Source organism: Paramormyrops kingsleyae, chromosome 3 (genome assembly GCF_048594095.1).
Source record: "Paramormyrops kingsleyae isolate MSU_618 chromosome 3, PKINGS_0.4, whole genome shotgun sequence".
Taxonomy (NCBI): domain Eukaryota; kingdom Metazoa; phylum Chordata; class Actinopteri; order Osteoglossiformes; family Mormyridae; genus Paramormyrops; species Paramormyrops kingsleyae.
The window spans coordinates 39,429,057-39,573,235 of record NC_132799.1 but is presented as its reverse complement, the minus strand read 5'-3'; the positions used below and the strand labels follow the sequence as shown (position 1 = coordinate 39,573,235).

The following is a 144,179-nucleotide window of genomic DNA, read 5'->3' as shown; positions in this document are numbered from 1 at the left end:
GTAAACCCTAGAAATGGTTGTGCGTGAAAATCCCAGTAACTGAGCAGATTGTGAAATACTCAGACCGGCCCGTCTGGCACCAACAACCATGCCACGCTCAAAATTGCTTAAATCACCTTTCTTTCCCATTCTGACATTCAGCTTGGAGTTCAGGAGATTGTCTTGACCAGGACCACACCCCTAAATGCATTGAAGCAACTGCCATGTGATTGGTTGATTAGATAATTGCATTAATGAGAAATTCAACAGGTGTTCCTAATAATCCTTTAGGTGAGTGTATATGCATGTGACAAATAAAAAATCTTGAATCTTGAAGATAATCAAAAATGTGAGAATTATTTAATCTTTAAATGACAGCAGCATTACTTTTCTATTTTTTAATAGAATTCATTAGTCCCACAGTGCTGAAGCGTTAAATCACTCAGTTCTTAAATGGCCTTTCCTTTGTGTCCCCTGGTATGCGCTCATGCAACAGCCCTGCATGCTCACTCATCACTCGCTTTGTCTTGCTTTTTAAAGCCTCTGCTTGCCATTCTGTCAATGCAGAAGCACTCAGGGGAGCAGCGGGATTCATCCTGGGACCTAATAAACAAGCAGGTAAACTAATCACTGCCATTTATCACCATGGTGAAGCCTGTCTCCGCTCCATGCCTTGCTCTGTCACCGAGGACCACATTCATCCATTAGAGCCAAGGCTGTTGCTTTCCATCATGAGGTGCACATAAACAAAATATTCCAAAGCAGCATTAAGGTGACTTTAAGGACATTATGAGTTAGTGTTACATGCCATTTTAATGTGATAAAGCCCATTTGGTTTCCCAGGTCATTGCTTATGTTGGCTGTTAATGTTTCCTATAATTTTATCATGGCTCTGAAAGAGAAATGTTTGCTTCATCTTGAGAGAAAATGTCAATGGAGGCAAACAATCATTAAACAAAATCAGATATTCCATTGTTAACTACTGGATTTTTAATCATAGCAATCCATCTTCTCCTCCTCCCACGTGCAACCAGGCTTGAATATGAATATGTGTCTTAGGGAAGAGGTTACATACAATATGTTCCCTTAAAGCATGCCAGCTGGCACTTCCAACTTCACTGTATTACTTGCACAAAAAATCTATTTTAAAAATAATGATTTTTCCAGGAAAAATCTTGATCTTTGTAATTAATGCTAGGAAATACCCACTAAACATGCCTATGTGAATTTAATAATCAGACCAGAATGAGAAATCTGGGTCCAAATTTAAATGGCACACTTCATGATGTTGTATGATCTGCAGATGTAGACAGTGGCTGAGCTAAAGGGAGAGGTGGGGTGGCATCGAGCCCCCCTGAATTTGGATTGGTTCACTGAGTTCCCCATTCATTTTCATTGGTTTTGACTGATGTCAATCATAGAAGACAGAATGCAGAACTCCCCATATGTCACTATACTTTTAATAGTTATACTTAGCTGGTAGCTATCAAGGGTAAAACCTCCAGTGAGGGCTTTCATAGATATAGGGCTTTATTTTGACGATCTAACACAAAGCGTAAAATGCAAAGTGGCACTAACAGTTATGGGCATGTCCAAATCCATTTTGTTATTTTGATGTTGGAAAAACCAGACTGTGTGACAGCACAAAGAGGACAAAGGGTTGTGCTCATTCAGAGGTGTGTTTTGGACATAACATGCAATGAACCAATTGGAATGGTGCATCACCTCACCTTTAAAAGGCAGTGGTGCATGATCTACTGCGGATTGGTATTACAATGATGCATTTTCTCAATAATATACAGCTGCAGCAATCCTTCTCAGACCCCATCGATCTTAGGCCCCGGCCCACCACTCTCAGGAACCTTCCGGTTGGGCTGATGCATGCACAGAAAACAAAGAAAATTGTTATTTATCAATTTCACTTGTTTTTACAGTCTAGTTCATCTGTTTAGTGGACCAGCTCTATACTCTCGGCAGGGTCCTGGAGGGTGCGTGGGAGTTTGCCCAACCAGTCTACATGTGCTTTGTAGACTTGGAGAAGGCATTCGACCGCGTCCCTCAGGGAGTCCTGTGGGGAGTGCTATGGGGTGCCGGGCTGCCTTATAAGGGCTGTTCGGTCCCTGTAACCAGTGTCAGAGCTTGGTCCGCATTGCCGGCAGTAAGTCGGACTCGTTCCCGGTGAGGGGTGGACTCTGCCAGGGCTGCCCTTTATCACCGATTCAGTTCATAACCTTTATGAACAGAATTTCTAGGCGCAGCCAGGGCGTTGAGGGTATCCAACTTGGTGACCTCAGAATTAGGTCTCTGCTTTTTGCAGATGATGTGGTTCTGTTGACCTCATCAGACCGTGACCTTTGGCTCTCACTGGAAGAGTTTGTAGCCGAGTGAGAAGCGGCTGGAATGAAAATCAGCACCTCCAAATCTGAGACCATGGTCCTCAGCCGGAAAAGGGTGGAGTGCTCTCTCCGGGTCGGGGAGGGGGTCCTCCCCCAAGTGGAGGAGTTTAAGTATCTCGGGGTCTTGTTCACGAGTGAGGGAAGGATGGAGCAGGAGATCGACAGGCGGATCGGTGCGGCGTCAGCAGTGATGTGGGTGCTGCATCGGTCTGTCATGGTGAAGAAGGAGCTGAGCCAAAAGGCAAAGCTCTTGATTTACCAGTCAATTTACTTTCCTACCCTCACCTATGGTCACGAGCTGTGGGTAATGACCGAAAGAACGAGATCGCAAGTGCAAGCAGCCGAAATGAGTTTTCTCTGCAGGGTGGCTGGGCTGTCCCTTAGAGAGAAGGTGAGGAGCTCGGTCATTCGGGAGGGACTCAGAGTAGAGCCGCTGCTCCTCCGCATTGAGAGGAGCCAGATGAGGTGGCTCGGGCATCTGCTTAGGATGCCTCCTGGACACCTCCCTGGTGAGGTGTTCCGGGCATGTCCCACTGGGAGGAGGCCCCGGGGAAGACCCAGGACACGCTGGAGGGACTATGTCTCTCGGCTGGCCTGGGAACGCCTCGGGATTCCCCCAGAGGAGCTGGAGGAAGTGGCCGGGGAGAGGGAAGTCTGGGTTTCCCTGCTGAGACTGCTGCCCCCGCGACCCGACCTCGGATAAGCGGAAGTTAATGGATGGATGGATGGATGAGTTCATCTGTTTAACTTTTTTGGAAATAAAATTTCCTATTCACATATTTGTGCACAATCTTTGTTACAATATTTGTTTCATGATTGTTTATTATGGATCTAAACGGTTAATATGTTCATTTAAATTTTTTCCCTGTTTAAAATGTTACTGTTTCTGCATAAAAATTCACAACAGAAATGTAAATACTAGGGTCATCCTTAACAGGATCCGTGATCACTTGCTCGCCTGTCAGCAACCAGAGCAGTCTGGTTTTACGTCTTAGTTAGCATTTTCATCGAGTGCTGTGCAGAGTGTAAGGAGAACCTCCGCGTTCTTCCCAGTTGATTCTGGGGTTTGCCTGGGGTATGTTCTTGCTCCTACTCTGCTCAATGCTTGTATGGACTGGGTGTTGGGCAGGGTTGTAGGGTCCAGCAGCTGTGGGGCGCTGGTGAAGAAAGATTTACGATGCTGTGAGGAGTAAATGGAGACTCTGATCAGGGCTTCAAGAGACTTAATGAAGAGTCTGAGTGTCTGGAATTGAAGGTGTCCTGAATAAAGACCCAGATCCAAGCATTTAATGGCTTCTTAGGCACAGCCATCAGTAGTGTGTCTGCCTGCAGGGAGAATGTCGACCTTGTCAAGAGATTTACCTACCTCGGCAGCGACATTCATGTCTCTGATGATTCTTCCTATGAAGTCAGCAGATGGATTGGAAGAGCATGGGGGGTCATGAGGTTGCTGGAAAGGGGTGTGTGGCACTCCCAATATCTTTGCAAGAGGATGAAGCTCCAAGTCTTTAGAGTGCTGGTGCTCCCTGTCTTGCTATATGGCTGTGAGACATGGACGCTATGCAGTGAGCTGAGACGAAGACTGGACTCCTTTGGTACTGTGTCTCTTCAGAGAATCCTTGGGTACTGCTGGTTTGACTTTGTGTTGAATGAGCGGTTGCTAGAGGAGTCCCGAATGAGGCACATTACCTGCATTATGAGGTAGCACCAGTTATGGCACTACAGCCATGTGGTGCATTCCCCTCAGGGTGATCCAGCTTGCAAGCTGGACCAGGCCAAGGGGATGCCCAAATAACACCTGACTGCGGCAGATAGATGGCCATTTCCGGAGGGTGGGACTGGACCGTGTGTCTGCCTGGGGGACCGCTGGCCGGGATCCTGAGGAGTTTCACCGTGTAGTAGGTGCAGCAACGTGCTGCACCAGCGCATGCTCTCCAACCTGGCCTGACCTCAGCAGTTGTCTACGATAAATTTCCTTTAAATCAGACCTAGAAAACATTTGAACAACTATTAGCTGAATTCCCCAACCGAGCTTGTCGGGCCAAATGGGCTACTCTTATTTGTAAATGTCTTATGATCTTAACTTGTTAAAATCGTGCCTAAATATTTATTGATCGCTTTTAAAATCTGAAGCATTTTGGATATTAATTTAGTTATTGTATTCTTAATGGTATAATGATTTCAAAATTTTGACCACATTATCTATTGTGTTCATTCTGGATACACAGAATACATTTACCTCAGGATTAGAATAGTACAGAAGCAATATCATTACTTGATCATTTTATTCTTTCATTTCATTCTCTTTTGCGCATGTGGGGTTCTAAGAGTAGCGAGGCTTGAGAATGGTGTTTTCTTCTGTGCATTGTTTGGCACGGGAACGTGGCATGACACAGGCACAAAAAGGTGGACAACCCTCTGGCGGCTCCAGGCTCCAAGAACAAAAACGGGGTTTATTACACAAAACAGAAAACACTATAGCAAAATCAAAGGACCACGAGAGGTCAAAAACTAAAGGGGATTAACAAAGACTAAATAACAAAGACTAAATAACAAAAACCAAATACACATCTAACACTGAGAATATCAAAACCATCTAACATCGCAACCATCAAACAACAACAATGAACCACTGGGGAACTGAACAGAAGCAGGAACTAAAATACTAAGGGGTAACGAGACTAACACAGGACAGGTGAGGCTAATTAAAAAAGACCAGGAAAACGGGACACAGGTGAAACTAATAAACTCAAAGGAACTAAAAACTGGGAAACTAAGAACTAACCAAGGAAACAGAAACGAACAAACAGACAGGTAAAGACACAAGCAGGGGCACAAGGAAAAAAACCTAAAAAATACAAAAACAGAGAAGGCAGGATTCAAACACAGAACAAGGATCACAAACAACCACATGCTCAACACATTGAGCCATGTGGCCAGACAGGTAACACGGGAGAACAAAGACTAACACGAAGGACAGGATGACCAGCAACACCTGCTGGCCAAAGGGGGAAGGGACAGAGTGGGACAACCAGGGCTGACCCTGACAGGGCCTGAGAGTGGTGGAGCATGAAAAGGGTGGCTGCAGCCATATACTTCTCCGTTTGCCTGGCAAACAAGATCGCTTTTCGGCCGAGGAAACAGACATGCTTGTGCGCGGGGTGAAAAGGCGTGAGCACTTCATCTACGGGAGCAATACTGTCCCACCAAGCCATTCGATTGAATCAGGTGTGGGATGAGGTACCAGCGAGTGTGTTCTCATTTTCTGGGATTATCCACAGTTCCAAAAGCTATCATGTCAGAAGACGGGGAAGCTTGCTGCTGAATGAGAGCAACGACTGGGAATGGGAATGGGAACTTAATTATGTATGTGTGTGGTTTTATTTTAATTCTGGGCCTGCAGTTAGAAATATAAAAATAGAAGTGCGATCTTTGTTCAAACAAAATACAAGTCAAACTAATTATTTCAAAATAAAGCAGGGATATCTAAGTCTATAGGTTGAGTTAAAAAATAACATTAGACTATCCCAGAGGAATGTAGAAAGAAAGATTGCATTGGAGGCTAAGGATAATATTATAACTGCAAAAGAACTCTAAAAGTTGAAATCACTAATTTGCAGAATAGCAAGGGCCTTATAATCGAAAATGAAATTGATATAGTAAATGAGTTTAATGATTATTTTACACAGGTGTTCACAGTAGAGAGTAACTTACCACCATTTAGTATGAATATAGCGTCATCTATGACCAATATGTGTATACAGTAACAGGCTGATGTGGTACAAAGCCTAGCTAAGCTCAAAATAAATAAATTGCAGGTGATGGCATCTTACCTAGTTTTAAAAGAGATGAGGGATATTATTAGCCATATTAATATTCCAGAAATCGTTATCTGCTGGTGTGGTACCTTCTGATTGGAAGCATGCTAATATAACACCCATATTCAAAAAAGGGGATAGAAGCAATCCAGCAAACTATAGGCCAATCAGTTTAACTAGCATTACTGGAAAAATAATGGAAGCTATAATCCAAGTGAAAATGGTAGATTATGTGGATTCAAATAACATTCTGAGGGATAGCCAACATGGATTTAGGAGAGGTAGATCCTGTTTAACTAATTTACTTGAGTTCTTTGAGAAAGCTACAAGAGAAATTAATCACAAGACCTATTATGTGATCTACTTAGATTTCCAGAAGGCCTTTGATGTTGTCCGCCACAAACGGTTCTTGCTTAAGCTCAAAGCTGCAGGGATTTTAGGAACTGTAGCAGCTTTGATTGAAAACTGGTTAACAGACAGGAAGCAACAAGTAGTTATTAGAAGCACAATGTCACAGTGGGCCTGTGTTCATAATGGGGTACCGCAGGGTTCAATTTTTGGACCAATATTGGGCCTCATTCACCAACCGTTCTTACGAACAAATTTGTTCTTAGTCCCCACGTACGCACTTTTGAGTAATGATAGTTTGTTCAAAATAATCGGTTATAGCAGTTTTGTTCATTCTATGGTTCATAAAATGATAGTATCTGAATAGTTTATAAAAGTAAAATATAAAAAATTATTTTAAAGTGTAAAAGTTATTTTCATGGTAGTAACGGCAATCATGTGGATTATAAATAGGTCTGTTTCTGTGCATTGGACTTGCTATCAAAATGGCATTTCTGTTACTTCTTGAAGAGCTTGCCAATAGTGCTCTGAAAAGGAAACGCATGTTTGAAGATCATTTACGTACATTTATTTAGCACACAGCGTTCACAGAGAAGGTGATATCTTTCCATGTATCAGCTTTCTTGGGGGCTTTATATCCACTGGTTACGCTACTAAATAACATGCGTCTATTTGCATTTACCTCCTGTACAGTAAAATCCAGTTATAACGGACTTCAAGGGACCTGGCAAAACAGTCCGTTATGTCCAGAGTTACTGTATGCCCAGAACACAACTACAGGACACCATTTACTCATGCCACACACCAGCAGACACATTTGTGGTATAGATTATTATATTGTACATGTAGTAATCCAACTTTACCTGACCAGATGCGTGACTATTAATAATCCCGACTACGTATCTGCGCTGGATATCACTGGCACACCACACGCCTTGTAGGCAGAGCTGCATGTCCGTTGAAACTACAGTTAAAAACGGCCCTGGGGACCAATTTGTTTGTCCGTTATAAGCGAAATTCCGTTATATGCGAGTCCGCTATATCCAATGCTTTTTCTGCATGTTCTTGAAGGCGCACGAACAGGACCAGCGGACCTCGTCAGTTATAGACGGTATTCCGTTATAAGCGAGTCCACTATAATGAGATTATACTGTATTAATACTTCTACTTCAGCATTACTGAAGTTTTTTTTTCCTCTTAGTGCCAAGTGGCTCACAGCCTGTGCGTCTCTTCGCCATTCCTTGCACACGGCCCTACAGTCTCATGCCCTTTTATGGGAAATTGCAGGGCGTTTCCCTATGCTAATTATAACAAACTGGCAAGCGCTTTCAGTCACGAAGACATGGGATTCATCATTCTTAAAAACAAAGGTGCGAACAATTCTGCTATTTAAGAACACATCATGAATCCGACGTAGGTTGTTCTTAAATTTCAAATTTAAGAGAATTCTTAAGAAAATATTGGTGAATGAGGCCCATTGTTCCTAATTTACATTAATAATATTGACACCAATACATACAGTAAACTGGTTAAATTTGCAGATGACACCAAGGTGGGTGGTGTAGCAGATACTGATCTAGCAGCAGAGAGGCTACAACAGGATCTTGATTTAATTAGCGACTGGGCTGATACCTGACAGATGAAATTTAACACAGAAAAATGTAAGGTAATCCATGTAGGAAGCAGAAATATAAAGTACAGTTATTTTATGGGTCCCACTGAAATAAAGGTAGCTGATTATGAGAAAGACCTCGGTGTGTATGTTGATGCTTCCATGTCTCACTCTCGCCAGTGTGGGGAAGCAATAAAAAAGGCTAATAGGATGTTGGGTTATATCTCTAGGTGTGTGGAGTTTAAGGGAGGTACGATTATTTAATTCCTTGGTAAGACTCCACCTTGAATATTGTGTGCCGGTTTAGTCACCATACCTTAAGAAGGACATTGCTGCCTTGGAAAGGGTGCAACGTAGGGCTACGAGAATGATTCCTGGTCTTAGAGGAATGTCTTAGAAGAAGTTAGTTAAGCTGAATCTGTTTAGCCTCGAGCAAAGGAGACGAAGGGGGGACATGATCCAGGTATACAAGATTCTAACAGGTCTGGATGCTGTTCAGCCAAATGGCTATTTCAATATTAGTTTAAATACTAGAATTCATCACCATAAGTGGAAATTAGTGAGAGAACATATTAAAATTAATTTGAGGAAGCACTTTACACAGCGTGTAGTTGGAGTATGGAATAGTCTTCCTGCTAGTGTAGCGCAAGCTAAAACTCTGGGTTCCTTTAAATCAGAGCTAGATAAGATTTTAACAACTCTGAGCTATTAGTTAAGTTCTCCCCAAATGAGCTTGATGGGCCGATGGGCCGAATGGCCTCCTCTCGTTTGTAAATTTCTTATGTTCTTAAGTTACAATTTTTGAAGTGTTATAAAATGTTCAAATAAAAGGCAACCAGGCTGTTATTTTTCTTTGGTAACAATTTAGATTCCTTACCAGGCTACAGGTCATTCAGCTCTTCTGCCAGCTGATTTCTCCTTGCCCATGCTGCTGCCAGAGTACATTCTTTATTGACATTGGCACATACAGTTCAACATTACATCTTCTGAAGTCCTCTGATGTGTCCTCATTTATGTCCAACAGACATTCATCACACATAGCAATTTTACACATTATACAACATGCCACAAAGAATTCTGCAACCATCTGAAAGCTGTATAGTAATGTTCCACCTGAATTATCTAAATCTCTAAAACACATTTTCAGCAATCCAAATGTCCTTTCAATTACAGTACATGCTTAAGTCTGATAATGGACTTGAATGGTTTTTTTAATATGGTTTGTTCTGTTTTTTTTTTCCTCTTTTCGTGTTTCATTAAACAGTAGGACTATGATTACATGAAAGGGCCAGATGTACTCTAGAAAAAAAGTAAATAAATTAATATAAAGAACCATTTGTCATGACCTGCTCGTCCGATCCTCCTGTGTGCCACACCCCCCTCGTTACTTCCCGATTGCCTGTTATGTTCAGCCTGTCCTGTGTATTTAGTCTGCGTCTGAGTCAGTATTCCCCAGCTCTGTCATTAATGTTGGTTACCGTGTTGTCCTGTCCGCCTGGAATAAACCCGTTTATTGGATCCTCGTCCGCTTGCCTTAGCTTTCCCCACGTCCTGCCTGCTTGCCGGACAGCAGTCGTGACACCATTAGTGCGTATGTAACCTCTCAAACTATAGGCCACAGAGGACCAGACTACGCCACCTAAGGCCCTGCCCCTTAGGATGTTTTATCCCCAGAATTTCCACACACACAGCTATGTTGCATAAACACACAGACTCATATCCCAGTACTAAAACAATTTATCGGAGAGAGACAGACGGAGAGAGACAGACGGAGAGACCACAGCACACGCCAAGAGCTCACATATCCAAGTGCAAGTTAAAACACACAAAAAAATCACAGCAAACCACAGCTGAGCGTCAGTGCTTCTGAATTCACCCCACAATCACTCCATGCAGTGCTGGGAAAACCACACCAGCCACCAGAACTCCAGCACCACGTTCTCCGGCTCTATGGATGAGAAGATCAATAAACTACCCTCAGAACTTGCACCAATTAGACCAGCCAGTACCTGGTTAGCCTTGGTATTGACCACTCACTTGTTCACAACCATACCAAAATGAAACCACATCATCTCCACAGAAGGGGAAAAAAAAAAAAAAAAAAAAAAGGGCAAAAAACAGCAATGACCACACACACACACACACACACACACACATTCAGTGTTTATTAACTGCGCCATTTGTCCACCTGCATCCTACTTGGGCTTCGGCATAAACCCAGACACGCCCCCCATCACCTGGCACCCAGTCTAAGAAAAGGATCGGTAGTTATTACATACCCAAAAACACATTGCCCCACTATTCAACCACCATCGCATAATACCTTGCACTGCAGCCCGACACGAGACAACCAGCCGCTCACCACGATCCCAGTTGCTCTCAAATGTCACGGAAACACCAGCCCCCCTATTATCCGCTTCCCGCAGCTTTGATCCGCTCCGATCCGAAACAGTAATTACGTACACGGCTGTTTCTACCAAGTTGAAACCTTAGTTACAAAATGCCCTAATTACCCTCTACCCAGCTGCTCGTGCACCGCAACTCAACACAGGACTCGTGCGTGACGTAACCACCGTCAATCACCGGTTACACGTATCTATGTCAATAACGAGCTTCAGTGCACCTGCATGTTTCTAGAACGCGCTGCTTAAAAACTGTTTAACAATGCGCCACTGACTTCTGAAGTGGTTCTTCTTGGTCAAAAGCGCAATGACACGTCGCTACCTTAAAATACATAGAAACGCACCGACGATTCGCCCGACCACGCCTCTTTTAAGAAGCACCACTCCTCTATTTATTGTTTTGCTGACATGCGTGCATGGTGTGAAAATGAGCATGCACTGGTACGAAACCAACAAAACCACTTTGCGTGGGGCTTTGCGCAGGTGGATAATAGATCCCATATTACGCAATATATTTATCTTTCTGCTTAGAAGAATAAAAAAGTTTTTGTGCACTCTTGAGACCTGAATTAATGGTAAAAATGTTTGTCTTCGGTATTCCATGGCACTAATATTCCAGTCATTTTCATTATTCTGTTATTTTAGAATTTGAAAACTGGTCTTTAGAGAGACCACTTTCAACTAAGACTGGAGGTGAAGCGAGCTTTGCACAGTAATGTAACTCTCATAAATTCTGTGGAAAGAAGGCAAAAACACAACATGACTACCTTTGATTATGCAGTTTAGCAGCCAACAAGGAAACCACAGGATACAGTAATTTTGAATCATGACCATTGTGCTGTATGCATATATAGCTAGTGGGCAGTTGTCCTGCCCAGTGCTTGAAGTGGGAAAAAATAAGTGAAGGAACTCTAATTTTCTCGGGCCACTGTCGCTGCATCGGATCAGTTTCAGTAAGTACCGGAACGCAGAAAAAAGTGGCGGAACCCAAAAGACGAAAATACAGAAGTTCCGGAACTGTGTTCCGCTGCGTTCCGGCCCACATCAAGCACTGGTCCTGCCCCTCTTGCATCCGTTTACCTGGACCAGGTGGGTGGTGCTTACACTGCTTAGCACTGGGTAATGTGGATATTGGGGTAAGTAGGCAACAAAACTATTACCTGTTGGTCATCTGTTCATGGCAACAGTTTGGCGTGGTCATGTGCGGCGTCACAAATCTATGCATTTTCTTTCCTCTTTGGTATACTGGAGTTTCAGCATGTTGGTGTGTGTAGCTGTCTTCATAGTCTCAGTTGGTGTCTTTAGCTGGTGGAATGAAGGGACCAGCTCCAGCACTTGATTTTTAGGATTTTTTAGGAATCCATTGCATATGGTTGATACCTGTGGATGAGGAGCTTTGCTGCTGTTTTGTCTTTCTGTCCTTTTGTTGTTGATATTGGGTTGTGTCCCCTGTGAACCTTTCTTCTTGCCCACTAGTCCATTTGTGCCCTCATAGTATGTTAGTAGGTCTGTGTGTCAGTTTGGATTGTTTTTATGGCTCCTACTATGCAATAGACTTGGTGTATGGAGACTACTGTCTAATAAATAAATAAATAAATAAATAAATAAATTTAATGTGGACTCATTTCTCTGAATCTTCCTTCAAAGGGGAATGGCAACTGCCCACTCAGCCCATTAAGTCACACAGCAGTTAATGCTAAAAGTCTTGGCTTGGGTACGCCGTGGATCTTTGTATCAGCAACCAGCTTCACTCGCATGTTAGCTGTCTTTATGACTAGGGAATCTCATGTTTCTTGCATTAATGGGGGGCCTATTATTTGCACATTTTCACATTCTCAGGGACTTTCCCCTAATCCTCACGAATGTGAAGGGGTTACTGTAATATTTGCCTTGGTGGTATAGTCAGCTGTTCATTGAGTCTACAGCTTTGCAGTATACTCTGCCACATACATTAATAAAAGAGTTTTTATTCGAAGATTAAAAAATGAATATATTTTACTGAACTTTTCTAGATAAACACAGGAATGATGTCATAGGCATAATTACTGTGCAATTTTAGAAAATATTGTGTTTTTTATTTTGTACCTAAAGCAGACAGAAATCAATGACAACCTTCATTCTTCCTTGCATCCCTTCCTTGCCCATCCCATGAAAATAATCTGGAGCGACCACTGGATGTCACATGTTACTAAATTTAGGAGGAAGGATTATTTCCCCCTGATCTATTCTTTTTATAATTGATATCAGTTATTTTTTAAGAATTGTACAATTTTATTGATTACACACATTTTATGCAGCCTTGTCAATAAATATGTATAAAGTAAAAGCTCTGTGACCATTAACTCATTAGTGCATATCTTACATTAAAGGGAGACAGCCTTATAAGAAATTCTGTAGATACTTCAATGCGCTTGGATAATGGCCTTATCTAGACAACTGAGAAAAAGGAACATCTGTTGGTGTAGCATTCAGACACAGAGCCCCAAAAATTGTGCATGACTTTACTCTCTGGGCTAGATTATGAGCGGAGCCATGTGACGTAGGGATGGGAAGAAGGAATCGGGATTTTACTAGGATTGGAGTGGAGCAAGGTTAACCAAAGCTGGGGAGGAATAAACACAAGACAGAGAAGTTTCAGCATAAGCACAGTGGGAAAAACAGATACTGTACATAAAACCCAGAGGGTGCACAGGTGTGAGCAATGGGTAGAAGATGGGGTCGGGGGAAGGAAACCTCAGGTTTCTGTGACGTTTGGGAACAAGAAACAGGTGAATTGAGTCTTATCAGCTAACCTTGCCTCACCCCATGCTCTTCCAAACTCCATCTTATACTTGTATTCAATGACATACTTTATAAATGTGAGTCTGAAAGTGATTTCATTAACTTTTCCAAAATGGTTTGGACATTACCCCGAGGGTGTCATCTCTTGGTCCTGTGGTGCCTGTAATGCCTTCAGCCTGGGCTTATGAAGTAAGACTATGGACAGCAGGGGGTGTGTATCTCATTTAGTCTGTTGTCCCCTTTGCTAGACCACGCACATGATGAATGATAGCCTCGTTCACCCTTTCAATCCCATACTCCATAGGGCATTGGAATTTTACTAAAACAAATATCCAGAAGAACTTATTTCTTGAAGACCAAGACTACAGCAGTGATCAAGCAAAACAGACGCTCTGTCTGTAATGACTCACAATTTTATCACTGTTCCTCTCTCGAAGCTCATCATGCACATATATATTCTGTCGATCAGGGACACCATTAGCTTGTTTTGTCATTTCTCAATATCATGCCTGCACCCCACTAGGAACTGAGATAAATTGGTTTTTAAAGAGACATGAAACTTTTTTTGTTTTTATCACATTACCTCAAGTGACTTTACTTTAAGGAAGGACTGCCAAAATAAAACATAGTCAAAGCTTAAAGAAAGAAGCCATCTAGATGAAGTATGACCATGTTGTTAAGAAATGAGGTTGAGCAGATATTGTGTGTGTTTATGTGTTTAATTAAAAATGAAAGATAACTGTAATTTACTGTAGTATCTTATCCATCCATTTTTATGGGGGGACCCTGGCACCTACCCCAGACAGCATATAGTACACCCTGGCCAGAATGCTAGTCTATCACAGAGTGCATAAACATATACCACTGCCAATTCAGTGATACCAGCTAGCCTAACTACGTGCCATGAAATTGTATGGAGGAAGCCCACAGATCAGAGGTAGACAGTGCTGATCAATCCATTATGCATCATAGCTGGCTGGCTAGGATGCCATTTTATGATGGTGAGATGACTTAGCAATCAGATTTCACTTTTTTATGGATGGGGTGGGCACCATATGAGGTTTGATCAGTAGTGGGTGGAACATCAGACTCTATAGATGTCAGGGTCAGCCCCTGTTGTCACTCTGTGTCCCTTCCCCATTTGGCCAGCAGGCATTGCTGGTCATCCTGTCCTTCATCTTTGTCTTTGAGTTTCCCCCATTCTGTTGGCCTCATGGTTCAACACCTTGAGCATCTGGTTGTCTTTATACCTTCTGTCCTGTGTTTGAATCCCACCTCCTGTTTTTGTATTTTGCTCCCTAGTGTTTCAGTTGAGTTTGTCTAGTTATTGTATTTGGTGATTTTGTATATGGTTTTTGGTTTTGTTCCTTGTGCCCCTGCTTGTCTTTACCTGTCTGTAATTCCCCAGTGTTCTGATTCCTTGGTTAGTTCTTAGTTTCCCTGTTTAGTTCCTTTGAGTATTAGTTTCACCTGTACCCCGTTTCCCTGGGGGGTATTCCAGAAAGCAGGTTATGTGACATACCCGGGTAAGTTTAAGGGTAAGTTAGTGGATAACCTCAACTTTCGGTTCCAAAAACGGAGGTTAACTTTCTGGGTATGTACGTAACCATAGCAGCTTACTCTCTGAAGATAACCTGCTACTGAGCAGGTTATGTTCCAGGGTAAGTTTGTTGCAGAAGGTTACTGAGCATGGCGTGCCCTTTTGATGACGATCCTGTGAACGTGGAGGCATAAATTATACAAGGTTTTTTTCGCCGGGAGAGAGTTATAAGACCGCGTATTGATGTCTTGTCATTTCCTAATGATTATTTGAAAAAGCGTTATCAGTTTTCAAAAGAATCGTTCATTTACTTAACATCTCTTGAAACCGCATATTGCAAATGTCACAAACCCAAACCGCGGGTCTGCGCTTAGCACAGAAAACATTCTGTGCATAGCACTTCGGTTTTTTGCGTCAGGGCATTTTTTGTACAATATGGGCGACGCAGAGCATATAGGAAAGGCAACTGTGTGTAGAGCCGTTCGCACAGTATGTCTGGTACTTAACGCTTCTTACACACGTTTATACAGTTCCCTGTCCATAAAGCTCTGCGTGTTATTAAAGAGGAATTCCACAGAGTGGTAGGTTTGTCCTTTGTAGTAAAATCTATGATGCATATTTAATATATAGTCATACTATTTATATCTATAGCCTACATGTATTCATCCTGCACACACACACACTTGATACTTCCCTATATGACTTTCTATTTCAGGGTTTCCAAATGTAATTTGGAATACATGTAATACATGTAAAGTGACAATAAAAGGCATTCATTCATTCATTCATAATTGGGTGCATTGATGGCACCTACATTCCTATTAAAGCTCCTTCAATAAATGAGGGAGACTATGTTAATAGGAAATCTATTCATAGTATCAATGTGCAGGTAACTTGATTTTGTATCCTTAATTTTTTGCCTTGTTAAAATCATCAAACTCATTACTTTTTTCCACTAACTATAGGTAATCATTACAGGACAGTACAATGCTGGTTACCACTGGTTGCCCTCAGATGGGGTAAGGGGAGGTGGTGGTGGGCCCCCGCCAGTTAGACGGGCTTCAGCCTTTTTTCTATTAGCTACATGACAGAAAGAATATACTAAATCGTGTTTAATAAATAGTTCAGTGATCGTGTAATCAAATATTACCTTTTGTGTTTCATTTTGACTTGGCTCAAAGTTCTTCTGGCTCCAGAAGGATTACACCTTATTAAATAAGAAACCATATATTCCTAGTCGATACACATTGTTATTTTAACCTAAAGAAATGAATGGCAGGAAAAGTAAATGCTTTCATAGTGATTTAACAGTCAAAAGGATGCGGAAGGGTTACGTGTTTAATCATTTTGCATTATAATAAAAGGGGAGGCGATGTCAAATTTGCAATTTAATACACACGCATTTACTCTGTCCGTTATTTTTTGCCAAGCCAACTCTCTTTCTTTAGCCGATGCAGCCGTATTGCTTTTTTCATTATTATTGGCTTGAATTCCTCATATGCGTGCATTGAAACTTCCAACTCCGCCTATGTGAAGTATGCCGCTCTCTTTTTTTCACTTTGATTTTCCATTCTGACTCGTGAAATCGGCGATCAATTGAAAACGTCTTTATGTATGCACGGTGCACGCGCATTAACTCTGGGTAACCAATAGGAGGTTGATTGAACTTACTCTTCTCAGGTGTTTTGGAACCGACATACTCATGGTATGCGGGTTTGGGGTATATCAACCCAGAGGTTAAGATTTACCAAATGGTAAGTTAACCAAGCTTTCTGGAATACCCCCCTGGTCTTTCTTAATTAGCCTCACCTGTCCTGTGTTAGTCTTGTTACCCCTTAGTATTTTAGTTCCTGCTTCTGTTCAGTTCCCCATTCATTGTGCGTGTGTGTGCTGTTGTTGATTGTGATTGTGATTGTGATTGTGATTGTGATTGTGATTGTGATTGTGATTGTGATTGTGATTGTGATTGGATCTGTATTATGTTTCCCTGCCCAGTTTATGTTTATTTGTAATTTGTAGTCTTTATTTATCCCCTTTAGTTTTTTGACCCCATGTGGTCCTTTTGGTTTTGTTGTGTTTTCTGTTTTATTTAATAAACCCCATTTTTGTTCCTGGAAGCCGCCAGTGGGTCGTCCACCCTTTGTTGTGCACCATGCCTCGTTCTCGCACCCGAGCCGCCCGGATCCATGACAATGGATACAGCAGAAGCAGGATTGAGACACCCAAGTGTGGAGGTGTGAGGGTGTAGGAAAAATTAGCTCAAATAATGTGTCTCCACCAATATGTAGGAAAATTAATGATTAATTGATTATTAATTAATATTAATTATTATGCTTGAATGGTTTGTTTCTCCAATAAGCAATGTTATGGAAGTGCCAAATATTAAGTTACTCCAGAATTTGGATGGAATCCAAAATGATTGACCGGCCAGTGATCGGAATGGGCCGATTTTCAGCCTGATTGGCCTGATCGGTGTTTGGCCAATCAGTCTCACGTATTTTCGATTACAAACCGATCTTGTGCATGCACAATAAATCACATGCGCAGTCGCCCGCACTTTCAGACATGCGAAAATGTCCGTAATTTGGAAATTCTTCAGCATGAGCCAAGCAGACGCAAAATTAGCTATCTATAGCAAGTGTAAGGACCAGGTACACCGTGGGGGAACCAATACAAAGCCATTTAACACAACAAATTTAATCAGACATTTAAAAGCACATCACCCCAATGAACACGCTCAGTTTGAACAAGCTAGCAAAGCGAAAGCTGCTAGCAAAGCCAGCAGTCTGTGCTATCTTTCAATGGTATAAGCAGTGAAAAGAACAAAGAAATTACGAGGAAAATTATGGAATTCATGGCACTGGATGACCAGCCATTTTCTGTAGTTGAGGATAGAGGCTTCAGAAATCTGATAAATTACCTCAGCCCAAAATATAGAGTACCGAGTAGGCATTATTTTTCGGACGTCGAGCTTCCGGAGTTGTTAAATCTAGTGTCATGTCACAAATGTTTACTTGCTGCACCTATTATTATTTTAAAGAATATATTAATGTGTAGTTGGGGTTTTATTTATTTAAATTTGTAAAGCTTAATAAGAGTTTATTTTGAAAATAAAGTTTTGAGGTGAAGAAAATGTGATTTTTGTCCTGCACAGCAACGCACGGAGCGCAGTAAAGGTGCTGGAAGCCAGGCGTTTGAGCAAACATGGTGTTTAATGAACGTAGCAACACTAGGGCTGACATAACAATGACCGGACTGGGGAAACAAACGGAAACGCAGACTAAATAAAATGGACTAATTGACAACGATCGGGAACAGCTGGTAAACACGGGGAATCCACATGGGGTTGATGAGGGGGCGTGGCACGCGAGAGGAGCAGACGATCGGGGCATGACATTTTTGTATGTATTTGCTGTTCTTAGGGCAAAAATCTGTATCGTAAAAATTGGTATCGGCCGATCGCACATACCAAAAAAATTGGTAATCAGAATCGGCCAAGAAAATTGCAATCGGTGCATCCCTAGAATCCAGTTATACTGGATTAATCACAGTATAGCTACTTAACCTGGGTTAGAACATTTGTCCTGTGAACGTAGCTCTCATCAGTTATGTAGCAACTCTGTAGCAAAACTCTGCTCATGACCGTGGAGAGTCTCGCGATACTTTAGGGCAAGCTTGCGACTTAAGAATCTTATTAGTGATTTTTCACCAACCAAGTGACTTAATTATGAGCAATCATTCAGCGAAGAGTAAAAATGTATAAAAGGCATGCATTTATTTATAACACTACAACTAACACAAGACAGACATTACACTTAACATAAAACCAACATAGAATAACAGAACAAAACAGAATAAAATCGATGGGCAGTATGGAATATGGGAATTTAATTCAAATGGGTATCCTTAAAGGAAATACAGACGCTCCTCTACTTACGAACTTTCAACTTATGAACTTTCAGACATACAGTATGAACGAAGAGGACTGCAAGTCCAAATTGTGTTCATTGGGCTCCCATTTCCATTTGGACTAGTGTGGTGCTGAGATATTGCCTGCTGCATGGCTACACTCAGGTTCTCATCCTTGATGGGTGTGGCAGTGCACAGTAATTAGTGTGTGCTCCTTACGTCTGACTGTCTGGGCATCTCTTCCAGGGCATGGTCCCCACCTCATGTCCTGTGCTTCTTGTGATAGGCTGCTGGAGTACTAAGACAATTCACTTTTGCATTTACTGCAGTTAGAGTGTGCTGTAAGCAGTCTTATCAGTAAATACTAGACTTTTTAATGGAGTGAGTTCTTGGCCATGGGGTAGGAGGAAATGAGGGGACTGAATGTTGATGACTGCAGGTGACATTGTGTGTAGATTGCTCATTAACCATGTCCTTGTCATAGCAGTTCCCTAATTTCCTCCATTGACTGTGAAACGCATGTTCTTAAAAAAAAAAACATGGATATCAGGATATTTTGGTCTTATTGGTTTGCATTAAATTATTTGCAGATAATGTTTTGTCCTTTTATCTGAGTGTCCTGGATAGAAACCAAGATCCAGCCCCTTAACCCTCTGGGGTCTAGGGGTAGGAAACACACATTTCTTCAAATATCATAAACTTAATTCATGGCAAATAAATTATTTCTTATATATTTGTTTTGCCATTACACTCTTCTTTATTTTAATGTATATTGTGAATATGTCAGATTTTTGTTAAGTTTGTAATTTGACATCAAAGTGAGAGTGATGAGGGATGTGCAGCACTTTGGGCCAAGACAGAGCAAAGCACGGTGATACTCATGAGCAGTGGCGTCGTAGTGGGGGGGGGGAAAAGGGGACTGAGGCCTCTAAGGAATCTGGATGATCTATTCTCCCATTTTTTGGGAAATCACACCAGGTCACCATAAAGTCTTGTACCGTCAAGCACAGGGCAGCACCTCATATCAAGTGACTGACGGGCCAAACACAAGCTCATCTCTCTGGATTACAGAGACCTCAGGTTTCAGCTGAATTGTCAAAAAAACCATTACACCAGTGTGGACTGTGGTGTATATACCAAAGGTAATAGTCTGCCCTTTGTGTTCCTTTATAATGCTATCACGGGCAAAGGAAAATACAACAAATGTCAATGCAATAACTCATTTCTTTTTTTTCTCTTTCCACTGAGGAAACAGAACAGAAAATCTCCTTTTGTCTCAGGGAGTTGATCTAGCTAAAATGTTGTATCTTTTTTCAGAGAAGGGTGAACTCTTGTCAGCACCTTCTAGTAATTGCATTATAAATCTATAAGCTAACATAATGTCTTAGCTGCTTTTAAAAAGAGAAGCTAAGACAAGTGCAATCCCATTTAAAGGAACACTTTTTAATCAGAGTATAACATAAAGTCAATTAAACTTCTGGGATATTGATCTGGTCAGTTAAGTAGCAGAGGGGGGTTTTAATCAGTTTCAGCTGATTTGGTGTTAATAAAATTAACAACAGGTGCACTAGAGGGTCAACAATGAAACAACCCCCAAAACAGGAATGATTTAACAGGCCATCTTTTCTGACTCATCTTTCACTAGTTTGCATTTGGCTACAGTCAGTGTCACTACTGGTAGCATGAGGCAATACCTGGACCCTACAGAGGTTGCACAGATAGTCCAACTCTATTCCAGGCAGTTACTCTAGGAGAGTTGGACAGGGCTGTAGAAGGTCTTTAACCCATCAGCAGGACCAGGAGAAGCAAGATGAGCACTGCCAGAGCCCTACAAAATGACCTCCAGCAGGCCACTGGTATGAATGTCTCTGACCAAACAGAGAATTTATGAGGGTGGCCTGAGAGCCCGCCGTCCTGTAGTGGGCCCTGTGCTCATTGCCCGGCACCATGGAGCTCAATTTCCATTTGCCATAAAATACCAGAACTGGCAAGTCTGCCACTGGTACCCTGTGCTTTTCACAGATGCAAGCAGGTTCACCCTGAGCACATGTGCTAGATGTGAAAGGGTCTGGAGAAGCCATGGAGAACGTTATGCTCCTTGAAACATTGTTCAGCATGAGCGGTTTGGTGGTGAATCAGTGATGGTCTGGGGAGGCATATCTATGGAGGGATGCACAGACCGATACAGACTAGACAACGGCGCCTTGATTGCCATTAGGTATGGGGACCCTATGCTGTCAGACTCTATGCTGGTGCAATGGGTCCTGGGTTCCTCCTGGTGCACGACAATGCCTGGCCTCATGTAGTGTGCGTATGCAGGCAGTTCCTGGAGGATGGAGGACTTTATACCATTGAATGGCCCCCACGCTCGCCTGACCTAAATCCAGTAGAACAGCTCTGGGAGATTATGTTTCAGTCCATCTGATGTCACCAGATTGCACCTCAGACTGTGCAGGAGCTCAGTGATGCCCTGGTCCATATCTGGGAGGAGATCCCCCAGGATACCACCCGTTGTCTCATTAGGAGCATGCTGCGACATTGTCAGGCATGCATACAAGCACGTGGGGGCCATACAAACTACTCAGTACAGTTTTAAGTTGCTGCTGTGAAATTCCTGCAAAATAGTAACCTGCCGCATCATTTTTTTGCTTTGATTTTTGGGGTGTCTTTGAATCCAGCCCTCTGTAGGTAGATCAGTTTCATTGGTATCAAATGATGTGGCATGCTTTTGTTCCCAACACATTACCCAGTCCATATCATTATAGATAACAACATGATTTTTTTTCCCCATTGAGATCTGATGTGTTTTCAAAGTGTTCCTTTAATTTTTTTGAGCAGTGTAGTTTCTGTCAATTTCTAATTTCTATCGATTTGGAATTGTTTATAGTGAAATGTGGGGTGTACATGTGTTAACATTGGGCTGGATTAATCCACTTTTTGGAACTCAAATACTGTCTCCATCTCTGCTGAATTCTCTAAACAATCTACAGTAACCAAGGTGGCCATTGTTGAAATGGACGAGATGCGAGAACCTGGAGCTGTTGGAATGCTACTACTCCAGTAACCCTAGTCAGAGGGGTTACATGCAGAGAATGCGGGAAGAATGGTTACGCCGAATCCCGCACTCAACACTAACTGCCAAACAATTAGTAGCTCAGTGTTCCAATATCCACAAACGGCACCCTTACATGGAATGTACCATCGACAGATAACTGAAGTGGCTGATATCAAGAAATCCTACCAATGGCTAGAACGAGCTGGTCTGAGGGATAGCACAGAGGCACTCATCATGGCTGCACAGGAGCAGGCCCTGAACACCAGAGCAACAGAGGCCAAGATCTACCACACCACTCGGGGCAGTAACCCCCAAACTGGAGGAGTGGCTAAAGCAGATCCCAGGAAAAACATCAGACATCTCACTCCAGAAAAGTGCAGTACTAGGAACAGCTAAGATACTGCGCAGAACCCTCAAGCTCCCAGGCCTCTGGTAGAGGACCCAAGCTTGAAAAAGGACGAGACCACCCGTGGAGGGTGAGGAAGATCATACATATATATATATATATATATATATATATATATATATATATATATATATATATATATATATATATATATATATATATATATATATATATATATATATATATAAATAATATAGTGGGACCCGCTTGTAGTGATCACGTCTGTCTTGGTGAAATTGATCACTTTAACTGGATGATCTTTTTTTTCTTTGTCTCAGACAGATTACCATTGAATTAACATTTGTACATTTATTACATGACTATAAGGTAATAAAACGGAAAGTCGCTATTTACTGAATTTTATTGGCTCTTTCAAAATACAGTACAGTTGTTCCAAACTCTTTTCAAATCACAGTACAGACGCTCCTCTACTTACGAACTTTCAACTAACGAACTTTCAGACATACGAACAAAGAGGACTGTAAGTCCAAATTGTGTTCTTTGGGCTCCCGTTTCCTGTCTGCAACATCATTTTTTTTTTCTGAGTACGACTTCTGTCCGCTACTCCCGCCACGCAGCAGCGTAGCGTGCATGCTCCCAGCTCCCTATTTCTTTGTACTTGCGTACACCCTTAAAATGGTGTTGAATAACGACTCCAAGTTACGAACGGCCGTTTGGGATGTATCTCAGTCGTAAGTAGAGTAGCGTTTGTACTCTATAAATTAAATTACTGAATAGTGTATAATTCAAATATGCTATAATACATTAGCCTACTGTAGAGAAAATGTAGCTTATTGTAGTTTTGCTGCTGCATCTCGGTGGCTCATTTTTGGCAGTTTATTATAAGCTTTCATGAGTCTATATTTGACATTGAGAGAAATTGATTTTTTTTTCCTCAGCCCACGAGAACTGTGATTGATCCGTTTGGTAGTGTTCTTTTTTTTTTTTAATAGGAACAAAGAAAGCGTACAACTAGGTGTAGACATATAGGTAGCTGAAACTGAAACACTATTTATATCTAACATTAACTAAATTTAGTTACTTAATGTTAGATATAAATAACGCTTCCGTTTCAATTTCTCTCTCCTCTATTATTTGTGCTAAAGTTTGTTGTTGCGGTCTTTCTCTGCAAGCATTAGCAAACTCTGTGTACTCTGTACTATGATATGTCTTTAGATGTTTGATCAAATTGTGTTAAATGACATGCTGTCTCTTTCTTCTCTTGGCAATTTAGCAGAACAGACCTTACAGTCTGACAGAATGTCGCAATTTTGAGTTTTAGCGTAATGTTGCAATTAATTATCTGTTCTTGGTATCCAACAATTTTTACGAGTATGAGTATATAAGCACAGGATCAGCCCAATTCCCGGTATCGGTGCATCACTATCCATATGCATGGACTGCTTTTCATCACCTGACCTATTCTTTTTGAATCATTCCAATATGCTCAAGATTTTCATTCTTTTCTGGTAACCCTTGTTTTGCTACCACAGAATCCATGTGTTATTGAAATGCTTGCGAGTGTTTGTGTATGTATATATGCAAAAATATTGCTTCAATGTTTCATTGTCAAACAGAATTTAGCTTCACGCTGTTTAATTTGACTATACAGTGACTGTTAATCATTCATCATGTTGTTCTATGGAAACACAATATCCTTCATGTAAGTTTGATTCCACAGATTGAACGGCATCACTTTTTCCACTGATGCACAAATATTATCTTTGCTTTCACAAAGTATCGACAACCTTGTTAACTCAACTAATTAAGAGTGTCATTAGCTGACATGGTTAATAAATGAACACATTGACTGATCCAGTTAGACTATTCAGTATTCCATCTGAACATAAGGAACTAAGGGAAAGCTTTGAGTTGGCTTGTTGCTTGCTTTCTCCATGGTATACCCTGCTCTTCCAGACCATATATTACCAGGTACCAGCTTCAACTTTCATATTAAACAAAGGTGATCTCAACTGTCAGGCTGCATTGTGTTTTTTATGATCAAAGAGGGCACACTTGTTATGCTTGTCCTTCCATGGCAGACAGTCATAAAATATAATGAGACAGTGACAAGAATAGTCTCACAAATCCAAAGACTCCTTTCCGGTCCATTTCCTTTTATGGATTAAGCTCATAGGATTCACATTTAACGTGCTATTCCCATTTTTCAAACATACACTGTTGACTTTGCTGTAGTAGTTAGATTAGTGCCATCTAGATTAATGTTACGAGTGCATTATCAAAACATTCCTACATTTTATAGTAGCTACTCATCCTAGAGTGTTTAGTAAACCAGGAGTACTTCTTAATATATTGAAATTCTCAGGAAGGTGGGAGAAAAAAACTGAAACCCCCCACAGATCAATGTAGGAATGCAACCAGGATATGTTGTACCAGTAAAAAAAAATTATTCTGTATTTGTCTCAGATAATTACATGTGTATTGATATGTCAGTTCTGTTTCCTCATTCGTTTGGTCAAGACACAAGAACAGGATCTATATAGTTCCTCTGGTCTTGATAGCCTTGTCTGGAGCACGGTTCAACAAGAAAAGAGATGGGCATTGAAGGTAAAAGAGTGCACCATCAGTAGTAAATCTGTTAAAGCAGGAGTAGGCAACCCAGATCCTGGAGTGCCAGTCTCCAGCAATTTTTCTATCCTACCTGATGAGTTACTATCTACCTGAGATCAGGTGTGGTTTATCAGAGACCAGGTAGGACAGAAAACTGAGTACTGGCACTCCATCATCAGGATTGCCTACCCCTGTTTTAAAATATTCCAGTTTAAAGTATACCAGTTAATGGTGATCTGAACACCAAAGCTCCATACTATACAGTAGGTGGGGGGCAGGGTGAAGTTTTTAATCTGATAAAATAAGACAGGCTTACATTTGTCTCTTATCACACACAGACCCCAACACCTGCCTCCCATACCAGTGTCACCTGGATTTGTTTTCTATTCTGAGAAGAGGTTTGTTTTGTTATTTTTGGTTATTGGAAAGATATGTAACCGACAATCCTAGTGTGTGTCAGAAAAGGATGGTTGAATCATATGGGGAGAGAGCCAAGAGAAAGAAGTATTTTTTATAAATTTCTGTAAGTCTTTGGGCTGCATAACAGCTGAAAGTAACATAACAGCTAAAATACATATGAACGTAAAGCTTTTTCAAGATCCCATGGGGAAAGGACGTATTTATATTTATGACTAGGGAAATATCATCTCTGAACACATTTGTGAAAGGTGTGGATCAAAAATGGCACCTAAATAGCCAGTGTGACAAGTTATTCAGACAGATATCACATCTTTTTACTGTGTTTTTTTTTTTTACTTGTTGAGCCTTTGAGTGGTTTAGCAATGCTTTTTTAAGGTGGATGATATATTTTTGGATGATATATTTACCTTTGATTTTGGGATACTGAAAGATATCACATGATAACATACACTTTTACAGCAAACACTGTAACGAGTATAATTTAAATACAGCTTTAATGCATGGCTTGTTCGATTAAATTATAAAACCACAAAGATTTTCAGTATAAACCCTCTCATGCTTGCCCTGTAGTTTTGTACTGTTCAAAATGCCCAAATCCCTGATAAATTAGGTTGTAAATGGATTAGCTATGCAATGTCAAACACATTCATTCATGGATGTCAGGAGGAATGTTGGCTGAGCAGCAGAGTGTGTGAAACAACAGCTGAAGAGCAGTGACCTGTGTTTCCCCTGCAAAACTGCAGGTGGCTACCTCTGTCCCGTCCCTATTCTGTCATTGAGGAGGTCAGGTAGGTAACTTATAAAGTGCTAGTGGGTGTCCTGTAAGTTGTCTTGTTCAGTTTCCTGAAGGGGCCCAACGGACGGTCTTTAGACAAGCTGTTGGGAAGCAACTCATATAGTATTCATTTTAAAAACAAATCCTACTTTTCATTCGAAAAGTTTGCCAAACTTACAACCTTTTTTTCACACCATAATTCACCCAGATAAGGTAAATATAACTGACAAGGACCCCAGATCTTGCCACCATTTAATGCTGTATCATTTCCTTATGCTTCATGTTCTCTGCTAGCAGTATTCTTAAAATTTGTGAATCTTTCCATATGTACAGCAGAAGACCGCAGATTGGGATATGAATGGTAGGGGCATGTCACTACCACTATTGTGGGAGTACCACATGTGTTTAGATGGCACTGAGTTTGGGGCTGATTTGGTACCTACCCTTGCTGAAACCAAACCTATGCCCTTGGTACAGCATATATATCCAAAAATGTTTAGACAATGTGGCCAGGAAACTTGATTCACTCACTAGTTGAGACCATTAACACATTGTTAGTTATTAAACAGGTTGAGGGCTCAGTTGATCCATTCAGCTGATATAGCTATTCCTGACTCGAGTACATGACCTTCAGGCTTTACTATTTCTAGTACTGGGCAAGTACTGCAGTTTCAAGTACTGTGGTCACACTAAGGCTCTGGAAGTCTGAAGATGAAATACCCCGCATATTGGTCACTATCACCATTTCCTGCCTGCTTTAAACATTTAGACTCAAATCTTAAAATTTGGACTACATAAATTTGGATTTTGTCATTTTGTTCATTTAACTTCCTCTGCTGGCCCCTGAAGGATGGGCTCCCCCTTTTGAGTCTGGTTCCTCCCAAGGTTTCTTCCTTCTAGGGGGTTTTTCCTTGCATCTTTTACCTCTGAATTGATCTCTGGGGGCTTTGGGCAGGGACAGTGTAAAGAGCTTTGAGACAATGAAATGTTGTGAAAATGCGTTAAACAAATAAAATTGAATTGAACTGGTCAATGATCCAGTTTGCCATTACTGGTGACACAATGCTGTTAGAAATAATAACTGTTAATATTGTGCCCCTTGGGTAAAATGGCTCCCCAGGGCCCCACAGGTTATATACTGTAGTATTTCTTTAACAGATCAAAAAGTTGTCACTTTGGCTGTCCTCATTCCCACCAGTGACATAAATTTCCAGCAGTATAACATATTAGAGAGCCATTTTGTGTGTTAAAAACACAAAAAATAGTACAGTGGTACCTCAGAACTCGAACTTAAACTGTTCAGAACTCGGGTTTGAATCCTAAAAACTTGGAATTCTGATCAAATTTTCCAAATAAGGAATAATAGAAAACCAATTAATTGGTTCCTGGACCCATAAAATTACACCTAAATATGTTTTTTTTTTAGCATTTAAACACAAAATGAACAGGATAAAACAAGAAGAGCATTTTTTTCTTAATGGCTTCCAAAATGATAAAAAATGTACCCCAACACTACCCCAGTCCTGCCCCGATCGTCTGCTCCTTCCGTGTGCCACGTCCCCTCATTAACCTCGTGTGGAATCCCTGTGTGATCAGCTGTTTCTGGTTGTTGTCATTAGTCCTCTGTATTTAGTCTGCGTTTCAGTTTGTTTCCCCAGTTCGGTCATTGTAACGTCATTGTCTTGTTCTGCCTGTTCTCAATTAAACCCCATGTTTCCCAATCGCTTGAATCCTGTCCCTGCTTTCCCGGTCCCGGCTCGGCAGTTCGTGACAACCCCAAGCCATGCCCGAAAACTGTACCAACACCAGACTATGCCATGCGGTCCATTGTTTATTTTTATTATTACTCTGTATTCATTAATTTGTTCGTAAATCGCAAACTTTTAGGTTGTAACATTTGTACAACTTTTGTGTAACTTTTTGGTGAGCAATGGCTACCAAAATGATATAAAGTACAGTGTATTACCTGATACAGTATTTTTAATAAAAAAAAAAAACACTATGACCAACAAACGATGCTATCACAGCAAATGCGAGGCTGAGACTGAAGCGTTACCCTTTGTTTCCATTGAGAGACGTGCCGCGTGACTCATTTCCCTGCGCATACAAGTTATCTTAGGTCAGCGTTCACGGTTCGACTTCTGAGATTCAGATCGAGTTCTAGGTAATTTTTTTTCGAACTGGTTGGTTTGACTTTTATGAAATTTGAATTCTAATGAGTTTGAGAACTGAGGTACCACTGTATAATAGTGTTTGTGGATGTACTGTAGGTAACCTCTAACAGGCAACACTCCCTGAATTACTGGTTAGATTTTTGGTTTGTTTGCAAAAGCAAGATCTTTGTCAAGAAATGGCTCGCTTTTTGAGGAGAGCCTGGCTGTTATAGGAGAGCCAGTTTCCATACTAACCGGAGGGGACAGTTGTCAGGGTCGGCCTCCCGCTGTGGTCCTTCCGTGCCCCTTCCACGTTTGACCAGCAGGTGGTGCTGGTCATCCCGTCCATACGTCAGTCCTTGTTTCTCCCCTGTCTCTTGTCTGGTCTTGTGGCTCAATGTATTAAGCATGTGCTGTCTGTTTGCCCCTCGGTCCTGAGTTCCCTCTTGTTGTGAGTTCGAATCCCGCCTCCTCTGTTTTTGTATTTTGCTCCCTAGTGTTTCATTTGAGTTTCTTTAGTTCTTGTGTCTGATTTTGTAGTTGGTTTTGGTTTTGTCCCTTGTGCCCCTGCTTGTGTCTTTACCTGTTTTATTCCCTAGTGTTGGTTTCTGTTTCCTTGATTAATTCTTAGTTTCCCTGATTGTTAGTGTCTTTGAGTTAATAGGTTTCACCTGTGTCCTGTTTCCCTAGTCTTTGTTAATCAGCCTCACCTGCCCTGTGTTAGTCATTACCCCTGTAGTATATTAGTTCCTGCCTTTGTTCTGTTCCCCGCTGGTTCATCGCGTCGTGTCTATGTTTATGATTGTGTCTGTAGTTAGTTGTTCTGTGCTATAGTGGATTGTGTTTCATGGTTGATGTTAGATGTCTATCTGGTTTTTGTTTATTAATCCCTTTTTAGTTTTTGACCCCTTGTGGTCTTTTTGGTTTTGTTTGTGTTTATAGTGTTTTCTTGTTTTAGTTTAATAAACCCTGTTTTGTTTGCTGGAGCCGCAAGTGGGTCGTCCGCCCCTTCTTTGTGCACCATGCCCCGTGCCCGAACCGCCTGCAACCTTGACAACAGTAGTACATCCATCCATTTGTCATACTGCTTATCTAATACAGGGTCATGGTGAGTTTGGAGCCTTTTCCAGGTAGCGTGGAGCAGAAACCAGGAGTATTCCCTGGACAGGATCAGTAGAATTATCATGAAATATTGTAAACAAATGTCCTATCTGAGCACCACCCAGCCCCACATTGTAAACTGCAGGTTCAACAATACCCTTCTATTCATTTGTAGGGGCTGGCTAAGCTTCTCAGTGACAGAATCATCAGAGCATAGCAGCCATAGGTGAATCAAGAGTACAATTCATGATACCAATAAAATCAAATACAAAACCTGTCTACATGGCTATTTTGAAATGCCAACTCTTAAGTTTTCAGGAAACACAGTTATCCTAGTCAATATACCATCAAATATCTTCCTTATGATCAATACCTGGCTTTGGAACACAGATACCATACCTTTAGTTTAAAGATATTCAAATGTTTTGTCTTTATGCAAGAGAGTGACATGGATGTTGTCACCATCATGATCAAAATCTTAATGGTGCAACCAATAACTTTTGTATTTATCTATCCCTTCATCCATCCATACATTCAATTCCTTACCCTCTTCTGGGTCACAGGGGGTCCAAAGCCTTTCCCAGAGGCTATGGGTGTAAGGTGAGGAACAACCGAGGATGGGGCACCAACCCATTGCAGGGCACACTCACACAGTATGGGCAATTTGGTAACTCCAATTAGCCTCAGGATGTTTTTGAACTGTGAGGGGAAACCAGAGTAGCTGGAGGAAACCTACAACAACATGGGGTGAACATGCAAACTCCGCACACATGGAACCCAAGCAAACATGAACCCAGGTCCCAGAGGTGGGAGACAATAGTGCTAGCCACTGCACCATCGTGTCACCCCTCTCAGATGTTTAATGAGACCCCTATCCTACAGCTCAGTCCAGCTCAGCTGGACGGGCATCTTCCTCACAGCACCCTGCACCTTGTATCTTGTGTCTTGTGTTTCCTGCAATAGGCTCCTGACTTGCTGAAATGCTGGGTTGGATAAATAATTAAGCAAGCTGAATAGATGAACATTTGATATCCTGTCCAGAGTATTCCCCGACCTTGTTCCCTCTACTTCCTGGGATAGGCTCCAGGTTCTCTGTGACCATGTATTGGATAAACATTTCCAGAATATGGAAGTCTTTTCAGTTACTACCATACAGGTGTCATAAGGATGGTCTGTGGGTGTCATGTCAGTATTATCATGTTCTTTTCTGGGTGTCTTGTGGGTGTCATGTTAGTTTTGGGGATGTCTCAGAGAATAACCAACATGCATCCTGTGGACACTGTGGGTATTACCCAGTTCTGAAATAACTTATTCAGACTAATATCTTCAGGTCTAGCAGGTGGATTATTGCTGATGTGGAGCACAGATGCACTCTCTGGGCTCCAGCACTGAGAAAGGATGTCCTTCTATTGGGTAAAAAGAAAGAATCTAACTAAGAAGAAAAGGAACGGAACCAAGTATCTGAACAAGTGCTACTTCACACAGAGGTCAAAGACACATCTATGAAGACAACAACAGGACCTTAAGTGGACACTTGGATTAAAGGTCAGTCCAGTAGGGATGGCTGAATGACTTTTTTGTTGTCTAAGTTCATGTACTTCAGGCCAAATTAGAGAAGTTCAAGGATAAGAACAGGAATAAAAAAGTGCCTACACCCCATCCAGAGAATCTTCCCTTGATGCCATTGTGAGTGAAGGGAGCTACATTGATTTCTTATGTGTAAAAAGCAGCATGTGTGAAAAGGTGCAGCGATGGTCTCTTGTTCTTGTACTCTGGGGGTTTGTGAGAGAGACAATGCACAGCATGCACCCTTTCTGCACATAAACATAGTAGAAAATACCCTCCTTTGACACAGGGGAGATGGCGGGAGGTGGGAAAAGGGGGTAGCCATGGTAACTGGAAGAACGTTCACACAGAGAAGGACCAGACCCATGATGATCGTGAATTTATGCTTTTCAGTTCAAATCATAGGTTACAAATGACTTTCAGGTCTACAGAGGACGTATTACACCTTTTAAAATCCACTTAATAACCAGACCACATTACCTGCAACTGTCACTCAATGTTAAAACCTAAATGATTCAACAGTGGTGATAAGAACAAAAAACATTCAGAAACCACATCCACCTCACTACTGTGACATTTGACACAATCTTGGAAACAAGTGCAACAGTGCGAAAGTGGGACACATGTAGCAGTGCATTACTTTTGTAAAACTGACACTCCCCCAATAACAAAGCCTTCAGAAACATTTGCAGTTAGCTATTCCTGCAATATAGGAAGCCTATAAAAGGGTGTACAGTACAGTGTATATACACTAAGAGCAGCTTAGACATTAAGTTCAAAACCCCACTCAGACCAGGTTTGATTGTTCACAGCTCAACAGTGAAAAAAGTCTTCAATATGCTTAAGTAAACTTATTAATATTACTCTATTCTTAAGACACTCTGGATTTTTAATGCTTCTAAGCTGAATGGCAACAAACCTCTTAATTTAAGCCTTTTTTCTGCATTTCTCTCCTAGGCAGGTTGCTTAATAATTTAAGTATACAAATTCATGATTGTGAAGCAGGTGCTGAAAGCCCAACCACTATTCAAATAATTTTTAGCAGTTTTTTTTTTCCAAAGTCCCCCATGTCATCCAGGCTAAATGGATTTTACCTTTTCCCCCCATTGTGACTGATCATTTGTCACTGTCTACACCAGCACTGAGAGAGTGGGTGTTGCCCACAGTAGGAGGAGATTATGCATCTCATTGGCTATAGAAGCATCATTTCTGCAGTTCCGTAAAAAGCCTGACAGAGACTGACAGTATTATAATGCGTGGCACCCCAGGATGGGCCATCATGTGACAGGGGTGATAAGCCTTTTATGGAGGGGGGTGGGGTGCTAATAGCTCATGCTTACTCTGTGTGTCTGTAGTTGGTGAACAGGTTGTAGAGGACCCTCAGAGTGGACTTCAAGATTATGTTGACAACATCTGAAATGTGTACATTCAAAACACAGATTCAACATACAAAACATACGTTGGATCATATTTACATTTATAATGATGTGATAGTTTCTCAGTTGAATCAGTACATGTTTATGTAAGCCTACATATCACAAAGGAATCTGTAGCAGGGAATGTTGGCTTTTTATTGAAGCCATAATTTCAGTAAAACATCACCTTACTTTTGCTTCTGGTATAAATTAGAGACTCGGAAGCCTGAGGACTTTGCAGCTCTCTGACTTAAAGTGCATTTTACCCAAACTGATGGAAACAGCTGCTTTTTTATGGTAATAACTGAACTCACAGGCCTTCATAAAGGCTTATTTTTTAAAGTTTGGGGTGTAATCAATAAAATATTATAATTACTAAATTCAGAAATGCACGACTTGTTAATTACAAAATGACCAAAATAAGTACTACATTTTCACAAGAAAAACAAATACCAAATTATGAAACTTGCAGTTCATCTCTACAACCGTGGCCAAGATAAGCTGTTAGAATATGGATGGATGAACATCTACAAATGAACGTATGACATCTTTAGGGATATTTTAAATGTTTCATTTGATTTCATATCAGTGTTACAGTTTTAACAATAATATACTATTTTATTTTAAATCTTTTGGAGGATTTGTGCTTTTTAATGTACTTACCCATATTTAATATCCAGTTTTATCATGAATATAATATCATAGGGTCCACACAAGGAATAAAAATATATTGTATTTTTTATGTTAAATTCCATTCATAGAGAAACATCAGTACCTTCAGGGCGAGATTTGGGCTTCTTGAGTCCTGCATCCTGCATCAGCTCAAAGGCAAAGGCCACGTTGTGCACCTGTCGGAAACCCATGGAATAGTGAAGTGTCAGAGCACCACCTGCTGGTTCACCACACTGTAACACTGTGTGGATAAGGCACTAAATCTGTATTAGCACAACCACCCGGCCATGAATAGTGCCTACCTTCTGTTCAAAGTTCTCTGGTGTGAGATAGAAGTTGTACAGGGGCACAAAGTACCCCTCCAGTAGACCCATCAGCAGCACCAGGTAGACCCCATCTGCAAACTGAACACAGAGAGACATAGGTTAGGAGGAAAGGAATGGGTCATCACAGAAGCGTGGTTGCCTAGGTTACTGAATGCTAAGCGGTTCACAATTTCATTCAGCCCACAGGAGCTCCATTTGAGTACCTGAATGGGGCCTCACCTGTGACTCCAGCTCCGTCACCTCGAGGTTGAGTTTGTTCAGGTGTTTATTCACAAATGTGATGAGAGACTGTCAGGCAGGAAGCAGAGTCACAGACATTAAGGACGTAGCAAAAGCTCAGTGTTCGATATCAAGGAGGTATACACGCAGGGGGGGGGACAGAGAACTCAGCTAAATCAGCTCACACTCAGGAAATTTTACCATCTTAACTACGTTGAGCTTGTCAGGGGCATGATCAAGCAGAGTGTCAAATGCATCTCTTTCTGGAAGAAAAGTAAAAATGTGTGACATTGCATTGCTCAGAGGAGATCAAGTACATAGAAAAGGGAGATGGGAAATATGAATGTTCTGTCTTGAACTGTTCCAATTACTTACCAAATTTCCTCAGCATCATTCTGAAAAACAAAGGTAGAAAATGAATTGCATGGATATCAGACAATGGCTTTAAGTTTGTGACAGCATTTTTGGCCTGTATTAAAGCAAGCTTTTTTCAAGAATTAACTGACAGTCTTGAACACATACCAATGTTGAAAGGAACACTTAACATTAACAGTACCTGGGTCTAGGCATCGACATGCTGGGAGCCAGCCTTTGTAATTCGTCTGAAATTTAAGGCTTAGTAAACTTTGGGCTTTAGTGCCCAGTAACAGTCTTTCTAATTGGGTAGGACTGTTCTACCAAGTAAAAGTCTTTCGCACTGGCCAGAGCACTTACTCATTGGTAGTAGTTATCTCCTTGGTCACATGGGATGTCTGTAGTATGCCATCTCTTTTCTGTTTCAAATAAAGCATACATTATACTAGGAGCCTTTTAGAAGATTTTTTTATCTGCAGTTAACTGGTGTTTACATGACATTGTATCTGTGTTAAGGTGATACTATATTTGCAGTCAATCAGTGTTAGGGTACTGCTATATCTGTAGTAAAGCTAGGTTGGTGACACTATATCTGTGATTAACCTCCGTTAAGGTGTTGCTGTCTCTCTGGATAACCAGTGTTGTTGAGATGACATCTCACCTTGACCAGCACTATCTGTACGGAGACGTGCTCCGGCAGGCGGATGGGGGCCTGGAAGTGCATGGCCAGGGCCACCAACAGGGACACGATAGCCACCAGGTTCTTGGAATGGACAGCTGCGTGAACAGAGAGGTCAGCTGCTGCGAGAACAAGCCCAGCCATCAGGAGCCGAGGCTGCCTGTGGAGGAACTGGGGTCTCTCGTGCAGAATGAGGCTCTAAATTACAAGGCTGTAAAGTTGTGCGGTCAGGTGGTCAGAGCTATGGCCATGAGGTCAAGCAGGCAGAGCTATGGCCATGAGGTCAAGCAGGCAGAGCTATGGCCATGAGGTCAAGCAGGCAGAGCTATGGCCATGCATTCAAGTGATCAGGGCTATGGCTATGCAGTCAGGTGATCAGGGCTATGGCTGTATAGTCAGGTGGTCAGAGCTATGGCTATGAGGTCAAGCAAGCAGAGCTATGGCTATGCAGTCAGGTGGCCCGGGCTGTAAAGCCATGTAGTCAGGTGACCAGGGCTGTAAGGTTGTGTGGTCAGCTGATCAATGCTGTAATGTGAAAGCTTGAGTGTCCCCTGAAGACCCACAATCCACACTCCAATCGATGTCCCAGCCATGGGGCCTCAGCAATTGGTTCACAGCTCCCAGAACCATTTTCAGCTTCTGCTTCTGACCAATCTCTGACTGCGTCACCTCTGCCATGTTCAGCATCCATCGGGACAGCTTCTCTGCACAGGGGGTGACATTCAGGAAGATATTGAGGTCTAATTTATGTGCCCCCACAAGGCAGGTCAATAATCTAGTTAACAACTAATCTGTAAACACAGGTTAAGTTTGCATCTTATATGGAATTTACAGTTAGGAGTCACCAAACAGGAATGTCTGAATTTGAGCTGTAGCAGGAGCTACAATAAGGGCGTACTCACACTAGAGGATCCGTTCTGTGCCCAAGCACGTTTGACCCCCCAAAATTCAGTTCCTTTGACTAGTGTGATTTCTCTGTACCATGCCCGAGCTTGCTTGCTTGATAAGGTGGGTCAGAGTACGGTTAATCTAGGCTACGTCCGAATTCAGGGGATGCATCCTTCGAAGAATGTGGTCTACGAAGGTGTAGCTTTTGTAGGCTGCTGCATTCTTCGAAGGTCGAACCGAAAGCATTGTCAAATGGGAAATTCTACCCCAGGGGTCTCAAACTCCAGTCCTGGGGGGCCGGAGCCCTGCACATTTTTGGGTTTCCCCTCATTTAACACACCTGATTCAATTCCTTGTGCTAATTACCACACAGCTCCTGAGCTGAATCATTTATGGTGGAACAGGGAAAGAACTAAGCTACACAGGGCTCCGGCCCTCCAGGACTTCTGTTATCAAACATCACCATTACGCTCCACTGTAAAGAAAAAAAAAAATATATATATATATATATATATATATATATATATATATATATATATATATATATATATATATATATATATATAACAGATTATATAAGCGTCCATAAATGTTGCAGGAGTTTTTTTCTACTTTTTTCTGTTCATCTGCAGAATAAACATTAAAAAAACTTCTTGCGCAGCACATTATGCTTGATTATCTAACTGCTTAAAACACAACATAGCATAATAATTTGTAAGTACAGATGCTAGTTTGATGATGTTAATGTAGCCTGTTTGCTATAAATCTACACAAAACAGATAAGAATGTTCCAGCAGGAGTCGTGGCAGAAATTATGGTAGAAGTCACAGTGGATCTCCTATTAATTTAGCACTTACCAAACAGCTTCTGTAGCACCTGCCCATCATACAGGTCTTCTTCCAGGTCCTTAACAATGATCCTCTCCTCCACCAATTCATTGTTAATCCAGTCAATCAGCAGCTGGGTACAGTTAGAACCCTGGTCACCCTCCATCCTGGGAGTAATGGAGGCTTCCAGACCGTTACCCTCCTGCTGCATTGACACTCACCCTCTGCAGTTCTTTAAACTTGGGGTTTTCCCTCGAGCTGGGATCCAGCATGCTCCTCTCTGTGTTATCATCTGAGTGGGAGTTCAAAGCAAGAGCAACATCTAAACACGCTGATTATAGACACACTAATACACGCACAGACACTCACCACTGAGAAGGGCAACACTGTCGATTGGCACACTTTAATATATTTATACATACATATATATTTCTTTTTTTAATTTTAATTTATGGATAATAAAATGTCCCTGCTTAGATTGCTGTCCCCATGACCTGACCCTGGATAATCAGCAGCAGAAGATGGATGGATGGATAATAAAATGTGTTTCTTGTATTTAATCACTGATTGACTGATACTCAATTCTTAATTTTTTTCCATGTGAACATCTATCCCTCATCTAACAAAAAGTGTAGTATAACAAGATTGAATAACAATACATCTGCTTAGTTAGCTACAGAATAGTAATTCATTTGTCAATAAAGGGAAGTGATAAGGTTATACTGTGTATAATGTTCCAATAGTGACCTCTGGTGGATTGAGAGAGAAATGACTGACACTGAAAGCAGACCCTTCCTGGATGCTGACCTTTACAAGAGAAGAGTGACCTGAAAGAGCATTACCAAGCAGTGTGTTATCAGGCAGTGCATCCACTCTTGGGGCCAGAAGTGGGGCATTGATGGCCTGTTTGCCTTCTTCCAGGTGCTCATCCACTGTACAGGACCAAAGGGAGGAGGATAGAGAGTGGAGGAAGATGTTTTCCTTAACAATTTAAAGCTTTGGGAGATGTGCCAAGAAACTCATACAGTCACACGAATCTGGGGTCTACCAGAGGCACATTACTCTAAGCCCACACTGTACCCTAACACTTGTCCTGTAATGTTACACATTACACCAGACCCCACATTGTCTCTTAACACCCATCCTGTACTTACACATTACCCTAACCCCATGCTGTGCCTTAATACCTGTATGGTAATGTTATACATTACCAAAACTGCACACTGTACCTTAGCACCTGTCCTGTAATGTTACACATTACCCCAAACCCCACATCGAACCTTAAGACCAATGCTGTAATGCTACACATTACCCTAACCCAGTGGATCCCAAACTGGGGGGCGCAGAGGTATTGCGGAGGGGCGCACCAATGGGATAGCCTCATGGGCATGTGCCACCCTCAAATAATCTCTTCACAGACTGGACGATTAAACAAATAAAGCAGTGCAACATTACAGTAAGTAACAATAAATAAACCACTAACTTACGTGTACTACTAGAGCATTTATGTCATTTATTTAAACTTTATTTTACCAGGTAAATTAACTGAAAACCAGTTCTCACTGCTTTACGTGATATTCGAGAGAAATAGCAGATAACGCTTCGGAACTTCCTGGGATACAATCTTCATACAAGTTTCATGTGCTTCAACCTGTTTAGTTTGAATGGAGGGGCTCAATAATGTTCCTATCTAGAAATGGGGGGCCTTGCAGAGAAAGTTTGGGAACCACTGCCCTAACCCCATATTGTACCTTAATACCATATTTTACCCTAATGTTGCATTGCACTCTAACAGCATAACGTAACCTCACACCATCCTGTACCCTAACACCAGACTGAAATATGTCAATACTGATCTAATTTTACATATAAACTAGGGCTGTCAAAATAAACGGGTTAACGCGGATTAATCCATCATCGTGATTAATCTCATTAAAAAAAATTACGCAATTAACCCATCTGCAGCGCAGAATGACTCAAAATCCCTGAAATGTCTCTGTCAACTCATTTCAGGCAGTTTTGGTGCGTTCCATTTGCCTTGGGAACTCGTATTCCGAGTCGGATTCCGAGTTTTGAAGTCGGAAGTGACAACATGCGCACTCCCATATCTCGAAGCAGCACAGAGGATCCCAAGTTCAGAATCCAAGAAGGCTGCGCCTTTTATCAACAGAAGGGAAAGTTGTAGTTTTATACTGTTTAAGCACTACTTCTCATTTGTGGCTCATTAAATCGGTCGCAGACACTATACCGTCCAACTTATCTGTGGATGTGTTGCTATGGAGTTTTATACATAAAGCACGGCGTGTAATGTGTTATCAACTGATATTGCTAACAATGGCAATTAACCGGGCTAGAATTGGATTTCATGATTAGTCGGATTATTTGTCGGATTTACAGTAGTTCGGGCTAATTGTAAGTGAACGCAGATAAAGACCATTTAAACTGAGGTACCTTAAATATGACAAGTTGTTCGGCTAAGAAAAAAATATTACTTTTTGATATGGGTCCATGGTATTGCACTTCTGTGGCAGATGGAATGCATCCGACTCGTGTTCAATAAACATGTTAAGTGCATATATATTCCCTTTTTTCTTGAGTCTGTTTGCTCATGCAAAATGAATTGTGATTAATATAGATTAAAAATGAATGATATTTAATCGTGATTAATCTAAATTAATCCACAGCAACCCTGTGATTAATCTGATTAAAAATTTTAATTGTTTGACAGCACTAATATAAACACAATGCTTATCCTCAAAATCATTTTTTTATTTCCACCTGCATACAGACACATTTTGCCTCGATGGTAATGGACTCTCCTCTTAGCCCTCATGAGTCCTGATGTTTCTTATGAAGAGGAGGAGCTAAATGAGGCAAAGAAACCCTGGGAGAATAAATAACACTAAAGAAAGCAATGATTAATTGTCCACCAAAGTAAATTAGCAAAACAAATAATCAGAAAGTCAGTTTCATCTATAATTGGTAACATGCTCACAGAGTACTGGGCTGACAGCCGAAAACCACCCAAATAATTGATTGACCCACGTTTATATCTATCAGGAGAAGGATGGTTAATGAACACAAGAACAAAGACAAGTTTATTACATTATTGTGGTTTGTAAATTAAGGATTAATAGTCAAACATGTCATGTGGCCATTCGCATATAACCACACTGTTTTCTAGACTAATCGAGGAAGTGAACCTGTCTCTAGCTGGAACGTACACTGGAGCTGGACAAACAAATTCTAAATTTATTTTTATGATATACAGTGAGTGGGAAATGTCCTCTCTGGCCGTTACTGGTGGCAGCTCTCTGAAATGAAGGGTTAGAGAGCCATACACACAGCCCTGCCTACCTTGTTTCTTTCGCTTGGTTCTGCAGAGAAGCCCAGCCATGTTGGAGATAGGGCCCGGTGCCCAGAGCACCCAGCACGGCAAAGCAAGCCAGACAGGCGACGTTGAGGAGTCCTTTGGGATGCACTATTTCTGTCTGCGGCCCAAGCTCTCATTACACTCTATGTGGTGTGGGGCACTGCTGGGCCAGGCCAATCTGAACACACATCTGGCCATAGGAGGCGGGCCTTTTAGCTTTTAGCAACCATGTGGCCTGGTGTATCGTCGTGTTTCATTATATGTCACAGGCCATAAACTAGCTAGGAACATTTTACTGTCAAATTTGAATTCCATTTTTATTTACAAAATTATTTGACTGATCTGAAATATTTAAGGATGGGTTTATTATTTTTTATGCTATAATACTGTACAATGACTGTAAGTTCAATTTAAATGTGAAAACTAGGCATCTGTCGTCTGTTGTCAGCTTCAGTTCTCTAGGCCACAACTTGCATAAAGCATGGCACCAGGCTAATCCCTGTTATCCAGAAGGTTCTGGAGATGGTTTTTTTGTAGGCTTGTTGGGGTGTTTCATGAGCCCACAGTATTGCTGCGATATTGATAATTTAGATTGTCCCTACTTAACCAGTCGCACTCACTGATCGGTGCAGTTCTGTTACATATCTTAAGTTCACAAGTTTCTGCTGCCAAAAATAAAACCCTTCCTCAGTCTAAATGTTAATCTTCCAGGAAGCACCTTGGACCTGGATCTCTCAGTGGCACCGCAGAAAGATACAAATGTCACTTTAAATTTAGCTGCATTTATTTCTGACCAGACAGAGGACTTTGCAGCAGCTGAGTGCCTCAGGTCTATTTATGTGTTATGTGGGAGTGGTTACTAAGAGAGGGGCAGGACAACTTTCACTCCTAACAACAGTCACATGAAAGTAGACAGTTAGAAACACACTGCAGAAAAGTCATGGGAAAGCAGCCAGTCAGAAACACACTGGCCGAAACCCCCAGATTATTTCATCTGGACTACTGTAAACTGACCTAAACTACTTGCCAGTGTATCTCCAGCTCATCTACAAATAGCTATAGTTATTGTAACAGTATAGCTACAATGTACATTATTAATCTAAATTATTATCCATCCATTCATCCATCCATCCACCCATCCATGTACTATGCAAGGAAGTAGGAGTCCAGAGCTGGAAGCTGTAGACGCAAAGCAGGAAATGACCCACAATGGGACACCAACCCACTGCAGGCCACACACATCACTTCTATATTACTATATTTATCTACATTACAAAAAGTTGTGTTGTTTAAAAATTCATCTCATACCACCTTAAAATTCTACTATAAAATTTGACTCATATTTCCACAATGGCCCTATACCATTACAAACTACTCTCACACTTTAAGAGACTATTGTAGGAAAGCTACACAAACTGAGAAAGAACATGCAATTCCCATACAGTAAGCTGGGAATAAACCAACATGCTGGGGTATAGACAAAGCACTACTCACAGAGCAGCCAGGCTCCCTTCGCTTTTTCAGTCTTAGTGACTATACAGAGCCCTCAAGATCCAGCACATGCGGCAATTTTGAATTTTTAAACTCTTCTGCACTGAGAAAACATGGGACCGTGTCCAAGCTGTACCCCAGCCTTGTGCCCCATATTGGCCCCAAAACATACTCACCACCAGATTGAATGGTTAAGGAAAGCAGGATTTCGGGGTATAATTTCATTAAAACTATCAGAACTGCAAAACTTGCAAGGGTTTGAATTTTAAATACAAGGCCACAGTAACCCTTTAAAAATAAAAAAGATCACACCTTCGTACATGGGACACAAACCCACTGACCTCTGGATTTGCTCAAATATGGCACATTCCTTTACATTCATTTACATGGTATATGCTTTACGCAAAACAGGACCAGTCAAAACTGGGAGAAATTAGTGTTAGGGACCTCACTCAAGGCCCCGACTATAAAATTATGTTCAAATTATGGGATTTCAACTGGTTACCTTCTGATCACAGGCAAAGAGTTCAGACCCACACAACCACATACTGCAACATGCCTTCTTCTCACACATGCCACCTTTTCACTGATGTACCAACAAGCCTTTGGCTACAATCAGACAGGTCCCAACAAGCCTTTGGCTACAATCAGACAGGTGCTAACAAACCTTTGGTTACAATCAGACAGGTCCCAACATGCCTTTGGCTACAATCAGACAGGTGTCCCTAGCCTTTGGCTACAATCAGACAGGTCCCAACAAGCCTTTGGCTACAATCAGACAGGTGCTAACAAACCTTTGGCTACAATCAGGTCCCAACAAGCCTTTGGCTACAATCAGACAGGTGTCCCTAGCCTTTGGCTACAATCAGACAAGTCCCAACAAGCCTTTGGCTACAATCAGACAGGTGTCTCTAGCCTTTGGCTACAATCAGACAGGTGCTAACAAACCTTTGGCTACAATCAGACAGGTCCCAACAAGCCTTTGGCTACAATCACACAGGTGTCCCTAGCCTTTGGAAGACATCCCACCTCTCCTAGAAGTTCCACAAGTGTCCTGTAATTTTACACCAGCTCCCTGACACCTGTGAATGATGTACAATGTCCAGCAAACCTGTCCCTCTGCTATTCAGTGGTGGTAAATTTATTTCTGCCACAACTCTGCCCCACCTGGTCAGAAAATTTTACTGCTGACAAACCAAAACTGTCATACCAAACCAGCACCCATACTGTTCAGACAAGCGACACCATGCAAACACATTGAGAGCTGAAAAGACTCACTCGTAGGGAATCGCACACTGCAACAGTAACAATCACCGTCCTCTGTAGTTCAGTAAGGCTAAATTAATTTGGACAGGGTGACCAATTATACCCCTCCCTTAAAAACCTTACAAACAGTGACTTGCTTTTATAAAATTATCATTCAGAAGCAGAGGAATGTGACCACTTCCTGGACAAAATAACTGAACTCATGTCCTTCCTCAAGACTTATCTGTCACCACATGACATAACATGAGTCGCTCATAGAGCCTGCAACTTCTAAATCCGTCTTATTTCAGTAAATGGTATAAATTACTGGTAGAAGCATCTGGGGATAAATGGAACTTAAAATGCATGCAGTTACATTTGAAATCATCCAATATTGCATGTCATTTATTAAGAAAACAGAATGGCTGCCTCTGGGTACTGGCTATACTGTAGGTTATCATTTATCAGGTTATTATAAGGGAGTTAAGTAAACAGGGCAGCTCAGTACAGGGGCACCTGTAGTATTTTACCTCATTGTACCCCCCCACGCACACACAAACACTTCTTATTATAAAGAACAGCTAAGTTTAAGTTTATGTTTAGCATTTCTTGCAGTCATCTCCATTATTGCAGTAGTTACAGTATGTCTTTAGCTTTGGTGCTGGTAACTTTCAATATTGATAAAGCGTCACAAAATTAGAGTCCGATTCAAGTCTCAAGTCTCTGTTATGTTCCAATTTGACATGACTATCAAAAATGTAACCACCAATTTGTATTTTTTTCTATTAGTAACTGCGACTAAATGAGAATCACCACTCGAACAGTTCAGAAACTGCATGTCTCATACAGTAGTTCCTTAGACTTATAAACATTTTTAAAGTAATCACTATTTCAAATGCTTTTGAAGCAATAAAAATTTTGTAAGAACCAAAGCACTTTTCTAATGTAGATTTTAAAACTAATACTTTCACAAAAATAACATTATGATGAAGACATCCCTTGCAGGAAATTTTGACAAATTCCTGAGCTGCACTGTACATGAATGCACAAATTGCTGCGCCGAAAGCATGTCAGATTGGCCCTGCTCTTGGGCCAGACCAAACCATGGCAGACTCCCCCCTCAGCTACGTTAAAGTGATGTGAATGGCTAATGAATGAATATAACCAAGACCCCATTTGTCGTGCTGCTAAAGTAAATGCATGTTTACAGTAAATTACAAATTTCATTTTTACACATTGTTCTAAAGCAAAATCTCCAACTAATGGATAAGATCGATTTGTCTCTCAGTGTGTGTGTGCAATTAAATAAATGGTTATGCAAGTAACACTGCAAACTCCATGTTAAAAAGTTAAAATAACGCGAGTCCCCATCTCTAAATGCTGGCTGTCAGTATTGGTATGTTAACTGATATTTATTGTGTACCTCTACACATTGTTTCATAAGGACAATATGTATTGCAAAAATAATGATAAGATGTGAAGTAGGAAGCCAGGCAAGAGGATCAGCCTGGTGGTCATTAACAAGTCCCCACAAAATCACAGACGGCTGGGGCCCGGGGGGACCCGACCCACCAGAGCCTGCTGGCTGCCCAGCGTTCACTAGCAGCCCAGGTCTCCCAGTGGTCCCCTGCTGCTCAGTGCAGTCTTTTTAAGGACTTAATAAAAGGGCATTGTTCTCCACTTAAAAAATGGCTCCTCATTTTTCGCCTCTGCATGAGCGGGGCTGTGTAGTTATCCTAAAGTTAAGAAAGTTTATTCGAGTTTTTTGGAAGTTAGGAAGTTTGTGTAATACACATTTCCTGTCTTACGTTAGGATAGGAACAATAATTTAGTAACTGTTTATGTGTAATAACTTTTTTCTTAAATCAGATTCTAAGCCTAGTTACTACTGTTACCAAACACTTAAGATAGGAACTGCAAGTTTGGCAGTTTCTGTAATGCTGCTCTTGGCTGGAACAGACAAAATGCAGTTATAAATGAGAATTCAATCAACTAGGTGAGATTGATCTATTGTGACTTAGTTTGCAATGTAACCAATCAGATGTTATGTTTTGTTTAAAGTCTGCCAACTGAGTTTGATGGGTGACTTTGACAGATTATTTAAATGGTTGCTGGTGTCATTTAAATGGTCATGATATGCCTGGCAGCACTGCTCATTCTGCACGTGTTACACTAAGCAAAACACTTGCTAATGTCCTACTATGCGCTTTCAGACATCAGTCTGTTTATATTATCTACTATGGACCTTGGATATTAATGCAATCGGACATGATTCAATTAAGTGTATCTCTACATAAGGCTATTTAGTGACAGTGATATATTATTATGTCCATGGACCTTATATGACTTTGGAACAATTCCTTCTCATCAGCATAAGCATGAGTGAACATCACTAGATCATTCTATTTGTCAATCTATCAAGGCTAATAATTAAGTTGGCTTCAGTTCCACTTCTCTGCCGCTAGGGGTTTGTACATACGCATGGTCTGGAGTGTTCTGAAATATATGTAGGTTTAGGCACAAAACGGTTTGCAGGCACGGTTGATAAATAAGACCACAGATTTAGACACAGGTACAGAAAGAGTTACAGTAATTCAAGCATGATGAAATAAAAGCATGTGTAAGAGTTTAATTTGGCTATGTTGTGTTGATGGGGAAGAGGGTCTACTTGATTGGGATTGGGGAAGGAGTGCAAGGTGAGATGGGGCAGCGCAGCAGCGGAGTGCGTTGCTTTCGGAGTTGGCGTGGGAGCAGGGAGTGGCGAGTATAGTGCCAAGCTGGGAGCATGTATTCTACTTTATTTTGAAAAGGAAAGTAAATATTTTTGAGTGAGACTTTCTGCCTTGACTCTGCGTATATTCACAACACCATAATATAATCCAACTAGAAATGTATAAGCATTTACGGCCTAGAAACAAATGATCTCAACTTGTATAGATTTCTCAAATGAAAGAAGTGGGATTGACTAATAGACCTCACATGACCATCAAAATTCATATACTGATCAGATACAGTACTTTAATTACATAGGGATTAATGGCAGGATGCGGACATGGTAAAAAGCTTTTGACTAACTGCCACGTGCAGATTATGAGGGGCAAAGACTAAAACCTGTTTTCTTGATCATTTAGATGTAAATAATTGGCTGAAACTCATTCATTGACCCTGTTCAACCAATCAGCTACAGAAGACAATTTGTGAAGGTGTTGAGGTTTAAAAGAGTAATAGAGCTGTATGCCATCAGCATAGAAATGGTAAAAAATATCACTAAATTAATTAAAAACTTGAGCTAGCTGCATGTATAATCGGAAAAGGATAGGCCTGAGAACAGGATTCCGAGTTACTGCGGATTCAGTGGCACTGCCCTTAGCCTTTCCAAGTTCCCCGTTAAAAACAGCTGGGTGCTTCTTCCTTTTCGAGCCCCTGAAGCAGTGCATTGCCTTAATTTCTTTCCAATTTAACTAAATTTTCCTGATCCACTCTCTACCAAAAAGTGGTGGTGAAGTTCCCTTTCCAACATACAGGGGGAGCCTGCCCCCTGCAGATTTATTTTTATCCTAAAGCCTCGTTCATACTTCACTTATCTCTGTGCACTTTGTCCTGCAGATGGTTGTGCGAGTGGAAGCTTATGTTCATACTACATTTGTCTATGGACATAGATGGTCACTGTTGGTGCATGCATTCAGCAGTGATATTCCACCAGACTAGGGTAGGGCAAATGTATTGCATGTTTTTACTTTGTTTGCTGTCTTACTGCTGTTATATCTGGTCTACTTTCCCATGCATAACTGCAAAGTAGCAGGTACTCTCCACATTATCTGTCTTACTACAGGGTACATACATTTGCAGTTGTCCAGCGACAACTACACACAAGACTGGTGCAAACTGCTTTATTTTGAATATAGGCCACAGAAGTACAGGCAGAGGGGGTATGCTGCCGCCTAGAGTTACATTAATTATAGTCATACTGTAAGTAATACATCATACCCCATCAGTGTACTGAGATGCCAGTGTTCATCCGTCCACCCATCTTCCATACCACCTATCTAAAACAGGGTCATGGTGAGCCTGGAACCTATCCAGCATAGGGCACAAGGCAGGGGAACATCCTGGACAGGATGCTAGTCAGTCTTACCAACATTTCTAGTATTACATGCTCCTGATCTGACTTCATAATATCACATTAGGTAAGTCTATAAAGCAGCTTCTTTATCAGTTTATTTAACTATATTTATTTATTCATTTGACTAGAGCTCAGACACCACATGGGGACCTCATTGCTGCATAGCTGTAAAGCCCTCAGGGAGAGAGAGAAACCAGCCAATAAGGAGGAAGTGGATGTTGCTGGTAAGACTGTCAGTTAGCTTGTGTGGGCGTGAGCATTAGCTGCTCTAACCCCACACATCCTGTCTCCTCTCAGTCTGAGAGGCATCAGCAGAGGAAACTTCGTGCAGAGACAGACTGACTGTCTCTCCTTCACAGGATGTGTCCTCTCTGAGGAGCTGCCCTCTGGGTATGAAGATGTGGAGGACAGTGAGGGAGACCCTCTCTCAGGTAGGGGGCTGAGGTCTGTGCATGTGGGGCTTGGTGCACTGCTTACAGTGGGATTCAGTAGGAAGTAAATAATCAATTTCTCATTGTTATAATTCTATTGAATGGTTTCTTAAAATTGCTAGATTTAATGTATTTGTTTTAAGAAATGGATTAGCTAGCATTATGACAGAAAGTATGATTCTGTAGGAAAACATCTTTTATACTGAAGGATTTTGTGGGTCTGTTAGGATCACAGTTTACCTGGGGAATCAGAAGGAGAGGAGACGATAGAGCACTACAGTGATTCTGGTCTTGTGGGGAAGATTATTGATGATCTATTATGTGGTTCTTTGTAACTTAGTCTAGTTTATCCAGTTCCTTATTTCATACCAGTATATCTCTCTCTGTATTAATCTCTCTATATTATAATAAACTGTTAAGTGGTGAATCTGTGGGTAGCACTGTCACCTCCTTCCTCCAGGGCCTTGTGCCCTGACCATGTACTACATGATTGGCTGGAATTTTTTTTTCTTACTGTGACAAGGAAGCTTGTTATAAAAGACCCACAGAGGATGATGGGGATACTGTTGGGCAGAATTCAGGCAGTTTGGTATTTTATAACATTCATTTGATTTCAGCTTGATGTACTAAAATTACTCTAACTTGTCTTTACTGTTTCAGTTTCAGGGTTGATGGTGACAGGAGACACACCAGAGAACTATGATGATGATGAGGGTATAGAGCAGAGTCCACATGTTTTACCAGGTCAGTTTCTCACAACTAACAGATCAAAGTCTCTCTCTCTCATCATACTGTTAATTTTTTATGTGCTATTTCTCAACCAAAGACACGTGAATTACAAAAACACTCTTTATGCAAATTATGTTAATATAGTGATTCTCATTTCTATTCACTGTCACTAACTTGTGTCCCCTCCTCTGACCCTGTAGGTGAGACAACCTTGACCACACTGCCCCCTGGGGACGGCCCCCCTGAACCCGACCAGACTGACTATGATGATGTGGGGGAGGAGGGACTGACAGTCCTGCCTGAGGAAGCTCCTGTCCAAAGGTTGACAATAAATAGAGAAAATCAGCTTCATATTTTATACAGACACTGTTACTAGTTCTGTTTGGGTTTTTTTAAATGAGCATTATCCATTAAAGGTCATATTGTTGGATTATTATTCATGAAGAATTAAATAGACATAAATTCTGCTTTTTTGAATTTGAGTGCAAGACTGCTTAAAATTGCAGTAACACTCCCCCGAAGTTGTTGGAAGGATTGATGGTACTCATATCTACACATTCACTCACACACTAATCACTCATTCATACACGGATATTAGAGTGAAGTGTCACCAGTTCACCTAACTGCATGTTTTTGGACTGAGGTTGGAAACTGGGGAAACCCAAACAGACACAGTGAGAATATGCAAACTCCACGCACACATAAACTTGGGGGGGGGGGGGGTTTAGTGTTGGACCTCCAACCTTGAAGGTACTGTATGAGACTGCATTGCTGCCCACTGAGCAAACTAACTTCTCTGGGGGTCCTAGACTGACATGGGTAGGGGGCCCTAAATGGGCAATATTTTGGGGAAAGGGAAAGTAGAGGAGATGAAAAACAATGGAACACCAATAATATGCTGATCAAAGCACGGGGTACTGATCAGGGTGGGAGTGGGATTACTGTAAAATTTGCCGATCAGGGAGAGGGGGGTATTGTGCCAGCCGACTGATCAGCCAAATTTAAGAAGTTAAAACTGTTCCCTTTATTGCTATGGTTAGTCTTGAATTTTTGCCTACACTCATTTGTGTTCTCTCCATGTCTGTTCATAATTTGTCTACCACTCTAGTGTTATAGGATTTAAGTCACAGGAAATGTAATGTTTGCACTATTTTCTTCTTCTGTTAGGCTACTTTGTGATGGTTCGTTTGGTAGTGAAACTGGTAGACTCCAGTGATTGAAAGGTAGTGCAAAGTGTCAAAGTAGAATAGTCGGGCTGGGGGGGCAACATTGTCACTAAAAATGCGAACAACAGAGATGTTGCTATAATCTTTATGGTCATATTAGGTTACATCCCTAAATGTAACTTCTGGAAATTCTGTCTTGATGAGGCCCCTGGCCCCTAGTTTTTGGGGGCCCCTGGTGGTTGCCTACCTTGCATAGTGGTAAAGTAAAAATATTTGTATTGTTAATAAATGTGCCAAAGTGTCAGTAAAATTACTGGTTCCTAGGAGTCTGTTGAGGTCCCGCTGATTCTGCTTGATTTTATCATCTGGGCAGAGTTTACTGCTGAGAGGAGGAGTCCCGACTCACATCACCCCTACCTTGTGTGTATATTTGGAGAAAATGAGCTTAGAGCCCTGTGATTTGTCACTGGGCCTGTTTGATGTTTTCCTGTAGTTCCTCTGATAAGGCAGCGCTGAGTGTGATTGGTGGGTGGGGGCGTGTTCACTCTGAGGGGCAGGATGGTATAAAGACCCTCACTGAGAGCTCAGAGGTAAAGGTTGGGGTCTCAGCTCTGGGGAGAGCTGGTTTGTCCTGATGAAGATGGAGATCTGCCTGTTCATCCTCCCTCTCTCATGCCTGCTTCTGCTCACCACAGCCAGTAAGTACCATGATCTTCCTCTGCTCCAGTGGTCCACTCTCAGCCAGCAGAGGTCAGGGATCTGAAATATTTGTGGTTTATTCCATGTCAGGGTCTGTGCTACGTGTTAAAAACAACAATAACTGAATGGTATCCAGTACTCTGGCCCTAATTATGTAAAAAGTTGCAGAGCAGCTGGATTTAACACAAATGGTAATACAACATCATAATCAGTGTCAGATGTAACTTTTTTAAGTCTCTGAACTATATTCAGGTTTAAATACTTCTATTAAAGTATAAATTGTAACATCCTTAAAATATTATTTGAAACATTAATTGCTTTGCATTACATATACATGTCATTTATTTTAATGTATATTATAATATGTAAAGGCAAGATACCAGGGCGCTCACACACAGTGGCCCAGCGCTCTTTGAGTTTTGGCAGCTATTTAGTTTTTCTCTGTTCTATTCTGTTCTATTCTGTTCTATTCTATTCTATTCTATTCTATTAATCCTACAGGTCTATTGAATTTCATAAATCATTAGTAAATCTGTCATTAGACTCTGTTTAGAAAATCCAGAAATACAATACACTGATTATCACATTGAGTCTATTGTATTATAGGCGCAATCAATAAGATCAAGTCAATATTTTACATTTGCACCAAAAACAACGTTTTCCATGGTGCATCTTTAAAGTTGAATCTAATATAAAGGCACTGCAAAGGTCAAAACAGATGTATGTAAAATTTGTGTATATGAATTCATTGTGATTATTAGGAGCACTGAGTATCGTGTTACTTTGTGAAAAATGGCATTGTGAAACATGCAAGTTGCATTTCTACATATTAAAACTATATATTATTTGTCAAATTTAAATTGTTAGGATTGTTTCCAGGACATTTAGGTTTAATTTTGTTTTATGACTGAATTTAATGAAAGTACAACGAAATACTCCACTGAATAAAATATGAAGAACATAAGAACATAAGAAGAATTTGTATGTTACTAGAATGTCTGGATGGAGGTACATTTATAGGAATTAAAGCAGATAAATAATTTCTATTTAGATATAGCTAATTTACATTTTTTTAAAAGCCATAATTCAAAAGTAAACTTAAAATATGCATATTTTTCAAGTAGAGCATGAAGTAATTGATTCTATGATATGCTTGAAGCTTCATTGTACTTTAAGATGGTTATTACAGGGCTTCCTAACCTCTGGTCCAAAAATAATCTTCAAAACTCTCAGGGTCAATGCCTGTCTGGCCCTGTCCTGTGTGCATTTTCCCCATTTGGCTAGCAGTTCCACTGGCCATCCCATTTCGTGTTCCCCGAGTGTGTTTCCATGCTCCCTGGGCTGCTGTGTAGCTTTATGGCCTGACTGTGTGGCTTAGTTGTAGGTATCCCTTCAGTCATAAGTTCTTGGCTGGCCTGGGACCAGCTTCATCATTGCTTTAATTTATTAGTGTATTTTCCCCTAGCATTTGGTAATGCGTTTCTGTGTTTTGCTTTGTGTCCCTGTCTATCCTGCCTGTGCCTTGGTTATTCATATTCTGTGGTGTTCCTAGTCTCTCCTACTGTTGTTAGCCCTCAGGTGTTGCTCCCTGACTTAATTTCTGTTTCATCAGTTTGGTTTTGACCCCTTATGGTCCGTTATTTGCGGTACCTCACATTCTGTTTGTTTTGTTCTTAAACCTCTTTTCTTGGAGCCGCTCCTCCTTTCGACATGCCCTGCTATAACACAACACTTCAAGCCATGCATTTTTTAACTACCCATGACCAACGCACTTTGGTAGTAATCGTCTAATGAAGCTTTTGGGTGTTCCCCATAAAGTGCTGGAACGTGTTTCAAGTCTTCAAACCTTTTTCTAAAACAGAGAGGCCCCTAATGGGTTTTGGCAGCGCTTTGAGCAATCTGAGAATGAAGTCTATATGTGTTTGCATCGAATGAATTATCTGGCTGATATGACAGTGTTATGCTAAATATAATCTTAAAAAATTTTTAAAACTGTTTCTTTTGGTTTACTTGTATGCATTTTCAGTCTTTATATTTTGACAATAAAATCTTGTGATGATCTGGGACAAATTTCATTAATTGGGTTTCATTAATTGGGTCATTAATTGTTGTTAAAACTGTTGCCAATTACATGGCATGCTAACCTGGGTTGTTTCATGGAAAACACATCCTGCACAAGTACTCTCAATAGCAAAAATATGTGATTCCTGTCTCTGCTTTATACCTATCCAAAGTTACGAGCCTGAGGTTAATGGGTGTGAAAATCAATGCATTTTGCTTTGACGTGTTCTAAGGGTTAAGTAACCGAGTCAACTATAAATCAGCAAGCATCCATCTATCCTCTGAAACCACTTGAACTATTTAGGGTTGTACGGGGTCCAGAGGAATTAGGCACAAGGCAGGGAACAACCCAGGATGGGGCACCAACCCATCGCAGGGCACACTCACACACATGCACACCTAAGGCAATTTGGTTACTCCAATTAGCCTTAGCATGTTTTTGGACTGTGGGGGGAAACCCCAAGGAAACCCCAGAACGACATGGGGAAAACAGGCAAATTCCACACACATGCAGCCATGGGGGAGACTTGAACCCAGGTCCCAGAGGCAGGAGGCAACATACTAACTGTATCATTGTGCTACTCGAATTAATAAGAAAATAACATATATTCAAGTCATGTCATTTTTATAACCCCTGACAAGCACACATCCTGATTGTATCTGAAAAAACTAGAAATAGCTAAACTTATTATGTCTGGCTGTTCGAGACAAACTGACACTTTGGAACAATTTTACTTAGTATGTTGTCAGCAGCTCCACAGCAGCAGAAAGCCCTCACAGATTTACCTTTTGAATGAGGTTTCTGCTTCTTAGATATCCACTTATAGTGATCAATTTTACCCAGACAGACATGATTGCAGTGCTACTTCTTTTTATTTAAACCTTATCACTTTTAGCAGCATTGTTTAATTATGATCGTGGTGTTAAAGTTTCCAACGCTGCTACCACTTCACGAAACACTTCAAGTGCACAAGTTCGATTTCGCAGTCTGAAGTAACTGTCGGCTGACATGCCAAGAGGTCTCATACAAACAGAAATTCTTACATGATGCACACTGCTCCTGTGTGAGATGATGCATCTGCTTACAGCATATCGCAAGTTTTGTCAATCATTTTCGTGATTTTTAATGGATCATATTATATTTTTTTATCCCCCCGTATCCGATTCAGTAATTTAGGGCAGAATCAGATCGAAACCAATACTGAATATGGGACTGGCGCATCCTACTGTTAACATTTGTCTAAACTACTTATTTTTGGCTCAAAATTTTAATCATATGAGGTCACAAAAGGAGAGGTTCTTTTTTTGTCATAGGCCTATGGTCCACCCTAAGTATATGTGAGTATGTGTGTGTGTGTACATATACACACGAGGATATGAGTATATATATACTGTATGTTCTTACCAATTTAATAAAAATAGTTCTGCCTTGTAATCACACATAAAAAGTCTTCACTATGATGAACTGTGCTGTGCTTCCAGACAGTGACGTGAGGCTGGTGAATGGTTATAGTCCCTGTGCTGGGAGAGTGGAGGTTCTTCATGAAGGACAGTGGGCCACAGTGTGTGGTTATGGCTGGGATATGAAGGATGCTGCAGTGGTGTGTAGACAGATGTTCTGTGGAGATGCTGTAGCTGCACCATGGCGTGCTCAATTTGGAGCAGGAACAGGGAGCATCTGGATGAGCGACATGGCCTGTAATGGATCAGAGACGGCACTGAAGGATTGTCAGCACACAGAACGGGGAGTTCAGTCCTGTAGTCATTCCTGGGATGCTGGAGTAATCTGCTCAGGTAGATCACATGTACAGTTTGCTCACTTTTAATCAAGAAACACATATTTTTTAAAATTCTTGGAGAAGCAAAGTGCCACTCTGATTCTTGCCTTGCATTTCTGTTTTTAATGATCTTCATTTATAAAATGACATATATATAAAAAATGGATGAGAGAGGCATATAAGGCTCTCGAAGGAACAAAAAAACAGGCACACTTAGATTCACTCAAAAAAACACTGTAATAAGTAGTACAAAATAATCTCGCATTAACATCAATACCAAGCTATCATATCGAAAGCAATGCAAAATAACCTCGTACTACAATGGGTATCAAATAGTATATATATATATATATATATATATATATATATATATATATATATATATATATATACATACACATATATATTATAGCTAATAATAGTAGAGGCAAAGATACAAATATATACTGTATGTAGAAAAGAAGCAATAAAACATAAAAGAAGCAAGGAAACACAAAAGAAGTTACGAAATATTATCACAAGCGGTGATAATTACTCTCAAGAATCAATGAAAGGCATAAGCAGTTGCAAAGTTATTTACACTCGGACTAGGGTGACCACCTAATCCATGTCAGGAGGGACACTATGAGCTACTTCAGCTTTTACGAACTACTTTAAAGCTGAAAGCGTTCTGTGCTCTACTAAAATGTTTGGTTAGTTCCTAGATTGAAAGACTCATCCAGCTGTTTCGCATTAACATTACTGACACATTAATGATTATAGGAGACTGACCAATCAGCATACGGCAAGAACCCAGTTCTTAAGTGAAATCCTGGTCCTTTTAATTGAAATGTATGAAATGGTAGTTTACAAATCCTGTTGTAGCTCATAGTGTCCCTCCTGACATGGATTAGGTGGTCACCCTAACTCGGACGTGCCCTCATCACCCACCTTCACACACGGACCGGGGAGCCCTTTTCAGTCCTGGCAGGAGACCAACACGTGAGTCTGAGAAAGTGCCGGGCGATGCGCGCTTTATCCCACGGCTGAGCTCCGGTCAGTACTGAGTTTTCCCCCCTTCTTATTCTAAATTGGGCGCTGCGTGCAGGCAGGGGACAAGCTGGCCAGGCTCACCCCTTCCCCCAGGCAATACGTTCTCCAATTCCCATTTCCGTCCGGGTAATACTGCTTTCTTTAATGCCTTCCCGACCCTGCTAAAAAAGATAAGATCCTCTGTTTCCTAAAGACAAGATAAGTGTCCCACATAACGATCCTCCCCTTTCCTTAAGGACGAGATAAGCATCTTGCCAGTGCAACATATGGAATCACTTAGGGTGCTTTTACACCGCACAAAGTACGGTACTTTTGGTACGGTACTTTCGCTATTCTTCAGCTTGACGGCATCCCTCACCACTGGTGTCCACCAGCGGGTTCGCGGATTGCCGCCGCGACAGGCACCGACCACCTTACGACCACAGCTCCAGTCAGCCGCCTCCACAATGGAGGCACGGAACATGGCCCATTCGGACTCAATGTCCCCCGCCTCCCCCGGGACATGGGAAAAGTTCTGCCGGAGGTAGGAGTTGAAACTCCTCCTGACAGGGGATTCAGCCAGACGTTCCCAGCAGACCCTCACTATACGCTTGGGCCTGCCAGGCCTGGCCGGCTTCCTCCCCCACCAGCGGAGCCAACCCACCACCAGGTAGTGATCAGTTGACAGCTCCGCCCCTCTCTTCACCCGAGTGTCCAAGACATGCGGCCGCAAGTCCGACGACACGACTACAAAGTCGATCATCGAACTGCGGCCTAGGGTGTCCTGGTGCCAAGTGCACATATGAACACCCTTATGCCTGAACATGGTGTTCATTATGGACAATCCGTGGCGAGCACAGAAGTCCAACAACAGAACACCACTCGGGTTCAGATCGGGGGGGCCGTTCCTCCCAATCATGCCACTCCAGGTCTCACTGTCATTGCCCACGTGAGCATTGAAGTCCCCTAGCAGAACAAGAGAGTCCCCAGAAGGAATGCTCTCCAACACCCCTTCCAGAGACTCTAAAAAGGGTGGGTACTCTGAACTGCCGCTCGGCGCATAAGCGCAAACAACAGTCAGAACCCGTCCCCCCACCCGAAGGCGAAGGGAGGCTACCCTCTTGTCCACCGCGGTAAACCCCAATGTACAGGCGCCCAGCCAGGGGGCAATAAGTATGCCCACCCCCGCTCGGCGCCTCTCCCCGCAGGCAACTCCAGAGTGGAAAAGGGTCCAACCCCCTTCAAGGAGACTGGTTCCAGAGCCCAAGCCGTGCGTCGAGGTGAGCCCGACTATATCTAGCCGGAATTTCACAACCTCGCGCACCAGCTCAGGCTCCTTCCCCATCAGAGAGGTGACATTCCATGTCCCAAGAGCTAGCTTCTGCAGCCGAGGATCGGACCGCCAAGGTCCCCGCCTTTGGCCACTGCCCAGCTCACAATGCACCCGACCCCTATGGCCCCTCCTACGGGTGGTGAGCTCCATTTAGCCTGTGGGCCTATTTAGCCTGTGGGACTCCAGAGGCAGCTGACGGGTACCGGCAGGCCAAGCGGGATGCGGCTTCGGCGGTCGCTGAGGCAAAAACTCGGGTTTGGGAGGAGTTTGGTGAGGCCATGGAAAACGACTTCCGGACGGCTTCGAGGCGATTCTGGTCCACCATCCGGCGGCTCCGGGTGGGAAAGCGGTGCAACATCAACACTGTTTATGGTGGGGATGGGGTGCTGCTGACCTCAACCCGGGACGTTTTGGGTCGGTGGAAGGAATACTTCGAAGACCTCCTCAATCCCACCGACACGCCTTCCGATGTGGAAGCAGAGTATGGGGACTTGGGTGTGGACTCCCCTATCTCGGGGGCGGAGGTCGCTGAGGTGGTTAAAAAGCTCCTCGGTGGCCGAGCCCCGGGGGTGGATGAGATCCGCCCAGAGTTCCTGAAGGCTCTGGATGCTGTAGGGCAGTCTTGGTTGACACGCATCTGCAGCATCGCGTGGACATCGGGGGCAGTGCCTCTGGACTGGCAGACCGGGGTGGTGGTCCCCCTCTTCAAGAAAGGGGACCAGAGGGTGTGCTCCAACTAAAGGGGGATCACACTCCTCAGCCTCCCTGGTAAGGTCTATTCGGTGGTTCTGGAGAGGAGGGTCCGCCGGATTGTCGAACCTCGGATTCAGGAGGAGCAGTGTGGTTTTCGCCCCGGCCGTGGAACAGTGGACCAGCTCTATACTCTCCGCAGGGTTCTGGAGGGTTCATGGGAGTTTGCCCAACCAGTCTACATGTGTTTTGTGGACTTGGAGAAGGCATTCGACCGTGTCCCTCGGGCAGTCCTGTGGGGGGTGCTCCGGGAGTATGGGGTGCCGGGCTTCCTTTTAAGGGCTGTTCGGTCCCTGTATGACCGGTGCCAGAGTCTGGTCCGCATGAGCGGCAATAAGTCGGACTTGTTTCCGGTGAGGGTTGGACTCCGTCAGGGCTGTCCTTTGTCACCGATTCTGTTCATAACTTTTATGGACAGAATTTCTAGGCGCAGCCAGGGCGTTGAGGGTGTCCGGTTTGGTGACCTCAGGATTAGATCTCTGCTTTTTGCAGATGATGTGGTCCTGTTGGCTTCATCAGACCGTGACCTTCGGCTCTCGCTGGGACAGTTCGCAGCCGAGTGTGAAGCGGCTGGGATGAGAATCAGCACCTCCAAATCCGAGACCATGGTCCTCAGCCGGAAAAGGGTAGAATGCTCTCTCCGGGTCGGGGATGGGATCCTTCCCCAAGTGGAGGAGTTTAAGTATCTCGGGGTCTTGTTCACGAGTGGGGGGACGATGGAGCGGGAGGTCGACAGGCGGATCGGTGCGGCGTCCGCGCTGCATCGGTCTGTCATGGTGAAGAAGGAGCTGAGCCAAAAGGCGAAGCTCTCGATTTACCAGTCGATCTACGTTCCTACCCTCACCTATGGTCATGAGCTGTGGGTAGTGACCGAAAGAACGAGATCGCGAGTGCAAGCAGCCGAAATGAGTTTCCTCCGCAGGGTGGCTGGGCTCTCCCTTAGAGATAGGGTGAGGAGCTCGGTCATTCGGGAGGGACTCAGAGTAGAGCCGCTGCTCCTCCGCATTGAGAGGAGTCAGATGAGGTGGCTCGGGCATCTGATTAGGATGCCTCCTGGGCGCCTCCCTGGTGAGGTGTTCCGGGCATGTCCCACTGGGAGGAGGCCCCGGGGAAGACCCAGGACACGCTGGAGGGACTATGTCTCTCGGCTGGCCTGGGAACGCCTCGGGATTCCCCCAGAGGAGCTGGAGGAAGTGGCCGGGGAGAGGGAAGTCTGGGTTTCCCTGCTGAGACTGCTGCCCCCGCGACCCGACCTCGGATAAGCGGGAGAAAATGGATGGATGGATGGACTTTCGCTTTTCCATTGACTTCCGGTCGAGTACCAGTACCGAAAGTTAAATTACCGAAAGTGCCAAACCAGTTGGGGTACTTCTTTGGTACTTCGGCACTTTGGGGTGGGACTTGCAAACGTATTTGCTGTCGATTGGTTATGCAAATAGCCTGCCGCTGAAACACAAAATACAATCGCCATCTTTTGAAACACACAACGAACAGAGCGATCACAGCGAGAAACAAAATAAAAAGCAGTAGAAACAAAAATATAAAAAAGTAAAATGGAAGGATGGACAAACGAGAAAACACAGGCTTTAATCGCCATGTGGTCGGATGAACAGATCCAGTGGGATTTGGATGGCACGACTCGAAATAAAAAAGTTTTTGCCTTTCCGAGCAATTCAGTTTTCGTATGTTTCCCCTGTCGCGCGCTGATTTGTACACGGTTTCGCTGTTGTTTTCCTGTCTTTTTACGAAGCTCTTGAGGTAAACAAGCCATATATTTATTTTAAAACATCACATGCCTTTTATATGTGTTTTGTTTTTACAGATAATAAATGAAATAACTTAATTCGCTGGATAGAGATATTTCTTGATAAAAACGGTATAGTAGGCCTATTGCTAATAAGACTATTATGCGTGACGATCTACTGTATTCACATGTAATAATGTACCTGAGTGATTTTCAGACATTTCACATACCTCTTTGCTTTAATATTAGGGGAAACATTATTTCCTGATAGACAGGAGAAACATAGGGAAACTGAATTGCCCGGAACAGTGGGAACATCGTAATACCAAGCCGCTTGGAAAAATGGGGCACACGCGAAACACCGAACAATGCCGCTTGAAAATCAAAAAAACATAATTAAATAATTTGTTTGCTTTCAAAAGACTGAATTAGCAGTAAGCTAATTCTTACTGCTTTGATCGGCTTAGCCAAAGTAAGTGTACCTACGTAAACGTAATTGATGGCAGCATGATTTGGATTTTACTGTATCTTATACTGTGATAGAAGCTGACATAACAATAAACCGCATTTTCCAGCCTCAACTGTTAGTTTTAATTTTGGGCTGTCAGTCAGGGGCGGTCACTGATGATGTAATTTGGCGCCGGTACCATTTTTTACGCCAGTGAAAACCGACATGAAAGAAGTACCAAACTTTCGGCACTATGGAAGTACCGAAAGTACGGTACCTGGTGCGGTGGAAAAACGCCCTAATTCTCCCCCTCAGGAAGAACCCTTAGAATCACAAGGTGAGCATCTTTTTAGCAGCTTAAGTATCCCATCAGTTAGAAACAACAGGATAAGTGTCTTTAAACAGAATAAGTTTCCCAGGACAGGAATTTGTATGACTATCAGAGCATCCTGGCCCCTTTTATAAGAAACAAGTTCCTCATGAAAAATGTTATACAAATAATCAGTAAAAAACACATTTATACAGTTCAACCTTGGCACAATAATATTATGGGTGAATCATGGACGATGTATCTGAATTTTAAGTAATCAATTCATCTAAGCTATTTACATACTATGTGAGAGACGTAATCGTCCGTGAGTTCATCCTAATACAATATATAGCCACAATAAGTAAATAATGTGCACAAGAGAAATAATCTTTAGTTGGTTTACAGAGTTATTGGATACACAGGATAATTATCTTTATATTTCAATGTGTAATTTTATTAAGCAGATAACTTTTAAAATCATAAATTCCATCAAATTTAGAATGTTGAAATGTCCTAAAAACCTGTATCCCTATGCTCTCAAGTAGGGCTGCAACTAACGATTATTTTGATAATCGATTAATCTGTCGATTACTTTTTCGATTAATCGGATGGGGGGGGGGGGGGGGGGCAAAAAACAATTTGATTTCCAGCAATTTTTAATAACCCAGTCTGTCTTTGTACAAAAGTTGTTTCCAGCAGCTCACATAAAAAACAAATGTATGCTACATTAAGAGTATACAAAAAAAATTAATAATTTGTAGCAGCTGAATCAACGTAATGAAATACACAAAATCTTGTTTTATAAAGTGCAACCAGCATGGTGCTTTAGATAATGTATTCAGTACTCCAGTTTTTCAATGTAAAAGTACAGACTACCGCTGCTGCTACTAAGAATATTATTAAATAATTGTCTAATGTTATTTAATGTTGATACACATATATGACAGGGGGAGAGAGCACGCCAGCGAGTCTGTCTGCATTTATTACGGACAAATAAAGTAAACATTTATTGCGAAGAAAAAGCCTTTTCCGCATCTTACGCTAAAAATTACTGAGCAACGCAAATAAGACGATTGGTGACGAAAAACCCGTGAACGGCAGGCGGCAAATTTTGTTTTAAAACGTGTCCGGTTGTTTCAGCATACTACAGTGATGAACTGTAAATAAGATAAATAACATAAGGCTATTTAGTTTGTTTAATAAAAGGACAAGATATAAACCTGTTCTATCGGAAAGGTAGCCTTAAATGACTTCTGTTGCGATCTGGAGCTATATAGAAAATGAAATTAAATAAAATTAACTTGGGGCGCCCACCTAATAGAATGGTAGGGTAAACACGTTGTGGTATACTGTATGTAGCCGCATTTCTAGCCCCATAATAGCTGATTGTGTTGACAACCACGACTTCCCCTGCGTTCATTTAAACACATGTGCGTGTGTGAAGGGACGGGGCGGGTAACGCGGCCGGCAGTAACGCCATTGGTTGCAGTTATTAGTTATCCAATCCGACAGTAAACGGCTCATTAATAAGAATATTCTCAGAGTTATGGTCTCGAAATAAAATCCCGAGTCCTTGACAAGAACGAGTACAAATACGGCTGCTTCAAAGACAAGATCGAGACCTTCAAAAACTGGTCTTGAGTACTACAACATTTGATATTACTATAAATTTCTATCGTGAAGAAATGAAGCAGTGGTGTAGTGGTAACAAGAAATTTAAGGTGGGTAAACTATATGCACAGCAGTAAAAACGGTGGGTAACTATATCATTAACATTAGTGATCTTAAAAAAGGTGAGTAAAAGCTGTTTTGTAAATTTAAAAGGTGCGTAAATGGCGTTTATGTGCATTTACTTTTTTCTTTTATGGCGATCGGCATCGGTTTATGTGCATTACTGCCACCGCGGCTTTGGTTAGCTTACTGCTCCCAAATTAGGAGGTTGCCACTGTACTTATGTGTATAATAACGTAGACCCAACTAATCGATTATTAAATTAGTTGGCAACTATTTTAATAATCGATTTTAATCGATTAAATCGATTAGTTGTTGCAGCCCTACTCTCAAGCATAAACACCAAAAAGTTGCATCATAAGGCACAAGGTGGAGTTCCATCCACTTGAAATAGATTCATCAACAGTAGCAGCAGCATAACGGACTGATGGAACAGCAGAAGTACAGCAGTAAAAGAAGAGTAGAACACTGCCAGACACAGGAGAGGAAAGAGAGACACCTGATTGTATGAAATGCTCATTTATCCTTATATTTGCAGATCATCGAGTGGTCAGACTGGTCCAAGGTGCACACCAGTGCGTTGGGAGAGTAGAGATGAGGCATGGAGTTACCTGGAGCACAGTGTGTGATTCTGACTTTGACCTGCAGGATGCAGAGGTTGTGTGTCGGCAGCTGGGCTGTGGGATCCCTGTAGAGGTGCTGGGGGGGGGCTGTGTTTGGGAAGGGGCATGACCAGGTGTGGAGAGAGGAGATTCAGTGTAGAGGGAATGAATCTCATATTTACTTCTGCCCAAAATCATCCTCAAAGACTGAGAACTGCTCCCATGATGATGATGTGGGACTGCTGTGTTCTGGTAAGAACTACTAGTCAGAAAACATATCAATGGCTTGTAAATCAGTAAATATAAATTACACATCAACACAGTAAATAGACCAAGTTCAACATCATGTTTAAATGCATCATGTGTTTGAATTTCCTTAAATACTAGGAACTTTTAGCATAATCAAATTTTACCTTCCCTTGTGCTATTTGCAGGGTACACAGACTCCAGGCTGGTGGGCGGCCCTGACTCCTGCTCTGGGAGGGTGGAGCTGCAGTACCTCAGTGAGTGGGGGACAGTATGTGATGCATCCTGGGATATGAGAGCAGCCAGTGTCCTCTGTCGGCAGCTGCAGTGTGGAAACGCTGTGGCAGTGCCAGGACAGGCCTGGTTTGGAGAGGGGAGGGGCCGCATCTGGGCTGATGTGTTTGAGTGCCAGGGGAATGAGACACACCTCTCCCAGTGTGCTGTGTCCTCATGGAGTCGAGCTGCATGCTCTCATAGACAGGATGCAGGAGTCATCTGTGAAGGTGAGAACCGATGTGGTCACAACTTCAACTGAGAAATGTTCATAAAAGAAAGTTATAATTAAGTGATAGGGCTATGAATGATATATCCACTTATGGTCAAAATTTAAATGATAAGAAAATGATAAACTGTTGATAAGGAACATTGCTTGGTAGCAGACATCAGACTCACATAACAGAAACAAATGCAATTCCAAGCAATCACATGGTAGTCTTTTAAGAACTGACTACCTACCTACAACAAATGCACAGCAAGTGTGATTGAGTTTGGCTAAATGGGCAAGGTGTGAACCATGCATCCCACACCCACTTTGGACAATTTTTGTTATTGGTTGCCCCAAGACTCTATTTTTGTCAACCTTATGTTCATTATGTTCCATGTGTTTATGTGCTGCAGTATTGATCCTTGCTTTCAGTGTTTTGGTTCCTGGTTTACCCTGCCTGTGTTTTGTAGCTATAGGTGCTTTCACACTGAAGTTATGGAACCTGGTCCCTGTTTACAAGTTCTTGGGCTATCTCAACTAGGAACTTTTGTAACTCCTGGGTACTTTTGTGTGTTGCTTTCACATTGCACAACAGGAACTGGGACCTTTATTCTAAATAAGAATTGGAAATTCAAAAAGTTCGTAGGTTAAAGTTAAATTAATTCATACAAAGCTACACAACCATGCCATAACAATGGAAGGCTGAAGTGATTTTGTCAGTTATTGAGAGATTGATCACAATCAAAGTGGGACACACCCTTTTATTTATATGACCTGTGACATGTTTATGGTTATTAAATCTAGTCAGCAGATTGATCTTTAATTTTCTGCAGAATAAAAAAAACATTATCCTGCTAATAGACACATAATGAAGACCCTGTTCCTAGTTTGCGTGCTTTACACTGTGTTTCCTTGTATTCACTTTCAGTCTTTATGAGTTCTAGTAATTTATGTTTGCCCTGTTAAGATCCCTTGTATCCCCTTCTGTTTCAAGTTTAAGTTCAGTTTCGAGTTTCTTTAAGTTCAGTTTCAAATGAAGTTCCTTGTGTTTGTAAGCCACACTGTGAATCATGATCCATGGCCCAATGTGACAGTTATGCACATTCAGTTCTCATATTGGGAAAAACTGTAATAATGCTCTGCATATGCTCATCTACAGTAGCCAATCATAACCATACCCATTATTGCTGTTGGACTCACTCATATACGGTGTGGAGCAGAATTGTAACAAAAATGAGTTTTCTTCCACAAGAAAAGCGAACAAGATCTAGTCACGAAAAGACATTCCTCTTCTGCTGTACGGAAATATCTGGGATGCCACAAAGATGATAATGAACAAATGCAAATGATTTGTCAGTGCTTTGTGTATGTTGCCACAGCTCCCGGCAATACCAGCAACTTATTTCACAAACTCTGTCGATATATAATAATTCTGCAGTTCTATTTGACTCTTGGTCATTTTGGGTACATTTTCAACAATTTTTTTGTTTTATCTATATTACAATATTTATTGTAAAATATTTAAACAATCTAATGTGAACTCTTTCCAATATTTTTTTGTTCAGCACAAAACTTTTTTTTTTTTACATCAGTAGTTCTCAAACAATTGGGTGTGGCCCACTAGATCAGTGAGAACTGAAGGCGTGGCAAGCAATTTATATGAAAATTGTCTAAAAGGCATACAGGCATTGCCAATGGGATTTGATTTTAGAGACCTTTTCCAAATAGGTTTTAGATTTATTTTTTTTGTTTGTGAATATTCACCTTCTGTTTTTGAGAGAAATATCATAAGCTTAGGGATAAAAGAGCATTGGTGTACACAGTGGAGTGAAACCTTATTTAATTCATGTTCAAAAGAAATTACATTGTGTCATGCCCTGCTTGTCCACTTCTCCCATGTGCCATTCTCCTCGTGTGGAATCCCTGTGTTACCAGCTGTTTCTTGTTGTTGTTGATTAGTCTAGTGTATTTAAATCTGCATTAAGGTATGTGTTATGTTCCGTGTCGAGCGATCAAGCAGGAAGCGGGGAATCACCACATGGGCAGACAGAGATCGAGACAGGGTTTTAATCGGGAAAAGCACGAGCAACACTATCCACACGATATAAACATGAATGACAGATCTGGGAAACAGAGGAAGACATGGACTGTTATACATAAGACTAGCCAAAATAACAGGACGCAAGTCGGGAATTCACATGAGGTAAATGAGGGGGCGTGGCACACATGAGGATCGTACGAGCAGGTCATGACAGAACCCCCCCCCCCCCCCCCAAAGGCACGTACTCCGGGCACGCCTCGGGGGAGGCGCCGGGGGAGAGGAGACCGGGGACACGGGACCTGAAAAACAAGAGCAAAAACATCAACGAGGGAATAGAACAGACACACAGAACAGGCACAAGGGCAAAAGCCAAGACAAAACCTGACACAAAACAGGAAATGCAGACAGGAACACTAGAAAGGGAGAGACAGAGAACAGAGGAACAAAAGGACCAGGAGAGAACTGAGGCACGACAGGAGGACCAGGAGCCGAGACAGGAGACACAGAGGGGCGAGGAGGAAACACAGGAGGCCAAACGGGATAGGTCGGGGGACAAAGGGGAGCCACGGTAGGCGACGGGCGGCAGCCGAAGGGGCCGCAGGCGACCGGGAGGAGGGAGCAGGAGGGGACCACGAAGGGGGCAAGGAGACAGGCCGAGGGACAAACGCAGGAGTCGAGGAGGGAGTCAGAGGGGGAACCAGGAGAGGCGAGGAGGGAGTTGGAGGGGAGGCCAACGCAGGCAAGGAAGGAGGCAGAGCCGTGGCAGGAGGCGTGACACACACGAGGATCGTACGAGCAGGTTATGACCATATGTTTCCCCAGTCTGGTCATTGACGTCTATCTTTTGTGTGTGCGTAATGTTCCTGATTTGTCTGCTTTATAATAAACCCTGTGGTCACCCGTACGCTTTGGATCCTGTGCTACTACCCCACTCCAATCGATGACAGAATGACCGGACTACCAAAAAAGATGCCTCCCCTCACTGAGGAAGAATACCTCAGCTTGACTGATAAGGTAATCTATTGACTTAATCAGCCTGAGGTTTAGAACGACCTCCTGGCTCTGGCTCTCACCTACCAGAGCAGGGACATCCTGGAAATGATGTCCCCGTCTGAGGACTCACACCTCGTGGTGCGAGACAATTTGCGGGAGCTACGAAGAGGGGTGGCGGACTCGAAGATGTGGCGGGTAGTGCTGGAAACGGACTACCCTATGGTCCGCTTTCAGAGCTGCGGGAAGTGCCCCAGACACCACTGCAGGAGAGAAGAAGAAGCAGAAAAACCAAAGATGGGAGGACATGCTGGAGGTCCTCCTTGGGTCCGTCTCAGTTTCAGCTGCAGCAAGTCAGGAGGAACCACTCCCGATTCTCAACTTGGTGGTGTTCATCTGGTAAATGCTAAATGGACTGCATTTATATAGCGCTTTTTTACTACTCTTACGAGTACCAAAGCACTTTACAGTTATGCCTCACATTCACCCATCCACACTCACATTCACACACCGGTGGCAGAGGCTGCCATGCAAGGCGCCAACCAGCTCACCGGGAGCAATTTGGGGTTCAGTGTCTTGCTCAAGGACACTTCGATGGAGTCAGGAGGACCCGGGGCTCAAACCTGCAACCCTCCAGTTGCCGAACGGTAGCACTACCTCCTGCACCACCATCGCCCCAAGGATTTCTGACCAGGATTTCCCGCCACTTCTCAGCATCCACCCAATGCTCTTCTGTCCTCAGCCTCCACTGCTTTGTTGATACCAGAGCGTGCGCCCCAAGCCCGTACCTTTCGGGGTACACGCTTGGGCTCTTGGGGATGTCATACAGCAGATCCCCAAGTCCCTGAAAACAGGCGGCACCTGCTGCCATGGTGCACACCCTGGCTCCACCCTCCATTGTTCCTGTGCCGACAGTTCCTGCTCCACCCTCCGTGTTTCCAGTCCCGGCGGTTCCTGCACCGCCTTCCATGGTTCCAGTCCCGGCGGTTCCTGCTCCGCCCTCCATGGTTCTTGTCCCTGAGGAGGTCCCCGATTGCCAGACCATTGCTTCTCCCTCCCTAGGTGGAGATGGAGGAGGAGCTCGAATGAGACACCTCAGGGATCACCCTGACTTCCCCTGCAACTCCCTCTGGAGTGACACCTCCCCAGCATGGCAGATGCAATGTTTTTTATCTTTTTATAATCGAGTATTCAAGTTTAATCAAGTAATTGTGGCAGCTCTACATGGAACAGATTAGCGATCCCTTAGAGTGTAGGTGAAGAAAGCAAAAGCTCAGCAGCCACAAGATCTTTATATGTTGTGGATAAATAAGCTGAAAATTTTTTTATGGTGTGATGGAATACTGACAATTTAATGTTCGACACATAACATACTAGTGCCATGTACTATCAAAAATTAAACTGGAAATGCCCTTCCAGATTTGCAAATCACATACACGGTTTTGTTTGTTTGCAAGTTGGCCATGAAAAATAAAATGGAAATATTTCTGGACAACATATAAGTCAAAAATATATAAGGAATACTGAAAAAATTTGGATCACATAAAATAATTTATAAATATTAGAGTTATGCCTATTTAACATTTGTTAATGTGCATGCATATTATATTATTAATATAAAAAAATTACTGGGGAACTTTCATATTTGTGAAAGTGTACAGGTAATTGTACTACAAAGCTATTTCACCACCGGAAGCAGAGCCATCCAGTAGAAACATACAGAATATAAGCAGTTACAGTCATAGCTACCAGCAAAGAGCTTCCACTATCCACCTCAAGAAATACAAGACCCCACCCCTCCACCCCCTTGGGTCCCTGACTATAAATTTACCTCAGGGAGGGGTACATCATAAATTGATTCAAAACAGAACACGGCATTTTATTTTACGATACAGGACAATCCTGTAAAATATGGGATGGGGACGTGGCAACTTAACTAACATGGTCACACCCATCTAATGGAGTGGCAAGGTGTCAGAGAAAAAACCCAGCAACAAACCGTACTATTGCTGTATTCTAGTGTTACACCCTATGAGAAAAAAAGTAAATTTTTTTGGATGATTTATTCATTAGAATTAAATTTCAGTTCACAGTCCATTCACTTACTGTTCCTTTTTATATTTTTATGTTCTCAATCTGTTTAATATAAATCCTAGAGGAATTTTTAATGAAAGTAAAGAAATAATTATTTGAATTATACTAAATACGGATATCAACTGATGTGAAAAAAAATCTTGATTAAATATTTTGCACAATCCTCAGCACTACTATGTGATATTTAGTTCCCTAATAATCTGCATTGCGTGTTTGGGAGCTTATGGAAGATATCCAATTTCTCTCCATACAGTAGTTCTGTGAGTATTTAGAACAACACATTAAAAGCACAATATACTGTCTACAGAGACTAAATAATATTGTACATGATTATACAGATTTGGGTTGGCTTGTATTGTTATCTGGGAAATGGGACCACTGGACACAAGTTAGTTTGGGCGTATGTTGATAAAGTAGCTGTCCATCACATATACACTCACCTAAAGGATTATTAGGAAGACCTGTTCAATTTCTCATTAATGCAATTATCTAATCAACCAATCACATGGCAGTTGCTTCAATGCATTTAGGGGTGTGGTTCTGGTCAAGACAATCTCCTGAACTCCAAACTGAATTTCAGAATGGGAAAGAAAGGTGATTTAAGCAATTTTGAGCGTGGCATGGTTGTTGGTGCCAGATGGGCCGGTCTGAGTATTTCACAATCTGCTCAGTTACTGGGATTTTCACGCACAACCATTTCTAGGGTTTACAAAGAATGGTGTGCAAAGGGAAAAACATCCAGTATGCGGCAGTCCTGTGGGCGAAAATGCCTTGTTGATGCTAGAGGTCAGAGGAGAATGGGCCGACTGATTCAAGCTGATAGAAGAGCAACTTTGACTGAAATAACCACTCGTTACAACCGAGGTATGCAGCAAAGCATTTGTGAAGCCACAACACGCACAACCTTGAGGCGGATGGGCTACAACAGCAGAAGACCCCACTGGGTACCACTCATCTCCACTACAAATAGGAAAAAGAGGCTACAATTTGCACGAGCTCACCAAAATTGGACAGTTGAAGACTGGAAAAATGTTGCCTGGTCTGATGAGTCTCGATTTCTGTTGAGACATTCAAATGGTAGAGTCAGAATTTTGCGTAAACAGAATGAGAACATGGATCCATCATGCCTTGTTACCACTGTGCAGGCTGGTGGTGGTGGTGTAATGGTGTGGGGGATGTTTTCTTGGCACACTTTAGGCCCCTTACTGCCAATTGGGCATCGTTTAAATGCCACGGCCTACCTGAGCATTGTTTCTGACCATGCCCATCCCTTTATGACCACCATGTACCCATCCTCTGATGGCTACTTCCAGCAGGATAATGCACCATGTCACAAAGCTCGAATCATTTCAAATTGGTTTCTTGAATATGACAATGAGTTCACTGTACTACAATGGCCCCCACAGTCACCAGATCTCAACCCAATAGAGCATCTTTGGGATGTGGTGGAACGGGAGCTTCGTGCCCTGGATGTGCATCCCACAAATCTCCATCAACTGCAAGATGCTATCCTATCAATATGGGCCAACATTTCTAAAGAATGCTTTCAGCACCTTGTTGAATCAATGCCACGTAGAATTAAGGCAGTTCTGAAGGCGAAAGGGGGTCAAACACCGTATTAGTATGGTGTTCCTAATAATCCTTTAGGTGAGTGTATATTATGCATACAGTATAACAAGATGGATATTATATGGCTGGCAGGACTGCCCATTCTTCTGTACCAGTTACACTAAGTGATAGACCTGCTAATATTCCACTATGTGTGTTTTCAGACATCTCTTGAACTCAAACGTAAATATGATTGGACATGATTCGATCAGACATATCTCAATGTAAGACTGTATTCTGGATGGAATGAGGCAGACATATTTAACCCTGACTTTAATCCCAAGATGAGTGAAAGCTGCTTTATACTTGTATATGTCTGACAAGCACTGACAGTGACTGATGTATCTACAGGGTCTAAATCTCTCTCAGCTCTCAATGGGACAGTACGACTGTCTGGAGAGAGTGGCTGTGAGGGTCAGGTGGAGGTTTACTACCAGCTGACCTGGAGCAGAGTTCTCATGGACTCCTGGAGCTTCAGGGAGGCCTCTGTGGTCTGCAGGCAGCTGGGCTGTGGCTCTACAGTGAGGCTGTACAGCTCCTCCCTGTCTGAGACAGGGGACAGTAATGTATGTCTGACAGGGTATCAGTGCTCTGGGAGTGAGTCTCACCTAGTGAACTGCAGTGATCCACACAGACTGAGCTTCTGCGCTGGTCCACAGGTGTCCATAGAGTGTTCCAGTGAGTATAAAAGATGCCAAGAGAAAGAAATATATATATATATATATATATATATATACACACACACACACAGTGGTTCTCGAACTCACTAGAACTTGAATTTCTTGAAAGTTGAACAAACCAGTTTGACCTAGAACTCGATCTGAATATCAGAAGTCGAACTGTGAACGCTGACCTAATATAAATTGTACGCGCCAGGAAATGAGTCATACTACAGTGCAATTCTTACTTGAACGCCTTCTTCACAGACTGGACGATTAACCAAATAAAGCAGCGCAACATCACAGTAACTAACAATAAATAAACCAGTAATTTACGTGTATTATTAGAGCATTTATGTCATTTATATAAACTTTATTTTGCCAGGTAAATTAACTGAAAACCAGTTCTCACTGCTTTACGTGATATTCGGGAGAAATAGCAGATTACGCATCGGAACTGCCTGGGATACAAACGTCATGCGTGTAACTAAACTCTTCAGCCAATAAGGGCAAAGGTGTGTCGTCATGGAGGCGGTTCCAGTTTGTGCAGCCCACGGGGCAGGACAAGGGTAATGTTGGGATAAGATCTTAATCTTTTTCGAAGCCATTAAGAAAAAAATGCACTTCTTGTTATATCCTGTTCATATTTAGGTGTAATTTTGGGGGGGCGGGAACCAATTAATTGGTTTTCCATTATATCTTATGGGGAGAATTCGATCAGAACTCAAAATTTTTAGGATTCGATCCAGAGTCCGGAACGGATTAAGTTCGAGAACCGTGTGTGTGTGTGTGTGTGTGTGTGTATATATATATATATATATATATAATTGATATGTTGTCTACAATAATTAAATTAAAATCATGAAATAATAAGTCCATTTCATGTTTAATGTTACATTTACTCCCTCCCTTCCTTCCTTTCTCCAGATCACAGGTCCATCAGGCTGGTGGGTGATGCTGGGGGCTGTGCAGGGAGGCTGCAGGTGCTCCACCAGGGCTCCTGGGGGACAGTGTGTGGAGACTCCTGGGACTTGAAGGATGCTGAAGTGGTGTGCAGACAGCTCCAGTGTGGGACGGCTCTCAGTGACCCAGTATCGACCTTCTTTGGACCAGGAACTGGATCCATTTGGCTGGAAGAGGTGGACTGTAAGGGGAATGAGACGTCTCTGTGGGACTGTCCTTCAGCAATGAGGGGACAGAATAACTGTGTCCATAAAGAGGATGTAGGAGTTGTGTGTTCAGGTATGTACAGCAAGGGATAGGGCTGCGCCCTGAAAGTTGACGATGCAAACATCACAAATATCAAAAACACCAGCACTGAGCAAGTACAAATGCTGTAACCCCTCAACACCTATACCTACAGAAATGGTTTAATGCAAGTTCAACTCAAGTAGCCAATGACAAGTAGCCGAATGGCTCAAAAACACATGAATCTTAATGCGTAGAATAAGTGTTGTTATTGTGTATTCAAACGTTTTTGACCTGTTTGGCGTTCCATACATTCTGAACGTATTATGCGTTCCAAATCTCCACGTTTACATGTCAAACGTGAAAAAAGCCAACAGGTTTTGACACTTTTGACCTGCCATTATAAGCAAAGCTTGATTACTAGTCCACCTACAGAAGAGCAGGCGCACTCAGCTTCAGTTCAGCTGCAACTTCTGATGCGAGTCAAATAAATACTTGGGTAAAAAAAGACAAGAATGCACTACGAAGCGCATACTCACTTACTGATTTATTAGAAGCATGTCGAATTACGGACGCAGTTTGCCATATTGTCACGCCCCGCTCCGTCCGCTCCTAATGTGTGCCACGCCCACCTCGTTACCTCGTGTTCAGCCCTGATTGTGATCACCTGTGTCCTGTTATGTCTGGCTAGTCTTTTGTATTTAGTCCTCGTCTGAGTCAGTCTTTCCCAGACTAGTCATTAATGTTACCTGTCGTTCTTCCCCGTATTGTGGATTCTTCCTCAATAAACCCCGCTTGCCCTACTTCCTGGTTCCGATCGCCTACTTCCCGGCCCGCTTGCCCCGCGATCGTGACACATATACAGCATCTTACCACATGGAAGTAAAAATAATTAATATAATCTCAAAGTAATTAACTGGTGGTTATACGTTTCCCTGTGGTATTATGAGCCCAAACACTGTGTGCTTGGGGAGGGCACATACAGTGCATGAGTTGCACAAAAGAAATAGGCTATAAGAGCTTGATTTAAGTGTGCTGCCTGTCTCATTATTCCAAGAAAACCATAATGCAATAAAAAAAAAAAAAAGAACAAAGCAGAAGAGCGCTATAGCACTCAAGCTACACTTTGAGCTGAAGCACATGGTCAAAATCTTCACTGAAACTTATTTCAATGGATATTTAAAGATATTCTATATTAAAAAAACCAAACCATGATAGTCATATATTTGTATTGAAGAGCCAAATCCAATTCATAAAGTAAGAAAAACAAGATATTATTTTATTCAGTTTTATTCCTTTATTTCACAAACTTTTTTTTATATACTTTTAATGGCATATTTAGCATTTTCAAAGTAACCAAATAAACCTACAATTTTTCCTGTTCTTTTAGTGATTTTTAACCTATGCTTTTATATGTTGTTTCAATATACTGTACCCTGGATGATGCTGGCTGTATTCTTGAATTGTAAGTTTTTTAAATTTTGTAGTATTAATTTAGGCTAAGATATTTGGAAAAATTTAAAAACACAACCAATACTTACAGTATGCAAGCAATTTATCATTGAACAGCTCCACATTATTTATTGTTTAATTAAGTCTCACTGTTACTCCCTGAATATGAATAATTGTTCACTTTAGTTATTCCTTTACACTCCTTGTAGAATATAAAGAAATCAGGCTGGCTGATGGCTGCTCTAGGCAGTTGGAGGTTTTCTACAATGGCACCTGGGGAAATGTGTGTTTCAATCAAATGAACACAACCACAGCGAGTTTGATATGTCAACACCTCAAGTGTGGAAAGAGTGGGACTGTTTCTAACTCATGTTCTCAGCTGAAAGGAGCTCCAAATTGGCTTGATAACCTGAAATGTCGCCCACATGACTCTGCACTGTGGCAGTGCCCGTCCTCTAACTGGGGAGAGAGTGACTGTAATGATGATGATGCAGTGGCTCAGATCTCCTGTGAATGTAAATTAATTTTCATATTAATAACCATGAATATCAACTATTTCAAATTTTATTGCATTATTAATTGCTAATCACTTCTGTTTTTACTATCAAATATAAGATTAATTGTACTAAAAAATTGAGATTATACTGTTTGGTGTAACCAGATTACTATAACTCTCCACATCTACACACCAATGAACCAAGCTATCTTGTAAAAATGGTCTGTGTCTAGGTCTGGGATATACTAGAAAACATTTGGTACTCACAGTCGACATGGTGAATGCAGAATAAACGGGGAGCGATAAAATTCTGACTGACCTTGACAAGGGCCAAATCATTATGCATTATGCATTATGCATGTTACCTATGGGGCTATGTAGCCACTGGCCAGTCAAAATGTCAGTGTTGACCCCTGTCCAGACACAAAAGTATCTACAATGGGCACCCAAGTATCTGAATTGGAACTTGGAGCAATGGAAGATGGTCACCTTGTCCGATTAGTCATGTTTTCTGTTGCATTATGTGGATGGCTGGCAAGTCACTTTAGGAGAGGTTTTGAAATGATTAAGCTTACACACTTTGACAGATATAGTTTAATGTTTTACCAGTTTTATTAAATATAGTACTGCCTTGTAATAAAATATAATACTATATAGTAATAAAATATTAAATATAGTACTGCCTTTTTTTCACTAAGATCACTTGCCCTGTGCTTGCAGCCAGTGACGTGAGGCTGGTGGATGGTGACAGTCCCTGTGCTGGGAAAGTGGAGGTTCTTCATGAAGGACAGTGGGGCACAGTTTGTGGTCATGGCTGGGATATGGAGGATGCTGCAGTGGTGTGTAGACAGATGTTTTGTGGAGATTCTTCAGAAGCACCAGGGGATGCTCACTTTGGAGAAGGAACAGGGAAGATCTGGATGAATTATGTGGCCTGTAATGGGTCAGAGTCAACATTGAAGGACTGCGGACATGATGATTGGGGATTTAATTACTGTGATCATAGCAAGGATGCTGGAGTCATCTGCTCAGGTAGGACACATGTACTGTTCAGTAAACATGCTACATAAACTTAGTTCGTTCACTTTTAATCAAGAAACATGTATTTTAGATATTCTCAGAGAAGCAGTGCAGCTCTGCATGTTTCTTTGAATTTCAATTTGTAAGGATGTGGATCTACAAAATTATGTCCATCTTAAATGATGTGCACAGGAAAAGCTGACTTATTAGATACACTAGATAAAAGCTTTGTATGGGGGTGGGAACTGGCAGAGTCCTCCCAATTTGATATTATATTTATATTTGTTTGCCAATTACATATGTATTGAGATTTTTTAAATTTTATTTTATTTTTTTAAATGCTGAAGAACATTTCAGATCTACATTTAAAGTATAGACAATAGCTGTAATGGTTCATGTATTCATTGTGTGCCATTTTATTACATCATTTTTGGTTGGAACACACAATGCATTGAATGAATACACTTCTTGACAGGCGAAACCTACATTCACAAGTAGTGCAACACAAAAAGCATGCTAATGGTTGCTGTCAGCTGGTTACAGCTAGCGTTTCAATGAGAGCACAGAGATCTTTCCATGTCACTTAAATTATTAGTTTGGGAACCTTTTATTTTCACAATAAATTACACCAACACTGGAGAGCGGCTAGTTGATAAAACCAAGTGTCTCTGTCAGCTGTTATACCGAACACTGATATGTTGCTGGAAACACATCTGACATGATAACTCATTTAAGATGACATCGTCCAAGTGTGTATAACCAGTGGAAGGCAGAAACAACCTCTGAAAATTAGTCTCCCTGTGGCATTTCAGATGCTTTTGTCAGGAAATTCAGATCAGGGACTTATTTCACAAAGGCGTACTTCTTGCTTAGCCAGATAACTTTGAGGCTAAGTAGAAGTAACTCTCGCTTTCTGATATGGTGACACTGGTATATTTTTTAGCAGGATTCATCACCACAAAAACTCATAAAAAACTTACAGCCCTGGGTACAATTTTGTTTCCCAAGGTTCAAACAAGATTAGGCACTTTCATACCCCTGGAACTTTTTTTTTGGGAACCAGAACCTTTTTCCAGAACCAGCAACTTTTGTCATGTTCACACTGTAGGAATTCAGCCTGATTGTAGTTCCTCAGAGGATGTTTTGGAACCCTTTTTTAGTACCTACTCCACAGAAGTTACACAGAAGTGCAGAAATGGAGATGTAGCTAGGCAAAAATTGAGCAGATGGTATTATTTTTGTACCCCAATTATATTTAATGCATCCATTAATACATTTTTTCTGCAAATTATTTTGCTAACCAATTTACTTTTGTCCAATGTCTCCAGTGCGAATGGTGAAACCTGCCAGTGCTTATTAGTAAGATGAACAAGTCATGGGTCCTATAAGTAAAATATAAATAAAAGACTGTGTCCTATTTTGATCGCAAATTGATCCCCCCAGTGACTAACAAATATCTAACAAAGTGATTTATTTATCCTCCATTGTTTTGTCTTGGAGGTGTAGTTTCATATGAAATTATGTGAGAAAAAGGTGCTTTCCCACAACAGGAACCTGTTTAAGGAACCGTCTAGTCACATGTTGCAACAGAAAATGTGATTCATTGAACAAGATGAGCTTCTATCTCATTCCCACCACAGGACCTCGGCCCCATTGTAGTTCCTTGGAGGTACAGGCAGTCCCCAGGTTATGAACCAGATCCCTTCCCTAAGTCTGTCTTTAAGTCTAATTTGTAGTGAATTTGTAATAGAGTATTCAATAATAATAAAAATAATAATAATAATAATAATAATAATAATAATACAGTAATAAACAAAGTAGCTAAATGCATTTCTGTACTGTACCGACAAAGTGCTGAAGCCACGCAATGTGTTCACAAGTGTCACAAGGTAGTGCGTGCATTTGTTATCACAAACTATTGTATTTAACCCAAATTTTTTATATAATAGGCTTTATAGCAGTCCGTTCATAGAGCTGCACTATATCATATCGCAATGTACTTGCGATTATATGGCACATGCGCAATAATAACCAGGGGCTGGTTGCACCTTGGGTCTATTTTGACAATCTAACACAAGGCGTAAAGCGTAAAGCATGTCCAAATCCATTTTGATATTTTGAGGGTGGAAAAAACTGATTTGGCACCAGCACAAGGTACAAAAACTTTGTCCTAACTCTCTTAATTATTTAGAGATTTGTTTTGGCTGTAACATGCAATGAACCAATCGGAATGGCACATCACTTTACCTTTAAAAGGCAGCAGGCACATGAGCTATGGCAGATTGCTATTTTAACAGTGTATTTGCCAAGATAGCCAGATAGCTTTTCACTCAAGGAAAGAGACATGCTCGTGCACAAGGTGAAAAGGTGCCAGCACATCATCTATAGGAGCACCACTGTTCCACCTAAGCCTTTCAAGGTGAAACAGGCATGGAATGAGGGAGCACCATCATTTTCTGACATTATTAGACGATCCACATGGTGCCAGATGTGGGATAATAATGTCAGAAGATGGGGAAAACAGAAGCTCACTACTGAACGAGCTGGGCTGGGAATGGGGACTTAATGGGTTGTATTAAGCTGACATCATTGTCCAAGGTACGCATAAAGGCTACAGACGATTCAGCTCTTCTGTCAGCTGATCCCTCCTTGCCCGCGCTACTGCCGCTGTACATTCCTTTGTTGGCATTGGCACATGTAGTCCAGCATCACTCCTTCCAAAGTCCTCTAATGTTTCCTCATTTATGTTCAAGACATCCATCACACTGGGCAATGTTATGCAACATACAACATGGTACAAAGAATGCCGTGACCTTCTGAGGACTGTATTGTAATGTTCCACCTGACTTATCCAAACATCTGAAAATGCATTGTCAGCAATCCAAATGTCCTTTTAATTACAGTATGCCTAATTCAGATTATCACTTCAAATTATTTTTTTTAATGATACAGTTTATTCTTTACTTAATATATATTGTAGCACCAGCGAGATGTGTGTCCCAGCCCCTGTTTGTAATTGTAAATAGCCCTTGTTGTACTGTTGTTGTTGTGAATGGTTGCATTTCCCTATTGTCCCATATGTGTTTGCCCATGTCTTGTGTGTACCCTGTCCGATCCTCGCGTGTATTTAGCTTGTGTAAATCTCCCACCTTGCGTGCACCTTACAGTCCGGCGTCTGACAACCTTGTGTTTCTGCTCTATGCATTTGGTTCGATGCTTGTTGGGTGCCTGTTATAGTACTGTTAAGGACTGCTATTAAAGAGCGCATTTTCCCTGCCAAGCAAGTCTACTTGTCCTTCTCTGCTCCTTCGATGTCTCAGTCCGCCCGACGCTACACTGGTGTCAGAAGTAGGATACCAGAAACCATCCCATTGGCATGGGTGGTGCAGGGGTTGACTGACATCATCCAGCAAGCCTGCTCCAGCCTGGCAGACCTCGAGGTGGCCGAGAAGCGACCAGAGAAAAGGAAACTGCCCAGAAGCTCCCACCAGAGCCGCTTGCTGGCCAGCAGGGGATGCTGGGGAAAGGAAGGCACCCTCTGCTCCATCCAAGACACACCAGACCTGCACAGCATGCCCTGAAACTGCTCCTGCCTGCCCGCCAGAACCTCGGCAGAGACAATGTCAGCGACCAAGGAGGGCGGGCACCACAGCGGACTCTGGGCGCTCACTGGCCGTCAAGGGCTCCCCAATCGTCAGCGGCGAGAAGCCACGGCACAACTCCGCCTGCGAGCATGACCAGCAGAGGCAGCGGGCAGAGGCTGCTCTGTTGGAGTGGGAAGAGACATGCCGTAGTTGGGAGGCCCAGCTCACTGAAGAGCACCATGAGTTCCACAATCAGCGGGAGTGGGGACCATCGAGACTGGGAGCGGTTGCAGGAGTCCATGGAGGAGGAGCGGCAGGAGCTGGAGCATTTGTGTGGTGAGTTGGCCAGCTGGGAGAAAGAAGCACCAGAAGCACCTGGCCAAGTCGGTGGAGGCAGCGTTGCATAGTACCGCTGGATGTTTCAAGCAGCCCTGTGCGCTGGCTATCTCCGGACAAGGGAGCCTGGCTGTGGGAGTCGCTGGATGTGGGGTGGCCCAGCCAGGTGGACCCCCTGTAAGTGGTATTAGGTCCCCTTAAGGTGCGGAAGAGGAAGGGTTGGTGCCGGGGGGATCTGACACACCAGCACTGCCCGGCAGCTAGCCACGCCAGCGCTCAGGGAGCTACCTGCCCCGTCATTGGAGGTGATGCACCATCGGCAGAGGTGGGGACTGGGGGTGAGGCCCTTGATGTACTGTTGTTGTTGTGAATGGTTGCATTTCCCTATTGTCGTGTGTGTGTTTACCTGTGTCTTGTGTCTAACCTGTGTATTTAGCTTGTGTAAATCTCCCACCTTGTGTGCACCCTACAGTTTGGTGTCTGACAACCTTGTGTTTCCACTCTGTGTATTTGGTTCGGTGCTCATTGGGTGGCTGTTATAGTCCTGTTAAGGACTGCTACTAAAGAGCGTGTTTTCCCTGGCAAGCAAATCTCCTTATCCTTCTCTGCTCCCGCGATGCCTTGGTCCGTCCGGTGCTATAATATATTTTTTCCTATGGTGTTTCATTGAACAGCCTGAATACGTGAAAGGACCAGTTGTACTCAATAATAAAATGGATATAAATAAAATTACACATACCTGTAATTAAAAAACCATTAGTACACCTCGACGGTGTACCTGTGTCCATAATGAGCATTGTGCATCCTCACATTTCTAAAACACGTCGCTTAGATACCGTTTAACATTGTGCCACTGACTTTAGACTTGGTTTTTGTTAGACAAAAGCGCAATGTAATTTCACTGCCTTAGAATAGCAATGTGTGCCTGGCCACACCTCCTTTGAAAAAACATCACTTCTATGGGTGGAAAGTGGGCACAGAATTATTTGTTATTTTGATGATGTGCGCTTATGGCCTGAAAATGAAGAATGCACTGATATGAAACTAGCAAAACCAGTTTGTGTCGCGCTTTAGTAGAAAATACGGCCCCTTAAAGTTAAGATTTTCCTACCAATTGGAGTTAAGGTTTCCTTAAAGTAAAGTTGGTTGCAAAAACACCCTTAAGTCTTCTCCTTAAGGTTCTCTTAAAATGTTCAGTTAAGTATTTAATATTTTCTCCTTATCTTGGTCTTAAATACTTAAGGGATTCATTAAAGTTCCCTTAACAGTTACACAAAAGACCATAACAACCAAAGAAAGGAACAGAACTTAAGATGCCTTTGACTGTATCTTAACTGCAACATGACCGAGTTTATGGCAATAAATGAAGAGAATCCTGAGATGTGGTCTGTGACAGAGAACACCTAGTGAATACCATTAATGATGAACAATTGATTTTACCTGACCGAAAGTCAAGTTACTTGAAATGTACCTTAAAAGGGGCTGATTGCACAAAACACCTTATAGAACTTAAGTATGACACTTAAGGTTTAATTTCTCCTTAGGTGAGGGATGTATTTAAGGGTGCTGCACAGAATGCCTTAAACGGTCCTTAGTTAATGGTCCTTAGTTAAAAATCTTAAGGGATTTACTACATTGAAAATATTTTTGGCAGTAAAATTGTACAGCTTCCAAGGAAATTTTGTTTTATTTGCCCTCGTGCCTGCTCATGACACATGTTAAAGCCTCTAGGGTTAATTTTGTTGACAAAAATGTTGGACGAGAATCAGAGCCGGACAGAGTACACAGGTTCATTACTTGAGTAAAAGTACAGATACCCCTTGCTAAATTTTACTCAAGTACAAGTAAAAGTACTACAGTCAGATGTCTACTTAAGTAAAAGTACTGAAGTACTTGTTTTTAAAAGCAGTTGAGTATCAAGAGTACAAGAGTACATTTTCTAAATATTGCATTACTACTGCCACAGTGCTTACATTTATGTACAGAAACGTCCTACATGGAGTTATGAAAAATGTTAATGTTAATACCTTGGAGAATGTAAAAGGAATTGAAAGTAAAATCAAGTCATTTTCATCTTTTTACCATGTTGCTTTATTTAACATTTCTCACTTGCCCACAAGGCAATAGCACAACAATGGCAACGCTCTGACAAACCTCTGCTAGAGTTTTAATGGATTTTTTGCACCCACATTTGAACCTGACTGTGTTAAACACACCGCATACTCAAGAACATCAAAGCAAATGCTCAGCTTACATTAATGTGTAATATCAGAAAAGAAAATTCAGCTAACAATTGTGTGTACATGTGAGTTTCTCTGTTTTTTCATCAATCAAATCAATAAACCTAAACCAGCAAAGGCAATATAGCAATGTTCTGACACACCTCTGAACCTGACCGTGATTAAGTGATTAAAGAAAATCAGCTAATCAGCTGTGTTTAGGTCAGCGTACAAATAAGGAAAAATAAAATTCAGCTCATTTGAGTGACAATATTAAGCCCCTTCCTCTCACATTGACATACAGGCAAAGGCAGGAGAAAATACTTTCAGCTGAATAACACCATTCTACACAATCTATGTTTGACAACTCTTGTGTGTGTGTGTGTGTGTGTACTGTACTTCAATTCAATCAAATGTCATGAAGTCCTTGTTCAACTTGAGGAGAAGTTGGTTCTCAAAATTCTGTGAATGAATTGATCCCTTTCTTGGGGTGAAAAGCAAACCTGCTATGCTAAAAAGCCTTTCACACGCTGCTGAAGCTGGCAGGGCTGTGTTGAGCTTTAGTGAGAGGTTACACACAGCTGGATATGGGGCCAGTGTATTCACTCCTTCAGCTGTAGCAGCTAGGTATCCATCAAGTTGCTTACTTATCTCATGGGAATGTGTCTGCTTGACATTGGAGAAGAAGTCATCTTCATCAGAAGAGGTTGATGTGGTATCAGGAGACCGAAGACCTTCATCGTGTTCTGGCAGACGTTCCTTGATGTAACTAAGGCCTTGATTAGAAACACAGAATCACACCGACAAACACATATTTTTGTTATTATTACTCTGTAAGTAAACAGCTGCATAGAATCATTGATGGATGTAAAGTTTTTTGAAAAAACAAGCAAAAAAAAAAAAAAAAAACATTTTCCTTACCAAGCTGTAGGACTGTGTCATTGCTGGTCCAAGAGGTTTTGAACCTTGGAATGAGAATTGCTGCTGCAATTAGCTCTGGCTCTGACATCATGCTCACAAACCGCTTCCTCAAACCTTCAAGAAGAGCATCAACAAGTGGCTTGCAAAATCTGAGTGACGGTCTGGACTTTTCAAGCTTGGTTGTGAGGGTGGTGATTGTCGGGAGCAGCCAGCCCATCTGAATGTTGACTTCTCCTTGTAGTATGTTCAAGGACTTCGCAACTGGACTCATGGTGGTGACATATTCCCCTAAAAAGGCTATGTCAGCCGGACTGTACCTAATAAAAACAGAAGAAAATAAACAAACACATATTTCAAAAAAATGTATACAGAACCACTGTGCAATGCTGGACATTTATTTATTTGTTTATGTACCTACAGCAGATAATGTGGTAAGCATTACTCTAACAAAATAAGAACACAATTATACATTAACATAAGCTACTTACATTGGAACATTGAGTGCAGCACAGACCGTTCTCATAGACCCCTCTCCTTGGTCTCTAATGATTCTGACCACACGTTCCACGGCCATGAAAGAGGAGTTCCATCGAGTTGAATTAGGCTGTACCAAGTGAAGCTTACAGTGTTCCTCTATAAGATCTGCATTTTGAGGAGACCTTGATGCTTTATTCCAGAGTGCCTGACACTTAGAAAAGGCTGATCTGGACAATTTCTTGTAAGCTTCTGTCTTATTAGCCCGATCAACATCGACTGTGAAAACTAAATTTAGTAAGTGGCATGCACACCGATGATGTTTCGGCAGCTGATACTGAAGCCCATTATCTTCCTCCAGAATGGCTTCCACATCCATGAATTCCACCTCCTCTTCACCATCAGATGCATCACAATCTTCTCCTACTTCTTCTTCTTTGATTGTGCCTTCTGCAACTAACTCTTCATTGTTATTTTCGTCCTGCTGACCAAAGACACGGAACACTTTGACAAAATTCGACCCGTTGTCTGTTGTAGTTCTAAAACCTTTAGACTTATTTCATACTCTGCATGAATGTCGGTCAAAACAGCTGCCAAGGCATCGAATGTGTGGGAGCCCCTTAGTTGACGGCAGGCAAGGGCAGCTGAACGACGTTCAAAACTGCAAGGATCGAGCCAGTGGGCTGTTACACCTATAAAGCTCCTTCTCCTGGCCGTCCAACAATCAGTAGTGGTGGCAATGTATGGTACCTTTTTCATTTCGTTCTTGAGACGTTCTTTCCTTTTAGATGTAGCTGAATCAATCTTGCGCCGCACAGTTGTGCAGGACATGACAGCACTACTCGGTTGTAATTCTACAATAAGGTCTTGGAAGAACATAAGAACTATACAAACGAGAGGAGGCCATTCGGCCCATCGAGCTCGCTTGGGGAGAACTTAACTAATAGCTCAGAGTTGTTAAAATCTTATCTAGCTCTGATTTAAAGGAACCCAAGGATTCAGCTTGCACTACGTTATCAGGAAGACTATTCCATACTCTGACTACACGCTGTGTAAAGAAGTGCTTCCTTAAATCCAGTTTGAAATGTTCTCCTGCTAATTTCCACCTATGGCCACGAGTTCTTGTATTTGAACTAATGCTGAAGTAACTATTCGGTTGAACAGCATCCAAACCTGTTAGAATCTTATAGACCTGGATCATGTCCCCCTCAGTCTCCTTTGCTTGAGGCTGAACAGATTTAGCTCAACTAACCTTTCCTCGTATGACATTCCTCTAAGACCAGGAATCATTCTTGTGGCCCTATGCTGCACCTTTGCTAAGGCTACAATGTCCTTTTTAAGATATGGTGACCAAACCTGCACACAATATTCTAGGTGAGGTCTCACCAAGGAATTGTATAATCTTAGCATTACCTCCCTTGACTTAAACTCCACACACCTGGAGATATACCCCAACATCCTATTGGCCTTTTTTATTGCTTCCCCGCACTGGCGAGAATGAGACATGGAAGCATCAACATACACACCAAGGTCTTTCTCATAATCAGCTACCTTTATTTCAGTAGGTCCCATAAAATACCTGTACTTTATATTTCTGCTCTCTAGATGGAGTACCTTACATTTGTCTATGTTAAATTTCATCTGCCAGGTGTCAGCCCAGTCACTAATTAAATCAAGATCCCGCTGTAGCTGCTGAGCCGCTAGTTCAGTATCTGCTACACCACCCACCTTGGTGTCATCTGCAAATTTCACCAGTTTACTGTATATATTGGTGTCTATATCATGTATGTATAGGAACAATAGTGGTCCTAAAATTGAACCCTGCGGTACCCCACTATGAACGCAGGCCCACTGTGACATTGTGCCTCTTATAACTACTCGCTGCTTCCTATCTGTTAACCAGTTATCAATCCAGGTCGCTACAGTTCCTAAAATACCTGTCGCTTTGAGTTTAAGTGAGAGCCTCTTGTGAGGGACAACATCAAAAGCCTTTTGGAAATCTAAGTAGATGACATCATAGGCCATCTTATCATCAACTGACCAACCATGGTGGTGAATAACCCAAAAGTTCCTTAAGGGGAGAGCAATCCTTCTTTATTAAATCCTGAAAAGGACTAACACGCATACTAAAACAAGCACCAAATCAAACGTAATGGGAGGGGGGAGCAGGAACGTTGCACATTGGTCAATAATGTTAATTTAGGATAATTTACACAATACTAAAGACACGCGAGGATCGACCAGGGTTCATATAAAACACAAGCAAATGCACAAGAGCAACAAGCATTAGCAGTAATATAACACTACAAGGGGATATTTACAGTCACTTGCAGGGCATGCTGGGACATCCAATCGCACCAGAGCTACATTATATTGCTGTCTTCAAGTCATGTCAGAAAAATCGTAAATATGAGATGAGAGCACATGTCCTATTTACCAGTAGGAAACTCAGAATTTTCTGTAAGCCCCGAATCACCAAGTTGGAGGGTGTGTCATTACAACAGTCCTTGTGGAGGCAAAGGACAGTGGTACTGTGAAAAGCAAATTACTTTGAAAGTAGTAAATTTTAGCCTGTCATTGCAAAACTCCTGATGTTTTGAATGTTGAGGAGATCGTTATTAAATGAAAAAATTTGAAAAAAATTGATAGGTTTTTGTCTCAATATTTAATATGTAGCTGGTCAGCTGCCTGCTGTTCGAGGAAGGAATTACGAGGAGTTCAGTTAATGCTACAAATGCGTTTTGGCGTTGGAGGAACGAAAAATACAGCGAAACGAAAATAAGCTTTCTTATCACCTCCATTTCACTAGATGGATCTTCTGAGTAGGACTTGAAGGCAGCAGAAGAGCAAGTACATTGCGATGTGAAATTGTGCAGCCCTATCCATTCATAAGTAAGAGCTATCCGTAAGTCAGTCGTTTTTAACTGGAGGACTGCCTGTGATTCCTGAACCTTTTTTAAGTCTAGTGATGTTACGCTCACAAACAATCCAGTTCTTTTTAATGAATCTTTTGTACGAATGAAGGGAACCATGTCCTACTTGAGAGCATTTTTTTTTATTGTTGTGCCCAAATCTCATTGCCTACGAAGTCATAGGAGTGCCATAAAAATAAATCTGTAAAAGAATTAGAAAATAAATGTTGAATAAGTAAGTGAAACAAATCCAAATAAAAAAAAGAATAAGGAAAATCAATTACAAATTAAATAATTAGAAAATTAAAGCTTTCCTTTATTGTTTTGCTTTTTTCTAATTACTTTTGCTTCTACCATATTGCTTTCACTTTTACCTTATTGCTTATAGATTTAGTTTAGGCCTATTGGTTTCACTTTTTTCCAAAACCGGGACTACATTTTTTGCTTACATCTCCATATTTCTGCATCAGAAGCTTTGATCGATAACTATTAATATACTTTTATCTAATATGAAGCGTGGTACTGTCTTAGAATGCCACCTTTGCCAGCGCTTATTAGTGGGGTCACAATGCATTGTTTTTTATTCTCTTGAAAATGAAAGCCCAATCTGCTGTCCAGATTTAATAAGAATCATAAACATATATCATGGGTCATATAAGAAGAGTAAAATAAATAAAAGACTTTCTCCTACTTAATCGCGATTGATCCCCCGATGACTAACTAAAACTTCCAAACTAACAAAACAAATGATTTATCTTCATTTGTTTTGGTGTGATGGTGTAGTGTCCTATGAAAATATGCGTGAAGTCTAACCTACCAGCTTTTTGCCTGTCTCAACCCCTCCCCCCCAATTTTTAAGCTCTGGTTCCAAAGAACATAATGCAGTTATTTTGTTATTTTGTCCTTTACCTAAAATTTGTTCTGGTATTATGTCCTTCTGTCCTATGGTTATTTTATTCCTGCTACGTATAGCAATACCAGCAGAGGCCAATCTGGGCAGTACACTACAGCTTCAGCAGCTGCATGACCAGAGAAGTAGAAGCGGGCAGTATGGGAATATACACAACAATGAGTGCGTTTCTGATGTAATTTGTATCTTACATCCCAACAGGTAACCTGACTAAAAATAGAAGCCTGGTGATAGACAACAATAACACATTATAGCATAACAGTAGTACTTAATGATAATACGCAGGACTTTGGATTTGGTTGTCGTAGGACATGATTTTTTCCCAGCTTCGGTAGTTAGAATGACAGGCGTTAATGTAGGGATTAACTTGTAAAATTAAAAGATAATCTACCTTTTTTGTTACATCTGAATTTAGTTAAGGGACTGAATGATTCATATACAGGAGCAATTTAGGCAGCACGAAAGGTAACCACTAGTTCGAAGTAGCGCTCCAGCACCAAGCAGTCTGGTGAAGTAGGGTACATGCGAATACAATGCTAATTCTAACCGAGAATCTGAATGGTGGCTAGATTGTAAAATGGTAGAGAAGATGCTTTTCCGATGCAGTTGCCCCAAAGTCATTGGAGAAAGAAGAAGGTATTTTGAAACTGTTCACACAGTATTCATGGTTGATGTTTTATTGTCATTTTTTGAATACAATTTGAAAGAGAAACACCGTGACGGAAGCTGCTAACAAGGTGTTAGTTCATAAAAGCATAATTTCTAAAAATTTCAACCTGATAATAAGACCAGTTCGTATCATTACATTTATACATAATTTACATAGTAGGACAATATTAAATATTTACTTTTTAGTAAATGCTTACTTATTCTTTACTGTTTACTTATTGTTATATGCTTACTTATCCGATGTTGTCATGGAAATCTAACGTCTGCATTGCCTGATTGTCACTTACTGTACCGGAACACAAGACCAGGACAGAAGATTCCGAGCTACCAGGTTTATTAGGTATGAGACAAAGAGGCGGGCGGATTCGATATGAGCTGCATTTTGTTGGATGTTTCTGGGGCTTCAGTAAAAGTGTAATCAGTGCTTCAGTAAGGGACTTTGGCAAAGTACCTTGAGATAAAGAATGTTCAAACATACTAAGAAGGAGTGGAGATAATGTAACTGAAAACTTCTTATAGAATTCAATCGGAAAGCCATCGGGCCTCGGGGTTTTGCCGCTCTGCAGTGCTGATATGACCTCAGATATGTCTTGCAACTGAAGGGGATGATCTAAGTCTTTTTTATGCTCCAAAGCAATAGTGGGGACATTTATTTTATCAAAGAACTCTACCAGTTTGGATCGATCCTTAGATGTTTCTGATGTGTAAAGGTTAGAATAAAAATTCATTAAAATATTATTAATTGTAAGGGGGTCAATTGTTAAGTCCCCTGCATCACTTTCAATTTCGGAAATATGTTGTGCTGATGACCTGCATTTAAGCTGATGAGCTAAGAGTCGGCTAGCCTTATCACCGTGTTCATAAAAAAAAAACCTCGTGACCGAAGAATAAGCTGTTCTGCATGATTTGATGAGATTAAATTGTATTGGGTCTGAAGATCAATCCTTTCCTTATAGAGTTCTGGTGTAGGGAAGGTAGAATATTGACTATCGATTTTGGATATTGCATCAATTAAATGCTGCCTTTTCCTTTCCCTCTCTCTATTAATAAAAGTAGTATATGATATAATGTCTCCCCTAAGCACCACTTTTAGAGTCTCCCAAAGGAGAGAAGGGGAGACATGCTCCGTTGAATTAAATTCTAAAAAAATTGTCAATTGAGGAAGACACATGTTTACAAAATAATTCGTCAGACAACAGCGATGAATTTAATTGCCATGTATATCTTGTAAAATTAGATGGAAAGGAGAGATCTAGTAATAAGGGAGCATGATCAGACTCTACTATAGCAGAATATTCTACTCCTTTTACTGAAGGAAGGAGACTTTTGTCTATAAAAAAATAATCAATTCTAGAATAACAATGATGTACATGGAAAAAATAAGAAAAGGCCTTACTGTGAGGGTTGAAGAATCGCCAGGGGTGTACGCAACCTGTCTGGTTAAAAAATGCTGAAATATCGCATGCCATTTTGGAAGGGAGTTGTGACTTTGGGTTTGAGCGATCCAAATTTGGGTTCATTACACAGTTAAGGTCGCCACCTAAAATCAGATAATATAAATTAAAGCTAGGTAAATACGCAATCAGTTTATTTATAAAATTTTTATCATCCCAGTTGGGGCCATAAATGTTCACCAGCAAGACCTGGGTTTGAAACAGCTTCCCTGACACCATAATATAATGACCCTGAGGATCAGCAATAACATTCGAAGCAGAAAATTGTTTTTTTTTATGTATTAATATTGCTTTTTTGTCTTTGCATTAAATTTAGAGTGGTAAATGTGCCCAACCCATGGTTTCTTCAACCTAAGATGGTCTGAATTGAGTAAATGTGTCTCTTGAAGAAAGATTATATCGGAATTAAGACGTTTAAGACGAGAGAAAATTCTGAACCTCTTTATAGGACCATTAAGACCTTTAACATTCCATGATGTAAACCTAATGAATGACTTCCCTGTCATTATTCTGCTTGGTACATCAGTCATAGTACAGCATAGAAGGATGAACACTGCACCTGTGACATAGATAAACCTGGTATCCAGCTAAGTTTCTCAATATATCTGGCAATGAATGAAAACAGCCCAAAAACAAATTGAGTATCCAGAAGAAAATGGAAAAAAAAAAACCTTTGTATACATAGTCACTGAGGCAGTAGACCAAGCCATGACCATTACAACACCCTTTCCTATGTTTACCTCCCCAACTGAGGTAAGCTGCAGGACTCCATTAACCCTGTTGCACTTCTGGCTACCCATTAACTACTCAACTGTTTAGCCCCCGACACTTCTTATATATCACAGCAATATGTAAATACTGCATTCAGACAGGCGATCATAAAAACATAAACTTTAAATTTGTCGTTCAGAGACAATTTGAATTTACCGAGAATTACTCCCCTGCAGCAGTAGTCACGTTGATCCGACGTTCAAAAAAGGCTTCGGCTTCGGGTGCTGACTCAAAGGTGAAGGTCTCCCCATCATGAATAAAATGCAAACAGGCGGGATAGAGGAATCTGAAACGAATCCCTTTTTGATAGAACATCGTTTTATTGTTCTTGAAGGTAGCGAAGTGCAGCACTTCGGTCAGGATAGAATCTGAGAGTCTTCCCTCGATACTGCAGTTCGTGTTGCCTGGCCCAGAGCAAAGCTCGTTCCTTCTACTGGTATCGATGAAAACAAATGATAATAGGTCTTGGAGGTTGACCATCCCTGGGTTTAGGCGCCCTTAGGTGCTCTTTCCAGCTCTGGCGGTTTCTCAAACACCTGAACCCCCATGACGTCTTTCAGCAGATCCGAAGTGAACTTGACCATGTCCATTCCAGTTTCTCTGTCTTCAGGAACATTTATGATCCGAAGGTTCACCCTTATGTGAATGCCTCCGCTTTACTACGAGCTTCAAAGTTTTCCCCAGCTGTTGTTTCCATGGTTGCGAGCCGTTTACCAAACGCATCCACAGTCTCTTGAAACAATTCTATGGAAAGCTGTATACAGTAGGTGCAAGGGAGGACTTGATTAGCGCACTCATATCCTCTTTAAGATGTTTTCGTTGTTTTTCCAGCTCCGTAGTCAGCATACTTAAGGAGAATTCCTCATTAGCCTATGAAGCAGCCGTCGCCTTTTTAGCTAGCTTGCTACTTATCGAAATTCTCTTTGGATCTTGATCAGTTTTCGTTTTATAGTGTGGCATTTTAATGCCAAACCTATATTTCCGTCCACTGCTGCTTATCTGATCTGTTATGAATAACAATTACTATCGTTTAAGTTGAAGTTGTCGGGAGACTCACACATACGCGTCCGCCATATACTGTACATTGCTCAAACTGGAACTCCTTTTGGTATTTTGAATGAGTGGTGAATGATAGGGCTGTGTGATATGACCAGAATCTCATATCCCGAAATAAGTCATCTCATATCCCGATAACGATATATATATCATGGCTGCACCACCTATTTATGGATTTTTTCTACAGATCAGCTGTGGTAGGAATTGGATAAAAATCTGTAAATAAAAAGGAGTGAGGTCATAAATGCAGTGTGATACAGCAATAGGCGGGATGCAATCCACAAATATTCAGAACCCTTTTTACGCGTACAGATAGCTCCGTATTTTTATGGATATGATTTTACACAGCACAAATTAAAAAATACATGTTTGTGGACAGTCAAATATTTGTGGATCATGGTACATATTTGTGGATTAATTTCTGTGGGTTACAAATAATTAAGTTCAATAAAAACTTCCATCATGTCGCACAGTCCTAGTGAATGGCATTTAGAGGTTCCTTATCTTTTGTTATATCTGATTCTATAAAGAATGTGGTAGTGGGTGCAGAGAAAGTAGTGTATTACAGCATCAGTAGCTGATGCTAGTAAAGTAGAAGTCTTCAGTGCATGAGTGTACACAAGGATAAAAAAAAATATATATTTCCGATCCACATTCTTTCAATTCCAATCCGATTCCTAAAATTCTGATACAAGATCTCTTCATATTATCATATTTCAATATTTTTATATATATATACTAGTAAATACAATGAAAAAATGTATTCCAAAAGATCTTTAATTGGGGTACTAGAAGAGAAGCATGCATAACATACTGTTCCACCTCGTTTGTACATCTTGTTTTAAGTGTGTTTGAGGCATTTGCAGTTCAATTTCAATATCTTGCAAGCAAGGATACAGACATGGCGAATGCTTAAAATGCCCCACAATGTTTCTCCCATTGGCAACAGCATCACTTACACTCTGTTGTGATAGCATCCTCTCGTATATCATAAGGTAGCTCAAGTCTAGCGATCTTCACAGCTCCACCACCAGTTCATTTGTCTTGTTGATATTAAGCTACAGCTGATTCATCTCACACTAGTCGACAAAACTGCCCACAGCCATTCTGTATTCCATGTCCTTCCCTTGCCTGATACATCCAACTATCGCTGAATCCTCTGCAAATGACAGATTCTGCAGATGACAGCCCTCAGTGTTCCTGAAGTCGGATGTGTGCAGGGTGAAGAGGAATGGTGAAAGGACAGTTCCTTGGGGAGCTCCTGTACTACAGAACACTGTGTCAAACACACAGCCCTGTAGCCTCACATACTATGGCCTGTCGATCAGACTAAGGGAGCATGAACCTGCATAGCAGAGAGCTTACTCCCTAACTAGGCTGGATGACTCATGTTGAAGGCACTGGAGAAATCAAAGAACATAATTCTCAGGGATGTTCCTGGCTTGTCGAGGTGGCTGTAGGCACAGTGCAGGAGGTAGATAATGGCATCCTCCACACCAATCTTGGCCTGGTATGCGAACTGAAGGGGATCTAGTGATGGTTTAACCAGTGGGCGGAGGAAATTCATAAACAGCCTCTCGAAGACCTTAATGCTGTGTGAGGTAAATGCAACTGCCCTGTAGTTCGATGGGGCACTGGAAAGTGCCTTCTTCAGCACAGGAACCAAGCATGAGATTTTCCACAGCACTGGGACCTTCATTGTAGTGAGGCTCAGGTTGAAGATCCTCAGCAGTACTCCATCATGCCATCATGGCCCGACGTTTTGGTGGGATGGAGTCTGCGTAGTTCTCTTCTCACTCTCTCTGTGATGGTGATGCCAGGCACGAGGTAGTCTGAGATGTCATCAGGAGAAAAGGCAGTGGAAGCTCTAGTAGGTGGGATGGTAAAAGACGAAGAGAGGTCAGATGGGGAGTCACATCCTGGAGAGGTGCTTGTGCAAGAGGGCAGAGAAACGGTGTGGGAGGAGGGCACAGAGCTGGACGAAACATTGTGGAATCTGTTGAAGAACTGATTAAGTTCATTGGCACACCCACCATCTCCTTCCATCCCCTGGCAGCTGGACTTAAAGCCGGTTATGGTCCACATGCCCCTCCACACGTCTCTGGTGTTATTCTTCTGCAGCTTTAGCTCCAGCTTTCTCCTGTAACTGTCTCTTCCTTCTTTTAGCTTCACATACAGTCTCTGTGCCTCTTTGGCTGCTTCCCTGTCACCCGACCTGAAAGCCTCCTCCTTCTCATTCAGGAGGGCTTTGATATCTTTGGTGACCTTTGTCTTGTTGTTGGGGAAGCAGCGTATAGATTTTAGTGTTACAGTGATATCAACACAGAAGTCGATATAATCCATGATGTCAGTGAGGCTCCTCTCCATGCGGCTCACACAGAGACTCCCAGTCTGTAGTCTCCAAAAAATCCTGCAGGGCTGCACTGGTCTCCTTTGTCCACTCTCTCACTGTCCTAACTGTGGCTGGCCGCCTCTTCACTAGTGGTAGATATGTGGTTAGTAGATACACCAGGTTGTGATCGGATCTACCCAGGGGGGAAAAGACTGTACAGTATATGCCTCTTTAACATTCGCGTACAGCAAGTCCAGTGTCTTGTTTTCCCTGGTTAAACAGTCCACAAACTTTGTGAAGGTGCTGAGTGTCCTGTTCAGAGAGACATGATTGAAGTCACCTGAGATGAGGATGAAAGCATCCGAGTGCCTTGTCTGAAGTCTGGTACGGCACAGTCTGTTGCAGAGTGGATCATGTAGGCCACTAGACATCTACATCTGCTGGTATGAGCAGAGATACGTAGTTTAACTGAGTTAAATATTAAGGTTGAAATAGATCTGCCACCCATCCTGTATTTCACCAGATTGTCCAGTATTTTATATAAAAATAAAATTTTGTGTCTCATCTGGAACAAATATGGGATGCAATTTGTCCCGTGTTCGTGATTTGACCCTCCTCCCCAGCATACTTTGTACTTTATCTTGAAGGAAGATAATCTGAATCTTCTTCAGATTCGAAGTATGGGGCTCCAAGTGTCAAGTGCTAATTTTTGTGCACAAAATGCATGATAGACTCAAAGTTGGCCCCTCCACCTCAGCTCGATGAACAGGAAAAATGTTTATGTGATTTGCACTAAATTCTGTTTGGCACAAACTAGGTATGTAATGATGAATCACGAATCGGTTAAAAATCGATGGAAATGTACGACGATTTAAACCGGCTGATGTCGAAAATGAATCACTATTTTAGGAGTAGTTCACAGCAGGGCTGTGGAGTCGGAGTCGGAGTCGAGGAGTCGGAGTCGGAGACAATTTTGGGTACCTGGAGTCGGAGTCGGAGTCGGCAAAAAGTTAACCGACTCCGACTCCTACTAAATTTAAATGGGAATTAAAAAAGTAAGTTGAAATGTCCCAATTCACAAACAGTCATAATGAACTACTTCTCTGCTGTAAGAATAAAGCCCAATGCATGCAGTGCATAATGTTACCACAAAACGAACATGTCAAGTAACCATGAAGCATGCTTTTCATTGACTGTATGCGTCACTATATGGGATGTAATGCACAGGTAAGGTGCGGCACCGCTTTCCATTGTGTCGTGTTCCACTGTTACAGGGAACTGTGAACCTAGCCTAAAGCCCCACATACATTTACAGATGCACTGCCGATTTTTCGGCCGTTCATCGAGTCATCACGCGTCAAACGCCTGAAAAATCATCTGGTGTGTTCTCAGCTCCGTCGGCTCCCCTTCGCTATGCGCTACCCTTGAAACCTTGTTTTCATTGTGTTTGTCTTTAATCTGGCATTATAGTAGAGTGTTGGCTTCCTAGCCAGTAGTTCTGTGGTGAAATGACATGTATGTTGCCTTCCTTTCCTTCAATGGATGTAGAAAATACATTAGCATAGTATATACATACAGAGGAGTCGGGGAGTCGGAGTCGGAAGATTTAGAAACTGAGGAGTCGGAGTCGGAGCATTTATCTACCGACTCCACAGCCCTGGTTCACAGTACTTTAACAGATAAACTGGTGTAATATTACATTTGATTTCACGACGTCAGTTCGTGATTGATCCTGTAGTTGTGTGAGTGTGTGCGCCCTGTGGTATGTTAGCCACTGCCCGGGGTTGGTTCCCGTCTGCGCCGATTGTTCCTGTGATAGGCTCTAGTCCCTCCCGCGACCCCAGTTTGGATTAAGCGGGTTCAGAAAATGGATGGATGTGGCAGCATTTTAGTTTTCACAAACGAAAATTGTGAGAAAATCACAGACAAGACAAAAACTGTGTGCAAACATTGTAAAAGACTCATAACATAATCAAATAGCACAATGAACATGCTTCAGCATGTCCACCGGCACCAAAGTGAGTTGAGCGAAGATTATTAAAAGGGCAAATCACACTAAAAAGCTGCACATGCAAACCTTAGTTTATTTATTTGAAGACTTTTTTTATTTACTTATTTTGATTTGGGATTTTTTTGAAACAGAATCTTGTTCAATTTCAGTTGCACTGTTAAGAAGAGGACACGTTTTGCACAGTTTAGAAAGATAAAGAAATATTTTTGAATAAATTTGTTTGCAGCTCATTCTGCTAAAAAATCGTGAGAAAAGTATTGTGAACTCAGAATCGTGTATCGTATTGAATTGCGAGTTGAGTGTATCATTACATCCGTAGCACAAACGTTATATTAAACATTATACTTGTTTTTTTTATATTGTATCAATAAAACGTGTTCTAATATTAAGTGTTGCATGAATTGCATTCAGGGCAAGGTAACTTTATTTACATTGCACATTTCATACAGATGGTAAATTCAAAGTAATATATATGGTGTCAGCATATATAATGTTTACAATGCTGATCATTGACATCAGGTCAGGCAGTATGAGTAATTTAGTGCCACTAAGTCTAGTCCACACGTGCAAAATGAAATTATATTAGTGGAATGTCAAAATTGGAATCTGATACAAATCTTACCCTATTATTATCCTAGTGATTATTTTGCAGATAAACCCTTGCCACCTTAAAAAAAGGAATGACTCATGGAAAGGAACTAAGCCATAAGATTATTCCCATCACTATTTTAGTTCCTACTCTGGAGTAGGGAACTGGGTGGGGCTTATAGCAATAACTGTTGTGGATTGGTTGACCATAAGCACCAGCATTAATTTAGAAGTTACGCAGTGCAGGGGAAAACATGTTTTTGTATCTCAGTTTCATTAAAAGCATTAATGAATAACTTTTTTGCCTTCGTTTCTATATTTCTGCATCAGAAATTTCTATCAATAACTGAAATACTTATGTCTAATATTGCCGGTGCCGGTGGCGAAACTTATTAGTCAAATGACATGATGTAGCGCTAGAGGATACCCATCAGGCAGCGTGGTGGCATGCTGGACTGGTTCCAAATGTAAAAAGTGTAAATGGCTGTGTAGAGTTACAGTAACATGCATTGTGTCATATTTGTGTTGTACATGAATGTCATGTGTAGTGTTAAACATTAATTGTTGAAAATATTAGTGTGGGGATGGAAGTGGAGGAGCTCAGCAGGGAGATTGTAGATCTCCTGTGAACCCATCACCAAAGGGGCGCAGCAAACCCGAGGAGACCTCCGGGACCTGAGCATGGTGCCTTCCCATAGTGACTCGACGGCGCTAGCACCCCCACCTGCCTGAACTCTAGCACCAAGACCAGGAGCAGTGCGACATGAGGATGCAGCCAACTGCAGTGAAGTTGACCCCCCCTAAAGCTGCCCTGGTATGATGGATAAGTGTCCCTGAAACCCTACCTTGCCCAAGGTCAGCTCATGACAAGGCTCAATGGCTGGTCCCCTGAAGAGATAGCGGGGCACCTGATGATTTTGTTGAAAAGGGAGGTGCTGCAAGCCATCCTAAAACTCTCCTGGAGAACAGGGTGACTATGGAGCCCTAATCACTGCGCTGGAGTGGCAGTTCAGTCAGTGACAGTCTGTGGGGAAGATGAGGGAGCAGCTTGGGGACTGGCAGCGGCACACTGGTGAAAGTGGGGGCTTTCCTAGCTGAGGTGGAGGACTGTAAGCAGCTATCCTTACTTCCCGTAGGCAGCACAGGACAAGCTGGCTGGTGGACAGGATTCCTTGCCTAATGGACACAGGGTCCACCATCACCCTGATCCGTCCGTGCATGCTGCCAGGCACTGTTGGAGCCTTCCCAGCTAGCTGGAAAATGACAGACATTCAGCTGACTTCTGTGACAGGCATGCAGACTGCCATGGAGGGGAAAACACAGCTGGGAGTCACACTGGCAGGACACACAGTGGTGCAGGAGGTCTGGCTGGCTGACATCTCCGACCCCTGTATCATTTGCCTAGACTTGCTAGTTTGCCTGGGGACCATTATTGATGTGCCAGGGGCAGCCCTCCACCTCAGTACTGATTTGGTGGTACTCCGGCACCTCTGCAGCAGCTAGTACAAGCAGTAGTGGAGAAGAGGACTTTCCTGGGTGATTTCATCTACGGAGAGGGCGTTGCCACAGTGGCTGTGTGAGAATGGGTCGCTCTGTGGCCTTCCAGCTCGGGGATTCTGATTGGGTTTACTGCTCCATCAGGAAGAAGGCGTAGTCACCTAAACTGGTCAGCCACTGGAAGGTCCCAGGGAGGTCTTGGAGTGTATCTCCGATGTGGTCTACAGGGTGTGGATGCCAGAGTGGTGCAGGATTGTCCTGCTTATGACTTCCAGTCCCTGTCCCACCTGGAGCATCCTTCTCCAGGACCTGTGTTGAGTTACCTGGCAGTTGGGACTGAGGAGGACGATGAGGGATCTGGGGCCCAGCTGCCATGAAGGACTTGGCACTGCCTGGAGCACTACTGGGATATTGTGGGGGTACCAGGAGGTGTAACTCCCCAGGAGGGGGCATTGTACCTTTGGGAAATACCCATTAGACAACCTACAGTGTGTCTAGTGAGTACTTGGGATCAGCATGGTGGGCAGTGTGTGTGTGTTGTCAGAGTGAGCAGCATACGTGAAGTAAAGCCATTTTGTTTTTCCTCACTTTGACTCTGTGTTATTCATTTATTTATTCATTTATCCATTATACGATCAAAATGTCTGGTATGGCACAGTTGTATTTTTTTTGTGGAAAATGAAAGAATGATCTGCTAGCCAGATTTAATAATGAATTATAAACGTTGTGAGCTGTATAAATAAAATATAAACAAATGCGATTTCTCATGTATTTTCGGACTCTGTGATCAATACTCCAATAATTAACAAAACCACTTTTTCATTCTCCATTATTGTTTAAGGTGTTGCAGTCTAGTTTTGTGTGAAATTTAACCAATGACATTTTGCATCTCCAATACTTATTTAATATAGAAGTCACAGTTCCTGTTGTGCAGTGAGAAATCAACACACGGAAATGGTCAATAACTACAAAAGTTCTTGGTCAAGATGTCCGATAAATGTTTCATTTATCAAAGTTGTGCACATGCACAAAAAGACACCCAAAATGTGTGTACACATTTTTTTATGCAAAACCCCAGATTTGCCAAAAAAAACTTTTGAAACTGAGGGGACACATGCCTTAATCATACAGTGTATATGAAAAGTGTACACACCCCTGTTCACATGCCATGTTTTGTGACGTAAAAAACACACAATAAATCATTAAAATAATTTCCCAACTGTACAGTTCAATTGAAAAATAAAGAAATCTGTAAGGGAGAAAATACAAAAAAATAAAAACGTACAATAAGCTGACTGCATAAGTGTGCACACCCGCAAACTAATATTTTGGAACACCAAGATTGTTTTTACTTATTTGTTTACTGTTTGCACTGTACCCAGAGTACCTTAAATCCGATAAGTTATCTAGCTATCCAGCAAATTTTGCTTTGTGATACAGGCTCCAGGACTCCTGTTTCAAAGGATTTACCAAAGATAACAACAGCAGCATTACAGACTAATGAAACAGCAGATGTATAGCAGTAAAAGAAGAGTAAAACACTGTCAGAGACAGGAGAGGAAAGAGAGACACCTGATTGTATGAAGTGCTTATTTATCCTTATATTTGCAGATCATCGAGAGGTCAGACTGGTCCAAGGTGCACACCAGTGCTCTGGGAGAGTAGAGATGAAGCATGGAGTCACCTGGGGCACAGTGTGTGGTGCTGACTTTGACCTGCAGGACGCAGAGGTTGTGTGTCGGCAGCTGGGCTGTGGAATCCCTGTGGAGGTGCTGGGGGGGGCTGTGTTTGGTAAGGGCGGTGACCAAGTGTGGAGAGAGGAGATTCAGTGTGGAGGGAATGAATCTCATATTTCCTTCTGCTCAAAATCACCCTCAAAGGCCAAGAATTGCTCGCATGGTAATGATGTGGGACTGGTGTGTTCAGGTAAGAACAACATGACTGTTTGTCAAGAAACATATGTATGGCTTTTAAATTAGTAAATATAAATTACACAGTAAACAGACCAAGTTCAACATTAATGTTTTAAATACTGTGTTCGAATTTCTTCAAAGAAAATTTCCTTAAATATTAACGCTTTAATCCCCTGTGCTGTTTACAGGGTACACAGAGTCCAGGCTGGTGGGCGGCCCTGACTCCTGCTCTGGGAGGGTGGAGCTGCAGTACCTCAGTGAGTGGGGGACAGTGTGTGATGCATCCTGGGATATGAGAGCAGCCAGTGTCCTCTGTCGGCAGCTGCAGTGTGGGAGCGCTGTGGCAGTGCCAGGACAGGCCTGGTTTGGAGAGGGGAGGGGCCGCATCTGGGCTGATGTGTTTGAGTGCCAGGGGAATGAGACACACCTCTCCCAGTGTGCTGTGTCCTTATGGAGTCGAGCTGCATGCTCTCATGGATGGGATGCATGAGTCATCTGTGAGGGTGAGAACTATACTACAACTGAGACTTTATACAATGGAGTAATAGTAATCTGGTTTTTTTTTATGAATTATGATCCAATATACATTATGATTACAGATCATTCATCGAACTGGTAATACAACTCAGGACAGTCTACTTTTATAGAAATACATCAGTCTTCTGTGCCATTCATATCCTTGAGTACTGTCAGCTCTTGCAGTTTAAAAAGTTTATACAAGCACATTAATGCCTATATTATAAACATATGGGTGAGTTAATTTACCCAATAGATGGTATTGTTGACATTAGCTACAAACAATCTAAGAGTGTGTATTCACATTAGCAGAATGCAGAATGGCTCAATTAAAGCTGTTCTTCTAATGGGCACATCTGACCAACACTGACAGTGACTGATGTATCCACAGGGTCTAAATCTCTCTCAGCTCTCAATGGGACAGTAAGACTGTCTGGAGAGAGTGGCTGTGAGGGTCAGGTGGAGGTTTACCACCAGCTGACCTGGAGCAGAGTTCTCATGGACTCCTGGAGCTTCAGGGAGACCTCTGTGGTCTGCAGACAGCTGGGCTGTGGCTCTGCAGTGAGGCTCAACAGCTCCTACCTGTCTGGGAAAGAGGACAGTGATGTGTGTCTGACAGGGTATCAGTGCCCTGGGAATGAATCTCACCTGATGAACTGCAGTGATCCACAGTGCGTCAATTGCAGCTCTGGTCCACAGGTGTCCATAGAGTGTTCCAGTGAGTACATACATAACTATGTTCAAAGTATCATTTTAACATAAAGCCAAAACATCTTATATATGAACAGCACCAACATCAGATAGCTAGAAAGAAAGAAAGAAAGAACGAATGAACAAACAAACTCTCTACCTCCTCTTCCCAGAGCACAGGTCCATCAGACTGGTGGGTGATGCTGGGGGCTGTGCAGGGAGGCTGCAGGTGCTCCACCAGGGCTCCTGGGGGACAGTGTGTGGAGACTCCTGGGACCTGAAGGATGCTGAGGTGGTGTGCAGACAGCTCCAGTGTGGGACGGCTCTCAGCGCCCCAGTGCCCACCTACTTCGGACCAGGAACTGGACCCATCTGGCTAGATGAGGTGGACTGTGAGGGGAATGAGACGTCTCTGTGGGACTGTCCTTCAGCACCGAGGGGACAGAATGACTGTGTCCATAAAGAAGACGTAGGAGTTGTGTGTTCCGGTATGACTATCAAGCCTCTTCATTTTAATTAAGGAAGCTGAAAGAAATCTGTGATGAACCCTGGATGATGCTGGTTGTATTCTTAAATTGTAAATACCAGTTTTTTTAATTTAGTAGTATTAATTTAGGTTAAGACATTTGGAAAAATTTTAAAACACAACCAATATTTATGCAAGCAATTTATCATTGAACAGCTCCACATTATTTATTGTTTAATTAAGTCTCACTGTTACTCTCTGAATATAAATAATTGTTCACTTTAGTTATTCCTTTACACAGAATATAAAGAAATCAGGCTGGCTGATGGCTGCTCTGGGCAGTTGGAGGTTTTCTACAATGGTACCTGGGGAAATGTGTGCTTCAATCAAATGGACACAAACACAGCCAACCTGATATGTCAACATCTCAACTGTGGAAAGAGTGGGACTGTTTCTAACTCATGGCCTTGGGTGAAAGGAGCTCCGAACTGGCTTGATAACCTGAAATGTCGCCCACATGACTCCACACTGTGGCAGTGCCCGTCCTCTAACTGGGGAGATAATAAATGTGATGAAGGTGAAGTGGCTCAGATCACCTGTAATGGTAACTTACTTTATTCAGTATCATTATTGTTTCAATTTGTTTTTAGGTTTATTAATTTATATGATTACCATAATATAATGAAAAAAATATCCTCTCTGTTATAACATGGTTTATATTTCATTTCCTTGCATGCTTGCATAATAATAATAATATTTCATTAATTCTGTATTCATTCTGGAACAGGATGTTCTGCTGCTGCCAAGGACAGACCATGTTCACGTAAGTTCAGTTATTACCTGCCCAGTGTTACGTGTTTATCAGTCAGTAACATCAGTGAGAAATCAGTCCCAGCTCTTCACTGAACTCTGTCATCCTCACATGTGTCCTCTGCCTTCTGCAGTGCTGATAAATCACAGTCTTTACTTGCCCCCTAGGCCACCCCCCCATGAGACTGCGGGGGAACAGTAGCAAGTGCTCAGGGAGGGTGGAGCTGTGGCATAACGGCTCCTGGGGGACGGTCTGTGACGACTCCTGGGACCTGAGAGACGCCCAGGTGGTCTGCAGACAGCTGGGCTGTGGGACAGCACTGGAGGCTCATGGGAACTCTGCCTTTGGACGAGGAACTGGCACCATTTGGCTGAATGAGGTGAACTGCAGGGGTGATGAGCTCCACCTGTGGGACTGTCCTCACTCTCTTCAGGAGCAGAGGAGCTGCAGCCACAAGGAGGATGCTGGTGTTACCTGTGCAGGTGGGACTGGGGCTGCAGCCAGACTGTAACCTCAACATTATGGCCATTTGCCTTTAGAATGAAGAGAATTGTAGAAAAAGAATGTTAAACTCTTTGAATGTTTAAGAACATAAGAACATAAGAAATTTACAAACGAGAGGAGGCCATTCGGCCCATCAAGCTCGTTTGGGGAGAATTTAACTAATAGCTCAGAGTTGTTAAAATCTTATCTAGCTCTGATTTACAGTAAAGGAACCCATGGTTTTAGCTTCCACTACACTAGCAGGAAGACTATTCCATACTCTAACTACACGCTGTGTAAAGAAGTGCTTCCTCAAATTTGTTTTAAAATGTTCTCCCGCTAATTTCCACTTATGGCCACGAGTTCTAGTATTTAGACTAATATTGAAATACTCATTTGGCGGAACAGCATCCAGACCCGTTAGAATCTTATAGACCTGAATCATATCCCCCCTTAGTCTCCTTTGCTCAAGGCTAATCAGATTCAGTTCCTCTAACCTCTCCTCATAAGACATTCCTCTAAGACCAGGAATCATTCTCGTAGCTCTTCGTTGCACCTTTTCTAAGGCAGCAATGTCCTTCTTGAGGTATGGTGACCAAACCTGCACACAGTATTCTAGGTGGGGTCTTACCAAGGAATTATATAAGTGTAACATCACCTCCCTTGACTTAAACTCCACACACCTAGAGATATAACCCAACATTCTGTTCGTTATTAGTAAACTTCAGTGCTTCAGTTTCATAGGTTCATCGCTGCTTAAGGCCACTACAGGTGAAGTTAATGAATTTAATGCATAATGTTAAGGAGTATATCAAATGTACGATTAATTCTAATTATATATCTATATCTAATTACTTATTCAGGAATTCCAGCAACATCCACAACAACAAAAAAAGGTATAATTTTCATACTCTGTTATACATAACTTCATAATAAGATACTTAATTTTCAATCCTTTAAGTTCTTATGAGGGTGTAATTTCTTATATAAATATGTAGAATAGATTAGTATGCCTTTTATTATCATTGCACAAATGTACAACGAAATTAGCTGTGCGTGTGTGTATATTTAAAAAAATAAAATAACATTTCAGATATTTTAGAACTAGCCACATCTTTTCATTTTCAAAAATTTTATTTGCAGAAATCAGGCACAGATAAAATGCGTTTGTATGTTTATGTAGTACAATCATTCTGCACTGTCAGACACATGATATACTGAAGTCTCTCTGTCAGTTCCTCCTTCAGCTGTACTCAACCAGGAAGTCCCGTCTAGTCCTATTGTCGTCTTCCTGGTACTGGGAGCTTTTCTCCTCCTGCTGCTGGTGATAATAGCTGTCCAGCTGTACCAGAACAGAGTGCTGAAAAGAGGTACAGAATGATACAGCAGTAGGGTGACTCACATTAAGAATGATCTGTCTGAATGATTCTTATTAAGTCTGTATTATCTCCTACATTATCCATTGTTGACTTTAGTGGAGACAGATGGGTGTCAGGGGTCAAATAACACATCAAATAAGCATATAGGGATAGCCTAATCTAAAAATACTCTGCTTTATATATATATATATATAAACTTTCTGAGCTAAAGTTTAAGCCAAGGCCTTCACTGTTGTTCCTATGACAACAGACATGTTCCCAGACATAATAAAACACAGAATATATGGGAAATTGGGACTCTAAATTAAAGAGTTAAAGTGATATGTGGCCTGGATATCAGCTGTGTCTCTGTATGTCCACCTCCACAGCTCTGTACCAGGATCTCAGCCCTCTGTACGAGGGTCTCACCACTGTGCATGAGACTATTTATGAGGAGATAGAGTACAATCTGACCAGTTGGACAACCTACAGAGCCCCTCTAAAGAGTGAGTTAACTGTCTTGACCTCTTCAGATTCAAAAGAATAAACTTGTATAGCCACATATTTATGTATTAAAGTAGAATGTTGTGGGACAGTGAATTTCCAGTCATTTGAGGTGTATTTTAATGTGTTATTAATGAGATGTATCTATTTGCATCCTGTTGATTCTTCATCTCTAACCATGTGAATAGACCTCAGAAACCACATGAGGGCCTCATAGCTGCATTGCTGTAAAGGCCTGAGGGTGAGAGAGAAACCAGCCAATAGGGAGAAAGAGGATGTGGACAATATGAGCGTCAGTCAGCTTGCCTGGGCATGAGCATTAGCTACTCTAACCCCACACATCCTGTCTTCTCAGTCTGAGAGACAAAAGCAGAGGAAACTTCATGCAGAGTCTCCCTGAGCACAGGACTGACTGTCTCTCCTTCACAGGAAGTGTCCTCTCTGAGGAGCTGCCCTCTGGGTATGAAGATGTGGAGGACAGTGAAGAAGACCCTCTCTCAGATAGGGGGCTGAGGTCTGTGAATTTGGTATAATGAATGTTTCAATGGGAACCCTCTTTAACACTATCAAAATCTTAAACGATTATGTTTCAGAGAGATGTCAGATTTAATATATTTTTCATTGTAAGTATATTTGATGGCTTTCAGGATTTTTTTTGTAATAAATTTGGTTTGGCCTTTATCTTTGAAATTTCAGTTATGCCAGCAAAAGAATTTGAGTTCTGGAGGCTCTACAGCAGGGTTCCCCAATTCTGGTCCTGAAGGGCTAGAATCCAACACAGCTTGCAGATTTGTGTACTAATAAGCAAATAACTATGTTTAGTAGCTGTGTTGAGCAGGGAAATCTGCAACCTGTGTTGCAAACTTCAGGACTGGAATTGGGGAACCCTGCTCTGCGGTGATGGATGTCTGATGCACAGAAGCAGCTTTTCTGTGTCTGATACAGGGGATCTGGTGATAAACAACACATCAGAAGACTATGATGATGCTGGTACTGCTGGGCAATACTCAGGAAATTTGTTTGGTAAATATCATTCATCATATGGATCCATGATTATGGTGGTTAATTAATGACAACAGTCATTGATGCAAAAAAGCATGTTGAATTACACTTATCAGATAAAACCAAAGAGCATTTAATAATGATTCAATATATGTGGGCTGTAATTTCATGTGAATGTACATTTGAACATTGAACATTTCAACTGAAAATATTTCAGGTGTAATTACTGTACATTGGTGAAATAATCAATACAAAAGTATTCCACTTCCACAATTCAGTTCCAAAATATACAGTTTATAAAGTTCATTTTTATAATTCAGTTGCCTGAATTCAGTTAATTTACTTTCACCTCAAAATAAATTTCAAGATAACAAATTCAGTTGGAAACATTTGATGTGTTATAATGCCATCTTCAAAATTCAAGAGGTGATATTCAGTCCATTTATTTTCGTATTATGGAACTGAACTGTGGAAGCGGAATATTTTTGTATTGATTGTGTCACACCCTGCTCCGTCCGCTCCTGATGTGTGCCACGCCCCCTCATTATCCACGTGTGCTTTCCCGATCGTGCCCAGCTGTTCCTTGTTATTGTGGCTTGTCTGCTGTATTTAGTCCGCGTCTGAGTCTGTTACCCCAGATCCGTCATTGATGTTTGTTGGTGTCTCTGTCTTGTGCCGAATAAACCCCGTTTGCCTGCACTCTTGGCTTGCTTCGCCTGCTTCCCGGTTCGCTCGCTCACCTACCACAACAGAATGACGGATCTCCCCAACGCACCTCCGCAGGTCGACGATCAACGCGTCGACCTGCTGCAGGAGGTCATCTACTGGCTCCACCAGCCGGAGGTCCGGGAGGACTCCGGACTACTGGCCTTAGCCAGCAAAAGCGGGACCCTCCTTCAGGAGGTAACCCCACTCACGGCGGCGCCTGTCATGGTGGAGGTTCGCGAGAACCTCCGACAGCTCGTCGACAGGGTGACGGAGAAGCGGCTTCGGCCGCTCGCCGTCTCCGAGGCAACCCCGCCTCCATCGTCATGCCCCAGCCGCAAGAAGAAAAAGAAGCGGAAGGGGAAAGGAGAAGCAGCCGCCCCGACGCTCTTCTTGGGGGCTTGCTCCTTACTCCCCGCCTGGGATGACACCGCCGCTGCACCGCCTGCAGCAACAGCGCCTGCTGATGCTGACGCCGCACTGCCCGCGGCTGCGCTGCCTGCTGCAGCTGCCGCCGAGCTGCCCGCGGCTGCGCTGCCTGCAGCTGCCGCCTCTCTGCCCGCGGCTGCACTGCCTGCTGCCGCCGCCGATCCGCCCGCGGCTGCGCTGCCTGCTGCCGTCGTCGATCCGCCCGCGGCTGCGCTGCCAGCTACCGCCGCCGATCTGCCCGTGGCTGCGCTGCCTGCTGCCGCCGCCGATCTGCCTGCAGCACCCCTTGACCCGCCTGTCCAGCCCGACCCGCCTGTCCTGCTTGACTCGCTTGTCCGGCTCGACCCACCTGACCCGCCTGTCCTGCCTGCTCTGCCTGCAGTCCCTGCAGCTGCCACCACTCTGGCTGCGGCACCCGCCGCGGTGCCCCCTGCTGGCCGCGTGCTGGCGGCGCCTGCTGCGGCGCCCCCTGCTGGCCAAACGACTGCAGCGCCTGACGAGGTGCCCCCTGCTGGCCGCACACCCAAGGTGCCCCTTGCTGGCCACATGACGGCGGCGCCCGTCCTGCCGGCACCTGAACTGCCTGACTTACCCGTCCTGCCCTGCTCGCCAGCAGCCACACCCGCGGCGCCCCCTGCTGGCCACGTGATGGCGGCGCCCGCTGCGGCGCCCCCTGCTGGCCGCGTGACGGCGGCGCCCCCTGCAGCGCCCCCTGCTGGCCGCACGCCCGAGGTGCCCGCAGAGGCGCCCCTTGCTGGCCGCACGCCCGAGGTGCCCGCAGAGGCGTCCCCTGCTGGCCGCATGCCCAAGCCCGTCTCGCCTGTCCTGTCCGGCCAGCCCTGCTCGCCGGTCCTGCCTGTCTCGCCTGTCCTGTCCGGCCAGCCCTGCTCGCCGGTCCTGCCTGTCTCGCCTGTCCTGTCCGGCCAGCCCTGCTCGCCGGTCCTGCCTGTCTCGCCTGTCCTGCCGGCACCTGAACTGCCTGTCTCGCCTGTCCTGCCGGCACCTGAACTGCCTGTCCCGTCCGTCCTGCCGGCTCCTGAACTGCCTGTCCTGCCGGCTCTTGACCTGCCTGTCTCGCCCGTCTCGCCTGATCTGCCCGTCTCGCCTGTCCTGTCCGGCCAGCCCTGCTCGCCGGTCCTGCCCGTCTCGCCTGTCCTGTCCGGCCAGCCCTGCTCGCCGGAACTGCCCGGCTCGCCTGTCCGGTCGGCCCAGCCCTGCTCGCCTGTCCGGTCGGCCCAGCCCTGCTCGCCTGTCCGGTCGGCCCAGCCCTGCTCGCCTGTCCAGGCCGCCGCTCTGCCCGCGGCCCCGCCTGAGGCTAGCTCTCCAGTCCTGTCCGCGGCTCTGGCTGCCCCGCCTGCGGCCACGCCCGCGGAGCCGACTGCCCCGCCTGTTGCCTCCTTAGAGGCCCTGACTCCCACGCCCTTGCCTCAGCGAGGCCGACACCCCCCAGGACCCCGCCTGTCCGTTTCCCGTGGGGGACGGGGACACAGGCGTCGGGCCCGGGTCCCGCCCGCCCTGCCCCCTGGCTCGCCCGTGCGCCCCCTGGCCGTGGCTCGGTGGCTGCCTGCGGGTCCTACGGCTCCGGCTCGGCTGTCGCCTCCGGGTCCCCCTCCGGTGCCTCGTCGCCCGCCTGCGGTCCCTCCGTCGGCGTCTCGTCGGCTGCCTCCGGGCCCCCCCGCTTCGGCTGGGCGTCGGACGGCGCCTTCCCTGGCTCCGGCTGCGCCTCCGCCTGCTGCGGCTTCCCCCTTCTGCCTGCCTGCGCCGGGGTTCCCTCCTGCTCCCTCCTCGTTTCCTTTGTCGGTCCCTCCGTCTGTCTCCTTGTCCCCTGTGTGGTCCCCTCCTGCTCCGGCCTCCCTTCCGCCTGCGGCCCCTGCGGCTGCCTTCCCTCGCCCGCCTGGGTTCCCTTGGGCTCCCCTGCTTCCTCCTCCCTTTCCTTCCGTCCCGCCTGTTTCTGCTCCTCGTCCCTCTGTGTCTCCTCCGTTCCCTTCTGGTCCCTTTGTCCCGCCTGTCTTTGCTCCTCGTCCCTCGGTGTCTCCTGTGTTCACTCCTCGCCCTGTTGTTCCTCCGTTTTCTGTCCCCTCTGTGTCTCCTTTCTCTGTCTGCCTGTCCGCGTTTCCTGTTCTTTGTCGGGTCCTGTCTTTCGTTTCGTCCTTGTTCTTGTTCTGTGTTTCGGTCTTGTTCCCTGTTCTTCGTTGATGGTTTTTGGTTTTGTCTTTCAGGTCCTGTTCCCCGGTCTCGTCTCGTCCGTCGCCTCCTCTCGGGCGCGCCCGGAGTGCGCGCCTTTGGGGGGGGGTTATGTCACACCCTGCTCCGTCCGCTCCTGATGTGTGCCACGCCCCCTCATTATCCACGTGTGCTTTCCCGATCGTGCCCAGCTGTTCCTTGTTATTGTGGCTTGTCTGCTGTATTTAGTCCGCGTCTGAGTCTGTTACCCCAGATCCGTCATTGATGTTTGTTGGTGTCTGTACCCTGTTGTCCGGAATAAACCCCGTTTGCCTGCACTCTTGGCTTGCTTCGCCTGCTTCCCGGTTCGCTCGCTCACCTACCACAACAGATTGTTTTAACAAAGAAATGAACTGAAATATTTTCAAATGAAGTATTCAATGTTTAAAGGTACATTCACATTAAAATAGTTGCCAAATATTCAAGCATTATTAAATGCAATCCGTTTTTATTCAAGTATTATTAAATGCACTGCCTTTTTTTCGATTAGTGTAATTCAATGTGGTTTTTTGCGTCAGTGACTTTTATCATGAATTTACTTCCATACTTAATCATTTAATTTCATAATTGAATTATTTAATTTTTTATGAAGCACATTATACTGTAAGATTTTGAGAAAAATACTTTATTAAGACTACATAATACTGGTATTTTACTTATTTTGCAGTACATAAAATACAGTTTCAAATGAGACAAGCAGTCAATAACTCTAACAGTCACTGGGTTCCTGTATACTGAGGGCTCTCTTTTCAGGTTCAAGGTTGATGGTGATAGGAGACACACCAGAGGTCTATGGTGAGGTTGAGTTTATAGAACAGAGCCCACATGTTTTACTAGTTCAGTTTTACTTTACATAACTGTGCAAAGGAGCAAAGTGTTGCATCATACTGCTCCTTTTAGACAGTATGATCATCTGTATGCTGCTCTACATATTTATAATAATAATTATGTTGTTTATAAATAGCAACACTTATTTGAGTGTGACTGACATGGACTGACAGTAATTTTAATCACTTTATGTATGTCTGCTACAATTAATAAACATATTATTTATGTTTCACATGCAACTGTCATTTCTACTAATTTCCAGTTACACTTGCTAAATATTTTGTGTCCGTTACAGCTTTCATATAGCAGGAACTTTTTCAGTAACCAGAACCTTTTTTCTCATTTGTCAAAGTGTGCATAAAACATTTCCTAAAACGTGCGTGAGAGTTGCTGGTATGCACAGGCAAATTGGTATTTATCACTTGTGCATAAAAACAGCTGTACGAAGTGAATGTTGATAAATCGTATTCGTTCTATATGAGACTGCGCATGCACTGTAAGACTAAATTCTAGGGCTGCCAACTAACGATTGTTTTTCTATAGATTAATCTATTGACAATTTTATAGATTGGTCGACTAATTTAAACGATTAATTTTCATTCAGAAAATGAACTTGACCCTTTAATTTAATTTTGACAACAGTGAACTGTATGCTGTAGAAACTGGAAGAAAAAGTCAGATAATTTCTCACAAGTGAGGACGCACACCCGCCTCGTTTATTAACCACCAATTAAACCGAGAGAACTTCTTAGGATGACCCCCGCCACACCATAAAAACGCCAGCCACTCAAATTGACCGCACTCACCCAGCTCACATTACCTGCTGCGTTCCTGTACCATGCATGATAAGGCACGATATATAAAACGACTAATGCATAAAAACACGAACTCTAACTATTGCTACTTATGCTCGCATTATACTTAAACTATCATGGATGGTGCATATTATTAATGTCCGCTACAATGCCTGTCCAGGGCTTTAGATAATGTACATCGGCTTTTCGGCACTATATACGCACGTTATTTTCGCCCATGCACAATTCACCTATCACATCAGTAGTATGCCTAAAAATATTAACGAGATGCCAAAAGGTTAGTATATAAATTCGCCGTATCCACGATCATGCCTAATCTATTCGGTTAGCGGAGCACGCTACGTGCGACACAAGCGATAAGCGCTAAAGTTGCAATGAAGGAAGGGAGAGCTCAGCAACTAGAACACGTTTTAAAAAGTGGTTAAACAGATACTGTGGTTAAACAAGGTAAAAAGATGGTGTGGCGGTACTTAATTTGCACCTTTTTTATGGCTTTCATTTTTATTTCAGTTCACAAATTAATTTCTTTTATTTAGTGTTTGTTTTCATTTCAGTTTTAGTTTACCATAACAACACAGGTCCCAACAAGTCCAACGTGCAAAAATGAACACCGGCACCGTCAATCAACGTAGAACAAGACCAGATTTTAGCGTTAACACTTATTCAATGTACATTCTAATGTAGCAGACGGACAACTTTATGAGTTTAATAAGGAGTGTATTTACAGCAGCTACAAGGACAAAAAATATTAAAAAGGTCCATTGTCCAGAATAGCTCCTGTACGTTTCTTCTTCAGGTGTTCGTGCGTAGCACTAGTGCCTCTATGGCAAGGGTCACCTACCTTTTTGAAACTGAGAGCTACTTCACAATTACTGAGCCATACGAAGGGCTACCAGTTTGAAACGCCCTTCTAAACATCATGTAAAATAGACGTTTTACATGCTTTATTTTAGACATTGTCATTTTCAAAACTATATAAATGCAAATGTGATTAAAGAAGAATAGCAACAGGATAAAATTAAATTTTAGACGCTGCATGCTCACTGGTGAGTTGTGCTATTTTTAGAACAGGTCCGCGGGCGACTGGTGTGGTCCTTGTGGGCATCCTGGTGCCCGCGGGCACCATGTTGGTGACCCCTGCTCTATGGTATGCCATCATACTTTACACAGTGTAAAACCACCTTTTTTGTTTTGTTATAATTTGAACTACTCCTATAATTACATAGTGATATCAAAGAAAAACATTTATTACAACGAATGTGGTAGCAAACTTTGAGAAAGATGACAGTGCCTGAAGCTTCAGCAAAATATTTTATTGTACATGATATTGTTTCTATTTATGTATGAAAATAGCACTGTACAGGTACTGAATCTGTATCATACAGTACCTGTATATCCATTTTGTTGCTGTCCATCAGATACAATACTGTATGCATACTACATTACAAGTTAGAAATGGAAAATGATTCAATGGTTGGCAGCGCTGCCCATTCTCCATCACCTAATTTGGCACTAAATGATATACCCACTATGGGCCTACTACGTCTGCTTTCAGGTGTCTCTTTATCAATATATATTATTAATTTACTAAAGTAGTGTATATTATTTACCATGGACTTCAGACGTAAATGTGATTAGACGTGACTCAATCAAATGTATCTCAATGTAAGACTGTATTTAATCACACTGATATTTTTTTGGCCAAGGATGTTGTATGACTTGGGAACAACTCCTTGTTATGAGTATGACTTGATTTGCCATACGTAACTAGGTCATTCTACTTGTCACTCTATAAAGGTCGAAAATTTAGAGGGAATCTGTGCATATCCTAAGTGCCAATTGGTTTGCCTCAGTTATGCTTATCTGCTGCTAGGGGTTTGTGTGTACGACTGGTTGGGAGTGTTTGTAAATATACTCACATTTCTATACACAAGAAGAAATGTATGAATGCCATTCTGTAGTTATAAATGTGCATACACACAGTTGACACACAAAACTGTTTGTACGCTTGATTGATAAATGAGACCCCAGGTTCTGGAACTCCAATGTGAAAGTGCCTTATGTCCCTGTAGGTGAGAGAGCCTTGATGACACTGCCCCCCGAGGATGGCCCCCCTGAACCCGACCAGACTGACTATGATGATGTGGGGGAGGAGACTCTGCAGGTTACATAGAATCTTTGCGACTAAAAGTCCTGTCTGAAGAAGCTTTTCTCCAAAAGTTCATGAAGTTGTTTTTCAAATGAGCTTCATGTTGTACAGCAGCATGTGCCACATGACCATTCCTATTTGCATTTTATGAAGTTTTAAGGTTAATTGTTAAGGTTTTTTATAGTATTACTTAAGGTAAATGTAATTTCATAAAATGCTCTTGTATATATACAGTCATTGACAAAAGTCTTGTCACATAAGGACATAGTAACTTAAAAAGGCATATAACTTTATTTCTAATCAATCAATTGTTACAATAAATGGATCAATTTAATGCCAAGGACTTTCACATTAATAATTGGGTGCAAAATGAAACAGTCAAAAAGTGTCCTGTTGTTAAAGTCCATAAACACCTGTTTTTGCAAGGACAAAAGTCTTGTCATGTCTTTTAATGATTCAACCAATCACAGATTAGAGGTTCACCTGTGACAAAAACTGTAATTAACATAATCCCAGGTGTGTATAAAAAAATCCCCAGCACACCAGACCTTCATTTGAAGTGCAACCTGACTTCTGACAACATGCCAAAGATTCAACCACAGACCAAGTCTGCTGAGGTGTCAGACATCATTAATGTATCCAAACGTCAAGTGAAGAGGATTAAAAAAAGATATGAAGAAACTGGTGATGTTCATGACAAGCCCAGGTCAGGCAGACCACGTAAGACAACTCTTCGAGAGGACCATTTGTTACTTTGAAAGTCCAGGGCCAACCCTTTTTCAACTGCAGCAGAGCGACATCAGAACTGGTCACCAGAAACCGCTGTGTCTACAAGAACAGTTTCTCGAATTCTCGCACGCAATGGTCTCCATGGCCGAATTAGTGCTCAGAAACCAGCATTAATGAGAACACAACAAAAAAAGCGTGTTGAATTTGCCAAGGCCCACAGCTTTGCACAGTGGCAAAGTGGCAGAAGGTTGATTTTTCTGATGAATCATCCATTGAACTGCATACCAAATGCTGCAAATACTGCAGGAGAGCTGTTGGAACTTGCATGGACCCAGGATTCACCCAGAAAACAGTCAAGTTTGGTGGAGGAAAAAATCATGGTTTGGGGTTACATCCAGTATGGGGGTGTTCGAGAGATCTGCAGAATGGATGGCAGCATCAACAGCCTGAAGTATCTAGACATTCTTGCTGCCCATTACATTCCAAACCATAAGAGGGGGCAAATTCTGCAGCAGGATGGCGCTCCTTGTCATACTTCAGCCTCCACATTGAAGTTCCTGAAACTGACGAGGATCAAGGTGCTCCAGGATTGGCAAGCCCAGTCACCAGACATGAACATTATTGAGCATGTCTGGGGTAGGATGAAGGAGGAGGCTTGGAAGACGAAACCAAAGTATCTAGACGAACTCTGGGAGTCCTGCAAGACTGCTTTCTTTGCCATTCCAGATGACTTCATCAACAAGTTATTTCAGTCATTGCCAAGACGTATGGATGCGGTCCTCCAAGCTCATGGAAGTCATACATGTTATTAATTCTTTCTTCCAAGGCACCATGACTTTATGTTCTGATGTTATTGCAGCATGTGTGTGTATTCTAAATAAAGTATATGTATAATTTCTACATTATTTTTGTATATGACAAGACTTTTGTCCAGGCAAAAGTTGACCTTTCTGTCCTAATTACATGACAAAACTCAATGAATGATGAAAAACTTTATTTTGGTATAATAAGCATAATCTAGAGGGCTTTGCCTTTCTTATAGTCCAACTGATTAACTACAGCTCAAGTTATTATTTGTTGTTCCAACAACTTGGTTAAGTGACAAGACTTTTGTCAGGCACTGTAAGTTAAAATGTGATTTTTGTCAGTTGTTGTCCAGCTGTAAAATATATTTTCCAAATTTTGATCCCTGTGGAATTTTATGATTTATTTATGATTATAGTATTTCTATCCTTCACATGATTAATTATCTTTTGAAATTAAACTCATGAATTGCAAATGTTGAGAAATGTTTGCCTCTCTCCTAACACTGGGAATTTTAAAATGAAATGTTACAAATCTCCCCTTACATAAAATATATTTCTTATTACTTACAATTCATCCATCTTCCACCTATCTTCATAACCATTTCACCAGCTTAGGGCCCTCTGTGTGTGTGTGTGCGTGTGTGTGTGCGTAGGTACACACCTTTTTGCTCGCTTTACTGCGAATGATGCCAGTGATATTGTGGCTACCGAGCAGTGTTGGGGTCACTCAGGAATGCATTCATCAATTCCAATCCAGATCAGGAAATGGAACCGGAGCTGGGATTGGAAAAAAACTATGGGGAACAGAATTGGAATTGAATTCGAATTTCAGGGAGATTTAAAATCCAACTCCAGTTCCTTTTCCTGATTTGGATTGGAATTGATGAATGCATTCTGGAATGACCCCAACCTTTCTATTGAACATTAGATTTGCTTATCCCTATGGCATTGAGCAGCAGATAAGCAGCCAGCCCAGAAGGCATTTCTGTTAATGCTCTGCAACCTTGTGCTAATCAACTTGCCTGGGTACTTAAATTTTCAACCTGTCCCTGTCCGGCATTGAGGCTCCATCATTGTCTGAATTCCAAAAATTCCTAACCCGACCTGTCCAAATATCTATCACCCTGTTGCATTGACCTCCCTTGTTATGAAGTGCTTTGAGAGGCTGGTCAAAGATTATATCTGTTCCACCCTCTCTATGACCATTGATCTGCTTAAGGTTGCCTATTGCTCTAATAGGTCCACCAAGAATGCCATCGCCTATGTCCTGCATGCCACTCTCACGCATAACTGCATGACCAAACACAGCTCCAGTAAAATAATCAAATTCACAGGTGACACAGTAGTGATTGGCCTTATCTCCAATAACTCCAAGAAGACCTACATGGATGAGGTAAACAATCTGACACAGTGCTGTCTAGGCTTGGGCGGTATCCAAATTTTGATACCGTCAAACCTCCTCCCTATTTTACCTCGGTATACGGTATTACCGTGAATAATAAAAAAATTGTGACGTAAGGCTCAGACAGCGCGTCACCAAACTGTTGGCTTGTGCCTAAACTGTTCAGAAACTGAATACCAAACACTAATACTGAAACAATAACAAAATAACATGCAGAACAATATTAACAACTTTTATTAGCAACAAACAGCAGTTTATAAAAAAGTGGAAATACAACAGTCAAACAGAATTAAATAAAAATTTATGTTAAATTTAACATAAACAGTTTTCGCGCACACAAATCAAATTAAATCACGCCGCCTGAACAACTTTTAATAACAAAGAAGAGCAGCTTATAAAAAAGTGCAAATAGACCCACAACAGTCAACCAGAGTTGAATTAACATAAACATATCCATATTATAAAAAGTATTGCAAAGCAATAGTCCTAAACAAAAACATCTTTCCAGTCTTATTTCCAATCTTGTTTTTAACGTAAACCAAATAAAAATACCTCAATCAATTAAATAAATAAAAATAAACACAGTGCGAATAGGAACGAATGGCAAGTGGCATCAATCTAGTCAAGATTTCTCACTAGAAAAACCAGCATGTTTACTTTGTCTGGCTTTAACAGGGCACGTTGTGGACCGACAACAGACGCACAGGTACTTTCGTGCCACTCGCGACATCTGGGGAAAACGCCCGGCAGCATTTTTCCACCAGAGAAGTGGGTCCTCGTCTATTGAGTTACTGGCTCCAAACAGTAGGCTGTTATTTCAGCTCCGACTCGGTCCTCTACGGTGCCGATTCCGACGGGATGCAGTCAGGGTGGCCTCAGGATTGCCTCGCTGCTATTTGCAGATGATGTCGTCCTGTTGGCTTCATCTGCTGGGGACCTCCAGCGTGCTCTGGGGCGGTTCGCAGCCGAGTGCGAGGATTAGCACCTCCAAGTCCGAGACCATGGTTCTCAGCCGGAAACGGGTGGATTGCCCTCTTCAGGTCAGGGAAGATGTACTGCCTCAAGTGGAGGAGTTTAAGTATCTCGGGGTCTTGTTAACGAGTGAGGGTAGGCGAGATCAGGAGCTGGATAGGCGAATCGGAGCGGTGTCTACAGTTTTGCAGGCGCTTAACCGGTTCGTCGTGGCTAAGAAAGAACTGAGCTTAAAAACAAAGCTCTCGATCTATTGGTCCATCTTCGTTCCTACCCTCACCTATGGTCATGAGCTATGGGTAATGACTGAAAGAATGAGATCGCGAATACAGGTGGCCGAAATGAGGTTTCTCCGCAGGGTGTCTGGGCTCTCCCTTAGGGATAGGGTGAGAAGTTTGGATATCCGGGAGAGCCTCAGAGTAGAACCGCTGCTCCTCTACGTTGAAAGGAGCCAGTTGAGGTGGTTCGGACATCTGGTGCGGATGCCTCCTGGACGACTACCTGGAGAGGTTTTCCGTGCATGTCCTACAGGGAGGAGGCCCCGGGGCAGACCCAGGACTCGCTGGAGGGATTATATCTCTCGGCTGGCCTGGGAACGCCTCGAAAGGGAGGTCTGGGTATCTCTCCTGAAGCGGCTACCCCCACAACCCGAACCCCGGACAAGCGGAAGATGATGGATGGATGGATGGATGAATAAACGATTAAATGAATGAATAGGCCTAAATAAACAAATGAATGAATAAATAGGCATAAATAAACGAATGAATGAATAAATAGACATAAATAAATGAATGAATGAATAAATAGGCATAAATAAATGAATGAATAAATAGGCATAAATAAACGAGTGAATGAATGAATAGGCCTAAATAAACTAAATTAGTTTATTTAGGCCTATTCATTCATTCATTTAACGAATGAATGAATGAATTGGCCTAAATAAACGAATGAATGAATAAATAGGCATAAATAAACGAATGAATGAATAAATAGGCCTAAATGAACGAATGAATACATAAATAAATAAGTCCATTAATGTATATTCCATTTGGTCAAATTTGCATGCACATTTATTTTAGGCTAAATAAGTCCCTTATGCGCATCAAGCCTGCATTTATTTGATAAAAAATACTGAAAAAAAATTACAATTTAAAAAAATGGTAGGAGGCGCTGGAGCTGGCGATGGAGTGAGACGTGTTTGTTTGAGCTCCCGTTGGACTTCTTTTTCATTTTAAATTAGTAAGCGCACAGTACATTAAAATATCGACTAATCTGCATTGGAAACATTCCCGAAGTTGAGAGAAAGTCTACATTTGAGTGAATGGCGACGAACCTCCGTAAATTTCAATATACTGGAACAGCGAGCACGAGGCCTAATACCGTCGGGAGCCATATTGCTAATAGCCCAGCGGTAAGAGCTTCTCCACCACAACTACGGTCAGCTAACGCTAAATTAGACATGGACGCCAAATCCCTCAAGTCGGAGATTCTTTTCTCGCTGAAAACTGAAATTTCGGCGGTGATAAAGTCAGAAATGAAAAACGCACTTGCCGACGATTTTGACTTTCTTAAAAATGAGCTGCAGGCATTAAAAGCAGAAGTTAAAAATAGCACGACGGCGATTCACTCTGAGATTGACCAAGTTAAGACCACAGTTCGAGACATGGAGACCGGACTGTCAGCATGGTCAGACGAGGTGGTGACCTTGCGGACTACGGTGAACTCCTTGAAGAAGGAGGTGGCGGAGCTCCAAGATAAATGTGAGGACATGGAAGGGAGGGCACGGCGGTGTAACATCAGAATACTGGGGGTGCCTGAGTCGCCTGGATCGAACTCCACTACATCGGTCTCAAAGCTGCTACGAGAGGCGCTGCAGCTGGACAAGGATGTGCTCATTGATCGCTCACACAGAAGTCTGGCTCCAAGGAAACCCGGCGGGAAACCGCGAGTGATAGTAGCCAAACTTCACTACTACCAAGACTGTGTTGAGATACTGAGCCGGGCGCGCACCCGTGCTCCACTTCGGTACAATGGAGAGGCAATTGCTATCTTCCCGGACTATACTACAAGAGTTGCCAGAGCCGCATTCACCGAGGTCAGGAAGCTGCTCCATAATCGTCGGAATGTCCGGTTTGGCATACTATTCCCAGCCCGTCTTCGTATCACGCGTAACGGGGAAGAAAAGGAATTCAAGTACACTAAGCCTCTTACCTAGTAGGTTATGACCGATCCTAATTCTATTAGAGCACTGGATGGAGTTTCATCAGTAAACTTTGTAAGTTTGTAAGTCACTTAACCATCCAATTAAAAGAAAAAAGGTATTTACACATTTAAAACAACTTAAGACCGATATTGCGTTTCTCCAGGAGACACATTTGCGCACAACGGACCTGTTCCGAATAAAAAGAGGATGGTCAGGACAAATTTATCATTCTACTTTTCACACAAAGGCTAGGGGGGCAGCCATCCTCATTGATAAAAATATTCCATTTACAATGACTGTCAGGGTCAGCCCCCACTGTGGTCCTTTCGTGCCCCTTCCCCGTTTGACCAGCAGGTGGTGCTGGTCATTCCGTCCTTCACGTCAGTCCTTGTTCTCCCCTGTCTCCTGTCTGGTCTCGTGGCTTAATGTATTTAGCATGTGCTGTCTGTTTGCCCCTCGGTCCATGAGTTCCCTCTTGTCTTGTGTTCGAATCCCACCTCCTCTGTTTTTGTATTTAGCTCCCTGGTGTTTTTCTTTATGCTTAATTATTCCTGGTGTTTGCTTTGTTATTGGTTTTGGTTTTGTTTCTTGTTCCCCTGCTTTTGTTATTGCCTTTGTACCTTCCGTGTGTTGATGTATGCTTCCTTGGTTAGTGTTTAGTTTCCCTGATTTAGTAGTGTCTTTGAGTTAATTGGTTTCACCTGTGTCCTGTTTACCTAGTCTTTGTTAATCAGTCTCACCTGCCCTGTGTTAGTCATTACCCCTTGTAGTATATTAGTTCCTGCCTTTGTTCTGTTCCCCGCTGGTTCATCGTGTCTAAACTCTTGTTCATCGCGTCGTGTCTGGTTTTCCTTTGAGTGTAGTTTACCTAGTTTGTTAGTTTTCCTTGTGTGTATTTAGTCTAGTTAATTCCTCCCTGTTTTAGTTTTGACCCCTCGTGGTCCCTTTGGTTTTGGTTAGTCGTTTGTAGTGTTTTCTGTTTTCTGTAATAAATCCCCTTTTTGTCCTTGGAGCCGCAAGTGGGTCGTCGGCCCTTTTTCGTGCACCATGCCGCGTTCCCGTTCCCGTGCCGTCCAGAACCATGACAATGACTAATGTTGATTCTGATTCTGCAGGGCGGTATATTATTGTGACAGGGCAACTTTTCTCATTTCCGGTTATTCTGGCCAATATTTATGCCTCAAACTGGGACAATCCAGGATTCTTTTCAAATTTTTTTTCTCGTTTACCAAACATGGCATCACACCATCTTATCCTTGGTGGCGATATGAATTGTGTACTTTCCCCTACCTTAGATCGCAGTTCCTCCAAAAAGACACCCTTGTCTAAATCGGCACACACAATCCAGCTATTTCTTAAAACATATGGTGTAGTGGATGTATAGAGATTTCGTAATCCCACTGCTAGAGCATATTCCTTTTTCTCCCCAGTGCATAAGAGTTATTCTCGCATAGATACCATTTTCCTGGATAAAAGGCTTTTATCTTCTGTAATTAAGTGTGATTATGATGCCATAGTCATTTCAGATCATGGTCCACTAACCACGAAAATCAGCATTCCTAATACGCAAAACAGTTACCGTCCTTGGAGGCTCAATCCTCTTCTCTTATCAGAAGAGTCTTTTACTAACTTCATTTCATCTGAAATACAATTTTTTCTTGACATTAATCAAACTTCAGGAATGTCGTATTCAACTATATGGGAATCTTTAAAAGCTTATCTACGAGGCCAAATTATTTCTTATTGCGCATATAAGAAGAATACAAATGTAGTGCGCCTTAAAGGATTAACAGATCAAATACTGGAATTAGATATGTTATTTAGCCGTCAACCGTCTCCTGACATAATGAAAAAACGTCTGTCCTTGCAGACCGAATTCGATATCCTAACATCGCAGCAGGCGGAATATCTCCTCTCCAAATCTAGACACGGATGTTATGAACATTGGGAAAAAATTGGACGCATCCTCGCACATCAGTTACGACAGAGAACTGCCAATCAGACTATACCTGCTATCAATGATGAACAAGGTTCAAAATGTACAGAAAAATTAACTCCTGTTTTCAAAATTTCTATCAAGTATTATACGCATCAGAATGCCCAACTTCTCCCTCGATGGTGGAGAATTTTTTAAGATCCCTACATGTTCCACCCGTAGACCCAAACATAGCTGATTCATTGGAAAAAGACTTCTCGGCCCTGGAAATAATATCCGCAATTGGATCTATGCAAAGCGGCAAGTCTCCAGGGGCCTCATGTATAAACGGTGCTTACGCACGAAAATGTTGCGCACGCCCGTTTCCACGCTCACGTCGAGATGTATAAAAACTAAACTTGGCGTACCGCCACGCACATTCTCACGGCAACCCCAGACAAGGCGTACGCAAGTTTCTGCTCGATTTGGCAAAATAAAGGCACCTACTGGCAAAAGAGTGCTACTGCAGTTTCACTGTGTCAGACTCGCATTCATGACGCGGTCTGCATGAAATACACTGAAATTATTTGGCCATCGGTCACCTGATCGTAATCAATCTGTGACAATAAAACGGTGCAGGGAAAGACAAAAAATATTCCAACCATGGCTGCTCTTGCATTGTTAGAGGACATTGCAAATGGAAGAGTCAGAATAGAGCTCGTATTCAGGGATCATATATTGATTTCCAGGCCCATGATGATGACTGGCTTCTAAGTCGATTCAGATTTCCAAGAGCAATCCTTTTGGAGCTGTGTGCTAAACTGGGGCCAGCATTACAAAAGCAGACGATGAGGAATTGCGCTATAGGCTACCTGTTCCTTTACAAGTTCTGTCCACTCGCGGGTTCTTAGCCACAGGTGCTTTTCAGCGAGAACTTGCGGATTGATCGGGTATTTCTCAGTCAACACTGAGTCGCGCCATGCCGGTGTTGTATGGGACGGCAAAATCTGCTTGTCACCCAGATACATGGGCGTAATTTCCAGGGGGGTCATGACCACCTCCCCCCAATAATCATGTTTCCCCTGTCATGGGTGGAGACTTCCACCCCCCCCCCCAATGTTCCAGCCAAAGTTACGCCCTTGCCCAGATATATAAAATTTCCTTACACTGTGGTTGAACAGGCAAATATTAAAGTGCAATTTGCAGCGATGTCCAGTTTTCCCAACGTAGACGAAGCTATCGTCTGCGCGCACATTGCTATTAAGTCACCTTCAGAGAACGAATTTGCTTATGTAAATAGAAAGCACTTTCCCTCTATTAATGTACTCTATTAATGCATTGAGGGCACCTCTTGTACTGTTGTCTGTAAGAATAAACAAACAGAATAAACGAAAGTAACACCGCATCTGCGCCCTACGTGTTATTCATAAACATGCAAGTAATTCAAAGAATTATGGTACAAGAAAAACTCACCCGCGATGACATCAGCGTCCCCCTCACCCGATAAAAGTGTGTCCCCAATCATCGCAGCAACTAGTTGCTCAAATGGTGTGAGACCGGGAATTCCACTACCTCCGCCTGTGCTATTAAGACTCTTATGGTGAGCGGCCGCTCGTTTTTTCACGTCGATTTTAATGTCCGACCACTTCTTTTTAATTTCGGCCACCGTGCGAATTTTGGAACCAATACTTTTAACTGACTCCGCCACACTGTGCCACTCCGTCAACTTTCCGCCGCTCTGCCCGCGCCCGGCCCACAGGGGGCTGCCGCTTCTGCTCTGTCCGCGCCCGGCCCACAGGAGGCCGCTGCTTCTGCGATGCTCGCGCCCGGCCCACAGGCGGTCGCCGCTTCTGCGATGCTCGCGCCCGGCCTACAGGGGGCTGCCGCCTTTGCGATGCCCCGGCCACCCGCGCCCGGTCCACAGGGGGCCGCTTTCGTCTCTGCTCTGTCTGCGCCCGACCCACAGGAGGTCGCCGCTTCTGCGATGCCCCAGCCACCCGCGCCCGGCCTACAGGGGGCCTTCGTCTCTGTTCTGCCTGCGCCCGGCCCGCAGGAGGCCGCGCCTTTGTACTCTGCCCCTGCTTCTCCATCTAAGGCCGTCCTGACCCCATGCCCCAAGGCCCGGACTTCTACCCCCACACAAGTGAACCTTTCTTGGCGCTGGTGGGGGCCCAGCAAAGGACCAGCCCGGTTCTCTGTCTCCCGAAAGGGGAGGCGGGGACATGCCAGGCGGTCCAACCGCCCTGACCTAGCCCCTTCCTCAGTGTCACCCTCTGGCCCTCATTCTTCATTCCCTTCTCCTTCACCCTTCAGTTCCCATTCCGGTCCCGTGCCCTTCTCATCATCGCCCTCCAGTCCCAGTCCCTGTCCCAATCCTGCAGTCCCTTCCTCGTTGTCACCCTCTGGTCCCCATCCTACAGTCCCTTCGTTATCGCCCTCCAGTCCCAGTCCCTGTCCCAATCCTGCAGTCCCTTCCTCATTGTTCCCCTCTGGTCCCCATCCTTCCTTATCGTCCTCCAGTCCCCATTCCGGTCTTGTGCCCTCCTCGTCGTTCCCCATTCTTGTAGTCCCCTTCTCGTTGTTGCCCTCCGTTCCCAGCAGAGCATGTGAGCGGAGCAGAGCGGAGCGTGAGCGAGGAGCGGAGCGGGCGGAATTTGGTCAGAGCGCGGAGCGGGTTTTCTAATTAAGGCTGGAGCGGTCGCTTTGTCTCGCTCCAATTTCGCTCCGATACCGCTCACACTACAATTCTGAGGCGTGCCCAAATCTACCCAGAATTCATCTGTACAATTATCAAGACTGTTACACAAATTGACCGAGATGGAATTCGCAAAGTATTTCACAAAGGAAACTGATAAATCATACAAGTGTACTATTCTTATCAAACGTATAGATGACAAGAATGTACAGCAAGAACAACAATGTGGTGAAACTGTTTCAGTGAGTACAGATTCACTTTGGAATCACTTTTCTCAGAAACATGAGTGTGCTACGCGAACAAGCGGAAGCCAGAGCAAAACGCGTGCAAGTTTTATATGGTTGTAGCATATCAAGTCTATAAAGTAAATTAAAGTATAAAAGCCTATAAAGTAAATATTGGTAATCAAATAAATTCGTTTTGTCATTCAAAGTAGGTCTAATAAGATTTTTTTTAAATTTCACGTAACGTAAAATTTTATTTTAGAGACGTGCTGCATCAACAGAAAAAAATTGAGGAATTTAAAACGTGTCTGTATATTCTTTAGGCTATTAAACCCACTGAGTCCTTTATTTTTAAGCCTATTTTTGTGTGGAATGCCATTTCCAAACCTGTCCGTTGTTGCCGATAGGTTGCTTAAAAATAAATATTTTCTGTTCTGACTGGCAATGTTGCCGTTGCTCATATTTCTTTATGACATAAGGCTTCGATTTAAGGTGACATTTGTTAGGCATGCAGATTATTTGTTCCTCTTAAATTGGAGCGAGCGTGGAGCGATTTGACTGGAGCGGGAGGACATTTTAGTGGAGCGAGGAGCGGTGTTGAGCGGAGCGGCTTAGTGCGAATTAGAGCGGAGGAGCGGGCAGAGCCAACAGCCTCGTGAGCGAGGAGCGGAAATTCTCACCGCTCCGCTCACATGCTCTGGTTCCCAGTTCCCGTCCTTGTCCTAGGGTCCCTTCCTCATCATCCTCCGGTCCTTCGCTCCCTTCCTTGTCACCCTCCGGTCCCTTTTCCCGTCCTGCCGTCATTGCCTCATCGCCCTCCAGTACCCATCCTTGTTCACGTCCCGCAGTCCCTTCCGTGTCACCCTCCGGTCCCAGTTCCCGTCCTCGTCCTAGGGTCCCTTCCTCAGTGTCCTCCAGTCCTTCGCTCCCTTCCTTGTCGCCGTCCAGGTCCCTTCCTCCAGACCCCTCTTCATTGTTCCCCAGTCCTGCCATCCGTGTCTCATTAGTGCTCTCCGGTCCCTTTTCCCGTTCTGCCGTCGTTGCCTCATCGCCCTCCAATACCCGTCCTTGTCCACGTCCCGCAGTCCCTTCCTTGTCACCCTCCGGTCCCAGTTCCCATCCTCATTCAGCAGTCCCTTCCTTGTCGCCCTCCGGTCCTAGTTCCCGTCCTAGATCTCCAGTCCCGTCCTTGTCGCCCTCCAATCAGCCACCTACCCCACATCCTACCCAACAGTTCCCTTTTCTGTTTCCCGGTCAGCTGCCCCAACAAGTTCCATTTCTGCCCTTTCCTTCCGGTCCCTCTGCCCCGCTTCGGTCCCAGTCCCATGTCCCTGGTCCTTTCCCTTCTGGTTCCCCTCCATTTTGTTTTCCGCCTCATGCCCCAGGTTTTGTTCCTCCGCCTCCGCGCCCGTTCCCGGGTCCTTTTGTTTTTGGTCCCCATGTTCTGCCTCCTGCTGTGTTTTCCCATCTGGTCTTTTTGTCCCAGCTCCTGGTGTCTGCTCTGTCTATTTTCGTGCCCTTCTTGTCTGAGTTTTTGGTTTTATCTGTCCAGTTCCTCGGTTGTCGTTAGTCTGTTCCCTGTCCGGTTCTGCGTCTTGGTCCTGTCCGTCCGTCCTGTCTGTCCGGTTCCTTGGTTGTTGTTCGCTTGTTCCCCGTCCTGCTCCGCGTCTGCGTCCTGTCTGCCTGTTCTCTGTGGCCCTGGCAGTGCCCCGGCGCGCGTCCGGTGTCCACGCGTTAGGTGGGGGGTACTGTCAGGGTCGGCCTCCCGCTGTGGTCCTTCCGTGCCCCTTCCCCGTTTGACCAGCAGGTGGTGCTGGCCATCCCGTCCATACGTCAGTCCTTGTTTCTCCCCTGTCACTTGTCTGGTCTCGTGGCTCAATGTATTAAGCATGTGCTGTCTGTTTGCCCCTCAGTCCTAAGTTCCCTCTTGTTGTGAGTTCGAATCCCGCCTCCTCTGTTTTTGTGTTTAGCTCCCTGGTGTTTTCCTTTCTGCTTAATTATTCCTGGTGTTTGCTTTGTAATTGGTTTTGGTTTTGTTTCTTGTTCCCCTGCTTATGTTATTACCTATGTACCTTCCGTGTGTTGATATATGCTTCCTTGGTTAGTGTTTAGTTTCCCTGATTGTTAGTGTCTTTGAGTTAATTGGTTTCACCTGTGTCCTGTTTCCCTCGTCTTTGTTAATCAGCCTCACCTGCCCTGTGTTAGTCATTACCCCCGTACTATATTAGTTCCTGCCTTTGTTCTATTCCCCACTGGTTCATTGCGTCATGTCTCGTGTCTAAGCTCATGTCTCTGAGGTCTACGCTCGTCTATGCCCTTGTCTACGTCGTCTATGCCCTTGTCTACGTCGTCTATGCCCTTGTCTACGTCGTCTATGCCCTTGTCTACGTCGTCTATGCCCTTGTCTACGTCGTCTATGCCCTTGTCTAAGCTTGTCTCTGGTTTTCCCCTTGATTGTAGTTTACATTAGTGTCGTGCTAGTTAGTTTTCCTTGTGTGTTATTTAGTCTAGTTAATTCCTCCCTGTTTTAGTTTTGACCCCTCGTGGTCCCTTTTTTTGGTTTAGTTCTGTTTGTAGTGTTTTCTGTTTAATTTAATAAATCCCTCTATTGTTCCTGGAGCCGGAAGTGGGTCGTCCGCCCCTTATTTGTGCACCATGCCCCGTTCCCGTGCCGTTCGGACCCATGACACACTTTACGTGCTCTCCCTTTCCTCCTCCAACTGGCCTGATGGATTTGATTTTTGACTGTAAACTAGTCAGGAAGCGAACTATTAGCACAATATACAAAATATTATTAGATTCTCATAACCTGATGCCATTGGCCCCCCTCAAAAATAAATGGGGAGGCAGATTTGAATGAGCAAATCAGACGACCCTTGGCACAAAATAATTCAAGGATTTTTTTCATCTTCCATCTGTCTGAGACATGCTGTCATTCAGTTTAAAATTGTGCATCGTCTGCATTGGTCTAAAGTTCGACTTTCTAAGATCAATGCTGATATAGACCCCACTTGTGACAGATGCGGGCAAGCTCCAGCTACTCTACTACATATGTCCTGGGCATGTCCAAAGTTATGCGCTTTCTGGCAGCCCATCTTTGAGACCTTTTCTATGATCTTTGCAAAAAGGCTTCCGCCGTGTCCATTCATTGCACTTTTTGGCGTAACTCAGACGGGCTCCCATCTAGAGATGCGGGAAAGAGTAATAGTAGCTTTCTGCTCTCTCCTAGCTAGGAGACTGATACTATTGAAATGGAAAGACTCAGCACCTCCAACATATAGTCATTGGATTAGGGAAATCATGTATCATATCAAGTTGGAGAAAATCAGATACACAATTAGGGGGTCTACTAGAAAATTTTATAACATATGGCAGCCCTTTTTTATGTTTGTTGAAGATATGGCGGCAGAGAATATAACAATGTGAACCCCTGTTGCTGTTCTCAGTTATTTTTATTATGGTATTTTATTTATTTTTGGTGTTTTTCTGTGTTTTTTTATTTATTTATTTTTTTTCTTTCATCTGGCTATGGGAGCTCTGTATACTGAACTGTGTTTCATGCTGTGAACATGGTTTGTCTGGTATGTGTGGGGGGAGGGATGGTTTTAGTTCTGTTGAACTTATGTTATATTGTAAACTACAACTTGTAAAACTAAATAAAAATACCTTGATCAAAAAAAAAAAAAATGTTTTTCTATTTTAAGCCTACTTTTCAATATAATTTATTTATGTGATGCAAAGCATATATATATATATATATGCCCCTTTTTTACATTTGAGCCCCTGCCCCTGAGGAACTATGCACGTTTTGGGAGTCCCAAGTCCACTTGCTTCTTGTGGAGTTCATGCTTACGTTGCCAGCTGTGTGAAAAGGCCCCGACAATATTACGGCATAGTCCGAGGGCGCGCTCGGTTTTTTGCCTCCGGTCATGCAATCCTTTTTTGACAGCCAAGTTTAGATTGTGACCGAAGCAGTTAAGCCATGGCCAATGCAGGGACCTGGTTGCGGCATGAATGTTGGCAGCGTTGTCAGTGGTTATAGCTGAAAGTTTTTTCTCGTCAAGTTGCCATTCCTGAAGTGCAGCTCTGAGCGCAGCAGCAAGATTGTCCGCTGTATGACTCTCAGGAAAATACGTAGTTTGGAGGTATTTGGATTCAAGTTTCCAGTCAGGTGTAATAGTATGGACAGTCAGAGACATATATGGTGTCATGTTAACTGACGACCACATGTCAGTTGTTAAGGAATAACTGTCTGCCACTGACAGCAGCACTTGAACATTGTCTCTAACTTTACTATATAAATGTGGGACGATTGTTTGTGAGAAATATTTCCGTCCAGGCAGCTCGTACTGGGCATCTAGGACCTTTACCATGTCCTTAAAGGACTTTTTTTCCACTGTGTGGAAAGAGACCATTTCCTTCGCCAAGTATTTTGTCACTGCATCAGTACAGGTTTTCCAACGGACACTGTCCCTTTTGTACTTTGTTGTTTTCCCGAAGGCCCCCATTATCGTCGGCTGCGTACTGGCGGTGGACCTAGATGTTGTTGACCTGCTAGACTAAGGAATTGGTGGTGGACTTTAGGTGTAAGCAGTCCGTGCATATAGCCCTCTCAGCATAAAAGGGGTGCCAGTAGGGGGTCAACACCTTTAGATATCTGGGATTCTGTATCTCTGACAACTTCACCTGGTCAAATTATGTACAGACTCAGATATCTAAAGCCACTGTAACATATTAGCCAACTGAGTAGGTTCAAGGTCTCTCTAGCCATTCTTAGAGTCTTCTACTTGGGAGCATTGGAGAGCATCCTCACTGCGGGAATCACAGCCTGGTTTGATAATTGCCCTGCTCTGGACTGTAAAGCTCTGCAGAGGGTTGTACATTCAACTGAATGCACCTGTAAGGCTGATCTGCCCTCCCTGCCAGACATATACCTCAAACGATGCAGGAGGAGAGCTGCCAAAATCTGTAGGGATATATCCCACCCTAACAACTACCTCTTTACCAGACTGAGGTCCGGAAAGCCCTTCTGCTGTCTCTCAGTGAGAACTGAGAGGCTCAAAAGGATCTTCTACCCTCAAGCTATTAGACGGCTTAACACTTTGATACACTTCTAACTGATATTCTTTCCGTATCTATATACATCACACTTTAATCTGTGTTGCACATCTCTGGTCTATTTATTTTTCACAGTATAACTTTACGTACTTATGAACATTTGTTATATTATTACTTTTAATATCTTTTTAAATTTCTTTTTTGCTTTGTTTTTTGACCATCTTGCATTTTACTGCAGGTTGTGGTCTGACGGTACACTTTGCATGTGATGAATATAACCCTTGAATCCTTGAAACTGCTTGTTGAAGAAAACATCTAACAGCCAATCATATGTCAGCAGCACAATGTATAAAATCATGCAGATACAGGTCAGGAGCTTTGGTTAATGTTCACATCAAACACCAGAACTGGGAAGAAAGATGATCGAAGTGACTTTTAACGTGGCATAGTTGTTGGTGCCAGACAGACTGGTATGAGTGTTTCAGAAACTGTTGGTCTACTGGGATTTTCATGCACAACCAACTCTAGGGTTTACAGAGAATGGGCTGAAGAAGAAACAATATCCAGTGTGCTGCGATTCTCTGGACGTAAATGCCTTGTTGGCATTCAGAGAAGAATGGTTCAAGCTGCTAGATATCCGGATCGGTGCATTTCTAGTTGTTTGAGTTACTGTTGCCGATATTCGGATAGGTATCGGCGCTGATCCAGACCTATCTGACGGATCGGGTATTGGCCATGCGTGACCGAGCCACGTCCTATACTTACTTATTTAGTGGACTCTAAAAAGATACCTCCTATTTTGTGTTAAATCTATTTGTACAATCAATCGCACGACAGCTCTTTTACGTGTTTTTTTTAGCATTGAAATCGAATGCTAATGCTGCCCCTCAGTCTTTTTTGCTACTCAGTGGGTGTGAGGACAGTGACTTCCGCCTGCTGTGACGTCATGCGCATACCCTTTGCAGTACAAGGAGTGTAAGATAAGATGTGACGATCTGAGAGTATTTTACGCTTTTAACAGAAACCAGTAGCACAGCGATTTGCAATCTTTGTAAAATAAAGTTTTGAGAGGTGGGAATAGCATTTAATGGACAATCCCACGTAAAGTGCACGCAACTGTGCGAGACAAAAAAAAGCAATGGATGATTTGGGAGTCTCTAACTTGGACTGTTTTGTGAACTCGCTGCAGCTTGTGATACAAGGGTGGCTGCCATCGCAACAAAGTGTAACTGAGCTGATGGCAATGGGAGAAAAATTGTGTTAAAATTTTAAGCATTCGCCACTTGTGTATATTTGCTTTGAAGAAATTCAGAATGAACTGCAAATGCCTCAAAAACAGTACGTTATGTGTTTGTAGTAGCCTAATTAAATTTTTTTTTTCATACATTTTTTCCATCTCTATTTACTAGCTTAAAAAATAATATATAAAGTATAACAAAGTAAAAAGAGCTCTTGTATTAGAATCTGTATCGGTATCAGCAGTTGTGTGTCGGAATCAGATCAGAACTGAAAAAATGTGGATTGGCCTATCCCTACAAATAACCACTCATTACAACCAAAGTATGCAGAAGAGCATCTCTGAACAAACAACACATCAAACCTTGAAGCAGATGGGCACAGCAACAGAAGACCTCACCGGGTGCTACACTGTCAGCTAAGAACAAGAAACAGGCTACAGTGAGTATGGACTCACCAAAATTGGACAATGGATTATTGCAAAAACATTCCCTGGACTGATGAGTCTTGATTTCTGCTGCAACATTCAGATGGTAGGGTCAGAATTGAGGAATGTTTCAAGTACCTTCTGTTCAGTCTATGCCACAAAGATTTAAGGCAGTTCTGAAGGTAGAAATGGGTCTAGCCAGGTACTAGGAAGGTCTATCTAATAAAGTGGAAAAAAATGTAAATATTCCCGTGGTAACAGCAGAATAGAAATGATCTTTATGGTATTCCCGTGGGGATGGTAATAAAATGTATGGCAACACCACGATAACCATAATGAAATTACTTGTGCGTGCATTTTCTTGTATCTGCTACATTAATTATAAGTCACTTGTGTTGAATTATTTGCTTTCACCCCAAGTCCACCTGATGGCAATGTCAAGTGAGTAATTTCATAATTAAGATATTTAAAGGCAAATATGGAGATGTTTAATTTTACACTGCGCTGTTGGTGTGTTGGGGAATGTGGGCATTGGGTGGGGATGGTTTTGATGCTCATGGGGACAGATGTTGATGGGGATAGATATTAACCCCGTGCAGCTCTCTACAGTATATATCACATATCTGTGTATGAAACCCACATAGACACTGAGAGAACATGCAAACTCCACACACACAGATAGAGCTGGGACAGGAATCAAACTTACGAATAAAACAAAAACTTGGCTGTGTGCCAGACAGGGCATTTACTGCAATTCCACATAATTCCATAATTATCCTGTATTCTTCAAGATTTTTCACAAGATTCAATTAATTCTGGGTTTTAATGGGTTAATCTGTGTGTCTTTTACAGTTTTCCTTTTACTAGTATGGACTTGCCTGTAACAAACCACATAGCTATGTATCCTAAGCATTTAAGACATCATCATCAATAAGGTCCCATGTCATTTAGACAATATGTATTTTTTTCATGATGTTCCTTAATTTACATTACCTGATTAATGGACTTTGTTCATTGTGATAGTCAGCCAACATCAGACATGACTTCATAAATTTGTAGTACGCTATTTATCAGCCCTTGTATCCACTAACATTAGCAGAGGACCATCTCTAACTTCCCCATCTATGTAGAGACCCAGTTTGTATGATGTACTGCCCCTGGACCACACGCTGTTAGAACATCACTGTTCCTCAGTTCACACCCTCTTCTCTTTAGTTTCTGACATTGTGTTCCTGCCATAGTCATTAATTTTAATTTAATTTTATAATTAATATACTATTATGTATTTAAGTCTTTTACTGAGATTTTATAGCCATAGTCATAAGTGTCATCTATATGAGAATAACTTACATAATAAACACTTGAATTGCATTTTCCTCACCTAATAAATCTTAGTTAAATCTGTTGCATGGAGATGGGAGGACCAGGGTATGGAGAAACCCTCATGAGTCAATGAGTCAATCAGCCCGTTTGTCAGCACTGCTGGCTGGGTGTGGTGGTGTGATGGTGTGGGGCACATTCATGGCACACATTGGGCTCCCTGATAAAAGTGCAGCATGGCTTGAATGTTATAGGACAGAGGTCACTAACAGGCGGACCGCGGGCCGGGTCCGGACCCAGAAGCTGTCCCATACGGACCCGGACCGATAGCCAAAACATCAAGTTATTATTTAAAACCTGACGGGACGCTTCTATTTTAACCAGCGCAGCGTTTGTAGTCTTTTCGGTAGTGGTTTAGCAGTAGAGCCGCCATTTCCCACGCCAATGAACGTCAAGCGCCTTTGAACGGCAAGCAATATGTAGTTCGGCGTATGCAGCCCTTTGTCTGCGCTAATGTGCCGTTAGTGTTAGTAGTGGCATCGAAGCTAAAACCCACAACCAAAAAGCCGTAATGTTCCTAACAGAGTGACTGGTCTGTCCTGAAATCGTAAAGCTGAACAGTTTTCAAATACAGTATGTATTATATAACATATTGGATAAATAGACGTAGTTTATTGTTGATTTCATGTTCGTTGAAGTTTCTGCTTTTAACATATGTATAAAGTAATGTTATCTGTTATATAAATAAACTCGAGTGAAACAAAAAAATGTACATTTTCATGACTGCCAAATCTCAAGCATCTGGCATGACACAAAAAGTGTACATCAAAAGTGTACTTACATGGTTAAATACAAAAGCAGACTATTTAAAAGGTAAGAACTGTTACATGTGTGTGCAGACATCTCGAATTGAAAGTCTCACTCCAGCCAGCTGCCCGAAGTTCTTTGTCACGTGACAATAAATATTGTCAAAATGTTTTTGAATTGTACTGAATTAATTTGGTTTGACAGTCAGGTACTGATTACATGCAATGTTGGTACAGCTAATAGGCTACTTAAATATAGATCACACTAAATAGTTAGACATTATAATCTTCCGGACCTTTGCTTCAAGAAGTTTTCTCTAACTGGACCTCTTTAAATTTTAGTTGAATACCCCTGTTATAGGATATCTGAACATCATCACCAATCAGGTCCATGGTATCAAGGAGTTTATGCAAAAAAAATAGTGATAATACCCAGCTAATCCTAGTGAAGGCCAATAATTGATTTTCTGTGATTTGGAAAGGCCTTCAATCTTTTTCTGAGACTGGAGTAGACCTCTTCTGATCAGAAACCACAGTCCGTAAAAAACATGCTCTGCCCAGCTTTGGTATGGATGATAACATACCAGCTGTGGATGCATGGGCTGTTTGCCAGAACGGTTGTGGATGGTTGCTCTGAAGGGATTGTTGTGATAGGGTCAAAGCACCATGTCTATCAGTCTCTGAAAGGTAGCAGGTGCCCCATGGGCCCCAAAGGGAAGAATACAGACTTTCCAGTGACCAGTGAGGGTACTGAAGGCCATCTTCTCCTTTTCAGCCAGGCTGAGAGGTAGTTAGCATTACCCTTTCATTAGGTCCAGGTTGGATTTAAAGCAGGTCTTCCAATAGTTTCACAACCTCAGACATGGGGTAGCTGTCAAACTGGGAAACCCCATTTATCGGGCAGAAATTGTTGTAAAACCACAGCTTGGGAATTATCACAATGGGACTGGACCAAGGGCTGTGGGATTAATCAATCACTCCCAGTCACCACATCTTCTCATTTTCCACTCAGTACCCTGTGAGCTTACACTACCTCTAAAAGGATATCCCATATATCCCATCCATCCATTGTCCAACCCGCTTATCTTACTGGGTCGCGGGGGGTCTGGAGCCTATCCCGGAAGCAATGGGCACGAGGCAGGGAACAACCCTGGATTGGGGGCCAGCCCATTGCAGGGCACACTCACACACCATTTACTCACACATGCACACCTAAGGGCAACTTAGCAAGTCCAATTAGCCTCTACATGTCTTTGGACTGTGGGGGGAAACCAGAGTACCCAGAGGAAACCCCACGACAACATGGGGAGAACATGCAAACTCCACACACATGTGACCCAAGCGGAGACTTGAACCCAGGTCCCAGAGTTGTGAGGCAACAGTGCCAACCACTGCACCACCATGCCCATATATCCCATGTGTCGATATTTGCAGCTCCTGCTGTTCACATCCTCCACCAGAGTGAATAAAAACCAAGTTCTATTAGGCAAAAAGGAAAGAATATATTAAATGGGAGCAGTGAGGATTTAGCAGTCCCTTAAGAGCAGCCATACTCCTACAGATGCTGGCAGGAAACCCATGCATCCACAGCTGACTTTCCCTTTTCCTCCTCCAACACCTTCTCCCCAGTGCAGGCATCCAGCTGTAATAGGGAAGACAGTCCTGCCCTGTGTTTGGGGTGATCAGCCTCCACCAGCAGTTGGTGGCCTTCAGTGTGGTTGATCAAAGTAGTTGTTTTTTATCTCAAGAGGCTCTACTGCTAAGATTATGAGTCCAGACTCTGTATCCATCCATCCATCCATTTACTTCCGCTTATCCGAGGTCGGGTCGTGGGGGCAGCAGTCTCAGCAGGGAAACCCAGACTTCCCTCTCCCCGGCCACTTCCTCCAGCTCCTCTGGGGGGATCCCGAGGCGTTCCCAGGCCAGCCGAGAGACATAGTCCCTCCAGCGTGTCCTGGGTCTTCCCTGGGGCCTCCTCCCAGTGGGACATGCCCGGAACACCTCACCAGGGAGGCGTCCAGGAGGCATCCTAAACAGATGCCCGAGCCACCTCATCTGGCTCCTCTCAATTCGGAGGAGCAGCGGCTCTACTCTGAGTCTCTCCTGAATGACCGAGCTCCTCACCCTATCTCTAAGGGAGAGCCCAGCCACCCTGCGGAGAAAACTCATTTCGGCCGCTTGCACTCGCGATCTCGTTCTTTCGGTCACTACCCACAGCTCATGACCATAGGTGAGGGTAGGAACGTAGATTGACCGGTAAATCGAAAGCTTTGCCTTTTGGCTCAGCTCCTTCTTCACCACGACAGACCGATGCAGCGCCCACATCACTGCAGACGCCGCACCAATCCGCCTGTCAATCTCCCGCTCCATCCTTCCCTCACTCGTGAACAAGAACCCGAGATACTTAAACTCCTCCACTTGGGGAAGGACCTCCTCCCCGACCTGGAGAGAGCACTCCACCCTTTTCCGGCTGAGGACCATGGTCTCGGATTTGGAGGTGTTGATTTTCATTCCAGCCGCTTCACACTCGGCTGCGAACTGTTCCAGTGAGAGCCGAAGGTCACGGTCTGATGAGGCCAACAGAACCACATCATCTGCAAAAAGCAGAGACCTAATCCTGAGGTCACCAAACCAGACACCCTCAACGCCCTGGCTGCGCCTAGAAATTCTGTCTATAAAGGTTATGAACAGAATCGGTGATAAAGGGCAGCCCTGGCGGAGTCCAACCCTCACCGGGAACGAGTCCGACTTACTTCCGGCAATGCGGACCAAGCTCTGACACCGGTCGTACAGGGACCGAACAGCCCTTATAAGGCAGTCCGGCACCCCGTACTCCCGGAGCACTCCCCACAGGACTCCCCGAGGGACGCGGTCGAATGCCTTCTCCAAGTCCACAAAGCACATGTAGACTGGTTGGGCAAACTCCCACGCACCCTCCAGGACCCTGCCGAGAGTATAGAGCTGGTCCACTGTTCCACGGCCAGGACGAAAACCACACTGCTCCTCCTGAATCCGAGGTTCGACTATCCGATGGATCCTCCTCTCCAGCACCCCCAAATAGACCTTACCAGGGAGGCTGAGGAGTGTGATCCCCCTATAGTTGGAACACACCCTCCGGTCTCCCTTCTTAAAGATGGGGACCACCACCCCGGTCTGCCAATCCAGAGCCACCGCCCCCGATGTCCACGCAATGCCGCAGATGCGTGTCAACCAAGACAGCTCCGCAACATCCAGAGCCTTGAGGAACTCCGGAGGAACTCCACCCCCGGGGCCCGGCTACCAAGGAGCTTTTTAACCACCTCAGCAACCTCTGCCCCAAAGATAGGTAAGTCCACCCCCAAGTCCCCAGACTCTGCTTCCTCATTGGAAGGCGTGTCTTCGAAGTATTCCTTCCACTGACCCACAACGTCCCGAGCTGAGGTCAGCAGTGCACCATCCCCACCATAAACAGTGTTGATGCTGCACCGCTTTCCCGCCCTGAGACGCCGGATGGTGGACCAGAATCTCCTCGAAGCCGTCCGGAAGTCATTCTCCATGGCCTCGCCAAACTCCTCCCATACCCAAGCTTTTGCCTCAGCGACCGCCGAAGCCGCGTTCCGCTTAGCCTGCCGGTACTCATCAGCTGCTTCCGGGGTCCGACAGACCAAAAAGGCCTGATAGGACTCCTCCTTCATGCTTGACGGCATCCCTCACCACCGGTGTCCACCAGCGGGTTCAGGGATTGCCGCCGCGACAAGCACCGACCACCTTACGGCCACAGCTCCGGTCAGCCGCCTCCACAATGGAGGTGCGGAACAAGGCCCATTTGGACTCTATGTCCCCTGCCTCCCCCAGAACATGGGAGAAGTTCTGCCGGAGGTAGGAGTTGAAACTCCCTCTGACAGGGGATTCCGCCAGACGTTCCCAACAGACCCTCACTATATGCTTGGGCCTGCCAGGCCTGGCCGGCTTCCTCCCCCACCAGCGGAGCCAACCCACCACCAGGTAGTGATCAGTTGACAGCTCCGCCCCACTCTTCACCCGAGTGTCCAAGACATGCGGCCGCAAGTCCGATGACACGACTACAAAGTCGATCATTGAACTGCGGCCTAGGGTGTCCTGGTGCCAAGTGCACATATGAACACCCTTATGCCTGAACATGGTGTTCATTATGGACAATCCGTGATGAGCACAGAAGTCCAAAAACAGAACACCACTCGGGTTCAAATCGGGGGGGCCGTTCCTTCCAATCACGCCACTCCAGGTCTCACTGTCATTGCCCACGTGGGCACTGAAGTCCCCCAGCAGAACAAGAGAGTCCCTGGGGGGAGCGCTCTCCAACACCCCTTCCAAGGACTCCAAAAAGGGTGGGTATTCTGAACTGCCGTTTGGTGCATAAGCGCAAACAACAGTCAGGACCCGTCCCCCCACTCGAAGGCGAAGGGAGGTAAACCACAATGTACAGGCGCCCAGCCAGGGAGCAATAAGTATGCCCACCCCAGCTCGGCACCTCTCACCGTGAGCAACTCCAGAGTGGAAGAGGGTCCAATCCCCTTCGAGGAGACTGGTTCCAGAGCCCAAGCCATGCGTCGAGGCGAGCCCAACTATATCTAGTCGGAACCTCGCAGCCTCGCGCACCAGCTCAGGCTCCTTCCCCACCAGAGAGGTGACATTCCATGTCCCTAGAGCTAGCTTCTGCAGCCGAGGATCGGACCGGCAAGGTCCCCGCCTTTGGCCACTGCCCAGCTCACAACGCACCCAACCCCTATGGCCCTTCCTACAGGTGGTGAGCCCATTGGAGGGGGGACCCACGTGCCTTGTTCGGGCTGTGCCCTACCAGGCCCCATGGGTGTAGGCCTGGCCACCAGGCGCTTGCCATCGAGCCCCGCCCCCAGGCCTGGCTCCAGGAGGGGGCCCCGGTGACCCACGTCCGGGCAAGGGAAATCGTGAATCCATGTTTGTATTCATCATAAGGGTCTGACTAGCCGCACTTTGTCTGGTTCCTCACCCAGGACCTGTTTGCCTTGGGTGACCCTACCAGGGGCATAAAGCCCCAGGCAACTTAGCTCCTTGGATCATTGGAACACGCAAACCCCTCCACCACGATAAGGTGTCGGCTCCCGGAGAGGCAGACTCTGTATATATGGAGAAAATGTGAACATGAGCATCCTGATCTGTCACTGCACCTACATGGTGTTTTCTGGAGCTTCCTTTGATAGGGCATTTCTGTGTGTGCTTTGTGGGTGGGGGCGTGTCCTCTCTGAGGGGCAGGATGATGCAAAGAGACTCACTCAAACTGAGAGCTCATAGGTGAAGGACGCCATCAAAGATTTGAACTGAGGAGGGTTGGTTTATCCTGATGAAGATGGAGATCTGCGTGTTCATCACTATAATCCCTGCTCCTGCTCTCCACAGCCAGTAAGTTCTACCTCCGGTGGTCCTTTGACAGCCAGAATTACAGGGAAAATTCTTATAAGATAATCACCAGTCGCCATAAAGGAAATGCTGTGAGTCAGATTTAAAAACCATACGTAAACATATACTTAGAAAATAAATAGAAAGGATTGGAGATGTTATATTCAGGTGACACTAGACACAGTGACAGAATCTCCACACAAAAGGACAGGACAAATACAGAGCTTTGACAAACCAAGCCAATTACTAATGTTAATTATGTTGCTGAAAGAAAATTACAGATTTTACAGAATATTCAGAGTAAGCTGAGATATTTTTAAGTACAAAAAGTGGCAGATAAATGGAATTACAGTAACATTTCCTTGTGCCCTTATGCTGTATGGAACAGGCCCCAGTCCCCTAATACAACCTGATACTTGAAAGGCAGGTAATAAGTTGGCTGGATAGGTTGATATAAGTGACTTTAATTTGATCCTTTGTATTATTTACCAAATATTACAGATTATGTTTATGTATACTGTACATGTGTGTCATAATATTGTATTTCTGAAGCTGTCATTCAGCTAAAACACTCGTCTCAATATCTCTGTGAGCCGTGGGGCACATAAAGCCAGGTTCAGACTCCATCACAGGGCAGAACTGCAGTGTTTTTATGATAATATGAGCTCACTGAAGGACTCAGAGACACACATCAATTCTTTCAATTTGTGTGTTACATTTTGACAATTCATCTAATGTTAAAATATAGATTTTTTTTTTTACATGCCAGTTTAAATGTTTATATTATTATAGAGACCATGACATGAGCTGTCATGAGGAGGGAGAGAGGGGCCCAGACAAAGGCAATCAGCAAATTTTACTATTACAGTTGGACCAACACCGATTATCAGGATCAGTATTGGCGATACCCACCTCAAATCAAACCGGATGAAAAGGAAATCCGTGCTGCTCATGGCAAGAAATCATGCTTCTGGAAATCTGTCTCAGTAAGTCAATATAGTTTAGTATACAGAAATAAGCAGATAGATACAAATTTGCAGCAAGATTTCAATTTATACTTAACTGATGTTTTAATAACTTTGTAGAAAATACTGTATGTTTCCTTTACTTACCGCTGTATATGTCTGATTTGTCTTTCCGAAGCATAAATAGCAGATAAAAATAGACGCATGTGAATACAAATTTCCGTGGCTTCCTTCCGTAGCAGGTATGTAGCTGTGATCCGCTCAGAAACCACACGGGGGTCTTACACATGCAGTCAAGCTCTCAGGACGAGGGGAGACGCACTCAGTACGAAAAGAAGGAAGGTGATGGAACTGATAGCCAGACCACAGAAAGACTGAACTCCATCACAACATCCGCCTGTGCCGCAATCTGCCTGCTACCTTTACTGTTCCAACGCTGGTATCTGGAATAAAATCAAAGTGATTTATTAGCGAGTGACACCCACACGCTGACAAGTTAGCGAGCAGCCTGCTCACTATTTTAAATTTATCATAACTGAAATCTGCAGGTGGATGGCAGCAAACGGATAGTTCTTTAACCTGAATTTTCCACTCACATTATGTCACAAAGAATAAAAAACCTACATTATGTGTTTAAATTTCTTAATGGATGAAGGGGTAAATATTTTAAAACGGTACGCATATCACTGTGTGCGTAGCACTGTATGCATACACAGGCTCTTCAGTGACCTCTGAATTTTAGCATCTTCTCATTTTCCCATCTCATACCTTTTAATGTGTCTTAATGTGGAACACCCAGAACTTCATATGGTTGTTTACTTAATTTTGCTGAGACCCATGATGACAGAATTTTTGTTATACAAACACTAAAGGCTTTTCTCCGTCATTTAAATAACACATTAAAATCTATCCATCCATCAATTCATCCATCTTCCACTGCCTATCCAGGTCTGGCTTACAAGGAAATATTAAAATAAATTTAATTATTCAGTATCAGGTTTAATCTGCTGCACATCATTTCTTATAGTGGCATGTACACCTGAAACAGAATTAGATATCTACTTGGACTGGATAAATATGCCACTATGTGTCTTACTGTCATTACAGTAGAAACATATGTCTTATTACCACCTATTGCTGCCATCTACTGGAAATAATAGTGAACAGACCATAAGTTAAAGATTCAAGAAACTTTATATAAGCCACAGAGCTAGTCACACACACTTATAAAGATAAAAATTAAATATAAAGGTATTGGAGTATAAAGTATGGAATATAAATTAGCAGTATGTACAGTGTCCAATACGCAGAAGCAGACATAGAATGGATGCAACATAAAACAGATCCAGGTAATTTACTATATAATAGTAATAACTTAGTTACCGTGTTATAATGAGCATTGTACATATGGGCTTATTGCACGTGTTAAATATCACTTCGGTTGGTGGTGATAATAATTTAAATACTATGTTATGGGAAACATTGCACATATGAGTGTATTGTATATTTTATATGTCACTATGGTCTGCACACTATCTTTTCATACATGAGTGTCACTGATTTATCTACCGTGCGGGTTTTTGGAATGTGCCAGAAGTTCAGAACTCTGACCAGGATGCGCAGCTAGATGATTGATGGATTAATGAAGTTCATCTGTTCATTTTATGATGCCAGCTATTATTACTGTTATGAAGTCATGACGTGCTGAACTCATAACCAATAAACATTCACAGTGACCTTAAACATGTGGTGGTCTGAATAAAGCAATGTTTCTACATAATGAAGGCTTTTTAAATTATGGATGTATTAAAAGATATATGCATGGTGTAATTCAAGGAAAAGACTTTATCCCTTGACCACAAAGATAGCCTATCAGCAAGTGGAAGAATGAGGGAAGGTCATGTGAGGCCATAAACGCAACATAAATTGTTTCTACAGCACCCTCTGTTGGCCAAATTTATTAATGGCAGACTACTCTGCTCTGATGGGAACTGCCCAAAATCTGTGGTCTCCTTCCAGTACATGGGAAAACATGTATTGAGTAAAATATAAAGTCTTGATGTAATTAGTCCCACACAGTATCAGACATCCATGGGACATTGTTTTATGGACTGAATCTGACTGACCTGAGATCATCTTTATTAAGACCAAAAAGAGTTCTTAAAAATTGGGTTGCGTTTAGTCTGTTTGATGTGGTCCTAATTTCAGACCACATATAGCCCTAGACATGAAAATGTGATCAAGTAGGGAGTATCTCCATGAAAACATGTGTGTTGTGTTGTTGTGTTGTGTTGTTGTGTGCATATAGTGACCGCATGTCTGGATGTCAGATAAAGAGTCCACTTTTCCAGTCCTCATCTGCCACAGTCAACACCTATAAGTAATGTTAATGCTAATGAGAAAATGATGATATGCATCAGTTAAGCTCTGTTGCATCAACACTGATGTCTTTTCAATGACCTGAAAAAGACGACTTTTCGTCTTTTACTTTTTTTTTAGTCAATGTATTTTTTATTTGGTTTTTTCAGACATACAAAAAGAAAACCCCACAAAAGACAAACATTAACACAAACATAACATCACAAGACAAATAAAAAAAAAGGGGGGGGTCCAGAGTAGTCACTCAGTTACTTTGTACACATCACACATTATCCAGAGTCAAGGTACATTGTCAGCTGTTCTACAGATCCAGCCGCTTAAAATTTCCCCACTTTCCATGACAGGTCCTTGACAGGACCTTGACTGGCTCTTGGCTGGTCCTTGACTGTAATGAGATCCCCCACGATGATGTAATGAAAAAGGGGGCCGGCATGATCCACCCCTCAACTCTCTGTGTGTAAAGTACTTGCAATGATCTATCCATCCACCAGGGAGAGCAGTAATCTGAAGTGACTTACCTGAAATCAGGTAAGATACCTGAATCAGGTATTGTAACTCCACTGCAAAAAATGAAAATCTAAGCAAGTACAATTTCCCTATATTTAAACAAAATTCCAATTTCATTAATAAACTTACTACACTGCAATAAATGGCCTGTGAAATTTAGAAATAGTTTCTGTTGTGAGGCAAAGATGGCCTAAAACTGTCAAAATGTGTTTTTAGTCAGTTTATTGATGAAATTACAATTTTATTTTACTTCCCTCTTTGGAGATGAGGCGGTCCCAAGATATGTCCAATACAATAATTACAGGCCTAAACAAAGTATTAAGACTGATATTGTCAAGCAATGAGAGGTATATGAAAATTAATCAGATTTGAAGCCCATTAAGCTTGTTTGGCACAAGATGAAAGATTTCATGCGCAAGGAGGCCAAGCCAGGTACAAAGCAGCAGCATGTCCAAGAGTTATTTTGGGAGAAGAGAGTGACCCAAGATGTGTGTGACAGACTAATTACAGGTCTAAACAAAGTAATAAGGTTGACTGTGGAGAATAAAGGTGTGTTCTTTCTTTCTGTCTGGCTAACAGCCGGATAGGCTGCTGGTGGCTGCACATCCACGGGGGGGGGGGGGGGGGGTGATGTGTGAATGTGTCATTAACTTCTCTGCTTGGCCACAATGAAACAATGAGACAGATGAGACAGATGTTTGAAGCGGTCAAGGTGAGGTTATTTTTTTAACATAAGAAACACTGCTTTCAGATCATAAGAACATAAGAACTATACAAACGAGAGGAGGCCATTCGGCCCATCAAGCTCGCTTAGGGAGAACTTAACTAATAGCTCAGAGTTGTTAAAATCTTATCTAGCTCTGATTTAAAGGAACTCAAGGATTCAGCTTGCACTATGTTATCAGGAAGACTATTCCATATTCTGACTATCAAGCCAGTCGGTTAAATAAACACTACTAAACAGTCATTACACACTACCAGTCAAAACTGTTGTTGGCATGTAAATTAGAAACCAGAAGACTATAGTGGAAAAAAAGTATGATTGTCTACCAAAAACATTTATACACTGTATAGTCATGACTGACATGCTGAGGCTGGGTTTGAACCAGTGACCCAGGGAACACAAGCACACAGGCTTAGCCCACTGAGCCACACAGGGACCCTGAAAGTGCAAATGTTTTTTGCATGAAAGTTCACCATAGCAAATACCCTGAGCAAGGAACTGCCCACAAGCACAAGAAAAGTGGTGGGGCTGGGGGCTGGGGGCTGGGGGCTGGGGGCTGGGGGTGGGGGGTCAACTGAATGTGTGAAAGTCATTAACATCTCTTTTGACTGGTAGTATGTGTGTGTTTGTGTGTGGGTTTGCATAGATCACATTTGAGGACCAAATTGCCCCCAAAGTGTAGTAAAACCTGAAATTTTCCTACTTTTGGGGACATTTTTTGAGGTCCCTATTTGGATAAACACTTTTAAAGCCTCTGATCACAAATTTTTCTGAACACATACAAATCGAATTTCAATGAAAAAGTTGGCCAAAATTTCACATCTGTTCACGACTATACGCTCGGGTGGTGAACAAAAGCACTGGCAAAGTCTTGCATTTCTGAAAAGTTTCAATACGCAGAAAAAGGCTAGTCACATTAGAAACGCTATTTCGTGAAGTCTGGTCCACCATCTAAACGGCTAAACACACCAGAAGCCCCTGAAATAGAAGAAATCACAAGACAGAAAACATTTTAACATCCCTCCATCACAGAGCCAGACTCGCCATCAAAACTGTAAGCTCCTCTAAACCCAGCTTATTGTACCTTGATACCTTGTACGTTGCTTTGGATAAGTCTGTTAAATGCTTTAAATGTAAATATAAATATTGTACAGTGTAAAGCCATGTAGCAGAAATGACTTGGGGTCAGTAATCCAGGAAACATGGAGGTGTACAGTAAATATCCATTGTCTTCCCAACATCAGTCACTGAATGGTATTAAAAAAGCACTGGAGAGTTCAAAGCATACAATTCTCACAGTCTAACAGCACCACCAACATTCAGATGTAAATGAGCTTGAGATGTAAATGCATGCTGGCTGACCAGATCACCCCCCCTGGAAAGAAAATATCCCTATTCCCTTTTATTGTCCTTGGTGATTTTAACAGAGTGAATCTACACCAGGAACTTCCTAAATACAGACAGCATATCGACTGCCCCACCAGGGACAACATCACACTGGACCACTGTTACACCATTTTAAAAGATGCCTATCGCTCTGTCCCCCGGGCAGCTTTAGGACATTCTGATCACTGTATGGTCCATCTTATTCCAATTTACAGGCAACAGCTTAAACGTGCCAAGCCTGTAGTCAAAACTGTGAAGAAGTGGACCAATGCAGCAAAGCAGAAACTGCAGGACTGTTTTGACTGCACTAATTGGACTGTCTTTGAAGCTGCATCTGATAATCTGGATGAGTTGACAGACACTGTGACATCATACATCAGTTTTTGTGAAGATGTGTGTGTCCCGACCAAGACCTTCTGCACATACAACAACAATAAACCATGGTTCACTCCCAAACTGCAACATCTTCACCAGGCCAAGGAGGATGCCTACAGAAGTGGTGACAGGGCCCTGTACAGGCAGGCCAGGAACACGCTGACCAGTGAGATCAAAGTGGCAAAAAGAAGCTACTCTGAGAAGCTGAAAGAACGGTTCTCAGCCAATGACCCTGCATCAGTGTGGAGAGGCCTGCGAGATATCACCAGCAACAGACGACCCCTACCCCCCGCTGAAGCAAACAAAGACCTGGCAGATGAGCTGAACAACTTCTACTGCAGGTTTGAGATAAACAGATTCACACCCCCCATCCACCCCACTCCAGAGACAATAACCCCCATCACACCTCGTACCCCCCTATCCTCCCCCCTGGAACTCAGAATACACAAAGCGGAAGTGAGCCGGCTGTTCCAGAAACAGAAAACCAAGAAGGCCCCGGGACCAGACGGTGTATCCCCCTCCTGCCTCAAAACCTGTGCTGATCAGCTGGCTCCCATCTTCACCCGCATCTTCAATAGATTCCTGGAGCTGTGTGTAGTTCCCTCGTGCTTCAAACGCTCCACCATTATCACGGTCCCCAGAAAACCCACCATTACAGGACTGAATGACTACAGACCTGTCGCCTTGACGTCTGTGGTCATGAAATCCTTTGAACGCCTGGTTTTAGCCCATCTAAAGGACATTACAGGACACCAGCTGTACCCCCTGCAGTTTGCCTATCGGGCAAACAGGTCGGTGGATGATGCAGTGAATATGGGGCTGCATTATATCCTGCAACATCTGGTCCGTCCAGGAACTTATGCCAGGATCCGATTTGTGGACTTTAGTTCGGCTAAACGAGCATAGATTTTAACGAGCAGTTAAAATCATTTCAGATCCGTCACATCCTGGACACAATCTTCTCCAGCTACCCCCCTCTGGCAGGCGCTACAGATCTGTTTACAAAAACTGTTTACACTCTACCTCGCACCTTAAAATTGCACAGTGTTACTCACCTGTGTATATTTATAATATTTATAATTTTTCACATTTGTATTGTATTTGTATTGTATTGTACTGTATTTGTACAGTATTTCTTGTATACGGTATTTTGTTTTTATAGTGTCACTTATTGTAGAGCTGGGTGATATGGCCTAAAAATAAAATCTCAGATTTTTTCACAAAAAATCTGATTTCCGATTTTAATCGATTCTCCCCTCCCCTACTCAAAATCAAACTACTTTATTTAGCTTTTTTTACTTTAAACCTGACCTTTAGGAGCAGTGTGTGGCTCAGTGGGCTAAGCTGTGTGCTTGTAATCAGAAAGTCACTGGTTCAAGCCCAGCCTCAGTATGTCTGCAGCTTCTTGAGCAAGGCCCCAACAGGTGGCCTTCACAGACAACTTATTCTTCAAAGATCAAGTTGAGGGAGGCATAAACACAATTTCCCCACGGGGATCAATAAAGTGTCAGTTATTATTGTGAACACTTTTAGAAAGGTTTCTCTATAGCTTATTTTAAAACTGGCAACAACACAATACACCCTCAAACTTATAAATAAAAGTAATAAGTAATATTGTAATAACAATAGAAAAAAAACACATAATTTTATCATGTCAGCTTAGTATTAAGTAAATACTTTATGCCATTGGGTTTGACATATTATATTACAATTACAATTACAAATTACAGAAGTAGCAACACCTTTCTTTGGGCACGTGCCATCTTTTCCCCTGTCATTGCCATGTTGTTAGTGAATCTGCTACAGTGTTAATTTACCCGTGAGGAATGGTGCATCGCATTAGTTCCGCATTTGGCGCTTGTGTGTAAAAAAAGTAATAAAATCGATTTCATGAAAACATATCGTCCTGAACTGTAAATTCGAATTAATCAATTAAATTGATTTATCGCCCAGCTCTAACTTATTGTTTGTGTATGAGAGAGTATCAAACTGTGGGAAACTAATTCCTTGTGTGCCCCAGCACACTTGGCGAATAAAAGCTGATTCTGATTCTGATTGCTGCAGCAGGTGAGGATCATGAACTCCCAATGACCTACAAATTCTTTAATCAATCAACAGTTACAGTATCAACAATCAATGGCTGGACAGTTGATACAGGGACAATGATCACAACACACATCAGAACAGCCTTCCCAAAGCCAACAAACTGAACCCTATTGAAAATTTGTGGACTATGCTTAAAATAAAGCACTTTAAAACAAATCAATATACTGTAGGACCAAAGTGCTGTACAAAGGATAAATAAGAATAGACAATAAACAAACCAATAAAGCATATTAAAATAAAATAAGTAAATAAAATAAATTAAAACAAAAATGAGCTTTTTTAAGTCATAGCAAAGACCATTCAATCATTTAACCCTGTAAAAAGAAAAGTAAAGTTTTTGTAAAGACAGCGCCATCTAATGGTATCACCCTGCAAGTGAATGAATGGGCGGGTTTATAGTCAAATATAG

General features: G+C 42.9%; 1 protein-coding gene and 1 pseudogene across 3 annotated transcripts; one reads left to right on the top strand and one right to left on the bottom strand.

Annotated features, from left to right (window-relative positions):
- Positions 1–31,196: 31,196 nt before the first annotated feature.
- LOC111834161 (beta-parvin-like) lies at positions 31,197–42,458 on the bottom strand. Of its 3 annotated transcripts, none has more exons than XM_023793140.2 (13): positions 42,355–42,458; positions 37,055–37,144; positions 36,434–36,504; positions 36,243–36,345; positions 35,061–35,201; positions 34,480–34,595; positions 34,179–34,237; positions 33,840–33,859; positions 33,666–33,727; positions 33,465–33,533; positions 33,222–33,323; positions 33,023–33,095; positions 31,197–32,245 (listed from the first exon to the last, which is right to left on the bottom strand). In XM_023793140.2, coding segments are annotated over exons 1-13 (984 nt in total). In that variant the 5' UTR covers positions 42,356–42,458; the 3' UTR covers positions 31,197–32,168. The 3 variants fall into 3 exon arrangements, with proteins under 3 accessions (XP_023648908.1, XP_023648907.1, XP_023648911.1); XM_023793139.2 differs by lacking the exon at positions 42,355–42,458 and adding an exon at positions 39,570–40,717; XM_023793143.2 differs by lacking the exon at positions 37,055–37,144 and having other exon boundaries at positions 42,355–42,445.
- A 10,529-nt stretch (positions 42,459–52,987) lies between these two features.
- Positions 52,988–110,165, top strand: LOC111834165 (scavenger receptor cysteine-rich type 1 protein M130-like; annotated as a pseudogene).
- The last annotated feature ends 34,014 nt before the right edge of the window (positions 110,166–144,179 follow it).

What these genes read in the sequence shown, in the direction of transcription:
- LOC111834161 (XM_023793139.2), bottom strand. Translation starts at nt 39,609, where the DNA reads ATGGCTGGGCTTCTCTGCAGAACCAAGCGAAAGAAACAAG. An exon ending in AGTTTAAAGAACTGCAGAGG is followed by an intron (nt 36,346 to 36,433) that starts GTGAGTGTCAAT and finishes AACTGTACCCAG; the next exon opens with CTGCTGATTGACTGGATTAA. An exon ending in GCCCAAATCTCGCCCTGAAG is followed by an intron (nt 32,246 to 33,022) that starts GTACTGATGTTT and finishes TACACATTTCAG; the next exon opens with ATGTTGTCAACATAATCTTG.